General features: G+C 42.1%; 5 protein-coding genes and 2 non-coding genes across 8 annotated transcripts; 3 read left to right on the forward strand and 4 right to left on the reverse strand.

Annotated features, from left to right (window-relative positions):
* Positions 1–7,904: 7,904 nt before the first annotated feature.
* Positions 7,905–27,705, reverse strand: Pnldc1 (PARN like ribonuclease domain containing exonuclease 1). The gene is made up of 19 exons (XM_058580956.1): positions 26,749–27,705; positions 26,282–26,339; positions 25,926–25,999; positions 24,037–24,076; positions 23,287–23,410; positions 22,967–23,055; positions 21,159–21,259; positions 19,070–19,146; positions 18,806–18,949; positions 18,234–18,303; positions 16,953–17,038; positions 15,523–15,578; positions 13,045–13,109; positions 12,590–12,643; positions 12,389–12,431; positions 10,969–11,068; positions 10,504–10,679; positions 10,277–10,375; positions 7,905–8,598 (listed from the first exon to the last, which is right to left on the reverse strand). Exons 1-19 carry the CDS (start codon positions 26,822–26,824, stop codon positions 8,535–8,537), a joined length of 1,596 nt encoding a protein of 531 aa, XP_058436939.1. The 5' UTR covers positions 26,825–27,705; the 3' UTR covers positions 7,905–8,534.
* Positions 27,706–27,859: 154 nt separating this feature from the next.
* Mrpl18 (mitochondrial ribosomal protein L18) lies at positions 27,860–34,027 on the reverse strand. Its single transcript, XM_046449274.2, has 4 exons — positions 33,604–34,027; positions 33,201–33,381; positions 28,991–29,222; positions 27,860–28,234 (listed from the first exon to the last, which is right to left on the reverse strand). The coding sequence occupies exons 1-4, from the start codon at positions 33,653–33,655 to the stop codon at positions 28,163–28,165; spliced, it is 537 nt and encodes a 178-aa protein (XP_046305230.1). The 5' UTR covers positions 33,656–34,027; the 3' UTR covers positions 27,860–28,162.
* A 530-nt stretch (positions 34,028–34,557) lies between these two features.
* On the forward strand, positions 34,558–43,914 carry Tcp1 (t-complex 1). Its single transcript, XM_046449270.2, has 12 exons — positions 34,558–34,777; positions 35,370–35,455; positions 35,620–35,748; positions 36,900–36,997; positions 37,537–37,647; positions 38,029–38,210; positions 38,467–38,593; positions 41,692–41,867; positions 42,219–42,342; positions 42,801–42,993; positions 43,123–43,286; positions 43,612–43,914. Exons 1-12 carry the CDS (start codon positions 34,714–34,716, stop codon positions 43,826–43,828), a joined length of 1,671 nt encoding a protein of 556 aa, XP_046305226.1. The 5' UTR covers positions 34,558–34,713; the 3' UTR covers positions 43,829–43,914.
* Positions 37,145–37,284, forward strand: LOC124095968 (small nucleolar RNA SNORA29). Its single transcript, XR_006852741.1, has one exon. It is a non-coding gene; the product is annotated as a small nucleolar RNA SNORA29 (small nucleolar RNA).
* On the forward strand, positions 42,398–42,525 carry LOC124095967 (small nucleolar RNA SNORA20). Its single transcript, XR_006852740.1, has one exon. It is a non-coding gene; the product is annotated as a small nucleolar RNA SNORA20 (small nucleolar RNA).
* Acat2 (acetyl-CoA acetyltransferase 2) lies at positions 43,822–59,659 on the reverse strand. The gene is made up of 9 exons (XM_046449273.2): positions 59,503–59,659; positions 58,704–58,838; positions 56,030–56,211; positions 53,923–54,040; positions 47,088–47,231; positions 46,302–46,424; positions 45,240–45,394; positions 44,642–44,752; positions 43,822–44,173 (listed from the first exon to the last, which is right to left on the reverse strand). Exons 1-9 carry the CDS (start codon positions 59,555–59,557, stop codon positions 44,003–44,005), a joined length of 1,194 nt encoding a protein of 397 aa, XP_046305229.1. The 5' UTR covers positions 59,558–59,659; the 3' UTR covers positions 43,822–44,002.
* Positions 59,660–73,400: 13,741 nt separating this feature from the next.
* Positions 73,401–103,460, reverse strand: Wtap (WT1 associated protein). Of its 2 annotated transcripts, none has more exons than XM_046449318.2 (8): positions 103,329–103,460; positions 95,283–95,320; positions 92,000–92,055; positions 88,939–88,997; positions 87,537–87,664; positions 82,465–82,643; positions 76,370–76,524; positions 73,401–74,674 (listed from the first exon to the last, which is right to left on the reverse strand). In XM_046449318.2, the coding sequence occupies exons 2-8, from the start codon at positions 95,310–95,312 to the stop codon at positions 74,091–74,093; spliced, it is 1,191 nt and encodes a 396-aa protein (XP_046305274.1). In that variant the 5' UTR covers positions 95,313–95,320; positions 103,329–103,460; the 3' UTR covers positions 73,401–74,090. The 2 variants fall into 2 exon arrangements, with proteins under 2 accessions (XP_046305274.1, XP_046305273.1); XM_046449317.1 differs by lacking the exon at positions 103,329–103,460 and adding an exon at positions 103,089–103,210.
* Between the last annotated feature and the right edge of the window lie 17,449 nt (positions 103,461–120,909).

A 120,909-nucleotide genomic window follows, 5' to 3' on the forward strand; every position in this document is an offset into this window, starting at 1 on the left:
GGGGCTCCCTGGGACAACATGGGCACAGAGGTGACAATGGTGATGACGACACGAGACGGCACTGGAATGAAGAACTGACCAGGTTGAGTTCAGAGAAATGGAGCTTCTAAAATCAGAGTGGGACTGAGCAAATAAGGCTTTCCCACGGCTGTGATGTGTCTGCAGGTCCTCCGAGGGTCTGTCGTGATTGGAGGCTTGGTCCTTCAGGGTGGGGATATTGGGAGGTAGAGGAGGTTTGGGAGACGGCCTAGAGGAAGGTCTCCCGGTCTTTGGGGGCCAGCCCTCACAGGGGATTGTGGGACCAGCATAGATCTCTTTCTCTGCAGCTCAGGGATGACTGCTGTTCCCACACCTTCCACCATATCCCATCCTCACAAGAGAACAGGCCAGTGTGGCCTCCAAAATTGTGAGCCAAATAAGCTTGCCTTCTCTATTAGGTTACTTGCCTCTGGTGTTCTGTTGTAGCGATGCAAAGCTGGTATTTTCGTTTTGCTCTTCCTAGACCTATGAGAGAGAAGTCAGAGGGTGAGAGAAAGTTGCCAAGCACAGTGGCCTGTCTTTGTCAGACCAGGAAATGAAATACAGTTTGTTGAAACATTAAAGAAATAAAATTGATATTGGTTCGTCCTTAGTTGATTGGCAAGGAACAAAAACTGTTCTGCTTCCTCCTTTGTAAAATGGCAATATTAAGAGAATGAACTTTGGATATTTCTAAAGTGAGGTTCCCTGTCCCCGCCCATCAAGGCCCACCATCCATCAAAGCCAGGGACGTAAATTGTCCCAGGGGAAGGCAGGCTACAGCTTTGACCAAAAAGTCACATTCTTGGCTTCTGAGCTTAATTTATACAGAATTTTGGAAAGACGGAGCAGAGTCGACTGTATGGAAGCCAAAGCGTTCTTGATTTGCAAAAGCTGGCTCTTCGGAGAGGTTTTATTTTGTTTATTTTTTTTCACATTTCTGACAACTTGGCATGGCATCTCCATAGCAGGCCTCCTGGATTCTGCGGAGTTGACAGGGAAATCATGGGTAGGAAAAAATACACCACGATAAAGGAGCAATTTTCCATCCAAACAGAGATAAGTGCTCGAGCAACCAGGCTGGCTGGAAGCCGGGGCTGGCAGGCAGGGGGCCCAGGGTGGGAGGGGGGCTACAGAAGAAAAGCCTCAATGGGCTGAGGGACTTCGGAGCCAAAAGGCTCCAGAGCACCTTCCTGGGGGCAGTGCAGGACCCTGAGGGCAACCTCCATGGGAAAACCCATAACCAGGGAAGTCACACTGGATGGGCGAGAGGCCACCCTTGAATTAGGCAGCTCTGTCAGGAAAACAGATACCACCTGCAGGAATCGGACGGGGCCATTTGGTTCTGTAGATGACAGAAGGGCTGAAAGGACAGACAGGACGTGAGGACCCCCAGAGCCTGCAACATTGGACTCGGCCCCCTGGGGAGGGGCTAGAGGATGGAAGCTGTTGCTGAGGCCAGGAGGATACATGGGTGCTGCCCAGGAAGCCAAGAGGGCGGGTGACATGGGGTGACATATGCGGGCTCCTCCATTTCTCCTGCACTGCTCCAAGGCCTCCCACTGACTAAACCCAGCTGACACCAGCAGGCATGTCACCTGAGAAACACAGCCTTCAGGGATGGCCCTCTGAGATAGGTGGCTAATTGCTAGAGAGTGGCTCTCAGGACAAATGGGCTCAGAAGTCACCATGACCCAGGGACTGTGGCAGCCCTGGTGGACCAAAGACTTAGGGTGGGAGCCCAGTGAACTCCAGTCCCAGCCAGAACCCAGGTGCCGAGCAAAGGATCCCAACGCATGCCCATGGGGACAGAAGAGACACACAAGGTTTCAATAGGTGGCATTGGGAAGAGAGCAGGCAGTAGCAGGGTTGTTCTCTCTTCAGCCACCTAAAAACTGGCTTCAAACACCCGTGTTCCAGGATGCCCGCTCTTCTCCTGAGGCAGAATCAGCAGTGCCAGAACCCACCAGGCCCCAGCTCTCAGTGCGGGTGACCCTGCAGGCAGGCTGCCCTCCCACAGTCATACTATGTTGTCACTCTGCTCTGACAGCACCTCCTGCTTTTCCTCCAGTGTCTCTCGCTGTTGGAAATGACTTGAATGTTAATTTCAGCGCTGGGCTCCCCTCCTAGGCTTCTAGCCCACGCTCCTTGAGACTGGACCTCGATGGTTTTGCTGTTCCTTGGATTCCTGGAGCCAAGCCCAATGCCTCCGCAGTATGGTGCTCAGTCAGCATTTGCTGAAGGGAATAAATAAGTGATGGAGGAATGGGGGCAATGGGGTCTCTTCCCTCAGCTCTGCCAGGTCTGTCCAAATAGCCCCTTCTCTGCTTGTACCATCAGACTTTGTTCTTGGAAACGGGGGTCAAGAGGGCTGCAGAGACGGGCTGAGGCAGCAGGACCTGGAGGGGACACCAGCTCCAGGAAGTGGAGAGCACCCACCAGACCCGAGGGATCTTGAGCCACACAGCAGCTGCAGCCACAGGCCCCCTGCCCCAGAACCAGCTCCAGAAGCGCCTCTCACCTGCTCAGTACTTTGTACACCTCTGAGAGATTGCAGACCCATGGGAAATGCAGCTCCTGCAATTGTGGAGAACAAATCACCAAGAGAAGAACACTGTCCATCTGCTTCAGGTCATGCCCAGTGGCCGCCAAAGTGTCCTGGAGAACCCCACGCCCACCACCTCTTCCTTCTCCTCCAGCGTCCCGACTGCCTTTACTCCTCAAGTGCAGGGCCAGGGACCCAGATCCTGGGGTTCCCCAGAGGGCTTCCCACAGTCCAGGCTGGGAACGACTGCCCACCACCACCTCACACCACCTCCCTCCGCAGATGAGCATAGGGGTCTAGAAATACGGAACCCGAGGTGCTCCACGGAGGCCTGGACACTTGTGGAATACCAGGCATTCTAGAACGAGAGGGACGGGGAGTGCTCGGCCTCGGAGTCCTAGGAGTTCATCAAAGCTAGAAACTCATGAAGTACAAAAACCAGAGCCCTTCTGGACAAAGAGGGACCAAGGGACCCACTCCTATTTTTGTGGCTTTTTTCTTGAATAGCTCAATTTAATTACTTAAGCGAAGCTACTCTTGTCCACACTTCAGTATCTGTCCCTCTCTGCCATCTCGGTTTTAATTTCACTTCAATAACTTTTTAATATAAAAAGTTACATAAGTCTCATACCTCAAATCTTAGGTAGGTAGTAAACTTTGTGTATACTTTTCCCTGTTCAACAAAAGTATATAACTTTCACAGAATTGTGATCACTAAGATACTGAGTTATATATACTGATATTTTAAAATAGGCCATTTCTGATTTTGAAGGGGTATAAGCCTATACTGTGAAAACTTGTGGCATACAGAGAAGCCTGAGAAATAAATTAAGAATCTTCCCAAGAGATAACATTTTAATGCATGTTATTAGTTTTTTGAAGGTAACTCAGCTCGGAATGCATGCACCCCGCTTGCCCCCACAGGTGTGGTCATGAGGATAGAAAGGGCCTAGAGGTAGCTTCAGTGATGAGTTGTTTATTAGGTCTTCCCCACCAAACACCACCATCCCCTGGAGTCCAACACACAACAGTCCAAGCTATTTCATTAAGTGTCAAGACCCATAAAAATCATCACCCAAGCTCTCTTTGGCCATAAAAACAGACATTGGAGGACCCTGTATAGTTCTGCTCCCACAGAGAACTGGTCGAAAGCAGTTCTCTCTCCACGCTGGGAGCCAGTGAGGGAGCACTTGGCACCAGCTGAGGTTTTCAGAATTGGGTCTCAAGATGACAGCAATTTGACAGCTGGGACATGAGACAACACAATGATGGCAGAGAGGGACAGCAGCAGAGTGAATGAGTCTCGATGACACTGGGACATGAGAACCACACTTCTGACATGGGGACACCAGAGGCTTTCTTCCAGAACTGGGAGAAATGAGGTTCCCAGGGAGCCCAGAGGACCAACCACCACCAGGGGGTGTGTGCTGAGGTCCCACAAAAGGGCAAGCCCTGTCCTTTTTATTTTTTTTTTTTTTTTAGTTGTAGTTGGACACAATACCTTTATTTTATTATTTTTCTGTGGTGCTGAGGATCAAACTGAGTGTCCCACACATGCGAGGTGAGCATTCTACGGCTGACCCACAACCCCAGCCCCACTCTATTTCTATTTAATTTTTACTTTATAAGACAAGGTCTCGCTGAGTTGCCCAGGCTGGCTTTGGACTACTCGTCTCCTCCTGCCTCAGTCACCTGCCCAGGTAGTGGAATCACCTTTCTGCAGCACCACGCCCAGCTTGCCCCTGACCTTCAGATGTTTGTCACGTGTCCCGTTTTGTTAACCCGTTTAAAATTACACCAGGGTAATTTTGGTGTGATTAGCAAAATGGTTGACAGCTCTGATATTTGAAAAAGAAAAAACAAACCATTAAGGATATCCAATGGCTCCTGACCCCTGCAGGCAGCGTGGGCAGGAAGAGCTGCCCACCCTGGCGGAGGCAGATCCTGCTCTGGGTCTCAGAGCCTCTACTCCACAGGCCTGGAAGAGCCAGTGCTCCCCTCCAAGGTCCAGGGAGAAGCAAATGAACTATTTAGCTGCAGTGCATGGACAGCTGAGTCTAGCGTGCAGCGATTGCCGGACACGACCACAGGTTATTGCTTATAAGGGACAAGAGCGTCCTCCCTGCCACTTGGGGCATCACTCTGTAGGGCCCTTGCTATGTAGGCGCCAGCCCTCCTCCAGCCGGGACCTGCCAACCTACTGTCACAGTTACTCAGCTTTCCCTCTAGGTGGAGGGCAGCGACTGTGCCTAGCTTCAGCCTTGAACCATGCCACCAGCCTGCAGGGACAGGAGACTGTCTGCATCCCAAAGGAGCTTACACCGCAAAGAAGACACATGTAACTAGGGACAAAAACGGCTGCATAAATTAGAAGAAGCACGGCAAATACAGTACAAGGTGACAGAGTAGCACCTCCATGAGGCGGTCACAGGGACCTGGTAGGAGGGAAGGTGTAAGGCACCAGCAGCCCCCAGGAGGCCGACTCCACTCTGCGGCCACCCTGCAGCCACCAAGCTCATCCTGCACACACACTCTGAAGGTGGCAGTCACCAGCTGGTACAGGAACTGTGGAGACAACAGCCAGGGCACGTTAAGTGCTGCCACCTCACGCAGCCTCAGACTAGAGGCCATGGTCTCAGCCTCCCACAAGTAGCCTGGGTGGGTGTTTTCGTTTAGTGCCTTTTTAAAATTTTTGCTGCCATCCTGATCTGACTCCCCAACCTCCAGAACCAGGAGAAATATATACATGTCTGTTGCTGAAGCCACGCACCCAGTCTGTGGTTCTTTTGTTACAGCAGCCAAACAAAGAGGTACTTGAAGGATGTAAAGAGAAAGGTTAGTTAACATTAAGATGAAGACTGCTATTTCGAGTCACAATTTCATGCTAAAATGTTAAACTACAAAGAATCAAGATTCAAAACTTACAATGATGTGGAGTCACGTCACTTATATAGCAGCCGGACCCAAGGATCAGTAAGAACAGCCTGGGCTGGGTAGGCTTGGGGGACCCATTCATCCCTTTTCTCTTTGGCAGACAGAACAAAATAATGAGACTGGGGCATCTTTACAGCTCATTCCCTGATGCTCTAGTTTGGATCTGAGATGTCCCCCCAAAGACCTGTGTGTTAAAGTTTTGATCATGAAGGGGCGCTATTGGGAGACAGTGGAAATATAGGAGGTGCCTCCTAGCGGGAGATCCCAGGCCCTGGGAGTGCTCCTTCATGGGGGGCTGTAGGTCTCCAGTCCCCTCCTGGCTGTAGGTCTCCAGTCCCCTCCTGGCTGTGTCTCCTCACCAAGCTCTGCTACTCTCTACACTGGGATGGCTACCTCAGCAAAAGCAACAGGCTGAAACCCCTTTTCTGTGTGATTTTATAGGTATGTATAATAGCTGTGGAAGACAGATGAGCAGCACCAAAAAAATAAAAACAGCCCAGTTGGTCACGGTGATGCACACCTATAATCCCAGCTACTCAGAAGACTAAGGCAAGAGTATTGCAAGTTTGAGGCCAGCCTGGGCATTTAATGAGACCCTATGTCAAAAGAAAATCAGCCGGGCACACCTGTAATACCAGCGACTCAGGAGGCGGACACAGGGGATTGTGAGCGCAAAGCCAGCCTCAGCAATGACGAGGTGCCAAGCAACTCAGCGAAACCCTGTTTCTAAATAAAATACAAAATTGGGCTGGGGATGTGGCTTAGTGGTCAGATGCCCCCAAGTTCAATCCCTGGTACCAAAAAAATAATAACCCCCCAAAACACTACACACACATGGCCCAGAGGTTCCAGCAACATCTAAGCTCAGGCCCCTTCCTGAAGACACTGACACCCCTGCAGGTTCCACAGCCTGAAGTACTCACCCATGTAGGCCCAACCAGGGCACAAGGTACCAAGTGTCTCAGCAGGGGCAGGAGTGAGGTGCCCAGAAGCAGGCTGGACCCTGGACACCAGCCTAGCTGGGTATCAGAATGAGTCATTAACTGATCTGAGACTCAAGGGAGTGAGGGCCCCAGGGAGATAGAAGAGGAACTGTGAACCCAAGGAACAGATGCCCACAGAAGCAGGAAACAGCAGGGTTCCAGTCCTGGAGGTTCAGGGCTCAAGGATTTGGTATAGAATCCACAGGACTGTGGGCAGGAGAGATGGCCATGTCTGCCTTCCCCCTCGCCTGTGCCTGAAGGTCATGGTAGAGAGAGGAGGAACAGGCAGCAAGACTGTCACAGCCAAGGTACTGGCTGTCCTGGCCTTGTGAAGGGTGCAGACACAGCCAGCAGCTGCTAGCAGAGCGAGCCTGGGTGGAGAGGGCCAGGGCAGACCACCAGCAGAGCAGGGCAGGGAACCGGGAGGAGCTGGGGCTTCATCAGAGAAGGCGGCATGGACTTCTGCTGGGCGGAGTCTGGCATGTCTGTGGGACACTCTAGGAAGGCTCAGCAGGTGACCTGCAGCCAGGAGAGATGCCAGCTGGACAAGAAGCTTCAGAGTCATGCTGGCAGAGAACCCGTGGTGCCGAGTCCTCCAACACCGTACGAAGGACCGAGGGCATCTGAGAGAAGAGTGACCCCCAGGCTCAGGGCAGAGAGTCAGCAGACGCAAGGTGTTGGTGCAGGCTGGCCTGGGCCCCGGAGCACGTAAGGCCTCACAGGGCTGCTGGTGGGCAGGGCGACAGAGCCCACTCATCCTGAAAGGGAAGAAGGGCCACAGGCAGACAGAGCTAAGGGCAGGGCAGGGCACCTGGTTCCCCGGGTCTGTGGGTTTTAGTGGACAGCTTATGGTAAAACAGACATGAAGAGCTGAAGGTGTCGGAGCAGAGAGCAGCAAGGTTGGTGGCAGCTCAGCAAGCCCTGCCCCAGTAGGACAGGAGGCAGCTCGGGACACCGCCATTTTTGTAGGAGGCTCAGATCACAGGCATCAAAGTGAACTTCACCTGCAAACCCACCACACTGTCCGGGCCCTCCCCACTCCCTCCAGCCTTTCCTACAGGGAACAGTAGGCATAACACTGGGTCCCCTGGTCATTAAGGGCCACTGTGGATGGACTGCACCCTGCTGGCTGTTCTGTGGACTGCCCAAGATGCACCAGGCCCCCAAAGGCCACAGAGAAGGGGAACTCTCCTCAGGTAAACAAAGATATTCAATTAAAATTAAAAAATCCTGGGCCTCCCACTCGGACACTGGGCTGAGGAGTAAAATTGCCCCTGCGGGCCCAACTGGTGTCATCTGATCATCAGCTGCCACGAAATCGTGTCTCCCACCCCTCGGGACAGGGATGCTGCAAAGTCCAAGCTCCCGGCTACATGCACGCTTTATTTTTTCTAGAAAAAACATCTAGAGTTGAAGGCGGCTTTGCTGAATTGAAGTTCAAGGCTGAGCAGAACCCCACTCTGGGGGAAGCGACTGGGAGCTGGTGGGCAGGGAGCACCACAGAGAAAAGCATTGGTCACACTGACCGACCCAAGGTGCGTTCCAGGGCTGGGGGTAATCTTGTCTCCAAAATGAGTATCTTAATGATTTAAAAAGTTGATCCAAAGTGTCACCAGCACATTACATTGACCCTGCCAAGCTTATTTTTCCCCCTTTGTGATTAGCTTAATCACAAAAGAAAAAAAAAAAGCTTATTCTTCCAGCAACCTGTTGGCCGTTAATTTTTCTCCCAGGGAAATCAGCCTGGTTCACCTGGTGTGCAGCTGTCATGTCTGCTCTAGACAGCCCAGGGTGCTGGCTTAAATCCCCAGCAGCTGTGACGGCTCCCAGTCATTTCCAGAAAGGAAGGACAGCTTTTGCCACAAAGAAATCTTTGCATATAGCACATTTATCACTACAGTATTTACAGAATTTCACATTCAAAACATAACAAAATTTCTAGTAAGGACAATACAATCCACCTGCAAAGAGAATATGATTTACACATATTAACACACACACACACGCCCCAGGAAAGCCTGGCGACAGAACACAGGCCAAGAGGCTTGCAGCACTCAGGATCTGGATCTTCCCAGGAGAAACGCCAGCAGAGCCCAGGTAGTGACCACTCCACAGACTCTGTAAGACAAGGACTTGGGTCAGAAGCCTGGTTCTTCTGTGACATTGGCAGGTCTCAAAGTAGCAGGCAGACTCCCCCTTCTTCCCGCCAACCCCAGACGTCCTTCCTTCCTGGTGCCAACACTGAGCTGCTTGCTCTCTCTCAGGGTCCATGGCTCTGGGATACAAATAGTTCACCTTCCCTAGTGATTTAGATCAGAGGTTGGCAGGAGGACAAAGGGCTGTTTGGGAGGCTACCATTTCTCTTCTGCAGTGCTGTCCACTACAGACCCAGCTCCTATATAGCACACCAGAATCCTCGTAAAACTTCAGTAACTGCAAGTCTGTCTTTCGAGGGCGAATCTTGACTGTGCATGTTATGGGCCAGGCTATATAGGCAATAACCAAACAGACTCCATTTTACCCTGAGACTCCATGTCATGTAAGAAATGCTTCTGCCATGGGAAGGCCCCACCCCTGTACCCATTACTTAGCATAACATACTTGACAACACAAAACAGCAATTCTTATACAATGTCAAATTATTCTCTTTGGTTTCCATTTTTCCTGGGCAATCTACAGAGATTGATTGTCTAAACATTAGTAACCATTCTCTAATGCGTACTGAAATAGGGTCATTTTGATCCCCTTCACTTCTGCTTGCCTGCTGCTATACCAACCTGAAAAGTCCCATGAGCATTACCAATGTACCCATTGAATTGTCTCGCTAACTGCCCAATTCAGCTTCTGTGCCTGCTTGCTTGCAGTTATGTCAACCCGGATATGATTTTTGCCTTTAAATATCCTAAAACACTCAGCCTTGGGGCTGTTCCTTGCAGAGACAGTTATAACCCCTCCTGTGGGGGGCAGTCACCAGCCGGCCGGCTAAATACTCTTCAATCTGGACAAAACGGGGACTTGGTGTGTTTTCTGAGAAACCTGCCTCACAACAGTGCACACAGCTCTTCTTGGTTCTGCCACTGGCTCCTTCTCTGTCCCCACTATCACCAGGCTGGGCCATACCACAGACACATTGGCCTCCTGGTGCCTCTACCCTCCGCCTCCTCTCTAGCCTACCTCAGCAGAGAGGACAGTTGGATGGTGCCCTTCCTCTGCCCAAACCCCAAGTGATCCTCAATTCCTCCAAGTGGCCCTTACTATGCCCACTCAGACAGGACCCAGTTCCTCCTTGCCTCGTCCATCCTCGTTTGCCTATGTCAGCTCACAGTGGCTTCATCGGCCCTCAGTGAGGTGCCTCCCCAACTCAAGGACCCTGCCCTGCACTGTCCTGAGCAGCCCCCTGGCTCACCCTGACATCCTCGAGTTTTTAACACGACCCATCCTCCATCATCTCCTTTGAACAGTACCCCTCAGACCTGCCAGACCCGCTCTTCTCTCATTTTTAATAAGCACTTGCCAACTGACACATCACAAGGTCCTCTGGTTAGTACACTCACTGATTACTGCCCTTTAGTACGGAGCTCTGCGAGAGCAGGGCTTTTGTTTTACCCACTCACGAAGCCCTAGGACCAACAGTGCCCAACACTGCAGATGCTCCAGCACCTGTAGAACACCAAGTGACCCACAGTTCACTGCACTTGTCAGCAACTCCCTAACGGCCCTCACCAGTGAGCGAGCTGAGCTGAGTCAGACCCAATGGGGCCACAGGCAGAAAAGCAGCCTCCAGCCTGCCACTTACTGTAACACGCAGTTGATGTTGGGGGAATGTCTCCAGTACCGGTATAGGGAGACCTGCAGGGTCGGGTGGCACCTGTACTCCTTCAGGATACTGCGGGCACTGCCAAAAGAAGTTTGCCAAGGTCAGCCACACTGTGCGGCCACAGGGACTGCTCTTAGGCCCGAAGCAGGGGGAGGCAAAAAGGATGACATGGGGAGAGAGGAAGGACTTGGGGCCTGGGCACCTACTCCTTAAACTTATTGGTCAGGAGCAGGAACTGGCTTCGAGTGAGTCGCCTGACATCGAACTTGCAGAGATTCTGGAACTCACGGTAGACTTGCTGCTCACTGGCCCCGGGCCATCTCCTAACAGTGAGGATGAGGATGGGAGGCCGGACACTGGGATAATCTGGGCCAGAAAAATTCTAAGAAACATGAAGAACAAAAGATTTCCCACAATTTTTGCTGACATCTTATGCAATTAGATAATGTTTGAAGGGACTAGGAAAGACTGTTTGGGGCTGGGAGCAGGCAAAGAGAAGGATGGGTGGAGCGAGAACACGTGGGTTTGGGCAGAAAAACACAAGAAACAAGCAGCTTCACAGGGGTGTAAATGCCCTGTCCAGCTCTCGCACCCCTTCAGCCCAGCGACACCAGGCCACCTCCACAGGGAGTCTCTGAGCAAGGTAAGGGAGCAAAATGAAACCTACTCACGATTTTAGGGACCCCAGCTCGGATAAGATTGACTTGGTTCACGTAAGGAGCCAGCACGTTGAGGTACTGAGGGAAAGATGGCTCAGGCATGGGTCCGCTGCTGCACGGACAGAGAAGCCAAAGCGCTCAGGAATGCACTTATCCACTGTCCTCGCCATAGCCAAGGATCTGGCGACACAGGGAAACGGCTGCCTTGGGCAATTCTCCACCCCCAAGACTCGTGCCCATGTCAGTGGGCTTCCCAACTGGCTGATTTGAAAGAGCCCTCTCCAGAAAGAGCGGAGCTTCTGGAGGGTCACCCTCTGTGACAGTTTTGTGACGCTCTCTGACCAGCACTGGAGGCAGGCTCAGAGAGCGAGAAGCCTGTGAGGGGGCTCCACTTCATCATTCCTCAGCACGACTCTACTTGACCCCAAATGGCCATCCCTCGCCTGACTTTACTGGACCATCAGCCCCACCCTTCCAGGGACTAGCCCTTGTGGCAGGCCCTGGGGGAGCACTGGTCGGGAACCAGGCAGGACAGCCAGAGGCTTCTCTAGATAGAGGAGAGCTTTCAGCTGAATTGAAAGGTGCCCGCCCTTCTGCTGGAAGCTTCTTCCTGCCCAGCACACACCATCTGCCAGTGGGCACTTGGGCACTCAGACATTGCCAAACTACAGGAAGGAGGAAGGTGGGCTGGTGGAATTTTTCCCCCTGTGGAGGTGGGGAGGAGGAGGGCCTTTCTAATTTTTAGAAAAAGAAAAAAAAATTTCAGAAAAAATTCTTTGATGCATTACGAGACTCCAGACTGGTAGATTTCTCATTTAAGTTATAAAACTCACATCAACATGACATAGAACATTTGTATTTATCACATCCATTGCCAAAACTGGACAAGTATAGGTAGTTCACAGAGCACAGATCAAAGTTGCCTTGCTAAGTTAGTCCTGAGGAGCAGGCCAGAGTCTGATTAGCTCCTTCGCTGGGCCTGCCAAGTCCTAGAGCAAGGGTCCCCAGCCTGGGTCTATGGAAGGCACATGTACAGCATGCACTTGGTGCCCGTGTTGTGCCCAGTGCTGGAGGCATGGGGGATGCTGCTGTCACAGGAAACACATTCAAAATTCCAATTTGGAGTTTCATGGGGTAACAGCAAACACACCAAGCTGGGAAGCACTGAAGCAGACAACAGAACCCAAGTCAAACCCTTGGTCCCCGGACATTACTTCTCCCAGTGCCAAGAGTGGGGCAGGAGCAGCCCCACCCAGGCAGGAGGCAGGGGTGGCAGGAAAGGGCTTCTGTGAAGCAAGGCCACTGTGTTGGCTGCCACACAGGCAGAGGCTGGATGTCTACTCTCCCAGGGCTGCAGTATTCATCCTCTTTGGGGGCCCTGGGACGTCTTGGTTTCCTGACTGCTGAGTGACTGGAGGGAAAGAACACTCACCTGTGCACCCTCTGAAGGAGCAGGTGAGCCACTTTCAGAAGAACTGGAAAAAAGAAAAAAAAAAAAAAAAAGCTAGAGATGTCACAGGCCTTCTTGAAATATGCAAACTCACACTTTCTATGCAAACCAGCATGATATAAACGAGAACCTAGGGAGGGCACCCACCAAGGCCAGTCTCCCTGGAAGGACGGCAACTCTTACCTGACCCACAAAGAAAGGCATCATATGCTGCTTCATGGGGGCACTTGTTCTGGGCTGAAGCATTTTTCCATAATAAGGAGAGAGATCAAGTAAACCATTAGCAATGCACTTAGGAAAGAAGTCTCTCCACCCCCACCACCCTCACATCCACAGCAACCACAGCATGCTCGACCACCAGCTACCATGGGTGCCTTCTCCCAGCTCACAAGCCAGCTTCCCTCTGGTCCTCCCCGCATGGACAAAGCCAGGAGCCCACGACAAGGGGGAAACAGACAGCCCTGAGGCTTTCTGGGATCACACATCTTGAGGGCAGGAGTTATGCAGAGCAGGACAGGAAGACAGAGAAGGAAACCCTGAACTCCACAGCCTCCAGCCTGGGAGACCAAGGTCCAGGAAAAGCCTCAGCTCTGCCCACAGCACTCCTGTGCAAGGAGCTGGGGCTCGTGGGAACATACCATATTTTTCACATTTGCTCGCATGAACAATCACTGGTCCAGAATTCTTGGTGGGATTCAAGTTACTATTAGAGAATTAAAAATAGGATAAAGAACAACTTGCTGAAAATTCTTTCTTGTTCCCCCAAGTCCCTGACATTATAAATGTGTCTTCAACACGTGTCTTAAACATAGGTCTAGTCATATACAAATAAGGTCTTGGTAACTAGGCAACAGGACAGGTGACAGATCAGCAGTGTTAGAGGCTCCAACTGGATCATCCTTGGCATTCAGGAAACGCTTAGCCTGAACCCAGCCCAGAGAAACAGAGGAGCCATCTCTGCCCTCTGGAGCTTGCCATCTAGTGGCCTGAGTGACGAGTACAGAGACAATCACGTCTTCCCCCCATAAAGGCAATGCCGAGGAGTAGACGGTGCACTCTGGGCCACTTTGGCCTAGAGGCATTAGGAAGGCAGTGGTGCAGGAGAGAGGAGGCAGAGCCAGGGGCACAGAACCAGGACACACTGCGCAAAGTGTGGCCAAGGCCCACAGTGGAGGCAGGGCCAGGCAGAGAAGGAGCTCAATGACACGTGGGGGCCTCAGGGAGTGCCAGAGACTCAGCCACGAACAGAACTCAACCTGTGATTTTAAAGACCACGCAAGTGGCGGTATGGGAAATGAAGTGGGGCAGGCCACAGGCTGGGATACCAGTGAGGGCTACCACCACAATTAGAATGGAAAATAAAGGCCTGAACAACAGCAGTGACCCCGAGAATGAAGAAGGGGAGACTTTAAGAAGATTTATGGAGCAACATCAACTAGACTTGGCTGATAAGACACAGGCGGCCCAGCTCTGGGACACTCGGCTCTGGGGTGTGAAAGCAGCGACAGCATCCAACAGTGAGGAAACCATCCCACCCATCTTTCAGAATCTGTGTGCTTCCTCTCTCTGAGCCCAACTTCCTTGCCTGTAAGGCAGGCATGGCGACCATGCCCACACTACAGGATTAGACAGACCGTCAACAATGATGGACAGCATTTAAGAAACATGGAGTGAGGGCGAACCAGTGTCCTAGTCCCTGTGGTGGATAAGCTCATTTAATCCTCACAAAGACCTTATGAGGTGAAACTAAGGCACAGGGAGATTCAACAATTTTCTGCAGGTAACTTGCAAAAACCAGTGAGGCTGGTTAAACTGGGATTTAAGCCAAGGAAGACTAGAACCAGAGCCTGTGTATTAGAAGACAAAACAAAACCCTCTCTGGTCCCACCTCTTCACACAGGCTCCCAGTATCATGTCTGGTGCTACAAAGACAGCAGATACCCAGGCACAGGGATGAGATGGAGGAACTGAGATCAATGTGAAATCGAAGGTGCTGCAGGTCAAGAAGGCAGCTGGTACATGAAGTGCCCCAAGGCTGAGGAGGTCCAGACCACAGTGCACCCAGGTGGCAGCAGCTGCAGAAAGGGAGTAGGTGAGGCCCCCCTGGGACTGAGCAAGAGGAGATGGAGCCCATGAAATGAACTGAGTAATGCTCATGGAAAGGGTGAAAAATCCACATGCACCCATACGTCCACCCCTGCACATGTGCACCCACCCCAGCCAGAAAAGAGAATCCAGGAGGGGATATGAGCCAGAAGAAGGAGGGAGAGGACAAGGGTCTCAAATGCCCCAGTGAAGCAAAAACCTGTCCAGGACTATATGCCACGTCTTGTCCCTTACGTACACCATTCTACCATCTTAGACCAGAGGCGAGCCTGCCCTGGTAGGCTAAGCCAGCGCAGGGTAAGGCGTCATGTGAGAGAACCCCTGACAGCACTGGACAGAGGGAAGGTGGAGGCCTCTGAAGGGACTCGCTGCACAGAAAACAGGTGCCACATCTCTTGAGTAACACGGGTGCGCTGCAGGCGGCCCCCCAGCACTGACTCTCCTAGAGTGAAGAGGTGACGACCCTCCCACTCCACCTGCCCCATCCCATGTTTTCCACTACAGGCATGGAGGGCACCATGCAGTCACAACAATAGCCAAACAAAAGGGATTCTGTTTGATTTTGAGTTTTAAGTGCTAATGCCGAGAGAAACCAGAGAAACCGAGGGAGAGGCTAAAGGGAAGGACAGGTGAGCGGGAGGCTGCAGAGAGGACGGAACCAGAAGGGCAGAGGGCCACTGCGGGGAAGCAAGCCCCGGCTGCCCGGCACACATGGAAGGGCTTGGGTCTGCTGGTGACGATAGACGTGAGAAAGATGGCAAAACAAAAGTGCTCCCGAGGGCAGGCAGGGGCTGAGGGCTTTCTTCCCATCTTTGGCCTTATTCTTGGAAACGGGGGCCAAGAGGGCTGCAGAGACGGGCTGAGGCAGCAGGACCTGGAGGGGACACCAGCTCCAGGAAGCGGTGCCGTGGCGGGGAAGAGCACCCACCAGACCCGAGGGATCTTGAGCCACACAGCAGCTGCAGCCACAGGCCCCCTGCCCCAGAACCAGCTCCAGAAGCGCCCCTCACCTGCTCAGCACTTCGTACACCTCCGAGAGATTGGAGACCCGTGGGAAATGCAGTTCCTGCAATTGTGGAGAACAAATCAGCGAGAAAAAGAACACTGTGCTGTCGTCCATCTGCTTCAGGTCTTGTCCAGTAGCCGCCGAAGTGTCCTAGAGAACCCCACGCCCACCACCTCTTCCTTCTCCTCCAGCGTCCCGACTGCCTTTACTCCTCAAGTGCAGGGCCAGGGACCCAGATCCTGGGGTTCCCCAGAGGGCTTCCCACAGTCCAGGCTGGGAACGACTGCCCACCACCACCTCACACCACCTCCCTCCGCAGATGAGCATAGGGGTCTAGAAATACGGAACCCGAGGCGCTCCAAGGAGGCCTGGACACTTGTGGAATACCAGGCATTCTAGAACGAGAGGGACGGGGAGTGCTCGGCCTCGGAGTCCTAGGAGTTCATCAAAGCTAGAAACCCATGAAGTACAAAAACCAGAGCCTTTCTGGACAAAGAGGGACCAAGGGACCCACTCCTATTTTTGTGGCTTTTTTTCTTGAATGGCTCAATCTATCACCCTAAGGCTTGATTCCCCCCCCCCCCATAAAGTGCAACTGAACCCAGGGGGGCTTTACCGATTACACTCACAGACCTGTTATTATTTGAGATGGGTCCCAAGTTGCTTAGGCTGCCTTAAATTTACAATCCTCCTGCCTCAGCCTTTTGAGTCACTGGGATCAGGGTATATGCCACCACGCCTGGGCCTTTTTGTTTTTGAGGTAGGGTCTCACTCAGTTTGCCCAGACTGGCCTTGAACTTCCGATCCTCCTGCCTCAGCTTTCACCACACCTGGAACCTAAGGCTTCAAGACACCGATCCAATCCCCTTTCTCTGGTCCCCGATTTCTAAGAAGCCTTTAAAACAGTTGGGCCCTTCCATTTCCCGTGTGTAGAGGACAACAACCCAGACTACATGACAGTCACCTGGGGAGCTTTCAAAACAGCCTGGCCCCATTGCAGACCACACAGGAAGCTAACAGGGGCTGGAGGCAGTTTGTGACTAACCTAGTGATTCCAACTCACTGTCCCCAGAGAAGCCATGATCTCGCACTTAGCAAAGATGGTTTCTCAAGACTTTGAGAGGGGACCCTTCTACCCTCATGTACTTTGATCATGTTGTAAATGTTTATGAAAAATAGATCAGGTTCTGAATCAAATCATTGCACTGTCCACTCTAACACATCCCAATTATATACAAATGAGTCAAAACCTGGGAGCTTGAATGGGGGAAGGAAAGAAATGACAACTAGTGTGATGAACAACCATAGGTGACAAAATATGAAAGGAAACGGATACCGATTTTTACCGATTTTATAAGAGTTCAAGGAGAGTTTTTGAAAAGTGTTATTAGTGTGGACACAATTATCTTTTAATCAAGCAATTTCATTCATTACCTTCCAGATATCCTTTGTCACATTCTTGGTATCAATGAGAACAGGAAACAGGTCATGGATATTCTGCTTAAACTGATCATAGCTTTCTGAGGGGAAAGATCCAGGGAGTGAGTTTGTTGGTAAAATGGGAAGGAACCACCATCTAACCTAGCTTGCCACCAACGCCAACTAGTAAAGCAAATGAAACAAAATAGAAATTGAAAACCACCTTATTTCTGACCATTGAGGATTTTTTAATCTCAAGCTACCCTCACCACTTACAGGTGTAAAGAACAAGAGGTTCTAAACTCAAGATATCCTCTAATGCAGTTTAAGAAGCTCTAGCCAATGGGATAAGAGAGGGAGAAATGGTGTTTTGGAAAGGCAGATAAAAGAAAAATCATTTATAAATGACTGTTCAGAGAATATCCAAGAAAAATCAACTAAAAGTCATTTGATGAGAAGTATACTGATAAAGGGGGAAAAACTATTAACTGACAAATTCAAAGTTATACCTGTATGTAGTTTAAAAGAGGTTTAGTGCAAACAAACCAAACCCACAACACAGACCTCCCAAACGAGGGGCCCTGTAGCCCTCTTCCTGCCACCATATCCCCTAGTCCACAGGGCAGCCACTTCAGTCCTCCTCCCTCAGGTCTCATGCCCCTGTCTCCACAGGACTCCTACGTGCCGTGATGGGGCACCTGCGGCTGATCACCGCTTCCAGCTGTCCCCACCCCATAGCACAAACTCCCCACAGGCCTGCCTGCACCACCCTGGGGCGCCCTCACGAGGGGTGCTGTGGCAGCCAGGTGCCTCTTCTTTTCCTGCACTGTCTCCCTGCTGTGAATACTCTGTCCCACAGTTTGCTCAGGTTTTTGTTGAGTGTACACTGTTAATTTTACCCCTAATCCTCCTCTAATTCTCTCAATATGCTCAGATCAACTACGGAAAGGTGACACAGCCACAAGACAGCATCACATGACATTAAAAATGTCATGCAATAGGTTTAGTAGGTTTTTAATGACATAATACTTCCAAATACAAAACCAAATGTATATGATTAAATATGATTTCTGATTTTGCCAAATTTTACACAATGGGCCTGAGCATCTTCAGGAATAGAGGAAGGATACCAATGCAAATTTAGGTTTTTCTTCCTTGAGGAAGTCTCTGGTCTTGTCTCTGAGAAGATGGTAACAGATCTGAGGACTGGACCCTGCTGCACCTCTGTTGACACTGGGAAGTACAGGCCAGGTGGCAAATAGAGATACAGGAAGGAGATGACAAGTCTGTCCCTACCTGGGAGAGGTCTGAAGAACTTCTCATGGAGATGCAACAGATCCATCATCATATTATGCCCCACTAAGGGCTACTTGGAGTAGATCAGCAGGTGAGAGAAATGAAATTTTAAAAATTATAAAAGACACCAAAGACTAAGATTCTTGTGAAGGATGCATCTTTGGAACCCACTGCCATTGTTGTCACGGGACTGTTTCATCCTCTCTGTCTTATGTGAGGGAGTGGGACTGCTTGGGGGAGGTCAGTGGAGGGTGGGGCAGGACAGACTCAAGGAAGGACTTAAGCAGGGTTCCCTGCTGTGAAGCAGACAGCTCTTTCAAGAAACTTTAGGTAATTACTGGAATCCCTGTATTACAGGAAGAGGCAAAAAAAAAAAAAAAAAAGTGATTTCTTGTGGAGAGCCTTTCCCCACACTAACCCATCACGATTTGGTTAGGTCAAGGAAGCCAGTTATCAAGGAGAAGAAAGGACTCGTCTTAAGAAATCAGATTTTACTGTTGAAGAATCCTTCAACATCTGGGCCAGAAATACAGAAGACTGTGAAAGTCCAAGAAAAGAGATTTTTTCCCTACCTTCTGGGCTTTCACCAGCATCTGGAAAAAAACAGAAAAACCCCTCGCAGAGAGGAGAATCTGCTCCTTCCAACAACTGGCTCGATCACAAGAGGCGTTCTCAAGATACCAGCGATGCTGCCGACTCACCTTCTTCACCACCACCTGACATGAAAAATAGACAAATAACAAAGCAGGGGACAAGCCTTTTAGAGAGGCTGGATTTGGGTGGGTGAGAGAGGCAATGAAGCCACTAAGGACAGCCCATTTCAAGGGAGGACTCACGCCCTGATCTTTCAGCATCGTCCAGATATTGGGGAGGGCCTGCCTCAGCACCAATTGGACCTCAAAGGCCTGGAACCCTGTGGGGCAAACACAAGGCACGACTGAGTGGCACAGCCCTTCCTCTTCAAGAGCCCCAAGAAGACGGGCTGGGGTGGTGGCTCAGTGCAGAGCACTTGCGTAGCATGTGTGAGGCCCTGGGTTCAATCCTAAGCACCAGATATAAATAAAGGTACTGTGTCCGTCTACAACTTAAAAAAAAAAAAAAAAAAAAAAGAGCCCCAAGAAGAAAAGAAATGCAGAGATTGGAGCTGTGGATCACAGCAAAAGGCAGGTCGTAGAGGTGTCTAAGCTCACCAGCCACATGACAGAGCATGCAGGGCCTGTGGTGACATTCTAGGGCAGCATTTTCAAAGTTTTTGACCTCAAAGATGATTTTAAGTTGGAGACACCAAAGTTTGTTTTTGTTGGATACAGCCACTGATGTTAACTATTTTAGAAATTAAAACCTTCAAATCAAAAAAACATGGAATCTTCTTCTAAAACAAACAAAAAACCCCATATACAATAACAAAAGTAAAATTCATAAAAAGAACTACTTTACAAGACAAAAAACATCATGATATATTATTTTACATTTTTGCAAACTTTAATATTTGGCTGCAATTGTATCTGCTTTTGCACTCATGATGTGTTACTGAAATGTGACAAAATCCCAGTCTCTGACACAATGAAGTATTACCAGCCTTGTCAGATGACTCTGGGTGTTCTATAACACAAAGTAAGATTTTGGCATGTGGTAACTTCTTAAAACCTCAGCTGTCACAAAGAATCTGAAACCACTGTTAATGGACTTTCTAGCACTATTACTTTAAAATCCTCTGGCCTATTTCACACCTTGAATGCATTTAAAAAAAAATTTTTTTTAGTTGTAAGTAAATAATACCTTCATTTATTTTTATGGTGCCAAAGATCAAACCCAGTGCCTCACATGTGCTAGGCAAGTGCTCTACCACTGAGCCACAACTTTAGCCCCTGGAATGCATTTTTTATTCATGATTTTGTAACATCATGCATTGGTTATTTGGAAACACTAGTTTGCAGAGTCATGTAGATCCTCCAAATATTCACACATTTCACTAACAATAACCACAAAAGATACCTGTATAACTGACTATCTGACCACTATTCTTATCAGAAAGGTCTGTGTTGGGAAGCTGTCAAGCTTATGGTAGCAGATGCAAGTTCAAAACTTGGTTATCTTTCATAACTACTGTTATTACTATGCATTATTTTCCCTAAAGGGTCAGGCTTACTTTTTCCATTTGGAAAATAAATGCAAAATCCCAAGTTCAAACAGTCAGATCTTTCTAGAAAGAAAATGATATTCACTTGGGGGCGGGGTGCAGATCCAGCTCTTTATTAAAAAAAAACAAAACAAAAACAAAAACAAAAAAAAAACACCCACACTCAAATGCTCTTCAAATGTTCTTCCTTCGCCCCACCACTGGGTGGGGGTATGCACCAGCACAGCTGCAGAGTGCTTTTCTGCATGCTATGTTCACATAGGATACTTACAGATGACCTAAAAAAAGGCTGAGACTTAGTTAGCACTCATACCACTTCCTCACCAAGCAGCTCCTTAAGCCAAATCGGCTTTTTGCACTGAGAGCAAGTGGCAGTAAAGAAAGCATGATGTGGGGCTCCTGCCTTAATCTGTGCTGAGGTGCTGGCAGGTGTAACCCCCACTGCTATGGCACCAGGGGAAAAAATGGTACAAAAACAGCAAGTCATAGTCAAGTGATATACTTTGATATAGAGCACTCAGGATAGGATGAACAAGATGGCTCTGAAACGTGACTTCCTTGGCCTTGAAATTCAATGTTGGTTGAAAAGCTTTCCGACTTTCTGATTTCTGAATTCTGAAGCTTTATCTGACCCCAAGGACTGGGCACCTACTAAGTAAATGCATTAGACTCAGTTGAGAGGCATTTGGGACCAGGATCTTTGGGAAAGAGAATGGGTCCCCCAACTCCTGTCACGTAACCATGACCCAACACTCCCAGTATGGAAGGAGCAGCCTCTTGCCTACCAGCAATACCAGGCAGAGTTATCCGGTCACCTTCCTCAGCTAGGTCCAGCCATCGTGTCACCTCATCAATCACCACTTTGATTTGGTCTTTATCCAGAGAGCTGAAAATGGGCACATGAAAATGCAAATGTTGGAGAAAACCATGCCAGAATCACAAGACTACGCTAACAAGAGGTTTCAGGAGCTCCTGGTTTTCACATCATGAGCTCACGAAGAAAACAGATGAGCTGGATGCAGTTGATTGATTGAGCCTACAAACCCAGCAGCTTGGGAGGCTAGAGCAGGAGGATCATGAGTTCAAAGCCTCAGCGATTTGGCAAGGCCCCATCCCTAAATAAAATATAAAAAAGGGCTGGGGGGGGGGGGTGCTGGGGTTGTGGCTCAGAGGTAGAATGCTCGCCTAGCATGTGCGAGGCCCTGGGTTTGATTCTCAACACCACATAAAAACTAAAGTACAAGTACTGTGTCCAACTACAACTAAATAAATAGTGTAAAAAAAAAAAAAAAAAAGGGGTGGGATGTGGCTCAGTGGTTAAGTGCCCCCGAGTTTGATCCCCAGTACCAAACAACAACAAAAGACCAAAACAAGATCACTGTTCTTCCATCTTTTCATACAGAAGGCAGGCAACTTCCTGGCCTTCGTTCTTCACAGGTTCCTAGAGCTCATGTGATCCCCACCTGTCACACTAGGAAAGGAAGTGGCTCTAACCAGCACTAAAGGCCACTGTCAGGACTGTCTTCTTTGTAAGGCTTCCAGAGGCAGGAACACCCGCTGGGAGCATAAGGAAAAGGAGGACTTTGGCAAACCCTCGGCTCCTTGTTAGAAATGTAAGGACATAGTGTTCTTTGAAGTGAGGAAAGCTCTTTCTCCAACATTTGAAAATGTCAGATTTAAGAAAAAAAATTTTTTTGTCCCTTAGGAAATCCTACATTTTTATATTAAAATCAGGAACAAGGACAATAACAAAACAACAAAGAAGCTCTCCAACATTACACAAGATCATTACCTGGACCATGCAGTCATCATATTTCAGAGTTATAAGCTATCGAGTTGACGGCCCTTCTTGCTAAAGGTGAAGAATCTAAAGCCCAAAAGGCTTAAATGACTCGTTCAACAACTGGTCAACAGTACTGACCGACAAGAACCCGGGTGGCCAGTTCCATTGCCACCCTGTGCAATGGTCACTCCTGACCATAGTGCAGACAGTATGAGGCTGCAATGTGTGGGACAGGCACAGGAGCCAAAGCAAAGAGGTAGCAATCTTGCCCTTGATGGGGCTGAGGAATGTCATACAAGTCTCGCACATAGCAGGGTCAGGCATGCTGGGGGACACAGCCAAGCCAAGGAGGCCCAAGTCCAGAGTCAGTGCCTGGAATGACTGGCACAGTCAGGGCTATGTGCGAGTTAGCCTTGAAAAGCCCTCAGAGCATACTGGACACTAACAGACCATCTCACAGCAAGTCCAACAGAGCGGAGTTTCCCCTCTGGCACTAGAATGGAAATCTTGGTGAGTTAGCAAACTGAGTCAGCTTCTGTTTTTTTCATTGTTAAATGCTAAAAATCATGCTTGAAGCAGTGAGGGATTTATACAGGAGCTGAAAGGGGGGTGGAAACAGGATTGCCTTTCCTCACCTCAGGTGGAGGATCCCCAGCACCAGCAGCCACACCGTCTGGCTGAGCAAAGGAGGCTGATGCAGTTACCACAACATATGGATGGTTCAAGGTCACCACACTCCTGGAACCAGCACAGACCCCACAGGACACAGCAGCAAAGAAACCAAGAGGCACTTAAAGAAACACACCCTACCTGCGAACTCTCCAGTTCCCTGTCAGGATGTTGTGCTTAATTTTTTTCTCCTGTTCTTCATTCATATATGGGATTCCATTTTTAAGAAACTAAACACAGAAAACAGAAACTAGTGAGAGTCATCCTCCAAGCCACAAAGGAAGGGGAAGGGGAAGAAGAGGAGTGTATAACCACACCACCCCAAATGCACCCCATCTCAGGAGATAAGCAGGGTCAGGCCTACTTAGTATCTCACGGGAAAAACGGGAAGAGAAAAAGGGTCCTGTGGGCCCATTAGACTGGACTTTCAACCTGCCTCCTCCCCTCCTCCAATGCCATACCTTGTTATAGTTGAAGCCGTACTGATTCAAAAACTGAACACTAGAAGCCTGGAAAGAGAATTCTGAATCCAAAATCCCAAATGTTGTAGGGAAGAGAAAGAAGTTATATGAATGGGCTACATACCTATAAAAACATAAGAAAAAATCAAAGGCATTTAAAACACACACACACACACACACACACACACACACCCTGACTCATTAAGCAGCTTCAGAGTAGATTCTTTCTTTCATCCATTTAGGAAAAACTGTGCTTCAGATACTTTGCCTGGCACTGAGAGCCAAAGAACAAAAGCAGTGATCCTACCCTCAGAAAATGTTCTGCTACAGAAACAGGCTCTCAATAAAACCACCAGGGCTGCAGGAGCCACCCCATAAGGGAGTACCCTTCCACACTCCTGGAACCAGCTAGTACCTGTGAGCTAGCAGGCAGTTCAGACAGCATCACAACACACACAGTATTAACTGCTCTCGTGAAGGTGCACAAGAGACAATGGAAAAGTGGACAGGAGCGTATAAGGTACCAGGCAGGGGTGGCGGAAAAGGCCTTGCAGAAATGGTACCTTTCAGGAGAGACCTGGAGGTAAGCTGGAATCTGCAGAGGACAGAGCCAGTGGAAGAGCCAGAAGTAGGAGAAAACAGAGTGTCCAGGACAAAATGACTCAGATACCAGGGAAGAATATGAAGGGGAGATAGATGTAGAACACAGATGAGCAAAAGCCCTGCTTTGCAAAAGCTCTTTATACGTACTTGTTGAACTCTCCTTCGATACTGGAAAATACAGACAATCCTAGAAGAACAATAGCGGAAGTAATGAATACTAAGAATAAGCTCCCCGAGGTGAACACAGAGCCCAAACATTTCCAACAGGACTTTGCATCCACAGATACTATGTGGGTGGCAGGACAGAATAAGATCCTTACAGAACGAGACAAGAGTTGAAGCTGGGTGCAATGACACGCCTGTAATCCCAGCAGCTCAGGAGGCTGAGGCAGGAAGATCCCAAGTTCAAAATCAGACTCAGCAACTTAGTGAGGCCCTGTCTCATATCTCACAATAAAAAATAAAAAGGGTTGGGGAGGTAGCTGAGTGGTTAAATGCCCCTGGATTAAGTCCCCAATATCCTCCTATCCCCCCACAAAAAAGACAACTGTGGCCTGTTCTTCAAACAGTATTTAAAAAAAAAAAAAAAATCAATTTTCATAGTTTTAAAACTAACCAGAGGGGGAGGGGGGAGGGTGGATGATGGGAAAGGCAGCGGAGCACAACAGACACTAGTATGGCAATTTGTAAATCAATGGATGTGTAACTGATGTGAATCTGCAATCTGTGTATGGGGTGAAGGTGGGAGTTCATAACCCACTTGAATCAAAGTGTGGAATATGATATGTCAAGAAATTTGTAATGTTTTGAACAACCCACAATAAAAAATTAAAAAAAAAAAAAAAAAAAAACTAACCAGAGGAAACACCAAAACCCATAAAGTAAGTCTTATAAATTTAACAGCTTTTAAATGACTATTACCAAAAGATAAAAGAAAAATTCAAAATGGTGTGTGTGTTGGGGGGTGAACAACAGAACATAACCAAGAGCACCAAGAGTCCACACTTTTCAGAGATCACACAGTTAGGAGAAACAGCAAAGGACAAGGGTAGGGAGGAAAACAGATGTCCAGCGTCATCCATAGTGAAAGCTAGTCAGTAGACTCTGGCCCAAAGTCTGCTTTTATGAAAAAGCTTTTTACAGGAATAGGGCCATGCTCATGGGTTTATATGTTCTGTACAGCTGATTTCACATTACAAGGGTAAGATTGAATAGCTGTAACAGAAATCACATTGTCTGCAAGATCAAAAATATTCTCTATGGAGCCCTTTATAGAAAAGGTTGTCAACATTTCTATCATAAAATGTAAACAGACTAACAATCATTTTTCCTTTACCAGGTGGACAAAAGTTGCAGACTGATAACACCCAGTGTTGGAGAAACAGACAAATTCGCTATTAGTGTAAACAACGAAAACTTAGCGAGGGCTGGGGGCGTAGCTCAGTGATAGAGCCCTGCGTTTACAACACAATGCTAAACTACGTATCAATAATTCAATATTCTAACACATACTGTAACTTTGCAATTCCACTGCTAGAAGTATCTCAGATGCATATACTCACAAAAGTACAGGATCATATATATAAACACCAAGAGTCAGTGCAAGTCTAATTGTACACAAATGTAATTGAAACATGCTTATTAGCAGATTAACAGATACATTGATAGTTTGTAATACTATGTGCTGTTAAAAAATGAACATGTTTGTATGTGCTGATATATAGATCTCCAAACCCCAAACTCCACGAAGTAAAAACAAAGGGAAAAACAAAATATTTGTAATATAATCATATGTCCAAAATCATACACCCATTTTTAGTTGAAAGACGACGGAACAAGGAACAACAGTAATTGTTACTTAATGTTGGTTAAATTTTCTGCTTACTCCAAAGTGTTGGATCTAAAGCCAAAAACAGAAGAATACAAAAATGATAGCCAATGGCTTTGACACTTTTTCAAACACATTTTCACGAATAGGAAACAAAGACAATATCTTCTTAACAGATTCATAACGAAGAGATGACCATCAGACTCACCAATCTGACAGATGGTAAACTGCTGAACACTCTGGCGGGTCTTTAGGTACCACTCGGATGGCAAATCAAAAAGACTGAAAAAACAGGCATCAACAAGATCTGGTCAAGATACTAGGGCTCCAGAGCAGGCTCACTTGGCCACTCAACCAGGGATCACATCTTTTCCTTATTACAGAAACTAGGGAATACTACCAGCATTAGGGGACTAATACTAGGTCCCACAGGTGGGAGCAACCCACACAAACTGACCTGCCCCACCCAGGGAAGCCAACCCTGCGCTGCTGAGAATCATGTTGGTCTGGCTGGGGGACACAGGCCAGCCAGCTCTTTGGGCTTTAAGACAGCTTTAGCTTTACCTGATCTGCTGCGGTCCGGAAAGGCTAGAACGAAGGCCAGTGAACTCTATGTCCAGACCTAAGGGGGAGGCAAAAGATAGAGGAGTCCCCAAGCACAGGGCAGACACCACTCCACGGTGTGGATGCCACAGGTGGCCTAAGCACGTCGCTCATTTTGTGTTCAAGAGGCCAGGTGGGGGCAAAAAGGGAAAATGGAGGAAACCGAGGCAAGGACCAGCCAAACCATGGGGGTTGTACCTGGACCTCAGGGAGTCTGGCCCATGACATCAGGGCTCTCAACACTCAATTGAGCGCTCCCTATCGCCCCCCTGCCTGCGGGCGTAAGAAGTCCGCCTGTCCCTCCGAGGGGCAGGGGCCCCTTTGAGCCCCCTGCGGCCTGGCCACAACCGTATCCCACCTGTGCTACCCCTTCCTCCAGCTGGTCCAAGGCACTCTGGTGACCGGGCCCGCAGTCCCCGATACCTTACCCACAAAATCCGCGTCCTGGACGAGCTCCTGCAGCAAGGGGAGGTTCTGCTCAAACTCCTCTGCGCCCAAGTCCATGGCCGCTGGGCCGAGGGCGCCAGTGAGGCCACGTAGTACCCACGCGCTTCCGTTGCGCGGGGCCTTAAAGGGCTCGCGCACGTGGAAACCCGCCCACCCCGCGCGGCAGCCGCATAGCCTGCACCTGCCCACCGGCCTAGAGCCTAACTTGCTCCCAAGGTGAAGGTCGTTTGCAAAGAAGAGCTGCCTGTTAGACTGAAGGTGGCCTTGGCGCCCAGATTGTCTAGCACTCGCCTACTCCCTGTGGCAATTCTCACCTCCACGCCTACACCCAAGGGAGACCCTGTTTTTGTTAGCTAATTTTCACTCACTAGTACACAATCTTTCTTACACGTCTTCCCTTTAATTCTAGGTTTCTATGTGAACACCCTTCTTCAAATCTTTGAGGGAATAATAATAATCTGGAAGTTTGAACGTCCTCACAGGGATATTTATTTATCAAAAGGGACTAGTAAACCATTGGATGCTGAAAGTCTCAACATAAGTCACACTGTTAAGAGAGTTGGTGCAAAGACTTGTCTTTCAAAAATTACATTGCATATTCAGATTGATGGCATTTCATTTTTAAATAAATGTGTAATTGGTGAACACACCTAAAAATTGGGAAAATTATGCTTTCAAAGCCACCTTAATTACTTAAGCAATTAATTTTCCCCAGGTAGCTGGAAACAGTTAACACTTTGCTTCCTCTATTAATCACTTCACAGCAATCTGAGCACACACTACCCCTCCTTTCCACTTCCATTTGCAATTCCTCAGGGCACCTTTAACTCTCAAATTTGCCTCTCCAAACACTGGGAATCAAGGGCCCCAAAGAGTTTATTAGCATTTGCCCTCTTATCCTAAGATTCTAAGTTTAGACAGATAGTGACATCTCCCACTTTAAAAAAACAGCCCCACAATCTGAGCAGCAAGTAACTCTCACTGGGATCACTCATCATGAGACGATGCAGTAATAAGTGCTTTACACAATCATCAGATGTTACCCTTAAAATAGTGAGCTCACAGGCAAGAAACTTCATATAACCAGAAAACAATAGTTCTCATATGCCTTTATTTGGTAACTTACAAGCAATTTTTAATTTGTCCTTCAAAAGTTAACTGGTGTCTGCTTTGTACTTCTCACCTCCAAGAGGAGAGAGTATTTAGCCCTTGATTAAAACAAAAAAAACCACCACACACAAAAGGGGAGGGGGATGACCATAACTACAAATAATCTTCCACTGAACTCCGTTGTTGCAAAACTTCCAAGCTCGTTTTTCTTCCAGATGCTTTCTTAGACAGCTGTAGAAGCTGATAGTTTTATATTTATGTGTTCAAAACTTCTATGCTTCTATTTCACTCATAGATCCTCCGAGGTTCCTGAAGCACTACACCACCTTCTGTCATGGCACTTTGTAAGCGTTTCATCTTGTTTTAAAAATCAGGGGGGAAAAAAAAGGAAAAAATAAAGCTCATCAGTAAGCTGAAAATTAACTTTGCTTTCCAAGAGACAAAGAAATAACAACTGATGTGCTCTTGCTAACTTCCCAGCCTACACTGGTTGTTCAGATAAGGATCTTAAGAATGACACAGGTAAGAAAAAAAGGAATTGAGAAATGTCAGGGATCAGCAGCATTCTGAAATACATCACAAGATGTCAATACATAAACATGATGACATGATGGGCTAGAGAATCAGTCACTCTGAAATCAACCAAACAATGACTCTGACTTCAGTTCATTTGTGTATAAAACAGGAATAATTGGTCCCTAACTCTAGACTGCTGTAAGGATTAAATAAGGTAACGTCAGAATACTCACCCCAGGGTCCAAAATGGAGAACACTTGGAAACTACTATTATATAAGTACCTAACATCAAGAATCAATACAATGCCTCTTACAATTTTTTTTTCAGTGCTAGCCATCAAACTCAGGGCCTCACACACGCTAGGGAAGCCCTCTACCTCTGAGCTACATCCCAAGCCCTAAAATACTATTTTAGTAAACACAAATGGAAACAAAAATACCAAGTCTGGAGGCTAAGATTCTAGCTCAGTGATAGAGAAGTTGCAAAGCACATGTGAAGCACTGGGTTCAATTTTCAGCAGTGCATATACATGAACAAACAAATAAATAAAAATAAAGGTCCATCAACAACTAAAAAATATTAAAAAAAAAAAATACCGAGTCTGAAGCTGCCTCCCAAGGGGTTGGCTGGTAGACCATGAAGTTGATTCCTGCCTCTAAGCACCGCTCTGCCAGCACTCGTCCTATGCTCTCACAAGCTACCACGTTTCTGGTTCTGTAAAGATGCTTTTTAATAGCCCATTCACGAGTGGATGCTGAAACCACGACCTTGCCATTTCGATGCTCTACAATCGCTTCTACATGATGCTGAGTCTTTATAACTCGTAGTCTAAATGGGAAGAGAAGAGGATAAAAGTCAAAAAACTATCCATCTATCCATCCTAAAGTTAAGTTACTTCAAGTGAATGAATGCCTAAGTAACCCTTGAGAATTCAATGCATGGTTGATTTACTTCAACATACTTACTTGGCTTTTTACTTGGGACAGGTGTTTTCCCTGTCTTTAATGAGACTATTCTCAATAACAATAAATCAAATATTTGCACTTAACCTCAAGTATCAAGGAGAAACTTGGTATTTCTGAAGAGCTGAGTCTTACTTTTTATACATATACTTCAAAAAAGGAATCTTGAAGAGATGCAACTAAGTTGCTGACTATATCCTGGATAAGGATATACTTACTCTGTGCTTTTATTTTCCAGCTAACACCAAAATAAATGAAAAATGGGGCAAAGATTTAAAAGTAAAAATCGAAATCAGAAGAGTACTAAAAGAAAATAAGGGAATTTTTTTTTTTTTATAATGTCAAAATAAGATATGCCTGTTTAAATGTGAAATCAGCCATGGCTTTTATAGAATAATTAGATGTCAAATAAAAGATGACAGATTTTCTACATGGTTAAAGACCAAACAAACAAAAAATTAAGTTCAAAGACAAACAATGCACTTGTGGGTGTAGTCCAATGTAGAGTGCCTGCTTAGCATCTATGAGGCCTGGGGGTCAATCCTTAGCATAGGCAGGGGAAAGGAACGAATGGGGGACAAAGCAATGAAAAAGAATAAAAACATTTATCATTTATGTATTTTGGTACATGGACTGGGGGCACTTTACCACTGAGCTACATCCCCAGACCTTTATTTTTATTTTGAGATAGGGTCTCACTAAATTGCTGAGGCTGGTATCAAATTTGCAATTGTCCTACCTCAGCCTCCTGAATAACTAGAATTTCAGGCGTTTGTGCTACACAACCTGGCCGAAAAATATTTTAAACTCCTCTATTTTTTAAAGGACTAACTTCTGTAATTTGTAAAAAATCTCCTATAATAAATAAGAAATTTACCAATAACTTAAGAAATAAAAGATCTGAACACTGTTCAAAGGAACAGAAAATATTAATGACATTTAAATCCAGGAAAATATACACCCAATCTCTGATTTAAAAAAAATGAATGGATGAGACAATTCATTACAACACTGTAATCACAAAGATAATCATCAATAGGGAGCTAGTTAACTAAAACGTGCATGCCATGTTTTTTATACAGTCACTAAAAAGAGGTAACATTTTATGATTACAATAGCTAACGTTGACTGAGCACTCACTGTGTTAGGTTTATCCTAATTGTTTATAGGTTTAGCTCATGTCTCAAAATAATCCCATCTTACTTCCATTTGCTTTTCTTTCACTTGGGTACTGGGGATTAAACTCAGGGGTACTGGACTACTGAGCCACATCCCCAGCCCTATTTTGTATTTTATTTAGAGACAGGGTCTTACTGGGTTGTTTAATGCCTCACTTTTTGCTAAGGCTAGTTTTGAACTCAAGATCCTCCTGCCTCAGCCTCTGGAGCAGCTGGGATTACAGGTATGCGCCACTGCTTCTGGCATTCCATGTGTTTTTTAAACTACAGAAACTGACACAGAAAAATAACATAGGATTACAACTAGGAAGCAATGGAGCCAGGCATTAGGTCTAGGGATCTGGCTCCAGAACCAATCCTCCTATCCACCAGGAAGAAGGATCTACAAGGCGTATTTTTAAGTATATGCTTAGGGAATATCGGGAGGGCTAAAGAACATTCTAGAACAATGCTTATGATTTGACAAGAATAATTTTTAAAAAAGACCTTTTTGCTTATATGCATAACTCTAGAAGGATACATACAAAACTAGTCCCTGTGGGGTTTTATAACATGGGGTTACAGTTCATTGGATTCAACGAACCACAGGTGGTCAGGTAGAAAATATCTGAGGGAAAAAATTATATCTGTACTGAACATACACAGACTTTTCTTGTCACTATTTCCTAAACAATACAGTATAATAAGTATTTGCATAGCAGTTACATTGTTTTCGGTATTATAAGCAATCTAGAAATGGTTTTAAGTAACAGGAGAATATAAATTATATGTAAATATTGTGCCATTTTATGTAAGATATTTAATCTAATCCCCTGTGGATACCTAGGGATGGCTGTTCCACTTCCTTTTTTTTTTTTTTTACTACTGGGATTAAACTCAGGGCTTTGTGTATACACATACACAATCAGTATACAAATACTGATCCGTACCTCCAGATCAAAATTAAATTAAGCTCAAATTAAAGAAAACACTCAAATTAGAAGATCTTCACTAGCATTCCTAAGGCAAAGCAGGAAAGGCACTAGATTTGGAAATGTGGGTTCTCTTGGTTTTGCTGGTGGTGCTAATAAAAATTATACTTCATAGAAAGTTGCACAGGCCACAGTTTTAAGACCCTTGTCTTCAACTATGTATTCAATGAAGGGGTAGGACTCCATCTCTAAGGTCATTTCCTAGACTTTCAAAATTCTGTAGTGATAATTTGGTAAATAGGGCAGACCCAGTGAGTGGGGGGAAATAAGTCTAATTTAAACAATTCAAATATTAAGTGAAGGAAATGTTGGATGTTTCAAAAGAATTTTAGACTGAAGATCCAGGTTATTTCAAAAGTGAACTGCCTCCTCCCTGTATCCTCTAAGCAAAAATGTATCATAGCAATTATGACATCATGCTCATTCTGCTTTCCATCATGAAACTATAAAAACTTCAGTGACAAGAATTTCAGAAGGGGCAAGCCCTTTTCCACGGTAGAACTGGGGTTCTAGTGAGCCCTTTAGTCTTATGCTCTATCATTATTTTTCCTACATCTAGCACAATGCCTAGTGATACAGGCCCAACATTTGCTGAATAAATAAATGCATTTACATAATTATGATTACTAACTTGTCCTGATAACTGTGTGTAGTCCTTTAGAAATAATTCTACTCCAGGGGTCTAGAGATGTGGCTCAGTGGTAATGTACTTGCCTGATGTGTGAGACCCTGGGTTCAATATCCAGCACTACACACACAACAGGAAAAACTCTAACAAATCTTCATCAAGGAAATAATATCTATGTCCTGCAGCATAGTGGTAATAATTTAGTGTCCTGGTTCTAGGTCATATAAAATATGTTTGAATCTTAGCTCTGGCAGTCACTAATGATGTCTCCCCCAACTGCCTCGTTCCTGTAAAATGGAGAAAATTATTGTACCTGCTCCATGAAGTAATTTTAAGGATTAAATGAACAATACATTTTTTATATAGTTCCTGGCAAATATTTTCAATAACCCACCAAGGGGCTGGGGGATGTAGTTCATTTGTAGAGCAGTTGCCTACCATGCACAAGACATGTGTGTCTTCCTCCTTTTACTCCTACTCTTTAAAAGTTTATTCTCCCTAAAGCAGCTAGAATTATTTTTATTCTCCTTTTGCAGGACTTCCCACTTGCTAGGCAAGCACTCTACCCCAGACCTTAGAATGAACTTTAAAAAGCCAGATCGTTCAGGCTCAAATTTTAAATCTTGCAGTTTCCAATCTCGACTGGTTACCTTAACTTGAAAAGCTAATGACTTAACCTCCTTCTACGTGCTTCTCCAATTTCATCTTCCCCGCTTTGCCCAAACAACTCAGATACACAGGCCTACGGATTCCTCCCACCCACCCACTAAGAGCAGTCGCACCCTGCTGCCTCTGCTAGAACGCTCCTTCTTCTATCTTTCAGACCTCAACGTTTTCAACGTCACCTCCTCTGCAACCCTGGTAAGCACCCAGCTCCCCAAGCCCACACTGTCGTCTGCAGGGCACCCGTAGGTTCAAAGGTTGGGACCCCTCCGCATGTCCTGCCTCTAGGCACGTGCGAGGCGCCCCCGGGGCGAGTCCCCGACGTCCCGCACCGTCCTGCTGAGCAAAGCCATCTGTGAGGCGCGGCGCTCCTCCGTCGGGCCGTCGCAGGCTGACTTGGTTACCTGTGCCAGAACTCACGCGAGGGCCACACTGTCCCCCAGCCCCGCTCCTTCCTGGCCACAGCCAAGAGCTCCAGGTTCCGGGGGTTCCTGTTGGTGAACTCGGGCGCGACGGCTTCATTTCCCAGGGGCTCAGCGTGGGGCTCCGCCGCCGGCGTGGTGCAGAGGGCTGCAAACCCGCGCTCTGGGGAACGGACACGGCCACATGGAGCTTAAGCACGACCGCCGTGGACACCGGGGCCGGCCTAACTCCACCGCCTCCGCTCCCCGGTCCTCGGGTCCCGAGGGAGCGCCCAGGGCGCGTTTGCTTCTCCTCGGGACAAGTGGAACAGAAGAGGACATGCAGATTCGCATCTACTGGGCAGGCCCCAGGGAGTAGGCTGGCAAGCGGGGCGAGATTAATTACCCGGATTCCTGCGAACCAACACCAACTTCCAGAGCCCCGGCCGAAGTGCCATCGCTGAGGAGATCACCGGCAAAGCCTCGCTTCTTTTTCCTCCCGGTTGTCTCAGCGGCTAACCCGCCATATTAACTCAGGGAAAAGTCGAACCGCGCATGTCCTTGAAGCTTCAAACCAACAAGGCCCCTGCCGCACATTACCCCGCTCCACCAATCAGTGCCTACGTCGAGGCGCAATCACGCTAGGCGCCAACCAATCACCTGATAGAAACGCACTTTGTTGTAGACTACTCTTTACACCAAGCTCGGCCCCCAAGACACAACTTGAAGTTACCGTATTTGGGTTGTCTGGTCCCTTAAGCCCATCATTGTAGCGTGGACACAGTAATTGGGTATTGGGAGGAAATGAGGCAGAGCAATGTTCACACTTTTTCCTCAAAAAGGGTGCCGTCGTTTGGGAACTGAAGGCTTTCCCCCGTGGCCCTTGGAAAACCTGGCCCCATACTAACCAAGTGCAGACTCGCAAGGTCATACCTGTTAGTCCCACAACAAAGCACAATTTGCCGCAAGCTTCCCGAACAAGCATTTAAGAAAGGCAAGAGCACAAGGTTAAAGAGCCCACTAGAACCCCAGCTCTACCGTGAAGAGCCCGCCTCGTTCTTGTAACACAATTTCTAACTCCGCCCTACTGTCCAACTTTTCCAGAAGATACGAGAATGTGCACACGCGCATGCGTAACCTTGCCCGCAGAAGAGTACTTCCTAGCTCCAGAGTCCTCCAACTCCTGACAACCGTTCCTCCCTCAGCGTCCTTTCTCTTCCGGTCTCTAATTGGGCAAAATTACTGAACCTGCCCCTTTTTGGTCCTCTTATTTCCGTTGAGTTGAAGCTGCTTTTCCTGTTTCTCCCGGTTCCCGCCCTTCTTTTCCCGCCAGGCCTTGCGGCCGAGGCTGAGGAGTGAGGCAGCGAGCGGGGCGGAGTTACCCAGCAGCCCCCGCGGCGCCACTCGGGTCTTTCCACGCCACCGCCACTTCTCTAGTGGCCACCGCCCGGCCTGGGGATTAAGATACGGGTTGCCTGCGGTGTGAGTGAAATTCGACGCAAACCCTGCCGCGAGGATGGAGGGGCCTTTGTCCGTGTTTGGGGACCGCAGCACTGGGGAGGCCATCCGCTCCCAGAACGGTAAGGGCGGGCGAGGCCTGGGCCTGCCCGGGCGGCCCGCGGCTCCCTGCCCTCGCCCTCGCGTCTTCCTCGGCGGAAGGGGCTCCCGAGGGCGCGGCCCGGTGCGACCCAGGCGGTTGTCGCCGTGCGAGGCCTCGCCGTCAGGGAGGACGCCAAGGGCGCCGCCGGCGTTCCCAACTCGCGGGAGCGGTGCGGAGACACGTGCCCGCGGCCCCTTTTGTCCTTCTGGGATCGTCCACCAGCGACTAGGCCCAGTCGGAACTGCAGGCGGGCGGGTGCCCGCGGAGTTAAGGGCGACGTGTTCCCGCGGAAGTCGCCCCGACCCTCGGAGACTGCCGTAGAGTAACGGAACGCCGCTGGCGCTCGGGGCCTGATCACTCAGCCGGGCAGCGAACCCTTAAAAACGGGGGGTCCCTCCTACGCTCAGGACGAAATTTGCCCGTCTCCTTCCTTAGGCTTCCTTAGGGCGCGTTTGTAGATCCGAGCAGTTTGGAGGTTGTGAGATGTTATTTTGCTTCTGTGGGTGAGATGACTGTCCTTTAGAGCTGTGCATTTCTGATTTTACTGTGCTTTTTTCATTAATTGTCTACAGTTATGGCTGCAGCTTCTATTGCCAATATCGTTAAGAGTTCTCTTGGTCCAGTTGGCTTGGATAAAATGTTGGTGGATGATATTGGTGTAAGTATATCTGTTGTGTTGATTGCTCTAAAGAGAAAAGATCTGAAGTTTTTTTTTCTGCAAGTTGTTGTCTTCAGAACCTGATATTGGAAAGTATATCAAAGATGAATGTGTCATAATAGGGATATCTGAATTTATCTCACATTTCCTGGAAATTTCTGCAGGATGTAACCATTACAAACGATGGTGCTACCATCCTGAAGTTACTGGAGGTAGAACATCCTGCTGCTAAAGTTCTTTGTGAGCTGGCTGATCTGCAGGACAAAGAAGTTGGAGATGGAACTACCTCAGTGGTAGGTAGTCGCCTGGGAGAGGGGCTAAAGAATAATTATTTTTATCCTATTTGAAGCTGTGGGCCAGAAATAAGTTACATATTTAAAAAGGAAAACAGTATGTTTCTCAAGCAGTGCTTCAGAAACAAAACTTGATAATTATAGCTAGTTTTGAGCAATATAAGTAGAAAAGAAACTCAAACTAATTAAATTCAGCGTCATTTTAAATATTGGATTTCACACGTTTGGGGGACTTTTTTTTTCTCTCTTAGTATTAATACATAAGGGTTTTTGTTTTTTTTTAATGGCTTCTGAAATGTATTTTCTCTTACCCACCATCACCTGAGGCTTAGAAATGTCTAAAGTCTTTGCTATTGTAATTATCTAAAGAACCCTGTGACCCAGCTGGTGGTCTATACCTGTAATCACAGCAGCTTGCAAGGTTGAGACTGGGAGATCACAAATTCAAAGCCAGTCTCTGGCAATTTAGCCAGACCCTGTCTCTAAATAAAATACAAAAAAGGGTTGAGATGTGGCTCAGTTGTTGAGTGCCCCTGGGTTCAGTCCCCGGTATCCCTGTACCCAAAAAAGGGGGAGTAGGGCTAGGGATATGGCTCAGTGGTTAAATGCTCCTGGGTTCAAACTCCACCAAAAGGAGGAGGGAAAAATAAAGGAGAGGATGATATATGTTTTTTTTTTTTTTAAATACTATTTATCTATTTTACATGCAAAAGGCAGTCATAATGATTGGATGTAGCAAGCAGTCTACCTCCAAACTATATCCTTAGCTCTAAAAGTCTAATTAAAAGACATTTTAGCATTCCTTGAAAGGAGTTAACCCAAAAGTCTAAAACAGTCCAAGTCATTTCAATAGCAATTTAGCTTCCATTGGGCATTTAATCTCTAAAGGTAATAGATGTATTTGTTGTCTTCTGTTTTACTGTTGAACTAGTTTCTTAGAACATTTTTCTGACTTTCATCTGTTGGGTTTGGCCATTGACATACAGAATATTTTGTAGTGTTTTCTTTTTTCATATTTTTAATAGCCACTTATTCATTTCTCCATCACTCACCATTTTGGTTAATAATACCTGATGACTTTAGTCTTGCTTTTGTGGGTGCATGATATATCCAGTGCCAGACATCTTAGCGCATGACTGTTTTCTCAACAGGTTATTATTGCAGCAGAACTTCTGAAAAATGCAGATGAATTAGTCAAACAGAAAATTCATCCCACATCAGTTATTAGTGGCTATCGACTTGCTTGCAAGTAAGATTGTTTGCATTCTCAGGAATTTTTTGTTTGACACAGTAGTTATACATAGTGTTTTAATGTTTTGATTAATAATTAAATTTTGGTTTAAAAAAGTTGTGTTTTAACAACCAAGTAACACTTGAACTAGAGCCAGTAATGTTTTTTCCCATATGACTACCACATTTTCTTTTAATAATAGATTTTAGTGGCTATGCTTATGGGATAGATTAAAGTTGCCATGATCTGAAGAGGGAGGATTTTCAAGTGTTCTCCTTCTATATGAAATGGCTGAACAAAAAGTCCTTTCCTTTGACATTTTGAAACTGTTACATGTGATAACATTAGGGCTGGGATTGTGGCTTAGAGGAGAGCACTGGCCTCACATAGCATATGTGAGGCACTGGGTTCGATCCTCAGCACTGCATAAAAATAAAACAAAGATATTGTGTCCACTTATAACTAAAAAATAAATATTAAAAAGTGTCTTTTTTTTAATGTGATAACATTAAAAGGTTTGAGTACTGAATTGACTTTTTTTTCTGTCCTTTAAACAGGGAAGCAGTGCGCTATATCAGTGAAAACTTAATTATTAACACAGATGAACTTGGAAGAGATTGCCTGATTAATGCTGCTAAGACTTCCATGTCTTCCAAAATTATTGGAATGTATCCTTGCATCCAAGTAAAGTTTAGCACCCCTACCCCTTTGGTGGGTAGAGTGCTAGGGATTGAACCTGGTTTAGGTTTGGGGGGTTTTTTAAAACAGTAAAAGTTTTAAATATCAATTTAATGCAAATTGATAAATCTGTCAGAGACATGACGTTGTGTTGAAATTGCCTGTTGCTTTCTTTGCATTTCAAGGGTAAAAAGATAATGTAAAGCATGTGTAAGTGATATGAATGGTGGATGGTGATAAGTAATAAGTCACTTTGATAAATATTTTTCTTTGATGAAATCGCTATAAAGAGAGTCACTTTCAATTGCCCTTGATTTTTATGTGTATCCTTTGTTCATTCGTTCTGTTGTTATCCTTAACTATCAGCTTAGAGATGGTGATTTCTTCTCTAATATGGTAGTAGATGCTGTACTTGCTATTAAATACACAGATATAAGAGGCCAGCCTCGCTATCCTATCAATTCTGTTAATATTCTGAAAGCCCATGGGAGAAGTCAGATGGAGAGCATGCTGATCAGTGGCTATGCACTTAACTGTGTGGTGGGATCTCAGGGTAAGGTTTGAGATTTAATCATAGAATGAGATTTCTGTAGTTAAAATTAGCTTTTTGTGATTTGCATACAATACATCTTTTGTAACTTGAGCACATAAAAAAATGTTAAGATGAGTGCAAATTAAAAGAAATTATCTCCCCTTAATGCCTTTATATTTAAGGCTTAATAATTTTTATTCTTTTAATTTTAGGGATAGGTGTATTATGTGAACTGAATATTGTTATAGTTACCACAAAATATTATGTTCACTTATAGGCATGCCCAAGAGAATAGTTAATGCAAAAATTGCTTGCCTTGACTTCAGCCTACAGAAAACAAAAATGAAGCTTGGTGTACAAGTGATTATTACAGACCCTGAAAAATTGGACCAAATTAGACAGAGGTATGTTGCGGGGGTTTTTTGTTCTGTTTTGTTTTTTAATCTGTTAGTACTGAGGATTGAACACAGGTTCTTGGCGACCACTGAGCCACATCCCCAGCCCTATTTTGTATTTTATTTAAAGACAGGGTCTCACTGTGTTGCTTAGCAACTCACTTTTGCTGAGGCTGGATTTGAACTTGTGATCCTCCTGCCTCTCAGCCTTCCTCTGCCAGGACTACAGATATGCATCACTGCACCTGGCACTATATTGACAGATTTTTTACCTTTGTCAGGGGTGTTTGTAAAACTCCTTTGTGTTGAACCAGGCGACAGTAGACTGGAAAGAATGAGTTTTCTCATAGGACAGAACAGTCATCGTTCTGATGGCTTGCTGTGTGGCAGAACATAGTATTTACAGAACTGGACTTTTTAAGTATCAGAGTTTTGGAAAACTTAACATTTACCCAAATCAAACTGTTCTACATGAACCTCTAGAAAAAAAATAGGAAATGTGATGATGTTTTAAAAGGGATTTGGGGTGCTATGACTTCTGTGAAAATTGAACTTTTTGTGGAATTTTTGGCTTTATGAATTGATTTGAGATTAAAGGTATAAAAGCCAAGAACCTATTTCCTCAAAGAAGCAGTTCAGACTTTTTGCTACTGTATACTGGATACTAGGGACTGCAGATGGTGTTACTCAATTGGCATACAGGAAGAGCTAGTTGTGAAGGTAGTTTGCTCCCAGGGATTTTGCCTGCTTTATTCCACTTTATCCACATTCATTTATTATTATTATTATTATTAACATGTAGTAACTACATATTTGAGTGCAGTGTGGCTTCACTTTGGGTAATGATCAGACCAGGATAATCATTATCTGTTGCCTCAGACATTTATTTGTATGGGAACATTGAGAATCCTCTCTGCTAGCTATTTTGAAACATTCAGTTAGTTGTTCTTCCTGTCCCTGTACCCATTAAACTTTTTGCATCTCTCCCCCACCCCCTTCCCAGACTTTGATAACTGCTGTACTATTCTCTACTTCTTCTTGGAAGTGTGTTTTTATTTTTATTTATTTATTTATTTTTTGCTATTTGGTTACTTTGAATAAACAACTAACCAAAGCCTGCAAGAAATCTTTGCCAAAAGCTAGAAATGCTGCCCATCTTCGAAATCTATATGCGTGTGTATCCTTTTACTCCTTCCTTCTATCAGAGGGGAATTCTCCAGCAGTATGTTTTCCAGAGTCTGTTCCCTTAGAACCCTCCTTCATTGATTGTTCTTTAACAATTGCATCTTTAACTCAACTCTTCCTTTGCTGGATTCCACTTGGAGCTCTCCTGTCCTTAAAGCATTTTGCTCATCCACTTGACATAGTTACTCCCTGTCCTTTCTTATCAAGCAGGTGCCACAAAAGTGATATAAACATGTTTGCTGTGACTTTACTTTTCAATCCCTTTTTCATCCCTTTTCTCCAGTGTCAGGGTCACTAATAATAACACTAGCATGAAAGTCAGTTGACATCTTCAGCCTCCTTTTTCTTGATCTTTATCAAGCCTTTGGCCGATTCTGTCTTAACATGCCTTTAAAGAGGGGAGGCTTTCCCTCAATCTCCCAATCTTTGTCTTCTTGGGCTTTCACAGTTTCTGCTATGTATACAACTGTAATGTGAGTTCTGAATATAGAGATGGAATTATTTCTTTGGCTTTGTAGCCTTGGTTCTTCAGTATCTGGTACACAGTACTTATTTAGTAGATGGGGTGAGTAGTAGTACTCTACAAAATAATAAACAAGCTAAGTATGGTGGTACATACTTGTAGTCTGTAGTCTCACTTACCTGAGAGGCAGAGGCAATAAGTATGGTAAGTCTACAGACGAGTAACAGTCGTTTTTGATCATTTAAGTTTTATGTAATGTGCTTGATTGTGCTTTAATACAACTGATAAGTGTCATTAGTTTATAATAATCATCACTACATACGTGTGTCCACTGCATTGTGACAAGATAGCTGCTATAATGCTAGTAGGTGATAAGGATTATTTTTTATAGGACCACTGTTGTTTATTTGGCCTATCATTGACCAAAATGAATGCATGATTGACTACTTGAAAAAAATCTTTGAATAATCTCATCTACTCCATGACTTCAATGTATATTGACTTTGAATCTATATCTCCTTACTAGAGTTGCTTATGATTTATATACTGACTTCCTCTTTGCAGCCTTCCCTGAATAACAGAGACTTTAAACTTACAACATCCCAAACTGTGCTCTTGATTTCCCAACCTGCCCCAAGCCCATACCTCCCATTTACCTGTGCCTGTAGTTTGACTTTCGTTCGTGCTGTCGGTCCTCATAAGGGATACTTCTTTATCTCCAGTTACTGTCTCCTTGTCTTCAGTCCTTAATCTTTCCACTGCAACTTTCATATGGACATTGGCATCCTTTTGAAAATACAGATTCAAAGGATAGCGGGGTATGGTTCAGAGGTACAGTATTTAGTACTTACCTAACATGCATGAGGCCCTGGGTTCAAGTCCTCACTCCATGTAAAAAGAATCAGATTTGGTAATACTACTGTTGTTTAGAAACACCAGCATCTTAGCCATCTAGACTCTTTAATGTGGCCTGCCAGATTCATATTCTGGTCCTACTTATTTCTGCAGTTTAACTCTTGATCCCTTTATTAAACATTTGCCCTGAGAAATTAGTAATTATTTCTGCAGTTTAACTCTTGATCCCTTTATTAAACATTTGCCCTGAGAAATTAGTAATTCCCTATAAGATTCTTGAAGGCAGGGCCTCCTATTTCTTTCTAACCATACTTGATAGGAACTCAAATTGGAGTTGAGGAGAGCAAAGTGGTTAATTTTAATTTTGCTTCTGGGTAGGAAAGAACAGTTGATATAACTTAGCCTACAGTTATTTCATGGTAAGTATTTTGGAGTTTTTATTTTGTGGTGCTGGTAATTGAACCCAAGTCTTTGTGCATGCTAAGCAAGCGCTGTACCATTGAGCTACCCTAATCTTTGTGAAAAGTATTCGATGGAAGTTAAGAGTTGTAGTATTAAAAAACACAGAAAGTAACATGAGTTAACTAAAATACTTTCTCTGTAGAGAATCAGATATCACCAAGGAGAGAATTCAGAAGATCCTGGCAACTGGTGCCAACGTTATTCTAACCACTGGTGGAATTGATGATATGTGTCTGAAGTACTTTGTGGAGGCTGGCGCCATGGCAGTTAGAAGAGTTTTGAAAAGGGATCTTAAGCGTATTGCTAAAGCTTCTGGAGGTACTACAACTGCAAGGTCTTGAATAAAAAAAACTTGTGTTGATATGCATTCCCTGGCACAAGCCTTACATTGGAGTACTGGCACTGAGCAGCTTCAAAAACACTCAGCACTATCCACAATAAATATAGACCTATTTTTCATGAACTGGAAAAGTTCTTTAGTTTGTTGGGAATTCATGAACTGATTTTATTCACTTCAAAATGATATAGTTTCATATTAGTATAAAATATAACTGTTAATTAGCTATAAACCTTTAATTTGTAATGCATCACTTTTATCATAAATGTTTCTTTATTTAAGACTTTAATATCGTGGGAAACAATATTTAGAGATCTTTTTAACTCCTATAGCAACTATTCTGTCAACCCTGGCCAATTTGGAAGGTGAAGAAACTTTTGAAGCTACAATGTTGGGACAAGCAGAAGAAGTGGTCCAGGAGAGAATTTGTGATGATGAATTGATCTTAATCAAAAAGTAAGAGCTACTTTCCAAATTAAAGCTATACAAATTTCATTGAGTAAAAAATTTCCTTCCCATTTATTTGCTGCTGTAGTCTCTCAGTGATATAAGCAGTTATACGCATGGGATAAAACAATATTGGGCCATTGTAAATTGAGGTGAAGTTACTTTCATCTCTTCTGCATGGTCTAGACAGTGTTTTATATATATTTTTTTGTTTGTTTGTTTTACGTGTGGTGCTGAGGATTGAACTCACAGCCTTGCACGTGCTAGACAAGTGCTCTACCACTGAGCCACAACCCCAGCCCTCTTTTTTCACTTTTTACAATGCTGGGGATTTAACCCCAATTCCTTGAGCTTGCTAGACAAATGTGGTAGAGCTATCACAGAGCTACATCCCAGCCCTAGACATTCTTTTTGTACAGTATTCGTAAATGTTCTTTTTTAACAGCTTTACTTTTTGTTCTTATTAGTACTAAGGCACGAACATCTGCATCGATTATTTTACGTGGGGCAAATGATTTCATGTGTGATGAGATGGAGCGCTCTTTACATGATGCTCTTTGTGTGGTGAAAAGAGTTTTGGAGTCGAAATCTGTCGTTCCTGGTGGGGGTGCTGTAGAAGCAGCCCTTTCCATATACCTTGAAAACTATGCAACCAGCATGGTAAGAGTTGATTTTCAAGAGGGGCTATAATTGGCATTTTGTTAACATGCTTTGTCTGGGATCTTAATTGCTGCTGTGAACCTTAGGATTTTCCTTTTTGAAAAGAACCTAATTATCTTTTCCTTTTAGGGCTCTCGGGAACAGCTTGCTATTGCAGAGTTTGCAAGATCTCTTCTTGTTATTCCTAATACACTGGCAGTTAATGCTGCCCAAGACTCCATAGATCTGGTTGCAAAGTTAAGAGCTTTTCATAATGAGGCTCAAGTTAATCCAGAACGGAAAAATCTAAAATGGTAAGCATATAGTTTTTCTCCTTTTCACAGTGATCATCATGAGAACATTGTAAGGTATAGGCAATAGTAATCATCTTCTAGGAAGGACCAATGTTTATATTTGGGCTTTCATTGACCAAAATGTTATCATGCAACACATAACGTGTTTTAGATGTCTGGGAACAGGGTTTCTTCCTTTTTGTATTGCACAGTGCTGTGTTTGTTAAGTGTAACCATAAAGCCAGTATTTCTCAAGATTAATATTTGAATGGAATAATTGGAATTAACAGGCCACCTAAGCAACCTGTGGGAAATCATTTAATCAGCTATTTCACCTTAATTGTAGGATTGGTCTTGATTTGATCAATGGTAAACCTCGAGACAACAAGCAAGCGGGAGTGTTTGAACCAACCGTAGTTAAAGTGAAGAGCTTGAAATTTGCAACAGAAGCAGCAATTACCATTCTTCGGATTGATGACCTTATTAAATTACACCCAGAAAGTAAAGATGATAAGCATGGAGGTTATGAAGATGCTGTTCACTCTGGAGCCCTTGATGACTGATCTGAATCTCCCTTTTATTTATAACAATGTTAAATGCAATGTCTTGTACCTTGAGTATTATACATTAAAGTACAGCATGCTATCAACTTTTGTTTTGATACCTTACTTTGGTATCACAAACTATATTAGTTTAAAAAGTTCAGGTTGCTTTAAACAGTGTGGTTGTTAAGTATTTCATCCTCTCTGAACACACATTGCTATTCCCATCCCACCGCCCACACACAGGGCAGCAACACCACGGGTTCCACCAGTTCTCTCCAATGTGTGTAACAGCGTCACAAGAATTCTACAGCCAGATGCTCCAAGAGGATGGCCCAAGGCGATGGCCCCTCCCTCAATGTTGACCTAAGAAGAAAAAGATTTTTCTTAGATCCCTTGATCTCCAGATAGAGGTTAAAATCCCAAATATATCTTTGTCCACTTAAGTGTCAAACCTTTCAAGCTCAATTTTCATCATGACTGCTTAGAAATAAAATCATAACCTTTGATATGCAGTGGTGACAACCTTTGTTATTTTTTAAAATATTTTTTGATGGACCTTTATTTGTATGTGGTGCTGAGAATGTAACTCAGTGCCTCACGCATGCTAAGCAAGTGCCTTACCACTGAGCCATAACCACAGTCCCCCTTTGTTATTTTGTAATTATCTTATAAAGCTCATTTAACTTCCAAACTAATATAGTCATGTTTTGCAAGGCAAAAAAAAAAAAAAAAAATCTGTTAACGAGTCCCAATATCATCCACTGCCAAGCGGACAACCCTAAAAATATCTGATTTCATATTTTCATTGTACTGATTTTTCTTTTTATTTACCTTCTCTGGGTTTAATCCAAGTTCTTTAACTATTGCAACAGAGAGAGCTGCAAAGGCTTCATTAATTTCAAACACATCAACATCTTCCAGGGACCAGCCTGCTTTTGCAACCTAAAGAAAGATAAATGGGATATAGGTCTGGTTGAAAGGCTTAAAGTTAAACCTTGTTGACTTACAAAGATAATGTTCCACATTTAAGGATCTCTCAAACTACCACTATGTGGTGTTCCTAGATCAGCCCAATGATTTAGTTCTATCCAAAAGGTTAAGGGTGTGCTGTTTAAAAACATCCCTCAAAAATTCCAAATTCATAAATATTGAACCAGTAGCATCAGTAATGTCCATGTAAGGACATTAGAAAAGAGCCGAATGCTGCTCTTCATGGTAAGAAACAACTCAAAGCTACCAATAAGGACTTGTGTTTTACAAAGGGAAAGAGCAGATGAAACCTGACAAAACCAAGCACAATCCTGGCATCCCAAGTAGTAGGAAGACTAAGCAGAAATTAGAAGTGAAGTGAACTGAATACAGGAACACAGATTATTGGTCTAAAGAGTTCTGACCTAGAGTGGAGGATGAGATCTAAAGTTACACTTACAGCTTGCTTTATGGCTGGAATAGGTCCTATTCCCATGATGGAAGGTTCCACACCTGCTTGTGACCAAGAAACAATCTCTGCTAAAGGTGAAAGCCCACGATTGTTAGCTTCTGACTTCTTCATGAGAACCACAGCTGCTGCACCATCATTTATTCCTATAAAATGTAAGCGACTTGATTTCCATGATGCTCATTAATTTTACTTAAAAGAATTTCACTTTTCCATTTGAAGACATTAAATTACTTGGCCATCTTGGCAAAGCCATTTGCCACAATTCAGACTTTATAGTGTAGAAAAGCCATTTGGGGCTAGGAATGTGGCTCAGTGGTAGAGCATTTGTGAAACACGCATGGGGCCCTGGGTTTGAGCCCCAACACTAAAAAAAAGTGAATCGGTATGTTTGACCCTGCATGGTGGCATGTGCCTGTGATTCCAACCATAAGAGGCTGAGGCAGGAGGATCACAACTTAAAGGCCAGCCTGAGCAACTTTGCGAGACCTTGTCAAAAAAAAAAAAAAACAACAACAAAAAAAACATTGTGGATGCAGCTTTGGTAAAGTGCCTTGGTTCAGTTACCATACTGGGAAATAGAAAGAATGGAGAGGTTATAGCAGTGGAGTAGTAGAGACTTAGGAAGTCTCTACTGGAATAAATATACTCAGGAATCACAGAAGGGTACTAGGAATTTCTGTATTAGAAAAGCATAAAGGCAGCTGTACTGTATTTTTTTCTTTTCTTTTTTTTTAGAGAATTTTTAATATTTATTTTTTAGTTTTCGGCAGACACAACATCTTTGTATGTGGTGCTGAGGATCGAACCCGGGCCGCAAGCATGCCAGGCGAGCGCGCTACCACTTGGGCCACATCCCCAGTCTGGTACTGTATTTTCTATGTCTAGTTGGACTACCAAGAAATCAAATTCAATATAGGTTAATGATCAAATAGAATTCTTCCTTAAACTAAAATGAATTTTAAGAACCATTTTGTGTATAAAAAGGTATTCACTTCACTTGTTAGACCTTGCAGAAAATATATCTCCCCAGATACCCATCAAAAATTGAACCTGAAGCATTAGCTGGGGTGACGGTTCCTGTTCCATCCGTAACAAAGTGGGGCTTTAGCTTGGACATGGCTTCAAGGTTACTCCCATGGCGAGGAAACTCATCTGTTTTAACTTCAGTGAGACCTACAAGAAGAGAAGCCAAGATTTAGATTGAGTGTCCTGGGAATAATAGGTTTCCCAGAAATGAGGATTCATATTTGGCAGAAAGATTGTTAATATATACCCACTCATTCCAGTAGAAGAAAAGTACAATTACTATATGTTCCAAATCCGTAACCTTTCCTGAGGGAGATGTAAAAGCAAAAGGTGCTAGAGTTTGCATCATAGCACTTTTGGCTGGTTAAAACTGAGTGAATCAGGAAGTCTTACAGCCAATCTCAAGATTGCCTGGAGGTGAGATGTCAGTTATCAATGAAGGAACTTGATTGAAGCATTCTGTGTTAGACAATGACATGTGACCATGCTCTAGAAGATCTATTCTCTAGAATATGAGTCACACACAGAAGCAACAGGAATTAATGGATGTTGACTTCTGAGAAGGTTTAGTTTAGCTTATATGGGAAATAGGTCAACTGTTGCCCCTTAATAATCACAAGCCAATGGCTGATAACAGTTTTCTATGTTACCATGTCCCATAAATACAGCATCTCCTATCCCCTACACTCAGATGTAACCAGGATATATCCTTGCAATCTGAAAAACCTAAGATTAAAATGTATAAAAATTCCTATATATGATTCTTACTATAAATAGGTCAAGGTTTAAATTATGATTTTTATTACCCACCTTTTCTAGAAGATACAAATACTGGTACGATCTCTTTGTCAAAATGGCCAGCTTTCTGTGCATTCTCTGTCCTGTTCTGGGACAGAACTGCAACCTTGTCCTGATCTTCTCGACTCACTTGCCATTTTTTGGCTACATTTTCAGCTGTGGAAAAACAAAGTAAAACCCAACATTTTCATAAACTGGCTTTTGGTAGTTCAAGCTGTCCACACTTAAAGCAGTGCTGACCACACCTACTAGCAGGCTTCCTAGTGGGCTGAGGTGCAATGCTGGGCGTTGTCTGCAATGCCCTGTCCTGGCAGGGATCTGAAAATGCTGCAATGACTCAGGCCATTTTTGCCCCATTTGCTTTAACATTCTCTTTCCAAACCATCTGAGTAAAAGCTGGAGATACACTGTCCTTTCACCCCTGAATTTTAATTTCAGTGTACATGTCCCAAAAACAAGGCCTTTTTTTTTTTTTTAACATAACCACAGTTATAAAAATCAGAAAATTTAATACTACTGTCTAATTCTTGGTCCCTATTCAAATTTAACCTATCATCCTACTAGTCAATAGGAAGATATTTTCTTCTTCAGTACAGAATCCAATGCAGGAGTATGTATTACATCATTTAACTATTCATCTCTAGTATCCTTTAATCTGGAACATTCTTTAGACTACCTTTGTGTTTCATAAACTTGCTCTTCCAGCTCTGAGACTCTTCAGCATGGTCTGCTCTATGAAAAGGACTTTGAACTACACATTTTCTTTTTCCTCTTTAACTGGAAATTTGAATCCAGGGCCTTGTGCATGTTAAATTTGAGGAGCAAGGGCGAGCTATTTTATCAAATGTCCTCAATTTGGGTTGTCTCATGTTTCCTCAAGCTTATATGTGACAATTTTGCTTAAAGGCAGAATACCACCAAATGATGGCATGATCTTTCTGGAATCTTGTCAGGGCATGATATTTCAGGAATCTTGTCAGGACATGAAAGTAATCAATGTATCCCAGGTGATGTCAGATTTGGTCCTTGGTTACAGTGGTATCTGCCAGGTTTCTAACTCTACAGGTATTATTTTTCCATTTATAATTAATCAGTAAGTTATGGGAAGTTGTTCTAAGTCTAGGAAAATATCTTCTTATTAAACTTCTTCATTAGTTTTAGCTTTCATTCATGATTTCTAATTGCAACATTCGTTTGATATGGACTAACTGGTTTTATATGAAAAAGGAGAGTTTGCCTTTACAGACACTACTGAAATTAAAGCCTCAACCCCAGTAAAATAATAGTGGATGATCTCAACACACCTCTCCCATCAGTATATTACTCATCCAAACATAAATGCAGTAAAGATTCTTTGGACCTAAAAAATTTAAATCAAATGGACTTAACAGACATCTATAGAACATTTCATTTGACATCAGCTTAATATACTTTCTTCTTAGCTGCTCATGGAAACATCCAAAATAGAACATATTTGAGGCCACAAAGCAACTCAGCATATACACAGACACACAGAAAAAGATACAAGTCCATGCATCTTATCTGATCATAATAAAATGAAATTAGGAAAAAAAAAAACTAGAAAAACTATTTTAACACATGGAGATTTAACAACACACTTATGAATGATGAATAAGTGATAGAAGAAATTGGGAGAAATTTAAAAATTCTTAGAATCCAATGAGAATTGTGATATAACATACCAGAACCTCTGGGACACTATTAGAATAGTTCTAAGAAGAAAGATAGCTGAGTGTCAAGTCACATAAGAAAATCAGAGAGAACCCAAATAAATCTAATGATGCGTTTGACTCGAGGGTCTTGAAAAAGAACAAACCAATTCCAAAACCAATAGATGGAAAGAAATAATTATCAGAGTCAAAAATCAATGAAATTGAGAAAAACATATAAAAAGGAACAATGAACAAAGAATCGTTTCTTTGAAAAAGATAAACAAGATTGATTAGCCTAACAAAAGAAAAAGACCCAAATTAATACAATTAGAGATGAAAAAGGAGAAATCACCACAGACATCACAGAAATTCAAAGGATATTAGGGATTATTTTGAAAACTCCAATAAACTGGAAACCAAGAAGAAATGGATACATTTCTAGATATATATGACCTACTAAAGTTGAATTAAGAGAATACAAAACACCTAAACAGACCAATAACAAGTAAATGAACATGTAGGAATAACCTAACCAAGGAGATGAAAGACCTCTACAATGAATATTAGAAATTGAAGACAACCCAAGAAAATGGAAAGACCTTCCATGTTCATGGATAATTAATATTGTTAAAATGGCCATTTTGCCAAAATCGATATACAGATTCAATGTAATCTCCATCAAAATACCAATGACATTCTTCACAGAACTAGATAAAGCAGTCCTAAGATTCATTTGAAAAAATAAAAGACTCAGAATAGCCAAAGCAATTTTTTTAGTTGGACACAAGTTGGTGGGATTATAGGTGTGTGCCACTGCACCCATCTCCATATTTTTTATTGGGGTATTATAGTTGTATGTAATGGTGGAATTCATTGTTACATGTTCCTACATGCACATGACAACATGACAATATTATTTGGCCAATATCATTCCCCAGTAGTTCTCTCCTCCTGCCTCCCCCTGGCTGAAGTAGGAGAATCACAGATTCAAAGCCAGCCTCAAAAACTTAGCAAGGCCCTCTCACCATAAAATTTTTTAAAAGGGCTGGGATGTATTTCAGTGGCAAAGTGTCCTTGCATTCAATTCCTACCACAAAAAAAAAAAAAAAAGCATGAGTTATTTTGATTTACCAATTGCATTGTCGATAAACATAAAACCAGGGGCCTTCTAGATAGCTGGCTAATATATAACGTGCAGTGCAAAACAATAGTTAAGTACCAGTGCCACAGTCTGGCAGGGCACAAAATAACCGAGCCTCCACGAGGCACTTGTAGGTTCCAACAGGAACAACTTTATTGCCCGAACTCAACCAGCACTCCACGCGCCTCCCCAGGAACTCTCTCACCCTCCATCAGGCTCCACGGGAGAACTCCACAGGGACTCCAAAGTAGCAGGTGCCTGAGGCAGCAGAACCACTCTTTGGAGGCCCTGTTTCCTCATTTGGTAAATGATGGGACTGATCCAGAAAACCTGGGGTACATCTCAATTCTATTACTATTGGGTTTTTTTTTGGGGGGGGAGGTATGGGAGTTTGAACCCAGGGCCACTTAACCACGGAGCCATATCCCCAATCCAAGTACGTCCCATCTCTAACATATCTGATGTCAAGGATTCACAAAGTGGACAGAATACTTATTTCATTTCATTAAAGAGGAATTATGCATGTAAGTAGGGATATAAAAATGATTAGCAAGTTGGGAAGATGGCAGAGTCCCCATGCACTAACTGTTCCTCCACAGAAAAGAAACAAAACAACAGCAATGTAACTGCTTGAGGAAAAGTGGCCATGGTGACCACTGACATTGACAGAGAAAAACCAAACCTGATGAAAACCAGAAACCAGGGAGAATAAGAAAGCAAAAGAAGCAGAAGACCCCAGCACCTGGCACGGGGCGACTGGGGAAGGGGATGCTCCCCACTGGGGGTGGGGTAAAGGTGAAACAGAGTCACAGCATGACCAGGAAGGCTGCAACCTTTGGACAAATAGCTTGAGTAAATAAGTGACCTGGAGACCGCACAATAAGCCAGCTTCAGAGAAGGAATTCAGTGCATTCCCAGCCTCTCAGAAGCTACAGCCAGAAGCCATCTTGAGAAAGATCCTGTTATATGCAACTATACTGCTGTAGGGGTACAAAAGCTGGCATAAACACAATCTCCAGGGCTGGGGATGTGGCTCAAGCAGAAACGTGCTCACCTGGCATGCGTGGGGCGCTGGGTTCGATCCTCAGCACCACATAAAAATAAAATAAAGATGTTGTGTCCACCAAAAACTGAAAAATAAAAAAAAACAAAAAACCCCCACAATCTCCGGTAACACCTCATTATGTTGACTGGAAATGCAGTCACATGAGACACTCCTGGTTTGGGACAGTGTCGCCAACACAAACTTGCCAAGAGCTTTACACTGCTGAGAGCACTCTGGAATCAGTGGTTTCAGTGAACCTGGCTTCTGTGATGGGGAGCAATACCAGTTGGTTTGGTTTTTGCAGGGCCCAGGTCTGAAGGCACTGGGATTGAGGATAGCAGATCACCTGGTTCCCGTGATCCTCAATCAGCCCAGAACTCAGTGATTCAATTGCCACTCCCACTTTGGGAGGCTCTGGCATTTGCCACAATTCTGGGTCACAGACTAAAAACCTCCAGAGCAAATATACTCCTGGGACAGGTGGCTTTCCACCCAAACTTGGTGAGAAGTTCTTGACTGCCACAGCCCAGCATTTGCCAGGCCCTGGATGTGCAGGCTAAAACCTCTGAAGAGAATATACCTCTGGCACAGCCAACGTCTGCATTAACTCACTGGGCAAGAAAGATCTGACACAGCCTGCATGCACCCCAACTGGTTTGAGAGCTGAGGAAATTCCAGCAAACTACAGCCCCCATCCCCGACCCTCACCCAGTACTTGGTGGATTCCAACCCTAGGAGACCCAGGGAGATGACGGGCACAGCTCATGACCAGTGGCCCTCACTCGCATTTCCTGAGCACCTTGGCCAGGAGGAATTATTGACTCCTGTTATTTTTTTGTCATTGTTACTTTTTATTATTTATTTTCTTTTAGCCTGTTACTTTATTTCATTTAAAATTTTTAAGTGCCTTTCTCATTTTTTTCCTTTTTATTTCTATTTGTATCATTATCTTTCTCTTCCTTCTCCTTTTTATTTTTTTATGTAAGTATTCTCCCCTTGGTGTTTTGTCTGTTTTCGTTTTGTTTTATTCTCTCTCTTTTTCTTCCAGTGCTAAGATTGGGCTCAAGGCCTCATGCACACTAGGACAGACGCTCAGCCTCTGAGCTACAACAGAAGCCTGCTCAAATCCTGGCAGAAAGTTCTACTTAAAGAAGAGGGGGGACATGAGCCCTAAGCTGTGAACCTGTCCCCATGATGGCTCCCAGGCAGAAACCTCCACAGTGGTTGCAGAGAGAAGACACACAACAGTGGCTGACATCGTATCTAAGTGGATCCTCTACATCAACCAAAGCCATACCTGACCCACTGTACAGGGCTGGTAGGACAGAAGGCGATTCCCACAGAGGAGCCGTGAATCCAGCCGCTGCCCTTCCTGGTGAAGCGCCCAGATCTGCACTAGTCTCCAGTAAAGAGAACAAGAGCTTTAGGGCCAGGTGCTGTAGCGCACACCTGTATCCCAGAGGCTCGGGAGGCTGAGACAAGAGGATCACAAGTTCAAAGTCAGCCTCAGCAATGTAGTGAGGCCCTAAACAACTCAGTGAGACCCTATCTCTACATAAAATATTAAAAAAAGGGTTAGGGATGGCTCAGTGGTTAAGTGTCCCTGGGTCCAATCCCCGGTACCAGGAAAAGAGCTTCAGGTGCTTCAACACAACGGAAGCAACCAGCATCATAATCATTGAGCTACTATGAATAGCATCTGGAAATCTCCAGCTCCTGATAGGACTGCCACTCTCATGGTAGAAGTGGCCACAGAGGCACATCCCACATATTGTGCTGCCCACACCACTCTGAAGCACTAGAGTGTCTCTTGGTATCGCCCACTCTGAAACACTACACTCTGTACCCAAACCCACAAATCACAACTAAAGAAGCTACAGGGAGATTACACACTATGGAGTCCAGTTGAAAATAAACTCGACACATACAACAAACCAATATCCCATGTGTCGCTAGCAGAAGAAAGCCTCATACTAAGAAGGACACCACATAAAAGTGGAAGAGAGATTAATCCCAACAGATTTGCAAATCTCAACATAGAAATACAAAAAATAGGAAAAAAAAAAAAAGGTAATGTCACCTAAAGTTCATAACTCCATAATAACAGATTTCAGAAATATTAAAGTGGATGAAATACTAAACAAGGAATTCAAAAGAATGATTTTTTAAGCACTCAAACAGTTGAATGAATTGAAGAAAACAATGCAGAATGTGAATGAGCAGTTCAAAAATATAGATTTTGAAAAAGAACCAAAGAGAAATCTTTGAAAAGAAATGAAAAACTCATTTGAAAGCCTCAAGAACAGTGGATTAAACAAAAGAAAGTATTGAAGCTTGAAGACAGATGACCTAAAAGTGGAGGAGGGACTAAAAGGGACTCTTAGGGGTTAGGAGGAGGTTCAAGCAGCAGCAGCAAAAGCTACACCCACAGCATTACAGCAAGTGGTTTTCCAGGGGACACTCTCAGGAGTGCTGCCCTGTGAAGTTTCCTACTTTGTTCTTGATTATTCTCTTCACTTTCTTAGCCTTCGTGTATTAAAATAATCAAAATCTGTCATCTTGGCTTTCTTTTCTCTGGCTTCAGTCTTCTTGGCCCACTTTGTGGCCACACGTTTTGTACTGATATCTGCCTTCTGCCAGGCCTGTGGGACATACTGCTGGAGGACACTGTGTGGTAACTTAAGGATAGAGTCAGTTAGCCGCAGGCATTTGGGAGGCACAGCCTACTTCCTTGCCTGAGTACACTCCATCCACCAAAGCCCTGTTCTGAACACTGGCATGTGAAACTGTGACCACTTTCTGGCATGAGGCCCAAAGGAAATGTAGGCTAGCCAGCAGATCACCATAAAGTACTGAACACCATACACTTATCAGGGTCCTCTGGGTGCCATTCCACACTCAGCTTTCCAGTTAAGACAAAGGTCATCTGGAGGTTGACTTGTTTCAACCTTTTTAAAGTTAGTGTATTCTCAGCTACCTCTGCCTTACCTGTGATACCCATATGATAGTTGTGAAATGCATCTGTCAGACCATCACAGAGTATACTGTCAGCCAGCGGCATCTCCCCCATTTTTACTCCTGTTCTCAAGTGAACCAAATGAGGAGCCTGGAAACAAGAAATAAAAGTGGATTTAAGCCAGAAACAGTGGCACATGCCTGTAATCCCAGCTACTCAGGAGGCTGAGGCAAAGGGATCACAAGTTCGAGTGGTCTGGGCAACTTAGCAAAACCCTATCTCAAAATAAAAGCAAAGAGAAAAAGAGGCGGGCTGGGGCTGTAGCTCAGCACGAAATGCTCCCAGGTTCAATCCCTGGTCCAAAAAAAAGGGAATGACTACTCTCCCACCTACCCACTACCACGGCTCCCTCAACCCTGTCCATTTGGTGTCTTATTTCCTTAAGAATCCCATTTGTAGCCAGGTATAGTGATGCATACCTGTAATCCCAGCTACTCAAGAGGCTGAGGCAGGAGGAGTCAAAGTTCAAGGCCAGAATGCACAATTTAATAAGATCAAAATAAAATTAAAAGAAGTTGAGGATATAGCTCAGCGGTAGAGGGCTTAAGTTCAACTCCCAGTACCACCCCCCCCCTCAAAAAAAAAAAAGAAACAGAATCCCATTATTCTTTCCAGAGAGGGAACTAATTATCTGTAAATTGAAGCATTCACCTAAGGGCTTACGTAATGCTAACAATGTGTTACTTATTTTGACAGGAGACATAATACATACAATGAGAATAAGTAGGTTGACTAATAAGAGGGATTTCTGGGTAGAAATTGCTTAACTTCCACCAACTCACTGGCACCTGTAACCGAATGGAAAGAGTAATGGGCTTGGATCCAAAGGACTTGTATTTAGCCAGGCAGAGGGGCACATGCCCAAGTTCCAGCACTCAGGAAGCTGATTCAAAAGGAGCTCAGGAATTTGAGATCTGCCTGGGAAACATAGCAAGACCCCTTCTCAAGCTGGGCACGGTGGCACATGACTGTAATTCCAGTGGCGCCCGGGAGGCTGAGGTAGGAGGATCGAGAGTTCAAAGTAAGCCTCAGGAATGGTGAGGCGTTAAGCAACTCAGGGCTGGGGATGTGGCTCAGTGGTCAAGTGTCCCCGAGTTCAAACCCTGGTACCAAAAAACAAAAAAGACCCATCTCAGAGAAACAAAACAAAACAAAAGCTGTGCTTAAATGCCGACTCTGGGCATCAATTTTCTTCCCCGTAAATTGGGAATAATATCATCAATCCTACTGGGCTTTTGTGACGATATGTACAAAAGCACTTAAGAAAGTATATCATAGGATCCCATCAAAATCACCGATCATTTTTGCTACCTTCATTCTGCCTCTTTCTGACTCTCTGCAATAGCTGAGAACTGGCCTCCGACTAGTGGATTCCCAGGTCAGACCTGAGCCGCCTCAGTAGAAAGCAGGGGATACCCTTTGTCTTCTCACCTCTGTGCCAATTAGAGGATGCGACTTAGTGAGACAGTTCCCACCTGGCAAACCTACTGGAGAAGAGCACCACTTTGCGGTTCTCTTTTCCACATTGTTTACCTCCAAAAGTTCAACAAAGTCTCGTCCCTGGGTTTCTCCTTGTCATATGCAGGAAGATAAAAGTTAACATCCAGGGGCTGGGGATGTGGCTCAAGTGGTAGCGTGCTCGCCTAGCATGCATGAGGCACTGGGTTCGATTCTCAGCACCACGTAAAAATAAAATAAAGATATTGTGTCCACCTAAAACTAAAAAATAAATATTAAAAAAAATTTAACATCTAATTTTTACTTTCTTCAAAATGGAAAGAAATTTAAAACCAAGGACACAACTAACATTATGCGTTTGATTCAGAAAATACTGTATGCTTCAGTAACAACACTTTGGAAAAAATGGGTTCTGTTCCAGTTGAGAGGTTTTTTTCTTCAAATGGAATTTCCCTTCCAATTTGAAGACTAATACACACTTAGGTAGGGTCAAGGTTGAGTCCATTTTTTGTTGGCTTACTATTGATTTCAGTTCTGATACACATCAGCTTATTCTGCAATGGTATGGGCACAAGTTTATCAGTGAGAGGTCACTGAGAGGCATTTTTTCAAAGGACTTACCTTGCTCATACTTTCCATGCCTCCTGCAACCACAATGCTGGAGTCACCAACCCCTATAGACTGGGCTGCAAGACACACAGCTTTTAGGCCTGACCCACAGATCATTTGGCAGCTCCACGCTGGAACAGAGTATGGAATCCCTGCACCTATACTGGCTTGTCTAGCAGGATTTTGCCCACAACCTGGAAGAAGAACAGAAGACTCTTCACAATCAAGGAGAAAGATAAAATATCAGGGTGCAACTACATGTAAAATTGCCAACTATGCCACCTGCCACTTTTGAAAGCCCACAGCTAAATTGCACTGAAAGCACAAAGGCCTATAAGTCTCCATGAGTCAGTCTAGCCCTTGAATATATATTGCCTTGTGTTGCTCTCCAGATATTTAACAGATAGAAGCTTTCTCCTCCACAAAGAAATTCTTAATACCTTAAAAAGACAAAACCCTAAATTTAGGAAATGATTACTGAACATAATCGTGCTAGCATTTAATAGAATGAAAATGAGGATTCCTATCTGACACAGTGCTTATCCCTAACTGTTAAATTAGTGCCTGGCACACAGTAGGTGCTCATTAAATACTTATTACATGATTGTGGAGGATACCTGGTTTAAGAAGTATGGTGGATCTGTGTCCGTGTGCTACCTCCACTTCAAACTGTGACCTTGGGAAGTTACTTGACCTCTCAAAGTCTCATTTCTATTGAGTAGGCCCTCAATAAACAAAGCTGGGTTTTTTTTGTTTTTTTTTTACCAGGGATTGAACCCAAGGGCACTCAACCACTGAGCTACATTTCAAATTTTTTATTTTGAGACAGGGTCTCATTAAGTTGCCTAGAGCCTTTCTAAGTTGCTGAGGCTGTCTTTCAACTTGTGATCCTCCCAGCCACTGGGATTACAGGCATGCACCACCATGCCCAAGTTCACAACCATTTTTTTTTTAATTTGTAAAATTATTTAATTTCATTTTTAGTTGTAAATGGACACAATACCTTTATTTTATTTATTTATGTGCTGCTGAGGTTTGAACCCAGTGTCTTACACATGCTAGACAACTGTTCTACCATTGAGCCACAGCCCCAACCCCCACAACCGTTTATTTTTATCATGATTATGTAAGATATACTATAGAAGTCAGTGAAACAGCTGGGTAGGTATCAGTCACACACCTATAATCCCAGCAGCTCGGGAGGCTGAGACAAGAGGATTGTGAGTTCAAAGCCAGCCTCAGCAAAAAGCAAGGCACTGAGCAACTCAGTGAGACCCTGTCTCTAAATAAAATACAAAAAGAAAATAGGGCTGGGATGTGGCATAGTGCTCGAGTGGCCCTGAGTTCAATCCCTGGTATCAAAAAAAAAAAAAAAAAAAGAAGAAGTCAATGAAACATGGAAGGAGGTATGATAGAAACCAGTAGTGAAGCACCCTATGAAAAATGAAAAAATCTGAATTACAGGTCTGGGAAAACAGGAAGGAGGAAGGGGCCAGAACACAATCAGGCTGAGGTTGTTACAGTCATACTTTAAAGTCTTGGAGAGTCATGATAAAGTGTCACAATTCATACAAATCTTTTAAGATTCATAAGGAGAAGCTGAGCAGAATTAGGAAGAGGAACTGCAAATATAGGTTAAGTATGTCTGTTCTGAATACAAAATCCTCCAAAATGTAAAACTTTTTAAGTGCTGACATGTCACAATATTCTACACATGACCTAATGTGACAGGTCAAAGTTTAAAAGTCAGGTTCTCAAGGGGAAAAAAAAAAAACCTTCCAGGCTCTTTGGCTGTGACACAAACTTTTTCATGAACCAATTAAAAATATTATATAAAATTACCTTCAGGCTATGTGTATAAGGCATATATGAAACATAAATGAATTTCATATTCAGACTTGAGTCCCAGCCTCAACATATCTCAGTATGTATACGCAAATATTTCAAAATTTGAAAAAAAAAAAAAAAAAAAAAAAAACACAAATTGAAAACACTTCTGGTCCCAAGCATTTTGAGTAAGGGATATTCAACCTGTACACAGATAAATGTACCAGGTTTCAGACAGGGTAGGGGCAGAAGTTAGTTTTGAGTATTATGAATTATTACTACAAGTAATTAGAATTTATAGTATTGAGTGAATATGAACTAATATTTTTGTTTGTTTTGGTGCCGGAAAGTGAACCCATTACCACATACATAATAACCATGCACTCTACCTCTAAGCTACACCCCTAGCTCCCCAAAATGAGTATTAATATCAAATTAGGTATGGTCACTGATCACTGATTTATAAACCCAGCAGGAACTGGAAGTACGATGGAGGCATTCTCAGGACTCATCTTCCTCCAGAGAGTGATAAGCACAGTGCAGGCACATAGGAGGAATGCAATACATTTTCACTGATGTGTGGAGGGCAATGCATTTCTTCCATGTATCAGGCTGGCCCTGCTTCTAAGGAATGGAAAGGCAGTGCAGGTTAGTAATGTAGGAACATTCAAGAAAAGCATGTAAAGAAGCCGAATCCTGAGCTGAAGAAGTTACAAGGCTGGGAGAAGGAAGATAGGATAAATCCTAGAAGGGGAATTTGGGGGCAAATGTATGGAGGCAAGTGTGTGTGGTGTGTGCTTGGGCGGGGGACGGTTGTTTCTAATAAACCTATCCTTTCCTGAGGTCACTCAGGAGTTACCTGCTGCCAAAACATGTCCCAATATAACCTCGGAAACCTCTTCCGGAGCCACTGCGGCCCTTTTCAGGACTTCTTTGATGACAGCCGAGCCCAGGTCCTGGACAGGCACAGTAGATAAGGCACCATTGAATGAGCCTACAAAGAATTGTGGAGAGAGCAGAGATCTGAACCCTGGGCGCGCTGCAGAAGCCCACCACGCGCTACGGGACTCCAGTAGCCTGAGCCAGGGCGATGGGCGCCATCTGGAAAGACCACGGAAGGTGTGGATGTGGCCCCACGCTGCCCAAACAAAAGCAGCCGGCGCTCGGGCGGGCCAGAGGCTCTGACGCACTAAGGAGGTGGAGGCAGCCACAGCTGATGGTCCCTTTACCAGACCCGCTCCGCCCAGTGCCTGGGCTCAGACCACCAGTGGTCCAACCCCTGCGACCATAAGCTGACAGGTGGCGCCTCCCGGAGCTGGCCAATCAGGGGTCTCTCAAGAAGGCGCCTCCCTGTGCCAGCCAATAGGAGGGCTTGGCAGCACAGTGGCTCTACCAAGAGGAGCCAATCCGAGGACGAGGGGAGGAGCGAGCGCAGCAGGCCAGCGCAGCAGGCGAGCGCAGCAGGCGAGCAGGGGGCGGCGCCGCAGGCCCGGGCTAGGGAGGCGCAGGGCGCTGGAGCCCTCCGGCAGTACTGGGGGTCGCGGCCGGACTATGACCCCTCCTGTTCACCCTTTTCCCACACCACACAGGCCCGACCCTCGGCGTGACTACTGAAGCACAGGGGGCCCGGACCCCGCGCCTACCCGCCAGCCACTCACCTATGACAGTCCGCGCCGCCGAGACGATGACCACGGGGTCTGAACCTGCATCCATCTTGCCACGACCGCCTCTCCCGCCGCTTTCTGCCCAGCGCTGCCTGTGAGTGCGGTAAAGCTCTTCCCCGCGGCTCTCAGGCCGCGCCTGGGGGCGGAGCCTGTGGCAGCCCCGCCCCCGCCGCCTCCGCGTGGTGCGCTCTGCGCAGGCGCGAGCCCGGGCGGCCGGGGTGGCTGCAGAGCGCGCGGTGTGGTAGGTGCCGGGCTTTCAGGAGATGGGCACCGAGACCAGGCGAGGCGTTGGAGGGCCGGGGCCAGGGCGCGGGGTCCGGGTCTGCGGATGCGCACGGACACACCTTGAATCTTTATGTGGACCTCCGAGAGTTTTTCAGAACTAGAGAATGGAGTTAACAAAAGAGTATCTGTCGTCAGCCCAAGACTTAATCCCAAATCTTGCCACCCGTAGGACTGGGGACAACTCCTGGGTATCCTTTTGCCCCCAGTGTCTTCCAAAGTTCCTCCACATTTTGCCTGGTCGCCAGTAACCCTTCGTTCTCTCTGGGCACTACATGGGTTCTTTGGCGCGACCTGGAGGACTCACCTTGCCTTTGGTGGGCCCGCACTACCGGCCTCTTCTAGAAGGTAAGGAACTGGACTGTCCTCCTGTCTGACAATCAGAATTTCCCTTGATGGATAGTTGATAGTTTGGATGATGAAAGGCAAAGGGTGTGTGTATTAAGCGGGGTCACTTCTGTTTCAAACTCTTTCTATACCGTTTTGGGCCCAAATCAGAATCTCCTAGCTTTTTTTTTTTTTTTTTTTTTTTTTAGATATTGATGAACCTTTGTTTGTATGAGGTGCTGAGGATCGAACCCAGTGCTTCATGCATGCTAGGCAAGTGCTCTACCATTGAGCACAACCCCACAACCCCAGCCCCAGAACCTCAGTGCCCTAGTGCCAGCTTCAGCTCTTTCCTCCTGGAAATACCTCTGCAGGCCAGCTGTGGGGCTTCCACTGTTCTGAAAGAATACCCATCCTGTTTGCTTGCTGGCTTGCCTGCAGAGAACTCCCATGTTCTCAGCAAGGCAGAATCTACTATGCTAGTGAAGCCAGATTTAAAGTTAGGTAGTCAGTGTAGTTAGATAAATCGGGTCTAATATCGAGTGAAATCTAAAATGGAGACCATGCGGAGAATGACTCAGGGAAAACACAGGACAACTCATGGAAAAGGCCCTAGGCCAAAGTCCACCTCAAAGAAATGTTAATGAACAGCCCCCAGCAAAAAGGTGCTGACTCAGAAGTCCTTCCTGACCAGATTACTTCTTTGGCCCACCTGTGTCCCACCCCTCGGGCCTTCCCACCTACATTCCATCACTGAAAGAACTATAAAAAGGGGAGACAACATCCCTTCCACGGATTCCACCTCTTGGGTACCCTTCTTCCTCCGGGAGAAGTCTTTTCTGCTGTCCTTTAATAAACTTCTAATTTCTACTCTGACCTTGCCTCGGCGTGCTTCTTTGGTGTTATTCTTCAACACTGGGGAAGCAAGGACTCGTCACCGGTCAACAGCGGTAACACTAGGAAGGAAAGGGGTTCTAGGCAAGCTCTGCAGTTGGTTGAGAACACTATATAATGGAACAAGAGAACGTGTCACAAGATTGTGGAGGGAAAAGCTGTTTACAAGTCTGGAGAAAGAATCTTCCTGAACTTCAAAGTAGACTGAAAAAAAAATCATTAGGTATTGGGAACCTACTTTAAGATTTGCAGAGATGTAATGGGTCAAATAATGCAGAGCAGATAATTGCAGTGTAGGTCCCTGAGAGGGAAAAAATTGAATAGTGGTATTTCCTTTGAAAGAAATCCTTAGGGTCTGGGGTAGTGATGGGATCAGCAGTGCACTGCAATTCCCTGCTTTCTGATAATCCAGAAGCTGTTCCCTATCCCCAAGCATATGAGAGTCCAAGGAATTCAAAGAACTTTCCCCTGGTTTCAGATTTATTCTAGCATATTTTCCTCTTAACTCTGGCCAGTCTTCACTCTCCTTTGTGGTTTTGCTCTGCTGCCCCTTAACATAATTCCCAAGGTTCCTACTTTGCATTCGTTCCCTTACTAACAGGCAACTGCATGGCTTCAGTTACCACCTGATGTTGACAGCTGTGAAGTCCTATCCAACCTCCTTGTCTCTTGAGCCGACTGGTCTTCTCTACTTAAGTTTCCCATAAGCACATCAGATTTAACACAATTAAGCCAAAATCATATCTAACTCTTCCCACCTTTGTTTCTTCTCTATTTAAAATCTCACTGAGCAGTCTAACAACTATCTTCTGTTACGAAACCAGAAATCTACACCCTTTGAACTACACTTACTTCAGGAAAGCTTCCAATTTCCTGTATTTGGTGACCTCCCACTTCCACCCCCTAGTGTCTTATACCTCACCTTACCTTTCATTTACCATATATAATTCCTAATTTCATTTGTCTCCTCTACTAGACTATAATATCTGCATCATGACCTTGTTATATAGCTCCTAGCACATCAGGAGCATTAAATATGAATATATTCTTCTGGAGACAAGAATATATTCACTTGTCTCCTGCCTGGAGGCTCTATCTAGAACCGGCTTAGGAGGAAATCTTGAGAAGGTAACTTTTTGTTGAGTGGCATGCAGCAGCTGTCTTCCAGGAAATCCTCAATATTGACTAAAAAGTATGTATGGGCCAGATGGGGGCTAAGAATATTGAGGAAGAAAGAAGAGAAAAAAAGTCTTAAGTTAGATCTAGAATCATGTTACCTGGGCTGCTTAGCAGAGGAAGTGGGTGGGTAACCATCATAATTTCCAAGTGCTTATAAGTAGCCACCATTTTACTGGTATTACAGAGCTGGTTTGTCCTGTAGAGGCTTTGAAACCATTCTTGATTGCTTCATAAACAGTTGCAAGGGTCCAAGTCAGGTTTTAGATACAAAGCAGAATTCACCAACTTACCAATTAGCAAATTGGTATTCATGTGAGGAGTGGTGAATCCCCAGTGGATTTGCGTAGGATGGAGGTTGGCAGTGTGCTCTGTACCACTAAGGGTAGCTCCACACTGCCTCATCACAACTGCCCCATAATAGGTCCAGATCAGAGATAATTACTTTCTTCAGGGCTAAAAACTATTCATTATAGCCACGGAAACAGATGAATACCCAAGACAGCATCATCATAGAAGAGTAGTGAATAATGATGGAGTACAGAGAATAAAGAGCTATTCGTGTGAGAAATGGGGAACATCTGAGAGACAAAACTGTCAGGATAACTTTCCATAATTCTGTAAAAGTATCTCGGAAGTGGTCAGCCACATAACAGCTGAGAAGCCAAGCTCATCAATGGAGCTCTAAGTAACAAGTACTAACAAAACAGATGTTCTTGAAATCTTCCCTGTAGTAGCATAGAGGCATTCACTACTTTATGTGAATATGTCAATTGGTCCATCCTTCAAGGCAAGACTTGTTTTGTTTTGTTTTGTTTTCTTTTCTTTTACTGGGAAATGAACTCGGGGGCACTTTACCACTAAGCTATATTCCCAGCCCTTTTTGAGACAGTCTCACTAAATTGCTGAGGCCTTGCTAAGGCCAAGGCTGGCTTTGAACTTGCACTCCTCCTGCCTCAGCCTGAGTTGCTGGGGTTACATACAGGTGTGCACCACTACACCTGGCTTGTGAAATGTTTTTATTCCTCTTGCCCAGAAATTGGTAGGCCAAATTTGACATTTTTGCCAGTGCTGTGGATAACACCAGCCTAGAGCCTGCCAGGCCAGCACTCTACCATTGAGCTTTGCTCCTAACCACCAAATTACTTCTAAGAGACAGTACTTAACTAAATCCATTAAATTAATCTGTGTCTTTAGCTATATATTTAAAATCTGCATAATTGTAGTTTTTTGGTTATTCCATTGCCATTTCACGTGATTGTGCCCAACTTTTTAAGTATTTGGCACAGCTGTCATTAAGACTGCTTGAGTTGGCATCTCTGGTTCAGGTACAATTCTTTTTACTGAAAAATGAAGGAAGACTAACAGTGTCTCAATTCTTGGAATCATAGTTTAACTACCAGCTTTGAGGGGGATATTACTGAGGGAGCTCTAATGGCAACACTCTAAAGGGGCAGCTCTAACACTAACCTGTTGAAAAATTAAAGGATTCTTTAAGTAAAGCTATTATTATCTTTTCTTTTTAAAATCAACTGCTCAAATAAATTTTTTAAAATACTTTTTAATTTTTATTGGACACAATACCTTTTTTTATTTATGTGATACTGAAGATCGAACCTGCCGCAGTCTGGCTGGGCACAAATGAGTGGAGGTGGATTTGGGCAGAGAATGTGGATTTCCCCAGAACGTGATTGTAGACGGCTGGTGTGAGTTCGGGAATAAAGAGTTGCTGTTTGAATCTACAAGCTGTGTGGTGGCTCGTGATTTTGTGCCCAGCCAGACTGCGGCATTTGTGCCCAGCCAGACTGTGGCATTTGGCAGCTCGTACGGGGAACTTCTGAAGCTTGGAGGTAAGTGAAATTGCTCGCCCCTGAGGAAGAGGGAAAGAATGGGTGACCAATTCAAAAAACAATGTGTTATTGTTTTGATTTATCTTGTTTTTGTTTCAAGCTGCCTATCCCTAGAAATTTCTCAGGCAAACTGGAAAAAATGGTTGACTAAAGGTTTGAAGTTTGTCGGCCCTGAGGAAGAGAAAATTCATACAATGATTTTTTATTCCGTTTTTGTTTCATTCAGTTTCGGCTTTGTTTTGTGCTATCTTATTGGGTTGCGTTATCTTTATACTAGATTAGAAATTAGTAAAAAACAAACCGAAAAGATGTTAAGTAAATTGTTAGAGGTTCAGACCATGGAGAAAGACATTTTAGATCAAGCAAAAGAGAAGGTCTCTCGAGCTAGTCAGACAGAGGAAGAAAATTTAAAGGAAAAGGGGTTGTTAGGAAAAAGGCCACAACAGGAGGCTGTTACTAACTCCGTTTTATCACCAGAGGGCGTAATTCAACCAACAGCCCCACCGATGGAGACAGCTGAGTGGCCCTCAAACCCCGTAGTTGATAAATGGGATCCTGAGACAGGACCTCAAAGATTAGCATGCCCTGTACTTGAACAGGCAGGAGGGCAGCGAATTCACCATGCTTTAGATTTTAAAACAGTGAAGCAGTTAAAGGAGGCTGTAACAACCTATGGTCCCCAAGCTCCCTTCACGGTAAGCATGGTCGAGTCCATTACTAACTTGGACATGACGCCAGCAGATTGGGCTAGCATGTGTAAATCTGTACTAAATGGAGGACAATATTTGTTATGGAAGGTTGCCAATGAGGAATTTTGCGCAGAGACAGCTAGGCGAAATGCAGCAGCCGGTTACCCTCAAAGAAATCTAGATATGTTGTTAGGAAAAGGACCTTATGAGGGTCAACGGCAACAAATTGAATATGATCCTGCTATATATGCACAAATTGCTGCAGACGCAGTTAGGGCATGGAAGGCTTTACAAGAACATGGAGATTTACAAGGTCAGCTATCTAAGGTAATACAGAGAACTAATGAACCTTACGCTGACTTTGTAGATAGGCTAATTCAAACGGCTGCCAAAATTTTTGGGAATACAGAACAAGCAATGCCATTAATAAAACAACTGGCTTATGACCAAGCAAATCGTTGCTGCAGAGAGGTTATTAGACCATGGAGACATGAACATTTAAACACATATATTAAATTATGTAGAGACATTAATGAACAAGGGCAAGTCTTGGCAGCTGCAGTACAACAGGCTTTAGATGCCATGCCAAAAACATGCTATGATTGTGAACAAACAGGACATTTTAAAAGGAATTGCCCCATAGGAGGAGGGTTTAACAAAAGTAGGTATCAAAGGAATAGAATACCGGGTATTTGCCCACGATGCCGTAGAGGGAGACATTGGGCTAATGAATGCCGTTCTCAAACCACCATAGAGGGTACTCCCTTATCAAAAAATGGACAAAGACCAGGTATTTATCCACGATATCGTGGAGAAAGGCATCAGGCTCCATTGCCAAAAAACGGACAGGGGCGCCCAATGCTCCGGGGCCCACAACCACAAATATACGGGGCAGTGGAGGATCCCAGCAACACCATCAGGGTAGTGCCCAGGACACATTGTCCATTAAATCCCTCATCAGACAAACCCGAGGGAGCGCAGGGTTGGACATCTGCGCCTCCGCCAGAGCAGTATTAACTCCAGAGATGGGAGTTCAAATCATTCCCACAGGAGTAAAAGGACCTCTTCCCCAAGGAACAGTAGGCTTATTATTGGGACGTAGTTCATCTACATTAAAAGGACTTATGATAAGTCCTGGGGTAATTGATCCCGATTATGTAGGTGAAATAAAAATTATAGCTAGTTCTCCAAGAGGTATATCAGTAATTTCACCTGGAGATAGAATAGCACAGTTGTTAATAATACCCAGCCTACATAATAAATTTCCTAGTCATAGTGTAGAAAGAGGTTCCAGGGGATTAGGCTCCACAGGTGTAGATTGGGCTATGTTGTCTTTAAATTTAGATTCTCGCCCAATGCTAAAACTAAATATTCAAGGTCATGAGTTTAATGGGCTACTGGACACAGGAGCTGACCTTAGCATCATATCTCGTCAAGAATGGCCAAAACATTGGCCATTACAACAAGCCACTCAAACGCTTCGTGGCCTAGGAGTGGCGACTAATCCCCATAGAAGTTCTAGGATATTAGATTGGAAGGATCCTGAAGGATGTGAAGGAACTATACAGCCATATGTATTGAATCATCTTCCTATAAATTTATGGGGACGAGATGTCCTAGATCAATTAGGTTTGATGTTAACAAATAACATCAATTCTAATGCGCCCACTACTAGGGCTAGACAAGGCTTTAGGAAAGAAAAAAGATTAGGAAAACAAGGGCAAGGTATAGCAGCACCAATACAAATACATCAAGGAACAGACAGACATGGGTTGGATTTTCAGAAAGGGCCACTGAGACAATCAAAATTACTTGGAAATCAGAAAGACCAGTGTGGGTTCCTCAGTGGCCCCTGACTAAAGAAAAGATACAAGTAGCCCATGATCTGGTCAAACAACAATTAGCGGAAGGACATATACAACCTTCCATATCTCCCCATAATACTCCCATTTTTGTCATCAAAAAGAAATCTGGTAAATGGAGATTATTGCAAGATTTAAGAGCCATTAATAATGAGATGGTCATTATGGGACCTGCTCAATCAGGGATTCCTCAATTGTCGGCTTTGCCAAAAACCTGGCATGTTTTAGCTATAGATATTAAAAATTGTTTTTTTTTCAATTCCAATTCATCCCGAGGATAGTCCACGTTTTGCATTTACTATCCCTGCATTAAATCATGAAGGTCCTGATCAGAGATATGAATGGAAAGTACTCCCTCAAGGGATGGCTAACAGCCCAACTATGTGTCAAATCTATGTTAACAAAGCAATCCAGCCACTTAGAAATCAAAATCCTGAACTACAAATATTTCACTATATGGATGATGTATTATTGGCACATAAAGATAAAAACATTGCTGGAATGTTATGCCACACTTACAAACTTATTAAAAAATTATAATCTAGAGATAGCAATAGATAAAGTACAATTAAATTTTCCAATTAATTATTTAGGAGTTCTATTATCCTCAACCATGGTCCGTCCACCAAAAATTCAAATACGAGTAGATCAACTCAAATCACTTAACGACTTTCAAAAGTTATTGGGAGACATAAATTGGATAAGGCCTTATCTAGGCATACCAACAGGAGAGTTGGGACCTTTATTTGATATTCTAAAAGGTCCATCAGATCCAAATTCACCCCGCATGTTAACTCCTAAAGCAAGAAAGGCATTAAAAATTATTGAAACATATATGGAAAATATGCATTTGGATAGAATTGATATAAGTTTGCCTTTATTATTTATTGTACTACCAACAAAAAATATTCCTACAGGAGTATTTTGGCAAGAAGGTCCATTATTGTGGATACATTTATCTTATTCTCCTAACACTATTCTTACTAGGTATCCTGAGGCTGTAGGACAATTAATACTCAAAGGAATAAAAGCAGCAAAGGGAGTGTTTGGAATTTCTCCCAATAAAATTATTACTCCATATACTAAGGATCAAATTGATGAGTTAGCTAATGAGTTAAATACTTGGGCAATAATCATGTGTAAATCTAATGTTACATTTGATAATCATTTTCCATCTAATCCTTTGTTGTCTTTTTGGTCTAAGCATCCTGTAGTTTTTCCTAAAATGACAAGAAAAACACCTATCATGAATGCTCCAAATATATTCACTGATGGGTCTAATAATGGTACAGCAGCAGTAGTTACCCCAGATCGAACTTTTACATTTTTAGTACAGAAACAATCAGCTCAAAAGGTAGAGCTTAATGCAGTTTTACAAGCTTTTTTGATGTTTAAAGATTCTGTATTTAATTTATTTTCTGATAGTCAGTATGTAGTTAATGCTATAGTATCTCTTGAAGATGCTGGTAGGATTTCCCCTTCTTCTACTGTTTTCTCTTTGTTTTCCACTATACAAAGTCTAATCTGGGACAGAAAAGATCCATTCTTTATAGGACATATCAGAGCACATACAGGATTGCCTGGAGCCCTTAGTTTGGGCAACGATTTAGCAGATAAAACTACACATGACATACATATTTTCTCTACATTTGAAGAAGCTACAAATTTTCATAAAAGGTTTCATGTTAATGCTAATACTTTACAAAAGCGTTTTAAAATAACTAAGGAACAAGCCAGACATATAATAAAACAATGTCAAAATTGTGTGACATTTTTACCACAAGTTAATCTTGGAGTCAATCCTAGAGGACTGATACCTAACCATATTTGGCAGATGGACGTCACACACTTGCCAGAATTTGGAAAATTAAAATATTTACACGTTACAGTTGATACTTCTTCTGGATTTTTGATGGGCTCCCTTCATGCCAGAGAAAAAACTAAAGATGTTATAGCTCATTGCCTACAAAATTTTGCCACTGTGTGCGTTCCTAAACAGTTAAAAACCGATAATGGTCCTGGCTATACCTCTACCTCTTTTAAACAATTTTGCTCATCATTTGGTATTACTCATATAACAGGAATCCCATACAATCCACAGGGACAAGGCATAGTTGAAAGAGCTCATCAAACTATTAAAACATACTTATTAAAGCAAAAAGAGGGAATTGGAACGGGGTATATATCCCCCAAAGATAAACTTAAAATAACGCTTTTTACTCTAAACTTTTTAAATTTGGATTCATCAGGACTTAGTGCTGCGGAAAGGCACATGTATCCAAAAAATGTACATAAGCCTAAAGTACTTTGGAAAGATATTCTAACAGGACAATGGAAAGGTCCTGACCCAGTGATTGTCTGGAGTCGGGGCTCTGTTTGTGTTTTTCCACAGGGAGAACAGCAGCCGATTTGGATTCCAGAGAGATTAACTAAAACAATTTCTACAGATCGAAAAGAAGATTATTTGACTCAAATCCATAACAGCTGATATCCAGAACTCCAGCTTGGCCATTCTTACATCTGCGACAGTGATTAACCAGGATGCTTTTTTCAATAGCTATTTTATTATTGCATTTTTCTACATCATAAGGTTCTATTTTTATTTTTTGAGCTCATACAAACCTAGGTTAATGTTTTTCTGATCAGTTTTATTTTTTGACTGTGGAGTTTTTAAACATTGCAATGGAGATTTCACCTAGGTAAAGCTACAAGGCCTTTACTATTTTCTTATGTGTTGTACGTTTGTGTACACTCTTGTGTTTTGTGTTGTATGTCTGTATGTGCGTATGTCCATATTTCTTATATGAGGAGCGCTCATGAAAAAATGGATCCTAATTATTATTATTTTTTTATTCACGTGATTTAAATGGTTTAATTTAAATTAGGTAAACAGCTGTTAAGGATTGTTTTTAAAGTAGGTTAACAGATCTGTTTGTTTACTTTCACCTTTCCTTTTCATTATATTTAATAATTCTTTTCAGGATAATGTCTTTTTAGCATCATTGCCAGAATTCCTATCTTCATCCCAGTGCCGGTGAATACAAAGATAAAACCAGACTACAGCTTCTATGATAGCTATCACAGTAAACTGTATAAACTGATGCATCAATGAATTTAACTCAACAAGTAATGCTCAATCAAGGAGTCAACTTACTTTGGGAGGAAACGGATTTTGGGAGGAAATGGACATATTGATAGATTCCTCCGCTTTGAACTGCTTGCAGAACTTGCCTGGACTATGTAACTATCGTTTGGTGCAGCGAATTGTGGTAATGCTGGCATATCTTTGCTGATGGTGTCACTAGTGATGCAATTTTTATTTCCTTGCCAGCGCACCCCATGTTAATTGTGGTAGTGCTGACATATCTTTGCTGATGGTGTCACCAGTGATGCAATTTTTCCCAAGGAGCCGTCAATTGGCTTGGTGTCGTGGCATTTCTGTATCCTCCTCCCTTCTGCTAGTGATGGTCTAAAATTTGGGGGCCAATGGCTTATGCTGGACTGGTAGTCAGTGACGGGTATGATCCAATTGCAGTGGTATCAACCTAAGACAGGAGGCTGACGCCTAAAGGTCAGGTTTCCAATGACGGGTAAGAACCATATGTTGAATTGGACAACCTACCAGGCACGGTCCTTAAGCCACATTGCTTGTTGTTTAATTAATCAGAAAGGGGGAGATGCTGGGAGCCATTAGCCAAGTAGGTATGACAATTTCCTTGCCAGCGTACCCCATGTTGCAGTGACATTGAATGTAGGTGACCTTGTTCAAGGACCAAGGCGGATTAGGGCGTTCCCGGTTTAGGTTCCAGGTTTAAGGTTTAAGATTATTCCTGCTGGGAATAGGGCGTATCCTGCTGCCTTGAGTTCCCCTTGAGTTCTCACGGGATTCAGACAGTATTTTTTTGGGAGATAGAAGCCCAGTGGAGGTGGATTTGGGCAGAGAACGTGGATTTCCCCAGAACGTGATTGTAGACGGCTGGTGTGAGTTCGGGAATAAAGAGTTGCTGTTTGAATCTACAAGCTGTGTGGTGGCTCGTGATTGTGTGCCCAGCCAGACTGTGGCAGAACCCAGGGACCCACATATGCTAGGTGAGCGCTCTACCACTGAGCTATAACCCCAACCCTGCAAATAAAAATTTCTATTTGGAGTAGTTCAACAAAGGGAGATGGATTTAAAGGACTGGAACGTCAATTTGATACAGTAGTGGCTGATATTTACTGAGCAGTCACTATGTACTTGGCACTTGCTGTGGATCAAATGTTGGTGCCCCCCCCCCATTCATGTGTTGCATCCCAATGTGAAAGCATTAGGTGAGTAATTAAGAAGAATGGAGCTCTATGGATAGGATATGAGAAATAGGGCATCTCTTTCTGCCCTAGAGGATCTAGCAAGAAGGTGGCCCTCTGCGAGCTGGGAAGAGGGCCCTCACTGGGAACCAAATCAACCAGCATGTCAAACCAAACTGATCTCAGATTTCCTGGCCTCCAGAACTGTGAAAAATAAAAATGTTTGTTGAAGCCACCCAGTCTATAGTATTTTTGTTAAAGCACCCCAAGCTAAGACAACATTGTCAAAAAGCATTTAGGCATGTATTAACTCACTTAATGGTATTATATGGGGGAAAAAAGTGAAACAGAGAGTTTACATAGTTTTTCCCCACTCATGTAATAAGTAAGTGGTAATGACAAGATTCAAGCCCACTAATTCCAGAAGCCGCTTTTTCAATCTGAATATTGTGATATCACCTCTGTTTTCTTACCAGTAGTCATATCAGCAAACCTATCATCCAGTTCCAAAAATAAGGAGTATTGACTATGTACAACCCTAAGTCCTTTATGTTATTCATCAAGGCAGATTCAACAGAAACATGAAAACTGGTAATGTCACATTAAGAAGTCTACACAAGTTTAGTCATAAAATTGCACTACTCCTTGAAAAACTAATTTCCTATTGCACACCAATGATAACACGACAGGTGAGTTCCATTCCATAGATATCCCCCCTGACCCTAGTACTGGGGATCGAATGCAGAGGTACTTTACTATGTTGCATTTCTAGCCCTTTAAAAAAAAAAAATTTGTTTAATCTTGAGACAGGTTCTCACTAAGTTGCCTTGAGCTTGTGATCATCCTGTCTTAGCCTCCTCAGTTGCTGGGATAATGGGCATGTACCACCACACCCTGCTCAGGGAATATTAATTTAGCACATATCAAAATGTTTAATCATATAAAAATTCAAATTGTATATTATTTTTCATTCACTTTAGAAGACTGAACAAAAGGTTCATCAAAAGACAGTGCAAAAGCTGGGGTTGTAGCTCAGTGGTAGAGCACTTGCCTTTCAGGTGTGAGGCACCAGGTTCGATCCTCATCACCACATAAAAATAAATTTTAAAATAAAGATATTGTGTCCAACTATAACATACATATATATTTAAGTGCAGGCCAGGCAGTGGTACATGCCTACAATCCCAGCAACTAGGGAGGCAGAGGCGGAAGGATCCAAGTTTGAAGCCAGCCTGGGCAATCTGTAACAAAAAGCAGGGATGGGGCTGGGGATTCAGCACAGTAGACATCTTGCCTAGCAAGCACAAAACCCCAAATTCAATACCCAATAATGAAGGAAAAAAGGTTTTTCATTTTTTACAGTTCTGGGGATTGAGCCCAGGACCTTATGTATGCTATGCAAGTACTGTACCACTGAGCCACATCCACAGCCCAATACATTATTATTTTTTAAATAATTATTTTTAGTTGTAGTTGGACACAATACCTTTATTTTATTTATTTTTATGTAATGCTGAGAAATGAACCCAGGGCCTCGCATGTGCCAGACGAGCGCTCTATCATGAGCCACAACTACACCCCCCCAGTAATTATTTTTAATATACCACTTAAGACCAGATATGCAGCTAGATATGCAAAATATAGTCATCATTTCCAAATTAAGTTGAACTTCTGTTACAATTATTGTTTTAACTCCACTTCTGAGGTTCACTGGTTACAAGTTATGTCTAAAAACTATTTTGCCTTTAGCAGAAATGACATGTTTTATATCAACCGTATATAAATATGTTACAGAATTCTAAAGACATATGATGCCTTAGTCCTTGATAATTAATGTATAATTACGTTGAGGGGGGAAAATGGAACCAACTTTAGCAATCTTAGCATTTTCTCCTACATCCCAATACCCCCATAGACTTAGTGATATAATATATACAGATATGTTAGTGAAACCCAATAATACTGGCCTATGTTTCAAAACAAACATCACTGACTACAAGGATACACTAATTAACTAAAATCAGGCCACAAAAATAAGCTGCTTTTCAGTTAAAACCAAAAAAATAGCTGGGTGACTATTTTCTTTAGACTTTTCTGTATTTTCAAATATCTTTAAATTATTATTTTTATGTCAGGAAAAAAACATTAAAGTACAGTCCTAAACTCCAACTTCATTTTGCAAAAAAAAGCACAGATTAATAATCATGTGCACAATCAAAACTGATGAATGGGCAGACCTAAATTTCAGCTTTGTGGCATGTTAAAGGATGATGATTAGAAATTCAGCAAGTTGGGGCTAGGGATGTGGCTCAAGCGGTAGCGCGCTCGCCTGGCATGCGTGCGGCCCAGGTTCGATCCTAGCACCACATACAAAGATGTTGTGTCCGCCAAAAACTAAAAAATAAATATTAAAAAAAAAAATTCTCTCTCTCTTAAAAAAAAAAAAAAATTCAGCAAGTCAATGACAATGTGACAAAAGCTAAACATACCCAAAACAACAAAACAAAAAAATTTTACCAATGATAAAGAGTTACAATAAAAATCTTTATTTAGGTTTGGTCAGTACAGGTAAGATATACTGGAGTCACAGAGCAATATGCATTAACAGGATACAACAGTTCATAAAAATTGAGTTAACTATGCACACAAATATCTTAAACATTCAGTCACCTAAAGAGAAAATGCACAGATGTATGGTGGAAAAAATTGTATCTAACACTGAAACTACTACAGGATTCCATCAACAAGTCCAACTTTTAGTGATAAAAATCTACGGTACTGGGCAAACTTGGCAGTCATAAACCCACATCTACTCTAACAAGTCTGAATGGTGCGGAAGTATATAACAGCATGAGGAAGAATGCCCTTACACAGCACGGGTTCTAGAGACACAGATTTATACAGACATCATTGTGTTATACTTTTAAGGAAAGATTTCCATTTACAACTTCACATTAACTCATATAAAAATAACTTGACCCTACACAAAATGTCCTTTTAGCAACATTCAAAGTAATTAACTGTTACAATTTCCAAAGTGGCAGAGGTATTGAAGCCAGGGAAAAAAAGAAAAAAGAAAGGGGAAAAAGAAGATTCAAACAAAACAAAAACACACCCATAAAAAGGCAAGTTGTGACAAAAAGTATGCATCAATTTTCTGGACAGTATCCTCTCCCAAATTAAATGACACTGTATAAAAATTTGCTGGAAAAATATTACAAAACTGAACCCTGTACATTTACACTTGAGTCCAAGCCATTCTGAACGTGGCGGGAACCCACAGTTCGGTTACCTTTCCCACTCACTGCTTTCTCCTCTTGAGGGTCATGATTGGAGTCTGTGTCATTTGAATGATGTGTAAGAGAATTTTCACTGCCCGTGGGAGAGTCTACACTTTCATACCCCGCACTGAGTTGGTTTACGTAACTACTACCTCCTCTGCCAGTTCTCTCCTCTGAGCTGTTGGAGGCCTTATTACCACTCCCTGGAGAAGAAGGAAAGTCATCCTCTGTTGTGTTCCCCTCCCTGTGAAATCCAGACCCAGACGTCCTCTGACGGGAGGAGCTGCCATTGCTTGGTCCATTTGCCAGACGACTGCAGTCTTTACTTGTGGCCTCTGCCTGCTCTACAGGTTCAGAAGATGTAGTCCTGCTGGTACTTGGGGCTGAGGCTTGAGACTGCTGCTGTTGGTACTGAGCCAACTGCTGGCGCGTCTCCTTCAGTTGTTGCTGAAGAACTAGAATGGTACTCTGCATACCTTCTACTTCTTCGTCAAGTTGTATGATGAAGTCATTTAGTTCTGTGCAAAGGAGAGTCAAACCTACTTTAATATCTCTTAAAATATTTTAAAATATTTCTCAATAAAGTCATAAAGCCAAGCAGTCAATAAATACTAAGTAAAGAAATACAACTTTCTTTCTTTTTTGAGGTACTGGGGAGCACTTAACCACTGAGCTACATCCCCAGCCCTTCTTATTTTTTACTTTGAGACTAGGTCTTGCTAAGTTGCCCAGGCTGAATTCGAACTTCGATTTTCCTGCCTCAGCCTCCTGAGTGGCTGAGATTACAGGTGTGTGCCACCAAGACCAGCTAAGAAACAATGATGCTAATACCACAACACATTTTAAATTTTTACTTGGAATTTTAAAATAGCCATTCAGAAATGAGTGTGGGGGCAAATTGGATACTTTAAGTAATATATTAAAGAACCGAGCTGAAAATGATTCAAGCCATCCTGCTACACATAGCTGGTTACAGCCTGAAAAATATGACCCACATTTACCTGTGGGTTCACCACAGCCAATCCCCTTACTCCTCACCCTCTTAGTCAGTGTCTTAACTCCACAGTAGGTCCAGTCCTCGGGACAGTATGTTTCTTTAATTCTCTTAAGAGGTCTGTGCTGTTACCAAAGACTGCTTCACATATAAGAACAAAATCACATAAAATACTACTAGGAGACTAGTTAAGATACACATGTCCGAGCTGGGCCCCATGGCACCTGTAATCCCAGCGGCCCAGGGGGCTGAGACAGGATCACGAGTTCAAAGCCAGCCTCAACAAAGGTGAGGTGCTTAGCAGCTCAATGAGATCCTGTCTACAAATACAAAATAAAGCTGGGATGGGGCTCAGTGGCCAAATGCCCTGAGTTCAATTCCCTTTACCCATACCCCACCCCCAAATACACGTCTGTTAAGTTTTTAAGACTTTGGGAAAACAAAGTCCCTCACTAATATATAAAAATCTCCTAGTTAACATGTTTACAAGTAGTACAAGTTAACCCCAGTCCTTTTTTAATTCTGAAACAGGGTCTCACTAAGTTGCCCAGACAGGTCTCAAACATATGATCCTTTTGTCCCAGACTCTGGAGCCACTGGGATTACAGGTGTTCTCCACTGTGCCCAACTAAAAGGTAGTTGTAAAGGTAGTACTTGGCCACTGATTCTCTTTGCAATTAACCATCAGATATGGTATCCCTCAGTTTAAATGTTCAGTTTGGCTATGTGCCTCACTATCAGTCCTCTTCACAAACAGGAGAAAGAGCACTGGATGCACCTCTACTTGCCCCAAAGAGGATAGTGGCTAACTATTAAACTTGGGTTGTCTTAGCAATTTTTTTTTCTTTTTAAGCAAATTTAAATATTAAATCTCTTATTCACTAGGACCCTGATAGATAAAATTATATTCTTTTCAGACTACTGGAAATTGCTAAACATTTCTAAGATTCACTCTTACCAAGAAGTGGTTAAAGATACACCTTTTAACCACCAAACAAAAAAAAAAATTCTTATGCAATTTGTGGAGTAAGCAATTAGGAGAGGGAGGAAAAATCCTAAAATTAAATGGCTGTTTTTTGACTTAACTAAAAATGTTTCATTCATAATTTTATATAACCAGACAGAGAACAGCATGCACAGAATCTAACCTATGTGATCATGCCTGGCAGTGTTTTAAAGCCAGTGCAAAGTTAAGCAAACTTTTCAAAAAACCCCTTACCATCCTGACTGCTTTTAAGTTCCTCACTATATTTCTTCTGTAAAGCCAACTCTGCTTCAAGCTGTGCAATACGACCCTGGGACAGTTGCCTTCCAAGCTCCTGGTTCTCCTGGATAAGCATTCGACACTTCGCCATTAACTTTTTGCCTGTTTGGCTGCAAAGGAAAGAGCCAACCATCACAAAATGAAGATAAAACTCTCTATAACCTTCTTTGCATTACTACAGCAGTAGATATAACACATACAGAACGTAACTACTTCACAATAAATGCCACCCTATAATTACCATCTTCTTTTCTGGAACATGTCCATCTTCTGTATGTCAGTATTTTGCCTATACACCAGCAAAAATAACCCCTATACAGAGAGTACCCAAAAAGCCTTTTTTTATTGTTGTTTCTTTTACATCAATAATCTATTCAACTCAAAATATCATTTAAAATAGAAACAGTCCAGTTAAGTAATACACATCTTGCATATACCATATTAACTACACTCAGGTACTTAGCTTTATCAAACAAAAGTTCTTGAAAAGGTACATGCAGTATCAGTCATAAATGTACTTTCTTTAAAATACCTTCTCTAAAATAACCTATAAATGAATGAAAATATATTTATCCTTGCTAGGAAAAACATATAAATTCCTCCTACTAAGTAGATTCTCTGGCACACGAATATTTCATACTTCTCAAGAATACACCTATTCTGTTAAGTGAAGCACTTTCAGTATTACTATTTTAAGCCTTAAAACTCTTCTGAGCTGGGGTAGCCCAGTGGTGGAACACTTGCCCAGCACGTACAAGACCCTGGGCCTGATCCCTAGCAGTGGGAATGGAGGGTGGGGGCTCTTTTCTACTCACTCATCGATGCCTCATTTAACTTTTTCTTTCCCCAGCCTAGGGACTGAACCCAGGAGCACTCTATCACCTCCAGCCCTTCTTATTTTTTGAGACAGGGTCTTGCCAATAAATTGCCCAAACTGACCCTGAACTTGTTATCCTCCTGCCTCAGCCTCCCAGGTAGCTGGGATTACAGGCATGTGCCACAGCTGCCCAGTCTCATTTAACTTTTTATATGAAATATATATATCATACATATAGATAGATAGATATTTTCTTAAGTCGCCAAACTGGGGCATAAGTTTTAAAATTTAATACTAATATGCAGCTTAGCTTTTACTAATGTGGAAAAAGATCAACCATGAATCACAACAATCAGGGACTACTTAGGACAAATAATGCAAACATAAAAATGTCTACCAAATTAGGAGTGCCTTACTTTCAATAGCTCCATTTCCAAATGCTAGTGCCATATACTGTAGTTCCTATAAGCACATGCACAGCAATGGCAGAAGTAAAATCAGAAGCCCCGATAACAGCTTTACTTCAGCCTCAGCAATACTGACAGAAATTACTGGTACTTTTAAAGGTATTAATTTAAGTATATAACTGTGATAATAAGTTTGGGATGTGGATAGGGACAGTATGACATTCTTTTCACTGAATTAAGTTCAAAATGACCTTATTGGTTAAAAATATTTTAATTTTAGTTTTTCCTTGTTCTAGTAGTAATGCACTTTCCTGATACATTACTTCTGAGTGCATCTGATTCTATCAAGACTTAGAACTTTAAAAATGGGAGCACTTGATAGATAATTCTTATTCTTTCAAGTAGTATGGCAAAGTTCTTTTCACTATCACAGCTTATGTTCTAACCCAACAAAAAGCCTGTAAGTTTCCTTACAAAAATCTGTGGAACAGTAAAACCCAGTTTAACATTACTCAAATGAGTACAAGGTGAAACTCACAAGTTAGCACATGACAAGGGTTTTATTCTTTTATATTTCAATTATATTAGCTGGTGTTCTTCTTCATTGCTACTGTAGCTTCAGATTTATCCCATTTTTCATAAGCATCCTCAGACTTACCCTCCACTGAACAAGCACTTAGAAACCAAACAATGAGGAAATAAGATATTATGGACAACAACAACAAAAAAGATATAATGAACACCACTGTCAAAGGCAGTGGAATTCTTTCCACTTGGCTACCAATGCTGCAACAACTTTATTTCTTGCAAGGCATACAGCAATTAAACTGAAAATTCTTTTGTATGAATTTAATAAAGATAAGGAAAAGAAAGCTGTAAAATACATTAATGACCTGGCTTAACCCCATATAAAAACATCGAAAATTCTATAGCAAGCTGGGCATGATGGTACACGCCTATAATCCCAGCAGCTCAGGAGGCTGAGACAGGAGGATCTCAAGTTCAAAGCCAGCCTCAGCAAAAGCAAGGCCCTTAGCAACTCAATGAGATCCTGTCTCTAAATAAACACAAAAAAGGGCTGGGAATGTGGCTCAGTGTTCAAGTGCCCCTGATTTCAATCCCTGGCATCCCCCCCAAATCACCTCCCCAAAAAATTCTATTGCAAAAAAAAAAAAAAAAAGATTTAAAAAACTCATCTTTTTATAAATAGTTGATCTAAGATAACACTATCACTTCTAAAATTAGTAATAACTCAAACACTAACAAAAACACTTTTCAAAAAAATTCTGTAATTTCATCTCATTTTTATTAATTATCTCATGTAAAATTTATGTGATGCATAACACACACACACACACACACACACAAGGCTTGGGGTTATAATCAGGGGTGGAACCTATGCTTAGCATGTGAGGCCCTACATTCAAGCTTCAGCACCTGCCCCCAGCAAACAGGGAGTGGGGTGTAGCTCAGTGATAGAGCACTTGCCTAGCATGTGCAAGGCCTTAGGTTTGATCCCCAACACAACTAAATAAATAAATAAAATGTTTAGGAAACAAAACATACAAAATAATTGAAAGTCAGGACTGGAGGGGCAGGTCTATAACCCCAGCAACTTGGGAGGATGAGACAGAAGGATTGCCACATATTGGGCTGGGTTGCAGCTCAGCTGTAGAGTGCTCGGCCTAGCACATGCAAGCCCCTGGGTTTGATCCTCAGCACCACATAAGAATAAATAAAGGTATTATGTTCAAGTACAACTAAAAAATAAATATTAAAAAAAATGAGGCTAGCCTGGGCAATTTAGCGAGGCCCTGTTTCAAAACAAAAATTAAAAAGGCCTGGGTTTAATCCCAGTACCAAATAAATAAATAAAAAGTGTTTGAAAGATGAATAAAAAGTCAGGGTCATTCCTCTCATTCAAATGTTTCTTTTTCTTTTTTTTTCATTCATTCAAATGTTTCTGATATAATTTTTAAATTATACACACACACACACACACACACCATTTCTAAAACCAAATAACTCACAAAACAAATATAATGGGAAATATTTGAAGAGAAGGATTTTAAAAAAGGAATGAAGAAATGAACATTGTATTTCGAGGTGAAGGGAGGTCCGGCAGGCTATTTTGCAGAAATGAGCACACAATTACCAATGTGATTAAATGCAAACTGAAAACTGCCAAATACTAAAACATACCCCTTTAAATGTGCTGAAACATAGGCTAAAATGTACGCATTATACACATGAATGACATATTTTGACTAAAATGGACAATATAACTCAGGAATCTTTCGCCCATAAAATTAAAGCAGAAAAATACTAAAGTGGAAAAAAAAAAATACCACACATACACAAAACCCCATTCTACTTGAATTATTACACATTGATTATAATCGATGTAGCATTATTTGTTCCAAATTAATAATGTATTTTTAGAACCCAAAGAACTTTGGATTTATAGCCTAATTTTACAGAACAAAAATTCATTAAAATAAATTATGATTCACTAATAAAATGGAAATACTATGTAACCATTAAAATATAGTAAACTATATGTACTAAAAAATGCCCAAGAGAAAAAAGAAAGGTGGTGGGGATCTACAAATCATTTGTATGTAATGGTATAACCACATCTGTTTAAATCAATACACATAAAATGATTGTGTATGCATACAAATTATCTTGATGATACCCAAGAAATTCAACAATGGTTACTACTCCTGGAAAGCAGAGTGGAAGAATGAGGTCACATCCAGGAGTGACACTCACTTTTCATTTCTACCTTTTTCCAAGTGTTTCAATTTTACATACAAGCATCTATTATCTTGTTAATTAAGAGAAAAGTTTTACAATAACATGAATAAAAGCCCACAGACCTCAAAGTGACTATACCTAAGTGGCAAAGAAAGATGCTAGCTAAATTTGAGTACATGTTAATTGATACATTTTATGAACTACGTTTTGACCTACTATAAATATAGTTAGGCCATAAATCTTAAAAAGCACAAAATAAATACAAAAGACTTAATGTGGGCACAATAAGATAATTTAAAACACAATTTTTGGAAGCAGATTTCTTGCTGCAAAGTCACATAAACCACCTCAACCCACCCTCTGCCCCACAAATTCCCTAAAGCACAAACATACAAGATACTTACAATTGATTTGAATGATTAAGAAAGAACTTAAGTCAACCTTGTTAAAACTGCACTTAAACGTTGGGACAAGCTGGAACATTTATCTTCTACTCATCTCAGACTCCATTAGCACCAAGCGAAAATTCAAATTGGTGACTTATAGAATGTTCTGATGAAAAAAAAATTCACCTCCAGGATTGGATGGAAGCATGAAGAAAATAATGCCTCATTTATCTAAATGATCATATGAATTTTCTAGAAATGGTCACTATACCTTTTTTTTGGTTCGCAAAATGTCTCACTTAGGCCAGCCGATAGTTCTAACATATTATGTCCCCAATCTTCTGGCAGGCACCCCGTGAGATTGTCCCACATTAATTTCTACTACAATACCCTAGGACAAAGTGTCAAAAAGTAATAAGTATCAAGTCTCCTTGTCTTTTATGATACCAGCTGGAACAAAGTAGGTCTTTTAAAAATGAGATGGCTTTTTCCTTCACTTTGAGAGCACAGCAACCATTTTTCCAAAATGAATCTGCTCTCCACAGCCCCCCAAAATTAAAATGTTAAGAGTACAACAAAATCATAGTATTCCTTGAACTTTGGGGAAAAAGAAAAAGCGACTATTCCAAGGCACATTTAATTTAATATCAAGAGTGTAACACAACAGGCCCCAATACAACGAAGGAACACATTCCCCCATTAACACCAGTGACAATGCTCTTTTAACATGTGCCTGTTGAATGGGATGGGGATTCATAAAGTTCACTACTGAGAAAAAATAATGCAGTGAGTCTCATCATCACAGCCAATGTCCTTATACAATCTAGTTGTGAAATGAACGTTCATAACGCTTCACACAGTTTAAACCTGAAGTTCAATACCACACCTTCATGTCTGCACAGTCCTCAGTTGTCTGCAGTTTTTAAAATCATTCAAAGAACAAACCATTGATGAAAACCACATTGATTTAAGGCTCCATTATGTAAGAGACAGCCCTAAGCTAGATGGTTAAATATATGTTCTACTTGTACTGACAGCTATTATTTGATTTTCTCATGACTATTAAAAGTTGGTTCTCAGCAGAAAAACCTTTAAAAGCAATATCACCTCATTTGAGTTTTGACCCAGAAGTTCAGCAATCATGAAGTCCACAGTCTTATTGGCAAAACTGATACACAGTGTCTCTAAGTCATTATGCTCAAGGCTAAGAGCGATGCATATTCCGTTTTTACATTTTACTGGAATTTTACATGTTCAATTCATGATTTTTAAATCTCTAGGTTTTCAATCCTCCAAACTGTCTGAAGACACAGTGTGCCACAGACTTAAGACTTCTGTTTCTCCCTCTATTTTCTTCAAACAGAAACATTTCTCAAGTGTCTACATGTTCTAGAAGGGGAATTTTTCGGAGGTGGCCTCTTCTTCGGAATAGTCCGACGACATCAGGCCTCAGAAGCAAAGGGAAGGGGAAGGAAAAAAAGCTGAAACACAAGGTTCATCTGGTAAGTTTTACATTAATCATTACAAGCTGCACGGTATAAGAATGTGGTTTTTTTTTTTTTTTTTTTGGCTCAAAAAGTCTGAGTCTTGGTGTGGAAACGAGTACTTGGCTGTCCCACCACAGCTTTCTCGCAGTGGGACTGTCAGGGAAGTCTTGACTGGGGAGTATGATTTGTTTACCTATCAGGCGTAAACTTCCAGGCACTCAGTTCATTTTGGGCTTGTTCCAGTTTGTCTTTAGTCTGTTCCAGTTCGCCTTTCATTTTTAGGAAAAACAAGTTGATCGCTGGGTCTACCATTGTTGATCTCAGTTGGGCAACACTCGGCTGCTGTACTTGCTTGAGGTACTGAATTTGAGTCTGTGCAAAGCAAAAGAAACAATTATTACCAAATCAAAGAAAACATATGTAAAATGATGGGGGAAATGCCCTTGCATTAACTTAATTTACCAGCTCCATTTATTAAATCCCTATCCCCTTTGATCTTAAAATTTTTCCCCTAAGGGGCTAAGGGAATAGACAGGTGACAGAGCACATGAGGTGACAGAGTGCATGAATGCAGAGCCCTGGCTTCTCTCCCTGCACACACACAAATCCACTAGAAAAAGCACTGATTAAATTAAGAACAACTATAATTGAAAGTTGTTATTCATGCAAGAATTGTGGCCATCTGATTACATCTCCATGTATTCGGGACACTGAAACAAAAGGCCTCATCATTGCAAATATAAAACTACCACACACCAAAAAAAAAAAAAAAAAGGCTATATTTACTAAAGAATACTGACACACACTAAAAAAAAAAAAAAAAAAGGCAAAGTTTAAAATATTAATTACAAAAGACTGAGTGGAGCCAGGTGGGGTGGCACATGCCTGTAATCCCAGCAACTGGGCTGAGGCAGGAGGATAGCAGGCTCAAGGCCAGCCTTGCTAAATTTAGCAAGACCTTTTATCAAAAACAAAAAAGGATGGGGAATGTAGCTCAGTGGTACAGCATGCCCTGGGTTCAATCTCCAGTACCACAAAAGAAAGAAAAAAGTCAGTGGAGTCCTTGATTAGTTGTTGTGATTTTTGCCTATGAAATTATTCTACATTAAAAAAAAATCATAAATCCTCCTAAAAATATACCAAACACAAGACTATAACTTAAAAACATTTGCATTTCTAAATTTAAAAATATACAGTACATATAGTTATATAAGTTGGCATTATACCTTTCTAAAAGCAAAATTCTAAAGCACCTTAAGTCAAAATCAAGTATATATCCTTTTTATTTTCCTTCTGAGTAGATTTAAATCACAGAATTATAAAGCTGATAGTTAACTAACCTAGTCCAACTGCTTATTTTTGAGAAAGAAAGAAACCACTGTTCAAGGATACAGGTAGGTCACGGCCAGAACTGTGACTAGAATTCTAGTTCTGGGGCCTCCTGGCACTCAGCATAGAGCTGCTCCCACCATTCAAGAACCCCTCTACTTACACATGAAAACTTCAATTGCAACTTGAGTTGATTACGTACTAGCACACTAAAAACACATTTCTAAAATGTGAAATAGCGTTATTAGTATTAAATTCATCACTTTCTTCATATCCAAAGTAGAACTGATTCAAGATTCTGCTCCACATTAAGGCTGTTTTTAAACAGGATGAAGGCTAAAATTTCCTACCAAAGCTTTAGCACAAGGCATAAACATTCTAAGTGGATTAGGAATATATTTAATTACTATTTCATCATACAAAAGAAACAATGTTTAACTTAATGCAGATTTTTTAAAAGTAAATCAGTTTAATCAAAAAAGTACAACTTCTTATTCAATATAAAATCAACTACTAAGATAATTTAACACAGGAAAAATAAGGCATATCTTATAGTATAAAATCACACGCTGATATCACAGAGTAAAATGTGATTTAAGCCAGGCATGGTTGGTGGTAGACACCTGCAGTCCCAGCTACTTGGGAGGCTGAAGCAGGACTGCCTGAGCCCAGAAGTTCAATCAGTCTAGCTAGGCAAGAGTAAGACCCAACTCAAAAAAAAAAAAAAAAAGAAAGAAAGAAAAAGAAAAAAAGAAAGAGAACCCACAATAACAGAACAAAACAAAAACTGAAAACCCCACTCCAAAACAGTTTCTACGTTGTTCCTATATATAGGTTTGCAAAGTTCCAAACAATACTTTTTGGTCATGAAGAGAGGCAAACATAACTAGAATAAATTCCACATGCTGGGGAAGAGAGATCACCGAGTGAAGTACTTTCAAAGTCAGTTTTACTCCTATGTTATTTTGACTTGACTGGCAAAAGACTAAAAAAAAAAAACAATACCAGAAAGGGGTAGGGCACTTGCAACATGTAGGTGGCCTGGGTTCAATCTCTAACACCAATAAAATATTTAAAAATAAAAACTAAAAAAATTCCTATTTTACTGAAACTTACTTTTTGCCTTTCACACTATTAATCAATTTCTTTACCACTGTAAGGATGGGATGGGATTGCATTTCCTCAGTTTTCCTAACACTATATTTTGCTCTTTATTTCCTAACACGATATTTTGCATCTTTAAATTTCATGTTTTTTTATAGGCTCTGTCCTAGTAGCATCATTTCTCACAGTTACACAAAAGACAAACCTGAGATCCAGCTGTGATCCCTCCCATAAACGTCCTTGTTGTTTCCCCAACAACATCCAGCTGAACAAGCTGTGCTGATTGTGCCTCAAAAACATCTATCCTGTCCTCCCACTCCCTATCACAAGCGGCTTTATTATCTCATTTGGACGCCTCCCTCTTCTTTGGACTACTTAAGAACTACCAACTGGTTTTCTTGTTGTAAGGCCATTCTCAAATCTATCTTAAATATGTGAGCCAGAATGATCAACTTAAAATACCAATCTGATCAACCACATAAATTTCCTGCTTCAAAATTCTTCAGTGGCTCCCTCTTACCGAGAATAATATGTAGGATACCAGATCCTCATCCTTTCTTTTCATCCTCAGCTGAAACTTCAATGTTACTTGCCACATATAATCTTACCCTTTCCTTGGCGCTTTACTCCTGCTCTCTGTATATAATAACTGAAGGAAGCGGCTGTACTATGCAAGGCAGAGCTATGAAAAAGTTAGGTTCTACTTGAAATAATCTTAAAATCTAGACTGAAAAAGTAAAAGGGGTGCTGGGGCTGTAGCTCAATGGCACAGCACTTGCCTAGCATGTGTGAGGCACTGAGTTTGATCCTCGGTACCACATAAAAATGAACAAGTGAAATAAAGGCATTCTGTTCATCTATGACTAAAAAAAAAAAAAAACCCAAAAAATAAACAAAAACAACTACAAGGGTCATGGCATATTGTCCACCAGGATTCAACCAAGCATGACTAATGATCATAACTGCCACTATATGTGTATGTATGTAGAAAAGCTGGAGACTCAGACATGAGTCAATAATACTTAATGTCTAGGCAACTAGTAAGAAGTACCAGAACTATGATGTAAAGAGTAGAAATCAGGAGGAGAGAAAGAACTTAAAAGACACTGATATGACATAAGACATTACACCATCCATTTATTCTCTCCCAGGTAGTAGCACTCTGAAGGTTTGCATAAAAAGGGTATTTGTTTAGACATTCGTTACTGCTCATGGAGAAAAAAAGTAGCAGTGGTAGGACAGAAACTAAACTGAGAGGATGAAAAGTGGTGAAAAGCAGGGGGGGGGGATCACAAAGGCTACTCTTTGTTCTTTCCATTTTTAATATTTTTTTTATGAACCCAATACCTTTATTTATTTATTTTTATGTGGTGCTGCGCATCAAACCCAGTGCCTCACACATGCTAGCAAGTGCTCTACCACTGAGCCACAACCCCAGGCCCTACTCTTTTCCTCAGTGAAGAAAGAAGCGAAAAAGTAGCCAGGCATGGTGGTGTTTGCATATAATCCCAGCAATGTAGGAGACTGAGGCAGGAGGATCAAAAATTTGAGGCCAGACTGAGCAACTTGGTAAATCTCTGACTCAAAAAATGCTGGGGGAAGGGGATGTGGCTCAAGGGTAAAGCACTTGCCTAGGATGTGTGAAGCCATAGGTTCAATCCCTAGCATCACCAACCCGCCCACTCTCCCCTAAAAAAACAGTCAAAGAGTTGGGGGACATGTAGCTCAGTGGTAGAGAGCCCTGGATTTAATCCCCAGTACTGCAAAAAAAAAAAGAGAGAGAGAGAAAATGAATATGTGTGCAGATCTTATGCTATGAAATGAAGGAAAAAAGAATAAGGCTTTTGAAGAAATGCAGATGCTCTCTGAGCAGGAAATGAAAGAATCATTACTGGGCCCTAATGTACATTCTGTAAGAAAGCAAAAATAGGAATGTATTTTATACTGTATATACATACATGCACATACACAAACTATATACTTTTAGTATATCCATGTGACCAGAATAATGCCTTATACATTAGAAGATTTTAATAGACTGATCAAATAAGAGTTGAAGAAGCATTTGTTATTTTGAAACTACAAACAAGACAAGTGCAATAGCTCATGCCTATAATCCCTCTGGCTCACAATGATAGTGTTGCCTCTGATCTTTAAATAAAATTTGTCTTTCTTATATATTCACACACTTAAAAAAAGAAATGGCTAGGACTGTCAAAGATAATCTCACACTGAATCTAAATTATCAAAGACAGACAATCAAACTTAACACTAGATTTCAGATCTATGTAGACATGTCAAACAGCACAAATTTATGCTCTAACAATTAAAAAGGAGACACAGTAGTTGCTGATGCTAGAATAAATAGTTCTTTGCAAAGGGTCAAGAGTAGAAGATAAAGGAATCAGATGCCTTGCCTAGACAGTAGAAATTAGGCAATATACAAAGAGTTTTGTTTTTTTTTTAATTAATTACACCCTTAGATATCAAGCTGAGAATATATCTGTAAGTCATATATACTAATTCTCATAAAACATGAAAATTTCAGAGAATGCCTTCTTGGCCACAGATGAAAATTTAAAATCTAATGATGAGACACTCTTTATGAGCACTTGCCTAGCACATTTGAGGCACTAGCTTCAATCCTCAGCACCACATAAAAATACATAAAATAAAGGTATTGTGTCCATTTACAACTAAAAAATTTTTTAAATAAATAAATAAGTAATAGGCATTCATATTTACCATTGTAAGTATTTAAAATTAACATATAATAATCTGAATTAAAATCCAATTCCTCAACTAAAGGCTTACACAATGTGAAATACTTACAGTACACTCTTGCATCTCTTGTTCCTTCGTTGCTAGTCTCATTACAAGGATGTTTTCCCTGCGTGCAGACTCCTGCTGCTGTTGCTTTAGTTTTTCTTCAGACTCCCTTAAACCAGTTACGTCATTTGCTGATTAAAAGAAAAAAATTACAAAACATTATGAATATAATTTCAAGATCAAACTGTATTAAATCAAAAGAAAGTTTCAATGACCTCTGTCAAGATTAATAAAATCCAGGGTCAATCAAGTATAGTTTTCCTCCTATTTTTAAAACAAGGATATTTGTTCTTGCTTATGAGAACTCTTTTTAGGAAGTAATGATATTATGTTCCACAACTATCTACTACACTGAGTTATGAGTTTATAGTCCCAGTGACTTAGGGGGCTGAGGCAGAATTATGGCAAATTCAAGACCAGCCTCAGCAACTAAGTGAGAACCTGTCAGACCACAATGAAACCAAAACAGGAAACGGCATTATTTGAATTTGTTTATTGTATATAATATCCACAAAAATGCCAACTGGTATTTTCTAACCAATTCAATATAAAAAATTGCCAATAACTGCATGGACAAATAGTACTTTAAATTTTCATGCCAGGTGTAGTAGCACATGCCTGTAATCCCAGCAGCTACAGAGTTCAAAGCCAGCTCCTCAGCAATTTAGCGAAGCCTAAGCAATTCAGCAAGACCTTGTATCAAAGTATAAAAAAGGGGTGGGGATGTGGCTCAGTGGTTAAGTGCCCCTGGGTTCAATCCCTGGTACCAAAACATAATAATTCATTATGTTCCTAACTTCTATGAATAATACAGTTACATAATTATTAAAACATCAGGATATTAAGATTTCTAGACTTGGAAAACTACATTGGATTTTACACTCACAAATGTTACTCAGTGAAAAGTGAGACTAAAATGATTTAAAATTATTAAATTTGTTGGTATTACTTTTAGCAGACCTTGAAAGGAATCTATAAATATCTAACTATATCCTAACATTACAATTTAAGTTCTCATAATGGTTGCTTCAACACAGCTCCCTCTAGACTAATAATTCATGGTTCAATTCAAACTCCTATGTAGAAGGAGGTACATATCAAGTAAAGTTTCAAGTAGGTGTTGAGTTTTCATAATATATACTCTCTCAGAAACCAGCACTTAATTTTACTAAAAACAGTAATGCCATTATATGATTACTACATGTCTGTCGGCCGCAAAGACTGGAAATTCCACAAGAGATCATTACATTTCCCAGCATTCAACAGAGTGCCTGGACAATTCTCACAATAAAATGCTTGAGTAGAAATTACATTTGCTTTAGTAAAATGAATTATCCTTTGTAATAACAATCTAAAATGAGGTGACTATTCACATAATCTTTAGAAAGCTAAAATTCAAACTTACAGTTAAGATCTGTGTACTTGCCCTCCAAAGCTTGAACGTAAGCTTCATATTGTTTCCATCTAGTAGAAAATTAAATCCACATATTAGTTATTATTTTGAAATTGGTTTTATTAAATATTCTAGAAAATCATATCCATAATACTGAGAATTCTGCTGGATGATTTTTAATTGTGAGATATACAATTCTAGTTATTTATAGAAGACAGGTAAAAGGAAACAAAGAAAAGTGTTCTCTGCTGGAAACTCCCTAAATATACTCTTCTGGGAGAGATCACATCCGGATTCATTTGGTATCACTGATACACAGGACGATGCGTAGATTACAGAAGGTCTATGAAAAACGCCATACTACTTTCCATTTAAAACAAAAGGCATGTAAAATGTTCTTTTGTGAAAATACCATGTCACTGTCTCAAAGTATTAATTTTTTCCTACTTTTTAAAATGACATAATAATTGGACAGACATATTCACAGGGTACATTGCAATAATTTTATACATGTGTACAACATGTAATGATTAAATCAGGGCAAGCAGCATTTCCATCTCTCTAAACATTTATCATACCTCTGTACCAAGAACCTTCAAACGTCTACCTTCTAGTTCTTTGTCAAGTAACACAAATGCCATATGTTACCAGGGTGAGGCAGCCTTTCTTTCTTGTTGTAACTCCTCTGTCCTCAATATATATATAGATCAGTAGCAGCTCTTAGTCACTACTGGAGATAAACAATAAAGATCTTTCTCAAACTTTTTTCTTTCTTTTTGCAGTACTACTTGGGAGGCTGAAGCAGAAGAATCACCAGTTTAAGACTAGATTGGGCAACCAGCAAGACCCTGCCTTAAAATAAAATTTTAAAAGGACTGGGAATGTAGCTGAGTGGTAGAATACTTGCCTATTATGTGTTAGGCCCTGAGGTCGATCCCCAGTATCAAAGGGGGTGGTGGGGATACATGGGACTATTTCAGAGGAACTAAAAAATATAAATGTTCAAGCAAAACCATACATATTAAGACAGAAATCACAGACTATTGTATGTCACCACATACCACTGCTACCTCATTAATGTATAATTGTGAATTTTTCATTCATCCTAATCTTCCACCAAAGACAGTTTAGTTATAATTGCTGGGATTACAGGCATGCACTACCACACCTGGCCAAAATTTTATTTTAACTTCAAAACATCTTACTTCAGCTTCTGGTTATAGGTGTGTGCCACAACACCCAGCAAGATTATTATGTTTTTTCCTCCTATATTAAATCAAGAAAAAGACTACATGCCAGGTACAGTACTGTACACCTATAATCCTAGCTACTCAGAAGGCTGAGACAGGAGGATCACTAGAGCCTAAAAGTTCAAAGCAAACCTGGGCAATAGTAAAAAAAAAAAAAAAACATTATTAGGATATCCCAGGTCATCCCAGCTACTCAGGAGGCCAAAACAGGAGGACTACAAGTTCAAGGTCAGCCTGGAGAACCAATCTCCCAAAAAAAAAAAAAAAAAGGTGGGGGCGGTGATGAGGGTATTGCTCAGTGATAGAGCACTTGCCTCCTATATGTGCAAGGCCCCAGGCTTGATCTTCAGCACTAACAAAAACAAAAAACAGCCAGGTGTAATGGTACATGCCTGTAATCCCAGCGGCTTGGGAGGCCAAGACAGGAGGATCACGAGTTCAAAACTAGCCTGGCGAGGTGCTAAGCAACTCAGAGAGACCCTGTCTCTAAATAAAACACAAAATAGGGCTGGGCATGTGGCTCAGTGGTTGAGTGCCCCCCGAGTTCAATCCTTAGTACCAAAAAAAAAAAAAAAAAGTGGATTGCAGACTAGAGAAATTACCTAAGAAGGGATAAACAAGGAGGTCCTATGTCAGAAATACAAAAAAGAACATATGATACATCATATCCCAAGCAGGTGTCTTTCTCAGCAAAAGAGGACAAGAGTGATAAAGGTATTCAACTATCTTATACCTGAGACTACATAGCAAAAGATAAAGTTTAAAGTTCACAATAGAATAGGTTAATACAAATGAAAGTAGGAAATTATCACTCTTGGAAAGAGTCTTTCAAAAGGTAGACGGATGAAGCTCATCATCCAGCTCCTTAACATATAAAACATCTTTTCTCTTCCCTGCTTTCAAGCTGTTAAACTTGCTTCCTTCAAATAAAAATTCCTTGAAATTTCTAGGGAAAGCAGAGTTCAATGACTTTCCAGTGGTTGCCCTGAAAAATACTAACTTTTTAAGTATTTAATTTAATAACCACGGTTAATAATTTTACATAAAGAATATACTTAAGTTATAAAACACAAAATATCCTATTCTTTGATTCCTTATATTTAAATACTATAATATGGGACTTGATAATCTCCTTTGCTAAAACTTTTATAAGGTGGGCTAGGGATATAGCTCAGTTGGTAGAGTGCTTGCCACGCATGCACAAGGCCCTGGGTTCAATCTCCAGTACCAAAAAAAACTCCACAGAAATTCAGAACTGGAAGTGAGCTTCAAAACAATTTAATCCAACCCCTTTGGACATTAAGTTAAATGAATTGGTCAAGGTCAAACCTAGAAGGAAGAGTAACTTCCCATCATTAGTAAATCATGCATTCCTTCCATAACTGAATGTCATTATTTAGAACAACTTTTTCAATATACAGTAAAAAAAAATATATCAAAATAAGCTTTAATTTGTTATACTGAAAATTAGAGCCAGGTCTTTCCTTACAACAAGTTATACACATTAAGTACAAATGTCTCCCAAGTAACAAACTCTGAACATTTTACCTCTACCAAAAAAAAGAAAGAAAGAAAGAAATCAAAATCTATGTTATCTATGTTTGTCTATAAGTTACCCAAGCTAATATTGTAAATAAAGTGTTGTGTTTCTCAGTCCTTATGTAATGAAGAAACACACCAAAGTAAATATGTTCAAAAAGACATCAAATGACTTAAGGACATGTTAACTTTAAAAACAAAATAATATTTGCCATAAGGATAAATATAACAGTATAGAATAAAAATACAACATTCTAAAGAAAGGATTTAAAAAAACACTTTACCTTAGAATTAACTCGTCTCTTGCCATAACTTTGAAGTCTGTTTCACTCAGTCGAACCTATAAAGAGAATTAAAAAATGAACTGAGTGCTGCTCTTCCTGAAAATACACAAAGTTATTCCCAAAAGGAGCTCTATAATGAGACCTATAAAACATCAAGACTTATAATGCTAAGTAGTTATTATCATATTTTCAAAAGTACAGTAATTTTAAAAAGGCAAACTATCTGGTATCTTTTTTTGGGGGGTGGGGTTACTGGGGATTGAACCCAATAGTGCTTTACCACCAAGTCTCATCCCCAACCCTTTATATTTGAGACAGGGTCTTGCTAAAGTACGTAGGGACTTGCTAAGTTACTGAGGGTAGCCTTGAACTTGCAATCTCACTGCTCCAGACACTCAAGTAACAAGAATTAAAGATTGGGCCACTGCCAGAGGGGTGGAAGGGGAAGGGATGGGGCAGGGGGTTAGCAATGATGGTGGAATGTGATAGACATCATTATCCAAAGTACATGTATGAAAACACGAATTGGTGTGAACATACTTTATAAAAACCAGAGATATGAAAAATTGTACTGTATAGATGTAATATGAATTGTAATGCATTCTGCTGTCATTTATTTTTTAAAAAATATATTGGGGCCACTGGGCCCAGCACTATTTGGTATCTTAATATGCATCATCATTACGGAAATGCAAATTAAAATTCCAATGAGGAATCACTACACATTGATTAAAATGGCTTTAAAAAAAAGTGGTAAAAACAATTGCTGGTGAAGATTTGGAGAAACTGAAATTTCATACATTGCTGGTGAGAAGAAAAAATGGGCCACGTACAGTGGGGCACACCTGTAATCACAGCAGCTGGGAGGGCTGAGGCAAGAGGACAGTAAGTTCAAAGTCAGCCACAGAAACTTAGCAAGGCACTATCTCAAAATAAAAAATAAAAAATGGGTTGGGGATGTGGTTCAGTGGTTGAAATGCCCATGGGTTTAATCCCTGGTGCAAAAAAAAAAAAAAAAAGCAAGCAAAATGGTAATGCCCACCATGAAAAATAGCTGGTTCTGTTTGTTTCTTTATTCATGTGGTACTAGAATCAAAACCAGGGCCTCACATTTGATAGGTAAGTACTCTTTTTAATTTTCATTTTTGACATATGATCCTGCTAAACTGCCCAGGATGGCCTTGAACTTGGGATTCTCTTATATTAGCCTCCTGAGCAGCTGGTATTACAGGCATGCACAACCACACAGTTCTTTTTAAAATTAAAAATACAAAAACAAAAACAAAGACAACAAAAACTAAACACAATGTGCCATGTGACCCAGCAGTTGCATTCTTAAGCATGTATCCCAAAGAAATTAAAACAAATATTCATGGCAGCTTTAAAATAGCCCCAAACTGGGCTGGGGCTGGGGCTGGAGCTCAGTGGCAGAGCGCTTGCCTGGCATGTGTGACGCAGTGGGTTCAATCCTCAGCACCACATAAAAATAAAAACAAATAAAATGAAGCATTCTGTCCATCTACAACTACCAAAAAAGAAAAAAATAAATAAAAAGCCCCAAACTGTAAACCACCCAAGTGTTTTTCAAAAGGAAGATGTTTGTTAAACTATTGATACATCCACTCTATGGAATACCATTTAGGAATAAACAAATAAACCACTGATACATAAAACAACTTGAATAAATCCTAAGAAAATTATGCTGAGTGAAAAAATAATCTCAAATTATATACTGCATGATTTCCTTTATGTAACATAGGAAGGGAACACAAGTTAGGAGTTGGGGGTGGTGGTGTTAGAGCTGGAGGGAAGGGGTGCGCATGGCTACAAAGGAGTAACATTATGTATCCCAAAGAAATTAAAACAAACATCCAGTGGCTCCTGATGCTGAGACAGGAGGAGTTCGAAGCCAGCCTCAACAACAGCAAGGTGCTAAGTAGCTCTGTGAGAACCTGTCTCTAAATAAAATACAAAAAAGGGCTGGGGATATGGCTGGGTGGTTGAGAGCCCGAGTTCAATCCCCAGTACCTCCCCCCACAAAAAAGTAAAACAATATAATTCTTTATTAATTTTGTGAATAATGTGATTCCAAAACTTAGGATAGAAATTTCTATGACACATTATCTAAGTTGTGCACTAAAGTATTAACTATTTAATAAGCAAATACCCTACTTTACCAACTGAATCCTAAATTTCTCCTAGAAATTATGTTACTCTTTTGTAACACTCATTGTGTGCGTATGTATACAGATTATAGGCAATAGTGTCTAAAATCAGTTAAGGTAGGGATAGAAAACAGAGAAAAATTCAAGTTAAAAAACAACTTCAGGGCTGGGGATGTGGCTCAAGCAGTAGCGTGCTCGCCTGGCATGCATGCGGCCCGGGGTTTGATTCTCAGCACCACATACAAAGAAAGATGTTGTGTCCGCCGAAAACTAAAAAATAAATATTAAAAAAAAAAAAATTCTCTCTCTCCTCTATCTTAAAAAAAAAAAAAAAAAAAAAAAAACAACTTCAGAGGGAATGGCTAGCTATAATCTTAAAAAATATATAGAAGTAATTTTTAATTCTGATAATGGGGATTTAAATTAGGAGAAAGGAACAATATGGGAACTTGAAAAGTAATCTTTTTTTTATTGACATTGTGTATGTGTGTAACTTAACCATTTTTCATTAAAGATAAATAATGAATTCAAGTGGAGAACCACTATATAATGCTGACTTTTAGAATGAAGGCCAATAGCAGTGATTACTTATTAAGTACATACCCAATGAAAATATTTCTATACTAATTGTATGCCACAGAATAATCTGTATTTCAAAAATAGCTTTTTCAGATACATTTACTTATTATACATTATATATTACTTATTAAGTACGATACATACACATACATATAGTGAAAGAGAAAGATGGAAATGTTATCAAGATGTTTTTCAAAAGCTACAAACAGTCTAAATATAGAGTGTATGTAAGATACAATTAGCTAGCACACTGCATCCCCCTATGGCCCAGATGCTATTATTGTTACAAAGGAAAGGGAGTAAAAAAAATAAGCAAACAATACAGAAGAGTCCTTTAAACTCTACTATTAAAAAATAAGTGCTTATAAACTGCTGAGAGGGCTGGGGTTGTGGTTCAGTAGTAGGGCACTCACCACCTCATGCCTAAGGTACTGGGTTCAATCCTCAGCATCACATTAATAAATAAATAAAAAGATAAAGATATTGTGTTCATCTACAACTAAAATAAAATTTAAAAAAATACTGCTGAGAAAACATACCTTTTTTGGAAGAGGTTCTTCGTTGGTCATCTTGAATCCTAAAAAAATTTTTAAAAATTAAAAGTTGGGGAAAAGAGGTTCAATTGAATATCTTCCAATTAAAGTGGAACAAAAAACACTCTTTCAAAGCAATTTATTAGTAAACTAAGATTTGGTTAAATCATTAGCGTTTTTTAATTTAAATAAACCTTTTATTTTAGAACAGTTTTAATTTATTAAAAAAGTGGAAAGATATTAGAATTCCTGTATACCCTACACCCAATTTGCTCTTTGTTAATGAGCTCCATTATTGTCTCCATTATCATGGTTATTGGTTAATTTTTAATAATTCCCTATAACAAAGGAATGAATCCTTTTGATGTTGAGAAAAAGGATCAAGAGAAATACAACTTTGCACTGCGATCTTAACAACTTCCCCACCCCAACCTCCAGTGAAAGCAGAAGTGGTAACTGCTCAAATCAGACACTGACCACAGGCAATCACCTACACATGTTGCTGTAGGAATAGAGAAGGGTAGGTAGTATCAGTTTCCAAGCCTTTCCTTTTACAGAATTATGTTGTATAGCAAGTAGAATTTATTATAGTATTACGATTCACTACTTTCCAGTGTCACATACACCTGCTATCTTTCTATGTATGTGTTTTGAAATACATGTTTATACCTAATGAAATCATTTCTACACTAATTCCACAAAATGTTTGAAAAATAGCTCTTCAAATATATTTATACAAAATTCACTTAACCATGCTGCCTTAAAGATAAATAATGAATTTAACTGCAGAACCACTTATAATGCTGTCTTTTAGAATGAGGCCAATAGCAGTCATTACTTGTTAAACACAAATTCAAAAACTAAAAAAAAGAAACTGAAGGGGGAAGGAGAGAAAGAAATGTATAACAGACATACTTTAAATAATGTCTTAAAATACAAGGCTGAGGGCTGGGGCTGCAGCTCAGTGGTAGAGCGTCTGCCTCACACATGTGAGGCACTAGGTTCGATTCTCAGCACCACATTACTGAGGGAGGGAGGGAGGGAGGGAGGAAATACAAGGCTGGAAAAAAGGTATATGTGATAGACTAACTTAACCCAATAAAATATTCATATGAATTATATAAGCATTAAAATATTGAATCAGTTTGGGTTCCTGTACCGTTTGTTAACAAACATCTTAATTGAGTTTGAAATATAATTTATACCAACTAAGAAATTAGCTCTTATATTGCAAACACTTCTGCTACTTCCTAATATTGAAATTTAATCAGAAGACAAGCTAATTACTAGGTATTATTTGTAACAGCAGGTTCATGACTGTTCTCTTAAATTTTAAAATATTTTTATCCAGTTTAAATTACTTACTCACATTTAGTATAACTCTAAAATACTAGAGATGTAATTTAAAAAACTATGTTTAGGTGAATTTTTTAAAAAGGTATTTCATTTCTTAGTGAATATTTGGGATTCCTCAAGATTATTTTCTAGTACTATTTATACACAAAATCCCAACTCTATATATAGTCAAGATATTCTAATCATATCATCATTAAACCCTGTTTTTCAGAACTCGATGTTTGAGGGGAAGAAAATCATACACTGACCATATCATAAATTACTACTTTCATTCTTCTCTTTAGAAATCTTTATATGTGGTTTGGGGTGTAACTCAGTTGTAGAGTGCTTACCTAGCATCAGCGAGGCACTGTATTTGATCCCCTGTACCAGAAGGGGGGCGGGCATAAACTTTCAAGAGACTATAGGTACATACCTTCTTGCCTGGTTCTACATTTTGGTTTTTTTCTTTAATCAAGTTTTTCTCTCCTATGTAGTCATGACCATATTTCCATAATATATACTATTTTTATTTTTTCTTTAAAGCATCACTACCAACTTTACAGCCTTTGTTGCACAGTTTATAAACTATGCTATAGTTACAGAAAGTTGCTTAGTGACTATCCTAATCTGATAGCAATCACTCATTCCAATCATTGAGGAAACCCTCACTATGTTTATCTGCACAAAGATCTAACTGCATCTATTTCTGCATGATTATAATATCTTCCCTCCACTAGACTACAAAATCTTATAACAGAAATCAAGCCTGGCACCTCCTTGTAATTTTACATTTGTTCACAGAAAAATGTAGTAAGTAAATGTAAAGAACCTCTTTAATTTAAAAAAAAAAAAAATCACCCACAATTTTAACAATTTGAACTGTACATATTTATTTAGCTGGTCTTGAACTGTGCTTATTTATTTATTTATTTGCTTGAACTTTTGATCCTCCTGCCTCAACCTCCTAAGCAGGTAGGACTGAAGATGTGCACCACTGCAACCAGCCTTTCAAGGTCTCCTACAATGCAGAGGTTGATGGGAAGCCTTTAAGATTTAACCAGAATAGTGACACATAGACACACACTAAATATGTTTAATTCAGACTGGGTGAGCTATCTCACACCTATGATCCCAGCAACCCAGGAAGCTGAGGAAAGAGGATCACAAGTTTGAGGCCATCCTGGGCAACTTAGTAAGACTTCTGTCTCAAAATTGAAAAAGGGCTGGGGATATAGCTCAGTGTTTGAGCACTTGCCTACCTTGCACAAGGTCCTAGGCTGGATCCCCAGTACTTTATATAATAGAAGAAAAAGAGGTAGGGTAGGAGGTGGTTCAGTGGTATAGCTCCTAAGAGCTTAGCATTCACAAGGCCCTTGGAACAATTCCCATTTTGGAATGCAGGGGTGGAAGGTAGAGTAGCAAAACCCAAAAATCTAAAGGCTTCCCATCTCACTCAAACTACTACATATCCAGTTTTTGGTATCCCCCTTCTATTAACCTTCATTTTTCTTCATAATTTTTATTGCAACCTGACATTTTTTATGCTTACCTCCTATTTCCTGAAATTATAATATGCTCTATAATGGCAGAATTGTTTCATTCACTCATGTCCTATTGCCTACCAGGCACTAAAGCATGTTACTTGAAAGTATAAACAAATGAATATGCTTCTGTTAGTAGTAAAATCATAAAAGTGAACTTATTTAAATAAGCCAAACTAATTATCTTCCAGAATTAACCAAGATGACCCGACCATTACACATTTTTTTTTAAGTGGTGCTGGTGATCATTACATAAAATTTTGCAACTGATAAAACAGACCTTAATATAATAAGTACTGTGGCAGAATTATATGAGTCACAGTTTAAAAACAGCTAAATTTATTACTAAGACTAGGTAACCTACCTGTTATCTAGTTACCAGGCACCTTACCAACTTGGTATGTAGGATTTTGGTTATAAAACTTAAGTATCAGTAGGTATAGTGGCGCACACCTGTAATCCCAGCAGTTGGAAAGGCTGAGGCAAGAGGATAAAAAGTTCAAAGCCACCCCCAGAAACTTAGCAAAACCCTAAGCAATTCTGCGAAACCCTCTCTCTAAATAAAATATAAAAAGATGGCTAGGAATGCGGCTCAGTGGTTAAGTGTCCCTGGGTTCAATCCCTGATACCAAAAAATAAAAACAAAAAATCCTTAAGTATCATGAATGTTATTCCATATAAATTCTAGTTTAAACTTTATTATATACCCCTACAACCCAACACTTTCCCTAGGAAGTGTTAATTAGGTATGTCAGCAGTAAACTGCCCTGGGTTCAATACCTGGTACTACAATATATAAATAAATGACTAGAAAACATATGAAGGAAATTTGGATAACCTTGGTTTTCTAGGAAAGGACATTAAACTTGGAAAACAAACAAAAAAGGAATAGAACCTCTAAGCCTTAGCTCCTTATCTCAAAAAAGATTACCAGCATGGCCCCCCACAAAAAACCACAAGACTCTCATTCACTGTTTGTTGAAAAACCTGAAGAGATCATTCACAAATGGACAAGAACAATCAAAAAGTCTTCCTGGGCTGGCTGTGGTGGTACATACCTGAAATCCCAGCAACTCTGGAGGCCGATAAAGGAGGACTGCAAATTCAAGGCCAGCCTCAGCTACCTAGCAAGACCCTAAGCAACTTAGTGAGACCCTGTCTCAAAATAAAAAATAAAAAGGGCTGGAGAATGTAGCTGAATAGTAAAGTACTCCTGGGTTAAATCTTTAGTAACCTTCCTCCCCCCAAAAATGGCCTTCCTGTTTCTTTCACAGAATTATTCTTGATGATTTCTAATTTTCAGAATTCTTAAAAAGCCAATTATTTAAATATCTAATATTGGTTTATGTTCATTTCTCTTAAAAAAAAAAAAATCTGATGTTAGGCTGGATACAGAAGCACCAGCCTATAATGCCAGCAATTCAGGAGGCTGAAGCAGGAGAATCTCAAATTCAAGGTCAGCCTGGACAACTTGGTAAAATCCTATCTCAAAATAAAAAATAGGGGGCTGGGATTGTGGCTCAGTGGTAGAGCACTTGCCAAGTATGTGTGAGGCACTGGGTTAGAACCTCAGCACCACATGAAAATAAAGATATTGTATCCATCTACAACTAAAAAAAATATATCTATAAATATAAAAATACAATTGGCTGAGGATATAGCTCAGTGGTAAAAAGTGCCCCTGGGTTCAACTCCAGTACAAACAAAAAAACACCATAAAAAGTTTATGTTGGGCAGATTTTAGAATTGAATGCTATCCAAATTTTTCTTTATAAAAATATCTTAGGGCTGGGGATATAGCTCAGTTGGTAGAGTGCTTGCCTTGCATGCACAAGGCTCTGGGTTCAATCCCCAGAACCAAAAAAAAAAAAAAAAAAAAATCTTAAATTTGCAATATAAGTCAGGGATAATTATCTGTTTCATATAAACATTCTTCATAAATCAACTCTTAGAATCACAGGTTATTCCTTGTATATAAGGTAATCTGATTTGGGAAATTTAGAGCCTCAGCATTTGCAAGAAAATATTTCCTTAACTCTAGTTGATGGTAAGTCAATCTTTCCTCAAGAGTTCACGATATACCACATAGATGGATTTAAATGCACACTCTAACAAAAGGTGAATTACAAAAAATTTAAAATTTTTAAACATCTACAATGTTCAACTATTCAGTCAAAACAGAAAATGATCCTTAAATGTTAACATTCACAATGTATGAGTATGCTAACAAATTTATTATTCCTCAAGTTTTTTAGACTAACAAGCACAATAACCATCTAAAGTCAATTCTAGATACATAAAGACAAAAGATTATACAAAGTTCTAAGAACAAACTATTCTCCCGTCAGAAAAACAGAATGACTGAAACACCATTTGGAGTCAAAGTTGAATCCTGAATCTTGAAGAATATACACTCAGTACTTATGAGTCAGACTTATTTAATAATCACAACTCTTCAAACTCAAAAGTTAGTCCCCATTTTCCAGGATGGAAATGACTGAGTCATTAGGTGATTTGCTCAGATTAAATCAGCTATTAAATTGGGGGCGTGGGCCCTAAATTCAGTGCCTCTCAAAAGTTGGTAACTAATGAAGATGGATACACGGCCCACTCCCCCATCCTCAATAACCATTAAGCTTAGCTGGGGTAGAGAATGAAAAGCAAAATAGCCAATCTGGCTACCTTTTAAAAGTCTAAGATGATTGATTTTAAAACTATCTATAAAGGTTATTTATGTAGATACTTTGGAGGTAATATCGCAAATTTATAATGTCATAACCAACTTTTATTCTTGAAACCTTCACACAGAGAAACAGCATAGGATGGGGAGCTCAGTTTTGGTTAGTCGAGTGCCTACTATGCCAAATCCAACGGTTTCCTGGCTCTTAGCATTAGATCCTAAGGCAGGAAAATCAGTTCTCTCTGTATAGCAGCAAACACCAATCTATGTACCTTTAGTTAGAAAAAGCATGTAAATCACTGAAACAAACCATAATTGGTTGCAAGCAATCAACCATCTGATATAGTAGTAGCTTTAGCAATGTAGCATAAAGTCAGGAATTCTTAACTTCCTTATTCTATCAGTCAGTCATGTGTGTGATCTTGAGCAAATCACTTAGCTCTATGGGGTATAGTTTCCAAAACAGCATAAAAGAAGATACCAACTTCTTCTGTCTCACAAATGCTACAAATCTAAATGCTTTCAGTACCATAAAAATGCTATACGTACAAGGATTTATAAATAAAACATGAACATAACATGAACATAAAAGAAAACTTCAACAAGCATTCAGTAAATGAAAGTAAACCCCATAAAATATATCCCCAAAATCAAAGAACAAGGCTGTTCTTCTGTAGCTCAATGTTAGAGTGCTTGCCTAAGTATGAGACACTGGGTTCAATCTTTAGCACCACATAAAAATAAATAAAATGAAGGTATTGTGTCCATCTACCAAAAAAAAAAAAAAGGCAAAAAACATTTATAATACTGAATTCTAGTCTGATGGAACACTCTAATATAACCAATGGATTATACTAGCATAGAAATATTTTTAAAAGTTTTCTCCATGCTTAGCAATTGCAAGAAATAAAAATTATTTACAGGCAGGAAAGTGGGAGATAATTTTTAAAAATGAGAAGAATAAAATCAAAATGCTATCTAAGTCTTGTTTTGATAAAGGACTCACCTACATAAACTTCCAAAGAGCAAGATTCAAATACAACTGCATTATACAGTAATTATCAAGATTGCAACTTAAACAATATTTTCAAGGGGATTCTATACTATATACATTCAAGACACAAGAGACCTTCAAAGTTGTAATGTACTGTACAAACATAATTGTTACAACTTTTATTTCCATATCTACTATAGTTCATGCTTTAGGATGCAGAAAATCTGGTAGTTTCCTTTGGCACTGAAAGGTGTGTGCAAGTACTGATCCGCTTAGCCATCCGCTTAAGATTGGGAAGATCTAAAAGCATTCTTAAAACACACCTATCTTAATTAACCCTTCAGGAAGTTAACCTCAACCACATTGCAACGTTAACTGATGAACTGCAATCTTTCCCCCAATTTGCCTAATCATATACTACTGAATGAATTAAAATATAAGTAAAATTTAGCAATCTTAAAAATATTTCCCCACAATTTTTTAAATGGGATTTTAAATGTCTACATGTTTACCTATCGTGGAGAACTTAAGGGTCAAATTTTTTAAATTAAAAAAAAAAAAAAAAAAAAACGGGTAAAATCGTGATGACAGATCTGTGACTTGCACTGCTCTTCCAAGGCAACGGAAATCGCTAATGAAAAGCTAGGCGAAGCGCAGACAACTCACGCCTCCGGGGTGCTCGACCAAGTACTTTCCTACCGGGCGAAAGAACCCTTTTATATTTGACAACCAGTGAAGACTTTAATGATCCTCCGAGATCCAGCAAATGAACTGACTTTCTTCTTCAACAGACCGGAGCTGGGGCTTTTCCGCCGAGGGCGCTGACTTACTGGGGGCGGCCTGAACACCGCCCAACAGCAGCCCCGCAGGGACCGGGACGCGAGCGAGATGCACGACCACCTCCCGCGCTGTCAGGCCGCCGGCCCCTCACGGACGCGCCCTCGCTCAGGGAAGGAGTCCGCGGGGCAGGCGGCCGCAGTGACAAGCCGGCGCGCGGCGCAGAACCCGGCAGCCCCGCCAGTGCGGTGCAACCCTCGCAAGTCCCGCCGAGCGAGCGGAGGGGGCGACGGGGACGGGGAGGGCACGGCGCGGCCCGCGATCTCCCGGCGGCCGGTACCGCGCACCGCGGCCTCCGCAACCCGAGGCCGGTGCGGCGGGCCCGAGGCGCCCCGCGGGCCCTGCGCCCCGCTTCCCGGCTGGGGGCGGCCGCGCAGCCGTCCCGGGGCCCCGCGGCCGCTTCGCCGCCCGCCCGCACCTACCTCTCCAGTCCGCGGCCGCGCGGGCGCCGCCAGTCACAAGGGCCGAGGCCGCGCCGCCGCAGCCCCGGCGCTCCCCTTTATTTGCGGGTCTCGCTGCCACAAAATGGCGCTGAAGGAGGAAACCCGGCCCCGCCGCCGGCCCCGCCCCGCCGCCGGCCCCGCTCCGCCCCGCCCCGCCCCGCCGCCGGCCCGAACGCGCCGCCGCCGCAGCCTCCCGCCAGCATCGCCCGGGCCGCTCACCGAGGAGTCGCCTCTGGGCCGCGGCCGGCCCCGCCGGGACGGAAAAGACGAGAGAGGCCGGCCGTCCGCCTGGCCGGAGCGGGGCCTCGAGCCGTAATGGAGCAGCTGCACCCCCGCGCCACGCCCCGGCCCTTCCCGGAGTGCGGCGCGCGCCCCGCGGCCGCCGGGGCTCAGCTAGCTCCGTGGGGGCGGGGAGAGAAGCGGCCGGAGCGCGGGGCGGGCCGCCGAGGTCGGAGGTCAGCCGCGAGGCATCACGGGACGGCGGCCGCCGCTGGACGCGCTCGCCGGGGCCACCTGCGACTGCGGCGCGGCCTCGAGCGGAGGGATCTGGCGAAGGCGGCGCGTGATTGGCCGCTCTTTGCGCGCGTTATGAAAGGCGATGCTTCCGCGCGGAGGACCAGGTGCAGCCGCGGGAACCCGGCGTGGGCGGGCACACTCCGAGGCACCCGGGGACTGCGCCCTCTCCTCGCCGCCGCAGCAGCCTCCTGGCCTTTGGTCCGTCTCGCCTGGATATCTCTGGAGGCGAAAGCCAGGCGCTATTGTTTGCTCCCTAGTGGAGGCAGGACGTGACGGTCCCTCCGGGGACACCCTGTAAACTCGGAAAGGAGACGGCGAATCCTGGGAGGCTTTAAAGGACCTGATAAAACGAGCCCTTACCTCCATGCGCTCCCTTGCGCCAGACCGTGAGCGCCCCCTGGGCGGCTGAGCAGGAACCACGGTGTTACCTGTAAAGCGAAGCCCTACCGCTTTCTAGAGGGGCCAGGGAATCCTCAGCATTGGTCTGCTTAACCGACTGTACCTGAAGTATTCATCCCCAAGGAAGGTGCCCCGGAGTGATTTTTTTAATAAGGATAAGACTAAGCATCCTCCAGATGGTCAAAGGATATAATCTGCCAGTATGGAGAAAATATTTGCAATTTACATCACAGAAACTCGTTGAAAGCCGAAAAGAGTTCAAAAACCAAAGGAAGAAGAAAGTGGGGAAGAACGCAAAACAGATGACTATCAGAAGAAGGAGGGGGGGGGCGGTGTCCTTAAACATAAAAGGATATAATGGAAATACACGTTAAAATCGTTTCATGGTGAAATGGAAAAATTATGAAAGCCTTGTGGAGTACCAAAATTACATGTGCATTTACCCCATACCTTCTAATTCTTATTCAAATCCTTTGTTTTGAAGATACACTTCCACAAATGGCAACATGGACACAAGGTTAATTTGCAGTGACAGAGAAAGCAAAAGTTTGGAAATAATTTTGATGTCCAGTAAGAGGGAACTGTTTAGCTATGGTATCTCCATGCAATGAAATACAGTGCAGCCATAAAATAGGAAACAGTTACATGTTGATTTGGAATGAGTCCCAGGTTACATTAAGTGAATGAAGCAAGGTGCAGAAATAGGTGTAGAAGGGATTGGAAAGATACCCTAGAAACAATAAAAACCATTACCTAAAGTAGGTGGTGGGGAAAAGCAGGGGATAGAACTAGAAGCAAGGCTTACTTGAGTTCTTGAATTTTGTTTTACATCTCGAAAAGGTAAATAAAAAAGGAAACAACGTAAACCTCAAAGTTGAAAGCCAACTGAAACAAATGAACTTAACACTAAGACAAATCAGTAACTTACCTGAGATACATAGAGGAAAGACTTATTCCCTGGAACGTTTAAATTGGCACAATGGTAGTATGGAAGGACATATCCTAATGGTGAAAAAGAAGCACAAAGTAATCTTTTTGTTTCACTCAAATGATTTGTAGTTAACAGTAATATTGTTGCTGTGGTTTTGCAATCATGTCTATCGTAGGACATCACAAGTATTTTAATGTCACTATGTACAAAAGACTTTGAGGGTAAGAGAGATGCAATATAAAGAGAGGACCAAAGACATTCAGGGGAAAAAAATCTCTAATATTAAAATTAAATTTGAAATACTAACTTGAACTCATAAATTTCCTAGTTCTATGCACTTCAATGGCTTGGAAGCAAGGGTGACCATTTGTCCTGTTTGCCAGGATTTCCTGGGAAACTGAACTTTCAGGTTAAAACTGCCCCAGGCAAACCAAGATGGTTTTCACCCTAAGATAACAAGTGCACACCCTAGCACCCAGATGTTGGTTGCTACATTCCTTTCCCTCTAAAAGGATCCAGAGCTCCTCGGATTCCACTTCTGGGGGAGATGAGTCATTTTATTGCCTGAATTCAAGAAGTGCTTAGGCAATCAAGGCCATGTCAACAGGATTTAGGAGAAAAGACAAAACTAATCCATAGTAATAGACTTCAGATCAGTAGTTGGTTAAGAGGAAAAGAGAGGAGGAATCAATTGGAAAGGAACATAAGGGAACTGGGGGGAGGGGGGAGCTAATGGAATGCTCTGTATTATGGTTACCCAGGTATATGTTGTGTATTCTATATCATTACCTCCAATATAGGCATTTGTCAAACTTCATCACACTATCATTAAAATGGGTGCATTGTGTTGCACATAAATTTTATTTCAGTGAAGTGTGGAAAATACACAAACCAAATGAAAAACAAAGGCCATTTATTGAGAGCTTGCTGTGCAGTAAGGGAATGGACCATGTTGGTTCTGGCAGAGGCTCCAGACAGGCAGAGAAGGGGAAAGCATTTACAGTGGGAAAGGGCAGCTCCCTGATTGGAAGCCTGGGCACAAATTAAAATTGCAAGTGGGAACAAAATTAGAGAATTTGACAGTTTTTAATCAAATCCTGGCCATTTTGAGCTGATTCTTATACACATTATTGCTTGGCTTCCTGGATTATTATGATAGCAGTCTGACTTCCTAGAAGTCTGACTTTATTGATGCAGGTTGGCTTTAGGATGGGTTATTGTTAATAAGGGGTTGATTTCTTGGGCCATTTGTTACAGGTTATGGGTTAGAATTATTAGTGTACAACATGTAGTGGCCATTGTAAATTTATGTATGTATGTATGTATTGGGTACTGGAGATTGAACTCAGGGGCACTGCACCACTGAGCCACATCCCCAATGGCCATTGTAAATTTTAAAGTCATGGGAGCCAGCTCAAAGGATTTCCCACAGGTTGAATTTGGGGCAATTTTAGCATCATAAGGAAAATAACAGGCTGATGTTGTGGCTCAGTGATAGAGCACTTGATGCATTGAGTTTGATCTCAGCACCACATTAAAAAAAGGGGGGGGGTGACTACAATTGGTTATAAATACAGAATAAATAGGGCTAGGGATATAGCTCAGTTGGTAGAGTGTTGCCTTGCATGCACAAGGCTGTGGATTCAATCCCCAACACCACAAAAATAAATAAATAAATAAATAAAAAACAAACAGAATAAATAAAAATCTATTACTCTAACCCGGTGTGGTGATACATGCCTGTAATCCCAGCTTTTTGTGAAGCTGAGGCAAAAGGACTTCAAGTTTGAGGTCACCCTGGAATGTTTTTCCCCACAGTTCCGGAGGCTGAAGTCTGAGATTAGGGTGCAGCATGGTCAGGTTCTGATGAGGGCTCTCTTCTGGCTTCCATATGACTGATTTCTCCTATCTTAATTTGGCAGAAAGAGTATGAGAGAACTCTTCGGGTCCCTTTTTATAAGAGCAGTAATCTCATTCATGAGAGCTCCACCCTTATGACCTGATCCTCTCCAAGACCTCCACATTCAAACCCATCACATTGGGGGTTAGGGTTTTCACATAGGAAGTTCAGGGAGGAAACACAAACATTCAGTTATTGTAAGACTTTTTAAAAGAAAAAGAAAAAAAAAAGACAATAGCAATAGTCTAACCTTTGGTATTGACACCCAAGAAATTCAGGCAGACTGGAGATGGTTCCAATTTGGTAGTTGAAGAAGCTGGTAGTGGTTCCAGATACTATCCTGGGTTCAGAGTTGGTGCAACTATGACCATCATGCTTTTCATGAGTCAGTACATTTTCTGAGTCTACTCCTTCCAGCTGGAATACTATTTCTACTCTTCCTTGCCAAGAGAGATACCCTATCCATCATCAGTAATTGCCTTAAGAGAAATTATTTATTTAAGCCAGGCACAGAAAGACAAAACTGCATGTTTTCATTCATGGGGAAACTAAAAAAGATGATCTCTTGCCAGGCACATACCTACTAATCCCAGCTACCCAGGACAGGAGGTTGAGGCAGGAAGATTATGAGTTTGAGGTCAGCCTGGTCAATATACTGAGATACTGTCTCAAAAGTGTTCATCTCTGAAATTATGGCATTTGGCGGTAAATAGATGGAACCTGAGAATATCATGCTAAGTGAAAGTAAGCCAATCCCAAAGTACCAAAGGCAGAATGTTTTCTCTGATATGCGGATGCTAATTCGCAATAAGGGATGGTGGTAGCTGGGAAGAATAGAAGTATTTTGAATTAGAGGGAAGTGAAGGGAGGGTTGGCTGTATGGAAATAGGAGGGATAGTAGAATGAATCAGACATTATTATGCTATATGCATATATGACTACACAACTGGTGTAACTCTACACCACGTACAACCAGAAGTATGAAAAGTTATACTCCATTTACGTGTGATGTGTCAAAATGCATTCTACTGTCATGTATAACTAATTAGAACAAATTTTTAAAAAGAAAAAACTCAATCTCATAGAATTAGAGTATAGTAGTGGTCACTAGAGGTTAAGAATGGGTGGAGAGTTGGGAACATAGAAGGAGACTATATAACAGGCACCAAAATTGGATGGGAGGAATAAGTTCTAGAGGTTTTTTTGTTTTGTTTTGTTTTCTTATTTATTTTCCAGTACTGTGGATAGAGCCTAGGAGGTGTGTGTTAGACAAGCACTCTACCACTGAATCACCAAGTTTTAGTGTTCTATAACATAGTAGGGCAACTGTAATTTACAGCAATTTATTATATATTTTATAAGGAACTAGAATTGAGGAGTTCAATGTTTCCCAACACAAGGAAATGTTTAAGGAGACAGAAATGCTAAGTGCTTTGATATGATCATTACGCATTGTATTAATGTGTTAAATGATCACTCTGTACCACACAAATATGTATGAACATGGTATGTTAATTAAAAGTAAGGATAGGGACATCAACTTTGTGTTAGCTTCTGTCACTGTGACAAATACCTTCAATAAATTAACTTACAGGAGGAAAGGTTTAGTTCAGCTCATGGTTTCAGAGGTTTCAGACAAGGATTACTTGGCCCTATTGCAACACAGAACACCATGGCTAGAGTGCAAGGTGAAGGAAGACTGTTTACCTCTTGGCAGACAGGAAGCAAGAGAGAGAGAGAGAGAGAGGGAGGGAGAGAGAATGTTGTAGGTACAAAATAGGCAAGGCACCGAAGACAGCAGGAAACAGTTTTATTTGGCTGCAGCCAGGTTCAGAGGGTACAGCCTTTGCTGTAATCAATCAATCCCCTGAATCCCAAGTTCAGGGAGTTTCACAGTTTTATACCCAGTGTGTAAGGGGAGGGGCTCAGAAGTTCACAGTCTGCAGAAGTTCACATAAAAGCAGCTTTTGCTTTCACTGTTCTGGGCAGGTTAACTCTTCAAGGACAACACCTGAGAAGGGGAGAGCTTCTTCTCCCCTTTCTTTCCTCCCCCTGCCAGCTGTTACCATGGGCCCATTTGTAACTTATCTTAAAAATGTAGACATCTCTGTGAAGCCCAGCTCAAGGCCAGAGGCCTTGTTTGCACATTTCTTCAAAATATTATACTGGATACATTTGTGAAAAACAAGTAAGGGGGTGTCCAGCACCTGGAGTGCTGGTATCTTCTGGGCCAGTGGCCAAGTAAACAGGGTGACATGAAAATAGGAAGTTTATCTACAGTGGACTCTTTTTCTGACAGTCCTAAAATCAGCCATGGTGAAGAGGGCTTTTCTGTGGAGAAAGGGGGTGCCACTTCAAGAAGAAAAGAGAAGAGAGGAGAGGGAAGAGGAGAGGCTGGGGTCCCAAGTCTCCTTCAAGGGCACAGTTCCAATAACCTAATTTGTTTATACCAGGCCCTACTTCCTAAAGGCTCCACTACTCCCCAATAGACTCAGCTTTCAATACCTGGCCTTCTGGTGATATTCCAGATTTGAACTCTAGCCTCCAACCCCAGGGGAAATCCCTTCATTATGGGAAAAAAAAAAAAAAAGGGTATCCTTTGGAAGTAATTCCCCTATTCTGATCTCTCTAATGTGTTTCCTTGTCATTTGGTCAGTGCAAATAATAGCAGCTTTCTAAAAAGAGTTCAATGTGCCAGGATGACTAAGCACCACTGATCACCTTCCAGCTTTTTCTGGGAGACCAGGGCACATGCTGCAGGAAGGTGTATACCTCTTCTTGCTGATGATGTCTTGACTGAGTTTAATGCACTATCTTCAACCCAAGGTGTGGATTATGGCTGGCATGGGACAGTGTTTTCCTTCCTTTTTCTATTTATTTGGTACTGAGAGTTGAACCCAGGGTGATCTACCACTGAGTCATATCACCAACCTTTTTTAAATTTTGTGACAAGGTCTCATTAGGTGGCACAGGCTGGCCTTGAGCTTGCAATCCTCCTGCCTCGGCCTCCCAAGTCATTGGGATTACAGGCATATGCCCCACTGTGCCTGGCATAGACAGTGTTTCCAACAAGCATGATATTGCACAGAAAAAAATCTTTTTTCAATGCAAAATTATTCTATACATTTTAGGCTACTTAGCATCACTAGACTCCAGAATCACCTCTCAATTCATGTTATAACCAACCATGTCCCCACTTATTTCCCTGATGAGATCCTATGGTCTAAGATAAGATAGGGTATCATGATCTTTTTTAACCAAATAATGTTGCTCACTCTGAGTTGTTTAGTGCCTCACCATTGCTGAGGCTGGCTTTGATCTTGTGATCCTCCTGTCTCAGCCTCCTGAGCTGCTGGGATTACAGGTGTGTGTCATCACACCCAGCCTGCTCTCTCTTCTTCTTCTTCTTCTTTTTTTTTTTAAGAGAGAGAGAGAGAGAGAGAGAGAGAGAGAGAAAGAGAGAGAGAGAATTTTAGGATTTATTTTTTAGTTTTCAGCGGGCACAACATCTTTGTATGTGGTGCTGAGGATCGAACCCAGGCCGCAAGCATGCCAGGCAAGCACGCTACCGCTTGAGCCACATCCCCAGCCCCATTTTTTTTTTTAAAGAGAAAGGGGGGGGGAGGAGGGAGGGAGGGAGAGGCAGTCAGAGTTGAACAATTCTGTCTGGAACCAAAGGAAATTTCCCTGGGCATGTGAGAAAGATTTTCCTCCCTGATAAGAAAGAGGCACTGAGGAGAACTTAATTTTTTCCTGGTCCTTCCTTCTTGTGTCATTTCAGTGATGGCTTGCATTTACATCACATAACATGGAGGCAATGGCGCTTAGAATGCTGAACCAGGTTGGAAAACCCTGGACCCTGCCAGAGGTTGTGAACCTGTAATCCCAGTGACTCAGGAGGCTGAGGCAGGAAGAGAGCAGGGCAGCCTCCACAATTTAGCCAGACCTTGTCTCAAAATAGAAAGTAAAAATGGGGATGTAGCTCAATGGCAAAACATGCCTGAGTTCAATTCCCACAACTAAAAAATAAAATAAAATAAAGCCCCTGGATCCTGGATGATATTAAGCTTCTAACCTCACCTGGTATTTATTTATTTATTTGTTTGTTTATTTATTTATTGTGGTGCTGGGGATTGAACCCAGGGCCTTGTGCATCCGAGGCAAGCATTCTACCAGCTGAGCTATAACCCCAGCCCTGGGCTTTTTATTAAGAAAACAGAATATTCTTATATTTAAAATCACAGCCCATTAGGTGGCCAATTACCCCTAGCCAAACACATTTTAACCTACACAGAGAGGGAGGGTATTTATGTCATACACCAGGAAAACAAAACAGGAAAATGCCAATAAAGCTGGGGTCCATCTCTAAAAGGTTCTGGGACATATGGCTTTATTGTTTAGCAGCCCTCAATGTTTATCAGTATGATGGGACAAAAATTCACTGTTCTCTTACAGCAAGCCAAGCTTAGCCAGACCTTGCCACATTCAAAATTAAGAGTATTGGAGAAATCTCATTTTCAGGACTTTTCAAAATACTATTCCCTCTACCTCATATCCTTTTTTTTTTTTTTAAATATTTATTTATTTAGTTAGTTATTGGCAGACACAACATCTTTGTTTGTATGTGGTGCTGAGGATGGAACCCGGGCCGCAAGCATGACAGGGAGCGCGCTACCACTTGAGCCACATCCCCAGCCCAACCTCATATCCTTGCTAATTCTGTTTAACCGTATGAATAGGACAGATAAAATCTTGTTTGGTTGAACGCTCAGTGAAGTTTTTTCCTAATTTTTGAAAAGGACAGTTCTCTGTTTATCACCGACTGAAGACCACAACCCTGAAGACAGTCAATACAAAAATATGTGCCTTTTGACAAATTGCAAATTGTACCCTTGACAGATAAGAAACATTCTCTGTACTGAATGGCCAAACTGACACCTGCTACAGAAACGTTGGACTCAGAAAACTATACCCTGATATGTGGAGCTTTGACTGCTGAGCTGGAGAAATACTCTCAAACCAAAGTCTCTGCTCTTTCCCATCCCTTGTCTCCACTCCGCCCCCCTCCCCCTCCCATGTTTTGTGGTGCTAGGGATTGAACCCAGGGCCTTGTGCTTGCAAGGAAAACACCCCACCAACTGAGCTATATCCCCAGCCTCATCCCTGTCTCTTAATCCTCTTTGATTGATTGTCTCTTTCTTCCCAAGCTCAAGGAGAGGTATCCTTGAAGTTCCCTTATCTACCCAAAGACCAGATCCACCTAAGAGGAACACGATTGTCCTCAATCTTCTTCCTGAAATTTCATGAACTGAGAAAGACCAAATACATATCACAGAGGAAGAGACTAAAGAGCAAACACCACACCCAGAGCTCAGAGGGAATTTGCCCCAGGTCATTGTCTGTTCTCAGAGCTCATTTCTTCCAGAAGTTAAGTACTACTTTTCAAAAATTGCCTACAGGCTCCCGTCTTTATCCTGTGAAAAATCAAATGGTCCCACCTTTGAGTTTTATATTTTCTATAATTATCATGCTTATGTACAATAATAAATTTGTTATGGGTTGGAGAGTGTAGCTTAGTGGTTAAATGTGCGCTTAGCATTCGTGAGACCCTGGATTCAATTCTCAGCACCAAAAATAAATGTCTTGTTTTTCTCTTGTTAACCTATCTTTCATTATAGGGATGTTTAACATGCTTTACGATGGAAAAACGACTTATTTTCCTTCCTTTTTTCTGCCTATATTAGCTTTCTATGTTTCCCCCCCTATTCTCATCTCTGACCCAATGCTACTGGCCATATCTAGGTCTTTATCTTATCTCATGGACTAAAGCAATAACCTCCCGGTTAATCCTCTCACCCCTGCTTTCCCATCAAGACGATCTTCCCACGTAGCAAGCCCTTTCCAAATACAAGCCCGGGACTTTCACATTCCTGGGAAAATGGAATGGTCAAAATTTCCATGTTCCTCTCACTAAAAATCCTGTGCTTTTTATATAAAACAAATATAAAGAGTGTATAAGGAGTGGGATGCCTACGTTTCTTTCTTGCCCCAATATCCCAGATGCTGGAAATCTGGAAATACCAACAAGCACAGACCAAAAGTCCATAACAACCACAACCTGCTTTTTTTTTTTTCCTTTGATACCAGGGATTGAACTCAGGGGCACTCAACCACCGAGCCACATATCCAGTCCTGAGTTGCTTAGCGCCTGTCCATGGCTGAGGCTGGCTTTGAACTCGCGATCCTCCAGCTTCAGCCTCCCGAGCTGCAATTACAGGCGTGCACCACAGCGCCGGGCAAACCCTGCTCTCTCAAACCAAAGAGCAGGAAGGGGCGCCCTTGTCCGACAGAACGCTCTAGACAATAACTGCTCTGCTCCGAGGATCCTGGAGAAAAACCGGTGCGCACCCGTCCACTCCGGCAAAGGCCTGAGCGGAGACCCGCGGGCGGCGACGTAGTTCATCCAGGGAGACCCCGGTAGCACCGCTGCGCAGCCCGGGCAAGCGGAGCTGCGGGCGTTTTTCCTTCCAGAGCCGAAGCAGGAAGCGCGCGGTGACAGTTCTCGGGGAAAGAGCACCCCCTGGCGACGCGAGGAGAGCAGCACGCCGCGGCGAGGTGGGCTCTCAGACCCCGCGGCAGGAGCGGTGGCGAGGACCCGGGAAGGCCAGCGGCCACTTGGTAGTCTGAATCTGATCAAAGCCAAGCTCATCCCTCGCGGGAGGGGAAAGTCGTGCGAGGAGCCTCGACCAGGGGGGCTAGGGGAACTCTGAAGCCGCTGGGTTTCTGGAGAGGAAAAAGAACAGGGAAATGCAGAGGCAGCAAGAGGGATGAGAGATGAAGTTCCATTATTCCTCGCTATGGGACCTCTGGGGAAGTAACGGCTGGTGACACTCGACCCATGGGAGAGCAGAGGCATTTGACAGCACAGATAAGAAGGTGACGCATGAACTCTGATGAAGACGGGCTGATTCCAGGGCCCATTCTTGAACACGCACGAGTGGTTTTCCACGTGCAAAGACAACCCTCCAGCAACTCAAGGCTACCGCTACTTCATAGAAGGCGACAAAGTACGTTTAATTTCATCAGACTGATGTTCTGAAAAAAGTCACTGTCCCATATTTGGAACATCTTTTTTTTTTTTTTATGCCTTTACACTTTTTCATTGTTGTTATTAGCGATTAAACCCAGGGGTGCTTAACCACTGAGCCCCATCCCCAGCCCTTTTTTTTTTTTTTTTTTTTTTGAGACAAGGCCTCACTGAGTTGCTTAGGGCCTTGCTAAGTTGCTGAAGCCGGCTTTGAACTTGTGATCCTCCTGCCTCAGCCTCCCAAGCCACTGGTGTTACAGGTGTGCACAATTTATGCCCACATACTCTTGAACTGAACATCAAGCCTCTTTCTTTATAGGAGAAACCTTAGACACAGGAGAAATTGGTTTTATTCTTGCTCCCTAGGAAAGAAATGAGAGAGAAAATACTTAATATAGCCAGATGACCTAATAAGTTTGAATAGTGTAGACACGTTTGGGCAGGAGGCAAGCTAAGGGGGCTGTGTGGAAATAATGAGAGGCACAGAGCCTTAATAACAGAAACCAGGCTGCTAAGGCCACATCCAGAACCATGGGAAACTTAGGTGTGTTCCAGGCCAACAAAGATTTGGAGAGGACTATTGCCTGAGCAGGGCCCAGCAGGGACACAGGAGGCAGAGGTATACATATATCAGCTGGTTATGTTCCAAGACAGACCTTAGGAAGAAGTCCAGGACCCAGAGATGGGGATCCAGCATCTAGAGTGTTTGGGAGCCTCAAACTCTGCCAATAGCAAATGAGCAAGATGGATAAATGGCACAAGGTATCCCTGTCCTATATAGGAATCTCACTAGAAGGCAGGGAGAAGAAATGTACATTTAGTGAGTATTTCAAGAATAAAACCTGGGGGCTGGGGATGTGGCTCAAGCGGTAGCGCGCTCGCCTGGCATGCGAGCGGCCCGGGTTCGATCCTCAGCACCACATACAAACAAAGATGTTGTATCCGCTGAGAACTAAAAAATAAATATTCAAAAATTCAAAAAAAAAAAAAAGAATAAAACCTGCCATGGTTTTGTTTTGACCTATTTTTCTAAAATTTACTAGGTGGCTTTGGCCTTGACTTTTGGAAAGCCAGAGTCAAGTGCCCACTGAATGTCATTAGGCCATTCCTGACCTTGGGCTAGGTGGGTTGTTGTGTACCAGCATAGATTATTCCTACATTCAACCCGGGTAACAATGTCAGTTATACAAACGAGACACACCTTCTGGGCACAGTGCAGCATGTCTGCAATCCCAGCAACTTGGAAGCCTGAAGCTTCCAAGGAGGATCACAAATTCAAGGTCAGTCTCACAAATTAGAGAGACCCTGTCTCAAAAAAGATAGAAAGAGAAAATGTTAATAATCTCTCTTGTTTGATATCATTATTTAAATTTTTCAGTGTGTGTTCTGGAGATTGGACTGAGGGCCTTCTACATAAGAGGTATACAAGGTACATCCCCAGCTTTTTTTTTTTTTTTTGAGATAGGATTTTACTAAATTGCCCAAGATGGTCTTGGTCTTGAATTTAAGACCTTCCTGCCTTAGCTTCCTAAGTAGCTGGGATTACAGGTGTGGGCCACCCCATCTGGCATAGTTTGGACCTTGAATGTCTTCAAAGGCCCATGTATTGAAGGCTTGTTACCCAGCCTATGGTGCTCCTGGGGGGTGCCCAGTGGGCACACCTCGCTGGGGGCATGCCTTGTCACCCCCCAGCCTCTTCCTGTTTCTCCCTGAGCTTCCTGACTGCCTCGAGGGGATCAATCTCCTCTGCCACACACTCCTGCCATGATGTTCTTCCTCTCCCCAGGCCTAAAAACAACAGGCCAACCAGCCATGGACTGAAATGTCTGAGCTTTGAGCCAAAATAAATCTTTTCTCCTTTAAAAGTGTTTATCACATGGCAGGAAGCTGAGTAATGCAGTGGTGGTGAACCTCTTTTTCTTGTCGTGTCTTTTCTTTTTTTGCAGGTACACCAATTCTTGCTCTAATTTGTTGTTTTTAACCAACCATCCTTTCTTCGTAATGGATCCTAAGAGCTTGTTTATTCTCCCATAGAGGTTATTTATCTTCTTACTTATTGTAAGCCCCTCAAACCAGCTTCAGGCCATGGCTAATTTGAGACTGAGAAGACTTGAACACAGGGGAACTGGGATATCATCAAATACAATGAGCACTCTGTGCCCTGTGTATCACCACCCAGGCCTGAGGACGCAGCCTGAGCTCCTCTGGTCCTCTGAACCCTCTGTTGTCTCTGGTCTTACTCAACGTGGCCTTCATGGTCTGGCACCCTCTGCTGACTCATTTGACTTGATATTTTGTAACAGTTATACCTCTATGAAAGTGGCTCCTAACCAGGAGGGGTTTGGTCCCCAGGGAACATTTAGCAATTTTGGGAAACATTTTTGGTTGTCACCCTGGAGGTGGGTCAGTGCTACTGGCATCAGATGGGTAGAGGTGAGAGAGGAAAGCTAGAGAGTGCTTTTCTCCTTCACCTCTGCTGAAACCAGCTGAAGTGAGTCTGTCTCTGATCACAGTCAGGTTCATCAGAGACAGGCACCAGAAGGGATTTATTTAGGAAGGCAAAGGAGTACACCTCAAAGAGAAAGAGAGAGAGAGTACAGGCTGTCTCCAGAGAGAGAAGCATTGGTCTGATGTCTGACTATTTACAGAGGGGGCTGAGCTAGAGGTGGAGATGCAACTCATGCCAGTTTTCCCTGTGACTAGCACATTTTAACCACATCATGTCCCTTTCTTGGGTCAAGAAGACTGATGCAAGGGTGTGGGCTGGGTTGCTCACAGTGGCTTGTTTTGCATTTTAACAGTTCAGGGAATTTCCTGCATTTCCACAGTTCATGGGTATTTCTCATATTCCAAAATTTTCATTTTTGGCAGTTCTTTTTTGTTGTTGTTGTTGGTACTGGGGATTGAACTCAGGGTCGTTTTACCACAAGGTCACATCCCCAGCCTTTCTTTTCTTTTTCTTTTTTTTTTGTATTTTTATTTAGAGACAGGGTCTCACTGAGTTGCTAAGTGCCTCACCAAGTTGCTGAGACTGGCTTAGAACTCAAAGCCCTCCTGTCTCAGCCTCCCATGTTGCTGGGATTACAGGCTGCGCCACCATACCTGGTTTGGCAGTTCTCATTTGAGACTCAGTTTATCTTTTTTTTTTTTTTCCTGCTGTATGCAGAAGTCCTATCTCAGGACTGCAGACATAGCAACTACCCAGATTGGGCCCAGGACATCTTGCTCAAAAAATACCAGACATGTCACCTGTACCAAAACTCTGACATGGGTGAAAGACATAAAGTACTTCAAGCCAGGTGCATTGGCATGAAACTGTGGTTCCAGCACTAGGGATACTGAGGCAGGACACCTTGAGCCCCGGAGTTCAAGACCCACCTGGGAAACACAGTAAGACTCTGTCTCAAAACAAAAACAAACAAAAAACTGAAGTGAACTAGGCCAAGCCAGGAAACACCTCTTGTCTTTCAGTCTCTGCCTACGGCTAGAGCTGGTGTCACTAATACCCAGGGCCTAGTGACAACAGAACAAGAGCCAGCTGAGAAAGGCTAGCTGAGTGCAGGTAGAAACCACCAAGCTCTCTGAAGGAACACAGCAGGGAAGGGCAGATGAGTGCAGTGGGGAGTCCCAGGTAGGAAGAAAGTCCTGTGGCTGCAATTAACACAAACGGTGGTTAAAATTTTGATAACCAGGTCAGATTACAGAAATTGCTGACCTGGTGTATTAGTTTGCTTCAGCTGCCATAACAAAATACCACAAAGACGGATGGCTTAAACAACAGATATATTTTCTCATAGTTCTAGGGGCTATGAAGTTCAAGTTCAAGATGTTTGTAGGATTGATTTTTCATCAGGTCTCTCTCCTCAGTCTGCGGATGGTTGCCCCTCGGTCTCTGCATGTCTCTGAGTCTCCTCTTATAAGGTCACCCAATCATGTTGGATTGGGGTTTGTCCATGTGACATCACTTTAACTTACTTACCTCTATAAAGTTTCTGTTTGCAAATAGTCACACTCTGAGATACTGGGTGTTAAACTTCAATATGTTAAATTTCATAGGAATTGGGGAAACAAAGCCTATAAGAACTGAATTCAGGATTGAACTGGTCTGGGGAAAATCTAAGATGTATGTTCAAGAGGAGTTGGAGCGTTCAGGGTCAGTTGTTTTATTGGGGAGAGGGTGTACTGGGGATGGAACTCAGGGGCACTCGACTGCCGCAGCCCGGCTGGCTGGGCAAAATAACGGGGGGGGGGGGGTGTGACTCTAACACTCGACCACTGAGCCACATCCCCAGCCCTATTTTGTATTTTATTTAGAGACAGGGTCTCATTGGGTTGCTTAGTGCCTCGTTTGGCTGAGGCTGGCTTTGAAGTCACGATCCCCGCCACCCCACCCTGTTTCAGTCTCCTTAGCCACTGGGATTACAAGTGTGCACCACCATGCCTGGCTCCAGGGTCAGTTTTGAGATGAAAGAGTTTTATGTTCATTATGGCGAGGATACTCTTCAAACCCAGTGCAAGAGAAATTGATGAGCCGTCTCACTATTAACTGGGGTACTTTGTACTGAACAGAGCTGACTAGTTCTGGAGCTTTGCAAACTTAATTTTTGTTTTTCCTAGTTTTAAGGAAAAGCTGAACCTAAGTACAGCCATTACAGGGAAAAGGAACAAGAGAAACATCAGAGTCACTGGGATTACAGGCATGCACCACCACAGTAGGTAGCAATCATTCTTTTTTTTCAAATTTTAAAATTTGTTTTAATTAGTTATACATTAGTAGAATGCATTTATGTACTTTGATATATCATACATAGATGGGATATAATTTTTCATTTTTCTGAGTGTACCTGTTGCAGAATCATATTGGTCCTGTAGTCACATATATACAGTAATAATGTTTGTTTTATTCTACTATCTTTCCTATCTCACATCCTCTCCCCCTCCCTCCCATCACATCCCTCTGCCTAACCTAAGGTAATTGCTATATTCTTCCCTAGTTCCCTGCCCCCACCTTATTGTGAATTAGCATCCGCATATTAGAGAAAACATTCAGTCTTTGGTTTTGTGGGATTGGCTTATATTGCTTAGCATGATATTCTCCAATTCCAACCATTTACTGGCAAATGCCATAATTTCACTCTTCTTTAAAGCTGAGTAATATTCCATTGAGTATATATACCACATTTTCTTTAGCCATTCATCTATTGAGGGACACCTAGGTTGGTTCCATAGTCTAACTATTGTGAATTGAGCTGCTATAAACATTGATGTGGCTGCATCACTATAGGATGCTGATTTTAAGTCCTTTGGGTATAAACCAAGAAGTGGGATAGCTGGGTCAAATGGTAGTTCCATTCCCAGTTTTCTGAGGAATCTCCATACTGCTTTCCATAGTGGTTGCACCAATTTGCAGTCCCACCAGCAATGAATGAGTGTACCTTTTTCACCACATCCTCGCCAACATTTATTATTGCCTGTATTCTTTTTTTAATATTTTATTTTTTAGTTGGACACAATATCTTTATTTTATTTATTTATTTTTATGTGGTACTGAGGATTGAACCCAGGGCCTTGAATATGCTAGGCAAGCACTCTGCCACTGAGCCACAACCCCAGCCCAAGTTTCCTGTTTTCTTGATGTATTCCCTATCATTCTGACAGGAGTGAGGTGAAATCTTAGTTTTGATTTGCATTTCTCTAATTGCTAAAGATGTTGAACACTTTTTCATATATTTGTTGATCAATTGTATTTCTTCTCTGTGAAGAGGCTATTCAGTGCCTTAGCTCATTTATTGAGTTATTTGTATATATCTAGTAACCATTCTTTAGATTTATAGAACACAGAATATCTGGTGACCTTCACATAGTAACAGAATGTGCCTCAAATAGACCAGTGCATGATTAATGATTTTGGTACCCACTCATCAGTGGTTAAAAACACACTTCCTTAAGTTTTCTGCGTAAGCTCTTCACTTGTGGTTGTTAGCCAGGATGGTCCTTTAGACTGCTGTTTTTCCATTCAGCTTGCTCATCACAGAAACTACCATCGCTTTGCCCCTTGACTAATTGGTTTCCTGTCATGTGAGCAGATCTAGACTTTTATGCAGTAAGTTTCATAATCTAAGCTAATGTCTGCCTATACTTGGGCATAGTGATGTACATGTGTAATCTCAGTGACTCAGGAGGCTGATGCAGGAGGAGCCAAAGTTCAAGGCCAGACTCAGCAACTTAACAGACTCCATCTCAAAATAAAACATTAAAAAAGACTGGGAATGTAGTTCAGTGGTAGAATTCCTCTCAGGTCAATTCCTAGTACCCAAAATTAACTAATTAATTAATTAATTAGTGTCTGTCAAAGGACAAAATCACAATTAAATCTTGATTAGCTTTATTTTTTTTAAAAAATTTATAGATGGACACAATATCTTTATTTTTATTTATGTTTTAATGTGATGCTGTGGATCAAACCCAGTGCCTCACACATGCTAGGCAAGCACTCTACCACTGAGCTACAGTTGAAGCCTTACTGGCTTTATTTATTTTTATTTTAATTTATTATATATGATAGTATGCATTACAATTCATATTACACATATAGAGCACAATTTTTCATATCTCTGGTTGTATACAAAGTAGAGTCACACCATGTCTTCATACATGTAGTTAGGGTAATGATGTCCATCACATTCCACCATCCTTTCTACCCCCATGCCCCCACCCTTCTCCTCCCATCCCTTTTCCCTATCTAGAGTTCGACTAATCTTCCCATGCTCCCCCGCAAACCCATTATGAATCAGCCTCCTTATATTTGTTTTTTTTGGGATTGGCTAACTTCACTTAGCATTATATTCTTCAACTCCATCCATTTACCTGAAAATTCCATGATTTTATTCTCTTTTAATGCTCAATAATATTCCATTATGCACATATACCACATTTTCTTTAGCCATTCCTCTACTGAAGGGCATCT

This window comes from Marmota monax, unplaced genomic scaffold (genome assembly GCF_021218885.2).
Source record: "Marmota monax isolate L192 unplaced genomic scaffold, Marmota_monax_Labrador192_F-V1.1 WCK01_AAM20220418_F8-fsc00083, whole genome shotgun sequence".
Lineage (NCBI taxonomy): Eukaryota > Metazoa > Chordata > Mammalia > Rodentia > Sciuridae > Marmota > Marmota monax.

Coding starts and splice junctions, on each gene's coding strand:
- Pnldc1 (XM_058580956.1), bottom strand. CDS start 26,824: ATGGACTTGGGCGCAGAGGAGTTTGAGCAGAACCTCCCCTTGCTGCAG. Junction 26,000..26,281: donor TCCGGACCGCAGCAGATCAG/GTAAAGCTAAAG, acceptor CTGTTTTTTCAG/TCTTTTTGATTTGCCATCCG. Junction 11,069..12,388: donor CTCCTTCAGAGGGTGCACAG/GTGAGTGTTCTT, acceptor CTGTCCGTGCAG/CAGCGGACCCATGCCTGAGC.
- Mrpl18 (XM_046449274.2), bottom strand. CDS start 33,655: ATGGCACTTCGGCCGGGGCTCTGGAAGTTGGTGTTGGTTCGCAGGAAT. Junction 29,223..33,200: donor TCGCGTGAGTTCTGGCACAG/GTAACCAAGTCA, acceptor CTTCCCATTTAG/ACTACGAGTTATAAAGACTC. Junction 28,235..28,990: donor GGGAGGCAGCTTCAGACTCG/GTATTTTTTTTT, acceptor TTTTAAAACAAG/ATGAAACGCTTACAAAGTGC.
- Tcp1 (XM_046449270.2), top strand. CDS start 34,714: ATGGAGGGGCCTTTGTCCGTGTTTGGGGACCGCAGCACTGGGGAGGCC. Junction 35,456..35,619: donor TGTTGGTGGATGATATTGGT/GTAAGTATATCT, acceptor AAATTTCTGCAG/GATGTAACCATTACAAACGA. Junction 41,868..42,218: donor TATTGCTAAAGCTTCTGGAG/GTACTACAACTG, acceptor TAACTCCTATAG/CAACTATTCTGTCAACCCTG.
- Acat2 (XM_046449273.2), bottom strand. CDS start 59,557: ATGGATGCAGGTTCAGACCCCGTGGTCATCGTCTCGGCGGCGCGGACT. Junction 54,041..56,029: donor GCATGGAAAGTATGAGCAAG/GTAAGTCCTTTG, acceptor TCTTGTTTCCAG/GCTCCTCATTTGGTTCACTT. Junction 44,753..45,239: donor TTCCAGCCATAAAGCAAGCT/GTAAGTGTAACT, acceptor ATCTTTCTTTAG/GTTGCAAAAGCAGGCTGGTC.
- Wtap (XM_046449318.2), bottom strand. CDS start 95,312: ATGACCAACGAAGAACCTCTTCCAAAAAAG. Junction 87,665..88,938: donor CAAGTACACAGATCTTAACT/GTAAGTTTGAAT, acceptor TCTTTTAATCAG/CAAATGACGTAACTGGTTTA. Junction 74,675..76,369: donor ACTTAAAAGCAGTCAGGATG/GTAAGGGGTTTT, acceptor TCCTTTGCACAG/AACTAAATGACTTCATCATA.